Here is a 144,179-nt window from a genome sequence, read left to right as displayed (position 1 = left end):
TCACAGTCTTGAAAAATGCATTGAAGCAACGATGACCACTTCTGAAATTTTGCGTTGAGGGCATTGAATAATTTTGAAGGTGTTGTAACATTATTCTACATTTTTACATTTATATTAAAAGAATTATATATATATATATATATATATATATATATATATATATATATATATATATATATATATATATATATATATAAGAAAAGAAAGAAAAACATGAAAAGGATAAAAAAATGAAATTTTAAAAAATAAAAATATTGAGAAAAATAAAAAAGGGAAATGAAATCCTTAGAGAAAATAATTTTAGCGATACAAATTTAAAAGTCACTATCAGATTCAGAAATATTAAATTTGTTGCTAATTTAAAACTTAGGATAATCAATTTTGATGTTTTTATCACATTTTATAAAGTTAGGATATGACAAAATAATCTTTTTTCGCATGCAAATAAAGTCCGCGCTGGAGGTAACAACTTCGATTCTCTCTGCCGAGATCAATGGTAGATGAACTTTTTCGTCCACCCTCCCCCCGCACTCCTGATGGTTAACATGATTGGGCGTGGGGGGGTGAAAAGCGGTCTCCGCCCAAATTGCCGAAGCATACATGGTGGGCGTTGAAAGATTTCGAGGGGTCACCTCCCAATACCAAAAACCATCGACCCCCCCCCCCCCCCCAAAAAAAAAAAAACCACTTCTACTCTCACCAAAGATTGTATCCTTCGCCATCCCGCTCCCGCCAACGATTATATCCTCCGCAACATATTTTGCACTGCAAAACCAGTACCTCCTACCACATGAATTTTTCCACCCACCCTACCACATCATCATCCTTCCATGTCACCTATCCATTAGCGTTCGAAATCTCCCATAAGATCTTATGAACGTTACAACATTTATTCCCGCCATATACCCGTTTTGTTAATCAAGCCCCCACTCCAAAGACATTTGATTGACTATTATGCACTTGATTCACTTAATTATATAAATCCCTGTAATGTCAATCATTCAGTTCCTTTGCTAGCTATCTGATTCTACAGAAAGAACTCTCTATCGCCAAGTGTTCAAAAACAATTCTCCCAAGGTATAGTCGATAGCTTTCGCGAGTAACCCTATGCTTAAAAGTTTCCTTTATTTGAAGCTTTCTTTTGTCAGAGTTTTCCATCCAAATATTCTTAGCATTTTCATTATGTACATGATTCTCTGTCATATAAAGTGTCGAAATTTAAGGGAATAGGAAATGCCACAGAGAAAAATCCCCTTATTCCCCTAGGTCAGGATTTCGACAAAGACCCTTTAGTAGACACCCAACACAAAATCACAAAAACCATTTCGGAATTTAACCTATATGAGCTACACAACTCGGCCAAGGAAAAGTATATGGACAAGAGCGATGAATTAAACATATGGGAATCCTTTCTCCCATAGTTCGTCTTCCCCCATACTCATTTTTTCCCAGAATTCTCTGTTTGGGGTCACTTTAGGTATTTACCTAGTCAAAGGGTCCTCATTTCCCAATGTGATGAAGTTATCTTCTTTGTTTCTCCTGAAAGCATCTGTGAGGCCCTACAAATTAAATATGAACCTTCCCATCACCATTTTTCTATTGAAATCTTAATGGAATTATGTAACAAACTCACTTTCCCACAGAGAGCCTAGATATTCAAAAAAATTCTTCCTGAGAATGTTGAGCTACCTAGGACTAGTCTCCCATATCCAGCTTATATCTTTCCTGAGATGTCTAAGCAAGTAATTTCCATAGTAACTCAATTGCTTGAATACTATACTGATCAGTGGGTAGATGAAATAGTATTAGGATTTCTATCCACTTTTGCAGTTGGTAAACAACCCTCTCAACTTTTCAGCTATAGTCAATTTTTAACCAATGAAATCCATGAACAATTGGTTAATTACAAAGAAGAAGGTGTTTTAAAATACCAATCAGTCCTAGTTTATCTTATGTTATATTATCAAGAAGATAAATTCAAATTCCCTTTACAAAAAACGGATAGTGAAGGTAACCCTTGGTCAGTCATTAACTGGACTTCTTTGGTTAAAATAACCTAGAGGAGTATTCCTATACTAATTTTATTGACAAATTCTTGTGTACCTCACTATGTTTGTTAAGCAGTGATGTAATCCCAAGGATATCTCCTAAGATTAAGAATTTTTTTCACTTATCAGAGAAGGCCAAAGTGGGAGACTAGTATTTATACCATAACTACACCGAAGTCATAGTTTATGGGTCAGAATTGCCTCCATATAGATTGCCAATTTTTGTACCTATCAAGATTTCTCCATTGGAGTATAACAGGCAGATGTTAAACATGGATGAATTGAACTTCGTTTCCTAGAAGAGGAAGGCACAATTTAAACTCAAATCACACATAGGACAATACATTATCAATACTAGAGCTTCTGCAAAATAAATAGATGTAATTTTGATCCAAGTGAAGTTCAAGCTCAGCTTCTCTTGGTCATATGATCCTTGGGGTATTATTTATAAACTTAGGCACCCCTTATGCACACACACTGAGGCCTGAGATTGATCAATATGCCACTCAGGAGGAATGGATAGGAGGTACTTTACAGGAAGCCTAAGAATGATTGACCACTTAGTCATCCATGCAGACACCTATTTCTAAAGAGAAGGAGAAGAAAAAGGAAAGAGAAGAAGGACCCTAAGGCTACTAAAAAATCAGATTCGCCAATTAATCCTCTGTTTAGATCTCAAATAATAACTATTCAGGATGAAACTATAGATGAAAGAAACACAAAGCAGCCAACTACAATAATCTTATCAATTACACCTATTACTCCTTCTACTTAAGTAGAAGAAATAGTACAATCAATGATTGTTGAAGAAAATGTCCAATCTCTAGTATACACTAGTTCATAGGGTTCCACTTAGCAGAGTATCTTTTCCAAATATAGAGAAATAAAGTTGAAGAATGAAGCTCTGAAGGCTTCTACATACTCTGAGTTTTGGAAACAAACAATCAAGACCCAGCATAGACTACTTTCTGCATTTGATGCAGAGAAGGGATAGTTCCAGATGGCCTTCATGGTACCACTAGTGCTAGCTCCCAGGAGTGCTAAAGGCTACAAAGACTCCATCTTTTCCATTGAAACTAAGAAAATACATGAAATAGATCAGATTGATCTACATAAGAATACAAGGGAGATCATCTTTTCATCACTCACCAGTTCAGCCATGACTATTTCTAAGTTACAGTCATCTTAAAATAATATGAAAACTCAATTAAATATTGAAAAAATGTACTCATTTGCAAAGGATAATAGAATCAAATCTCTAGAGAATTTGGTCATAAAGCTAGGACATGATCATAAAGATGTTAAAGAATCAAAAGAGCTAATAAAAAATAAGGAAGCAGATATCCAAGCATTGAGGAAGAAATTGAAGTTTCCCTCCATAGAGCATCCTCAAGCTAAAGAGGTTGTAATTATAGAGTTGGAAAAGAGAGAAACTCTTTACTATAGTAGTGGAGCATAATGTATAGGTACAGAAGATGGAACATGCTATGGAAACACTATTGAAAGAAACAATACAGTGGGAAGCAGCATGAGTATCTACATCGAGCGCAGGTACAGAGGAAGAAACTTCAATGAGGACTACAGTTTCAGAGTCCACAAAAGAGCTTACTAGAGCTCTGGATGAATTGTCAGTTGTTCAGACAGAAAATGATAAATTGTCAATAAAATTGGCTAAGATGGAGGAAAGTAAACACAAAATTAACAATGCATATATGTCAGAATTACAGGAAAAATTATAGATTCATGCAACAGGTGTAGCAATATGAAGATAAATCCTTTGTAATCCAAATTTTAGTTGAGGCTAAAAACAATATTTGGCATAATATAAATGCCAATATAACAGATATATGGCCTTCCATAAAAATTATTTTTGAATAGGAGTAACTTGTACATAGAGTCAAGGTAGTCATAGAAAACACAAAGGTGGATTTGGAGCACAGGCCAGAGGAAGAACAAAATATCATCACGCTACTGAATTCCAAAACCAAGGAGGAACTTGAAGACCTCAATATTCCAAACGGAACAACAACAGTCATGGAGATCAAGAGGGTCTTGAAAAAGAAGAATTTGATGATACAGTTACAAAACAAATGCATGTATCTTGAATTGCAGATCAAAAAATTCAACAGGAAATTCATTGTGTTGCAGGAAAATGGCTTGCCTACTTTGAGAAATTCTAATGGAAAATTAATCCCATTAGAAAACTGTCAAGAACAATTGTGTAACATTGGTGTCGATGCCTCCAAATTTGAAAAAGCCAAAGGTGTTATCAGTGGTGAAGATTTCATAGAGGGAATACAATTTGATTTAAATATCTAGCATGAAGTCCACCACCTTTTTGTAAATAAATGTACTTTTGACATTTACACTGAGGTGAATGAAAGATTCAGGAATATGATTGGATTTTCTATCCCAAGTGAAGAAAGATGGGACCGGATACTAGACTTGGTTGAATGAAGTGTAAATGCAATTCAGGATTTTTACTATGAAAGGAACAACATTTCCATCAAAGCAGCAACAGTCAACCCCAAATTCCTACATAGCCTCAACAACACAACATTTTTCAGCAGATTTTCCTATTTTTCCTCTACATTTAAAAATACCCGTGTTTTTTAAAAAAATATATTATTTTGTAAATGTATTTTATTTTGGAATCTGATCTAAAATGTAATATTTTCTATAAGTAATGTTGTGCAACCAACTCACAAAATAAAATAATGAGCTAGATCAATGACTTCAAAAGTAGCCTCTTCGAGGGGGCAACCTCCTTTACATTACACAAATGAACAATTTTTGGATGATACAAATGAAAAGACATCCTTTCTATATATAAGAGTCTAAGGGGTCACAATATAATCAGAGTCGACATAACAATAATAATGTAAGGGCACAACAGTAACAATAGTGGGCTTCTATGGGGCACAATAATAACAATATGGGGACAACATGGGAACAACAATAATAATAATAAGGGGCTACAATGACAATAATAATAAGGGAATACACTAGTATTATAGGGGCCTAACATGCCTCTCTCCTTCAAACAAGTATTGTCCTCAACACTTGAGTAGTTATGGATGCTTTTGTATAAAATTCTCATCCTCCCATGTGGGATCTTCAGCGGTTAAGTTCTTCCACATGATGAGAAACTCTGAAATTGATCTATTTCGTAATTGTCGAGTTCTTGTTTCAGTGACTGCTTCAAGATCCAATATAATTTTTCCTTCCTCGTCAAGTTCTGGAAATATTGTTTGAACTGGGAGCTTGTCACCTATAACCTTCTTTAAGCATGAAACATGGAAAACTGGGTGCACTCGGGAAGATGCAAGAAGTTCCAATTTGTATTCCATATTACCAATCCTTTCCAACATCTTGTATGCACCATAATGATTTGGTGATAATTCATTATCCTTCTTAGCTTTCTTAAGGGACATTTGTTTGTATGGTTGTAGTCGTAAAAATACTCAGTCACCTACATCAAAACTTATTTCATTGCGATGTTGATCTGCCTATTATTTCATTCTATTCTGCGCTAAAGTCAGGTTATCCTTTAAGAGTTGGAGAAATTTTTGTTGACACTCGATGTGATCTTCCACTGCTTGAACCTTAGAATTTTCTCATAAGTATGATGTGATGGACGGTGGATGATATCCATAAAGTTCCATAAATGGGGTGATTTTTGCTGCAGTATGAAACGAAGTGTTATACCACCATTCAACGAGAGGCAACCATTTGACCCATTGTGTCTGTTTATCAGATACAAAGCAACGAATATATCATTCCAAACATTTTTTCACTACCTCAGTTTGCCCATCAGATTGAGGATGATAATATGATCTATGAGCTAACTGAGTACCCAAACAAGAAAATAATTTTGTCCAAAAATTTCTAGTGAAAATAGGATCTCTGCTACTTATAATAATCTTTGGGTTTCCATGTAGCTTTTGAATTGTTTCCATAAATGCAGTAGCAACTGTATTGGGTTTAAATGGAGGAGATAATGCACAAAAGTGTGCATACTTGGTAAGTCTATCAACTACCACCATGATGACACGCTTTCCTTCGGACTTGGGTAAACCTGTGATAAAATCCATTGAAACCTCCTCCCAACATTTACTTGGAAGGGATAAAGGTTGTAATATACCTGGGGTCTTAATTGTCTCAACTTTATTTTGTTGGCAAACCAAACATTCCGCCACAAACTTTTGAATATCATATTTAAGGCCATCCCAAAAAAATGGCTTCTTAACCCTGTGGTAAGTTTTTAAAAATCCTGAATGCCCTCCTAAGAGATAGGTGTGCAATTCGAGAAGAATATTTTGTTTGATTTGGGAATTCTTACAGAGGTATAAGTGATCTGTATACCATAATGAATCATTTTTATAGCTCAATGTATCATATGTACTGGGATCTTGTTGCAACTTTTGAATGATTTCCCACACTTCTTCGTCATTATTCCATTCATCCCTTGCTTCGTTTATCCAATCTGGTTGGATAATAGAAATTGCACAAAGAAATGCTTCCACATCCTCATCCTTTCTTGAGAGTGCATCTGCAACAAAATTTTGTTTCCCTTTTTTGTAGATGATTTCAAAGTCATAACCCAACATCTTTGTGACCCATTTTTTCTTCTCTTTTGAAGATAATCCTTATTCTAAAAAGTATCTAAGACTATCATGATCCATTTTTACCTTGAAGTGTCTTCCCATTAGGTAAGGTCATCATTTCTTAAGTGCATGTAGTATTTCCAACGTTTCCTTCTCATAAATAAAGTGTAAATACTTTCCTTTGATTGGACAACTTTCAAAAGCAATGGGTCTTTATTCTTGCATTAAAATAACACCAATTCCATTTCCTGAGGCATCACATTCCATAATAAATATTTTTGTGAAGTCTAGTGTAGCTAAGACCAGTGCTTGGCACATTGCCTCTTTAAGATGTTCAAAGACTTTCGTTGCTTTTGGAGTCCAAGAAATGCATCTTTCTTCAGTAACGTTGTGAGAGGTCATGTTATTCTCCCATAATTCTTATCAAACTTGCGATAATACACTATCAACCTGATAAATCCTCGCAGATTCTTTATGGATGTGGAGATTTTTGATTCCTTAATTGCTTTAATTTTGCTAGGGTCTACCTTAACACCTTCATGAGATACAATATGACCCAAATATTCCACCTCTTGTACTCCAAAGAAACATATGGAGGTTTTTACATATAATTATTTCTCCGCCAATAGTTTGAGCACTCTTTCAACTTGTTGAACATGATCCTTCCAAGACTTGTTGTAGATTAGTATATCATCAAAAATTAGTAACACAAATTTTCCATGGAAGGGTTTGAAAATGGAATTCATCAAACCTTGAAATGTAGAAGGTGCATTGGTAAGGCCAAAAGGAATGACCAAAAATTCATAATGACCCTCATGAGTTATAAATGTTGTTTTCATAATGTCTTTAGTTTCATTCTGACTTGATGATATCTTGAATGAAGGTCCAACTTGGTGAAGTAAATTGCTCCATGCAATTCATCCAATAATTCATCAATGACAAGAATAACACATATTTCATTAAATTTGGAAGTATTCTATTACAAGTCCTCCAACAACATTCATTTTTTTTGTAAATTTCCATATTAAATTGATTCAACATTAAAATAATTTGCAAGTAATTTCTAACCAATTAGAGATCATGAATAGGTCAAACATGGGGTTGTTATGTATAATAGTATCAATACACAATAGGAGTGCGAAATCAAACTCTTAGAAGAAATTGATTTAAGTTTAATCATATTCGTATGTCAAACATCCAATCAAGATATTATAGTTATGGATAACATGCTAGATTTATCGATGTTTAAATTTTATGTCTCGCAACTCTAACCCCCTTTCCCCCAACCTACAAGGGATTTGTTGATTGAATGATGGTGATGTGAGGATCTTCCTGTAAATGACAAGGATAGGTGTCCCTTGCATTGCATTGAAACTAGTCTATTAAAACCTTAGTAAAATGTTCTTGTGCTCAATTTCCTACGGCCCCTTTGTGCATTTATGAAGCACTAATGAGGGGGTCATCATTCATCTTCATAGAATGCAGGCATATACTATAAAGGTTATACATTGTTGATCTACGTATTTCAAGAAGGTTAGGCACCATTGGTCTATCTCCACTCAAATCCAAGTACATCAAATGAGAGTTCTTAAATTGGTATTCAGGTCATTCCATTATGATGGACAGTGTCACAAAATGAAGTAAACAAGAAACTTTAGTGGTGAATTCTTGTAAGAAGTGGAGGCAGGGGTTTTCAAATATTAGCACAATTGATGGTCGTGTGGATATTGATCTCTCCTTGTAAACATTGTCAAAACCAATAATAGTCTCGATGTAAATTTAGTGTCAACCAATAGTATGGAAAACCATGATTGACCATTACTTTCACTAAGAAGAGAAAATGATAAGCATTTTTAATGGGGAAGAAATAAATGTGAAACGTAACTCATGTATTTTAGTTGAAATTTATATAAGTCCCCGTGTTCTTTAATTATTAAATACTTAATGTAAATACTTCTAAATTATCATTAAGATATTGATTTTGAAGATTAAATGTGTATTAAAAGGCATTCATCTATGACATTGGATTTTTCATGTAGCATGAATAAACCACTTAAAGCTAATTATCAATTAATCTTAAATAGTTTTATATAAGATATATATTTACTTACATTAATAGATTTATTTCAAAAATAAATTACATTTTTAAACTTGTATGAATACATATAACTAAATAAAATTCAATAAATAACTTCCGAGTCTTGTTGGATTCTATGAGATTATTTTAAGTACAAATAGTTTATTTAAGATTTGAAATTTACAAAATGTTAATATTGATGGTGAAAGCATGTCATATGGTGTAAAAAGTTTAAAGGCATCCATTTATGGCCCATCTCTTGAATGAGCTTAAATAGTCTACTTAATGCTCATTGTGAATTCATTAATCCATGTTTTATTAGAAAATTCATTTTCTTTACATGGTTTTTTATTCTAGAAATAACAATTTCACATTTGTACATTCATATTAAACCACATGATAGTTAAATAGAAATTTATTAATGCTTTCTTGACTTATTGACTTATATGACATGATTACATATAAGAATAACTGATTTAATAATGCATAGTTAGTCAAACTTTCAATTCAAAATAGAATAAACCAGTTCGAACTCATAAATAATTGGTTTTAAATTATTAATTTTCTAAAAATATATATTTTTTACTTACATTGAGATCTTTATTTCAAAAATAAATTCCATTTATACATACATACATTCTAAATATAATTTAATACATACTTGTCTTGTTGGTTTCTATGAGATTGTTTCAATTACAAATAATTTATTTAAGAATTGAAATTTACCAAATGTTAATAAAGGTGGGAAAATCAAATGCCATATGTTGCATAAAGTTTAAATACATTTATTTATGACCTGTACTTGAAATAACTTTAACAATCTACTTAACATTCATTACCAATTAATTATTCCATGTGCTGTTAGGAAAAACATTTCATATTACATGGAGTTTTATTTTAAAAAAGAAGTGTCACATTTACGCACTTAGATTAAACCTCATGATATGAAAATAAAAGTCAATAAATGGCTTTATATAGACCACTTAAAACTCATTATCAATTAATTATAATTTGTTTTGTGAATATATATATATATATATATATATATATATATACTTACATTAAGAGTTACATTTAAAAATTGCATCACATTTATGAACTTCTATCAATGCATATAGCCAAATAGAATTCTTCAAGTCATATTGGGTTCTATGAAATTATTTAAACCATAAAGAAACTATTTATGAATTGAAAATGACAAAATGCTAATATGGAATGAAAAATCAATGTCTTATGGTGCAAAAAGTTTAAATACAACCATTTTTTACCCATCTGTTTAATGAGTCTAGATGGTCCACTTAACACATTGTTAATTAATTATTCCATGTTTTATTAAGAAGAGAATTTTGTTTTTCATAGAGTTTTGTATCAAAACAATACAATATGAGATTAATACAATCTTAATAGATTACGTGATAGACAAATAAAAGTCAATAAATGGATTCCTTATTAAATTAAATGAGATGAGATGATTGCATATACAAATAGTTGATTCAAGAATATATGAAGAAAAAAAATATGGGTTAAAAATTGAATGCCCTGCAATTTAACGAGTAGTATTCACTTATGAGTCATAACCCGTTAGCCTAAATAGTCCACTTAATACTTATTATCAAGAAATTAAAAGACTTATTTTTCGAAAAAATGCATCATAGTATATGGCTATTATAATCACATTTATACACTCATATTAATGGACATAACTAAGTAAAAGTCAATAATATAATTATAGCTCAAGTGATATAATTTCAGTTTATTTAGAAGACAAATTTACAAAAAAAATGACTTTAAATAATGAAATTAGATGCCTTACGGTTCAAAATTTTCAATGGCATAATTAATCCATGATAGTATCTAATCAAACCTTGATAAGCCACTTATCAATCGTTATCCTCATATATATGTTTTTTTAAGAAATGCAAAATTATTTACAATATATTTTTATCTAAAGAATTACATATCACATTTATGCACTCATATTAGTGCATTTTATATGTAAACAATGAATAACTAACTTTGTGCCTTATTGATTTTCAATATGATATGATTGCACTTACAACCATTAATTGATTTAAGCATATAAATTTATGAAAACTATCAATTGAGAAATCACATATCTTATGATTCAAAAAGATCAAATCATTTACCTATGGCACATTTCTCATTAACCTTAATAGTGAATAATGCACATAACATTTATCAAGTAAATTGTTATAATTTCTTTAGTAAGAATAGCACCTTTGTTTGCAAGTAGTTCTATTTGAAAACTTATATTTCACATTTATATATGATTATTGATACATATAATTAAACATAAGTCATTAAAAAAATCATTATAAGATGGTTCATATAAGATAATTTGAATGGCAAACAATTCATTTAAGAACACGCGCGCGCACACACACACATCTTAGAAAAAAATCGATACAACAGTCATTGCAAAAACATTTATAAATAATAAGAAATAAACATATTAATATAATTGGCAATTTCCATCTATTTCAAAAAATATAAAATCATACAAATTGATTCAATAAAAACTATGTCCAAAATGTATTGAAAATTTGGAATGTACTTTTCAACAAATTTATAAAAGAAATTATCTCCATGAACTACAATGAAGTACATGTTCTATTGAACATTCGAATGTACTCATGTTTTTGTTTGATACGATGAAGTGTCTTAAGAAAGGGGAATAAAACTTGCATAAGCCATGTATCTTGCTCTTTTCCTGTATACGATTTCATCAAGATGTGGTTTGATCGATATCCCATGAATTGAGAAGTATACTTTTCTGTATCTATTAGCAATACATTTGATTCTTCATAATTATCTCCATATTGGCACCACACATCAATCAAATTTTTCTCATAAAATTGTCTTGTTCTCCCTACTTCCAATTTTGTTTGCAAATGACAATGAGATCTGTCCCATGCAAATTTAAAGTCCTCTATATCAATATTTGATTTTTCAATTACTTTTCGGATGTACTTGTCAGTGACATTTAATGTCCATATTGCGACATCATAATTTCTTAAGCAATATTTTAATACTTTTGAATGAAAAGGGCTTAAAAAATAGGACCTATCACCAAACTGCCAGTCTGGTTCTCTTTGAATATGAAAATCTTTTTCATCTTTGGTGTATGATTGGAAGAATACTCCTTCCATTTCGAATATCAACAACATCTTTTGACTTGTAGTAATTCCCATCTGCATTTGCACTGCAACCACATGTATGATATTAACATATCTCCACTTCAACACTTCATTGCTTAAGGACATAAAAACCTATCATTTTAAAAATGATGTTAATATTTATTATGAACAGTTTCCATTTGTATGAAAAGGTAATTTTACAATGAGTTCAAAGTATCGCAAAATACAAATACAATTGCCCCATTAAAATGAACAAACCAATAATATGTTTACTTTATACATAAACCTAATACCTTTATTTAATTTTTATGGAACAAAAGTATTATAAGAAAGCATTGACCCACCATTTAGATCATTAATTTTAAGACTTATAATGATTTATATAATTGCAATTGAAAAATATAATTATAATGGTCTAGCGCAACTAAACAAACTAATTTTTTATTAATTTTCACATACAATATAACACAATTTTTAAATTTCAAACCTAATTAATTATATGTTAATTTATAGAGTTTCTACCTTAGTTTTTTTTTGTGCTTCTTTTAGTGCAAATTGTATGTTTATTGTTGGTGTTACATACAACTCAATATAATTTTTCAACTTATATGGAATAAATAGGGTTATAAGAATGCAATGGGTCATCCTTCAAATTACTAATTTCTAAGAGGTATAAAAATAACTTAAACCACATTTAAAGCAAATAATTGTAATGATCTAATTAAAACAAATAGAACAGTTACCTATTAATTTTACATACAATGTAATCCATTGTAAAACAAAAAATATAGAATGGGAAATTTTGATATGAAAACATTAAATGACCATTCATCTCACCAAAAATAAATAAAATAAAAATATTTGATTTTTAGAAATGACAAACAAAATCAACAATTCTTTTATTAGTGTTGTGAAATAAAAGTAATCAATCATGATGTCATACATATAACATCATGATATAGACATATGTAATCTTAAGGTACTTCTAAATATAATTGGACATCCTTCAAAATAGCTCGCACATCCGTAGCCTTGTTGAGTTTATGCAATATTCTCCATAGCTCATGGATCAACCAATTATCCCCTTGATTTGCTCCAATGAATGGAGGGGCAAGAATCACATTTTCTTTTGGATTCTCTTTCACTCTCTCAATTAAACAATCAACTATAATAGTATTGGTTGCATCATATTGGGTATGCATTTCCCACACTTTTTTCAATGATTTAGTGTGTATAACTTTCGTTGAATTGTCAATGACCTTATGTCCCTTTTGTGGCTTACAGTCTGAAGCAGTCCACTTAAACAGAAATTTATCTTGTAATGTTTTTGAAACCAACTTTTTTAGAAATCTTGTTGTGCTTTGTTTCAAAGCTGTCGTCCAAATTGCAATGTCAAGAGATTCATTTTTGAAACACATTTCAAAAAATGATTTTGCATGTGGATGAATCCAAAATAGTTTTTTCTCTATTGTGTAATCAGCATCAGCTCCCATTTTCTCAATATGCCCTTTGTATGTTGCTTCATCATCAATGCTATGATAAAAAATGTCCTTTAGTTCAAAAATAACTAGTTTCTTTTCAGTTATTTTGGCTGCAACACAATGGAAAATAATATAGTCAAACCATTTTATTCATGTTACAAAAATTACTAAAAAAATTGTTGAAACAATACACTTACCTTGAGTGGTTTTTTCAATATTTATAGATAAAACAATAAGTTCTTTTATCATCTGGACAGGACCTGGAGTAAACATATTAAACCTTCAATCAAATACTGATTGTACTTCTATTTAAACCTTCAATCAAATACCAATACCAAGAAAAACATTAGTAATGCAACCTTTAAAAAGGAACACACACACACACACACCTTAAACATTATTTTGATTGTTAATTTTACCCTTTTTATTTGTTCCTATAATAAAAATATACAACATTATGGTAGCTACAAGTATTTGAGTTTGAAGAATAATAAGATAAACAAGAAGACAAGTTATAAGTATCTGATATGACACTATCTTCATATTTGTAACGTTGGACCTCATCATCATCTTGGTTAGCTTTATTTGTTTCCAAATTAAACATATAAAATATTTTGAATTGTGAAAATGAATAGAATCATTAAATAACAAGGAAAACAAGTGGACAAATTATAAGTACCTGATGTTATATTTGGTTCTTGGTTGTAGTTTTGTGGGACAATACCTTGGTCATTATATTCATTCTCTTTATTTCCAACTATAATCAACATATGAAATGGATATGAATCACAAAAAAAAAAAAAAAAAAAAAAAATTAGAATAATAATAATAAAAAAAAAAGATAGAGATACAATGATTAATACCCATTTCTATCTCCATCGTTCCATGGTCATTGTCTTGATTAATTTCATTCATCTCATAATTCCCTATAATAGTCATCCAAAAATATTATGAATATGGAAATTAAATAAATTGAAAAATTATCAAGAGAAAAAACTAAACAAATTATGTACCTGTGCTGATAACTTCTTCCTCTCCTCCTTCTCCTCCTATTTCCATCTCCATACTTTTCTCAACAATATAAGCACTATGTTGATTAATTTGTTTCTTCCCACTTTCATCATTCTCTGTTTTAGAATCTCCATCATTAGTCATTTTAGTAAACACTTTGATAATTAAGAAATATGAAAAAAATAGTATCCAATGTATTATAAGAAAATAAAGAAATGAATTGTAGTACCTGAATTTTCCAAGAAGTTAATGGGTACTGGATTTGATAGTTGAAAAGATTTGTAATTATTTAACATGATTTTCCTTTTTGACTCTGTTTGCACAACACATGAAATTCTTCTTCCATATGTACAACAGGCCTTGATAAAAATTTCCCCGCATAAAGAGAAATAACCACTTTTGCATCACTACATTGTTGGTGCTTTTCCACTAAATCCATCCAAAAATCATAATCTCTCTCATTTTCATCAAATGTGTCTTCAAATGTGTGAGAATATTTTATAGCCTCCAAAATTTTTAATTCTGAAGTATAGAAATGTATAGTAAGAACTATATCATAACTATAATTGTTTTGGCAATTATATTCATAAATGCCACTAGTAATTTTATAATTGAACTTGGAGTTCTTTATCGAAATTTCCAAAGACTGGCGTATATCATTACAAAACCAAAGTTCTACTAAGAGAACTGTAGTAAAGTCATTCAACTCATTTTTTTCGATAAGAAATCGAAAAAATTCAATGTAATACCCCTTGTTGAATTGTTATTTTTTCAAAGCTAGTGTGTCCAAAACAACAAGGTCAGTGTGTAAAACTGGTTGCAACTGACATGGAAAAGAGTGCAAAAGTGTTGACAAAAGATCAGGGCCTCCAAAATGACAACCAAATTCAAAATTGTTATCAACCTGTTGAACACCTGTTGAACACTTGTTGATCCATTTATCATTCTGTCAAGGACTCCACATGCTTGCTGAGAAAGGGACTCTATCTTTGTATTGCGTGTTCCTTTGACATAAGTAGACCCCTCCACCGTGTTGCAAAAATTGGTGAATATGATATCATTAATTTCATAATGCTCAAGAATGTTGAATGTGGTAAGAGTCATCTCATTCAAGTTCTGATCATGACTTTGACAATATGTAACCATTGCATCCAATATTGTTCTGTTGGTTTTCAATTTAGAACAATAATCTTTTATTTTTATGGCATTTGTTGGATGATTAATTGGAATAGAAAACCAAATGGTTCCATCCAATAGCTTATCTGCTACTAAAGCAATTTCTTCCATGGTTAATCCCTGAAGGGGCCGAAAAGTAGCTGCTGTCAAACTGTGTAGACTATTTTTCTTGTAGTTCTCAAAATCAGGTTGGCTTGGAGAACACTTTAATGTGCCTAGCTGGTAACAGTTAAAAACAGTGTCCCATTTATCCCAAATAGGTTCATCAAGATATAAGAGAATTTTTTTATCAGAAAAATTTGTAATTGGACAATCGAAGAATGAGCACAATATTTCATCATCAACCTGATAAAATAATAAATATAAACTAATAAGAATCCAATGTAAAAATGAAACTAAATAAGGTGTTATAATCTAATGTGAAATCATCATAAATATCAGAAAATATGACTTATATTATCGGCTTTAGTAATTTATCTACAATAAAATTAGATACAATAATAAAATTTAAATGTAAAAATAATTAAAATTACATACCTTGTCTTCAGCCGTCTTAGAGCATCCAATCCTCCTTTTCTTTAATTTGTCATTGGAAATTAAGAAATGCCTTGCCGAGCGCACACAATCAATAAATGGAGTTTTATAAAATACCTTATTTGCAGAATTTAATTGACAACAAATGCGGATCACCTCAGTGGGTTCAACTGATGGATGCAAGAATCGAGCATTACATTTTTTATATTTTTTTTTCGCTTCTGTTGATACATTATATTTAGGATTTGTTAAAATTTCTTTTGCTGCTTGAATGGTATGTTGACCATCAACGATCCAAAAATTGATATTCTTAGAATTTAGATCTGTCTCATTTATAATTTTGATAGAGTTGACCAAAGGATCAGGCTCATTGATGTCAAATGGAATCAGAAGAGCATCAGGTAATGAGATTTGAAATTTTTCTACGAATGATTTCACTAATACTTGAACATTTAAATCATCTCGTGATCTTAATTTGAACACCTTAGGAGCTTCTTTACATCTTTCAACAGGCACTTTTCTATTAAAGGAGTTTGAAAATAGATAGCAATGCTTGAAAGCTTCATGAATCTCATCACATTGATTTGCAAGGTTAGTTGTCTCAAATTCAACTTTCCTAGTTTTTTGAAATTCTGTAGTGGGCTTGAAATCACTTTCTTTTATATTCTCCTCCAAATCAGATAAATATACTCTTCTCAAAGCAAGTAATTGAGAATCAATTTTATCATCTGGTATTTTATCAAAAAATTTACCCTTTTGTTGTAAATGAAGAAGTACAAATGATGTTTTTTTACTTCTTACATAACGATATCTCAGAACAGTGGTGATTCGTTTTAAAAGATCTGCACAACTATTTAGTCCAGATTTAGAGAAGCTCTCAAAGCTATCCAACTTGAACATTGAATTTTTTATCGTATTTGTTGAATCACTACTTGAAGCTTCAATCAAATCTGGTCTAAAATTTGTATACTCCACTTGACATGAAATTAATTTTACCTCATTTTCTTTAATCATTTCCACTTGAAAGTCAATGTCATTTTCATTGCAAGCATAGCAATTAATTATTATTCCTAATATCTCTGGTTCGTTTCCGTCTATTGATCCAAATAGGTACATATCAGGAAACATATTCATGGGAGTTTCTATTTGGATGTACCAATCTTGCACGAACTCATATTTATTATTTGTATTGTATTTTTTAATCATTCCAAAAGTAGAAGTTGAAGGTGTTATTGATATTGCCTTTTGAGTTGAATAACTTTTCTTTTTCTTAAGTGATTGTTGTAACATTTCATTTGCTTTTGGGCCAACCAATTCTGCAAATAATAGCAAAAAAAATATTTGCATTAATCAAAATGAAACTATAATTTCAAATATTGTCACATAATGTTCTTATAAATACTGAAAAACCACCTAATCTAACCATTTCCAAGATAGTGTACATAAAATATAAAACCATCATACCAGTTGAAGGAGGCAATGTTTGTACATCACTTTTTTTTTTGTCTTTTCTTCACTACTTTACTTTGAATTTCAGGCACACCAGATTCCGCAGTTTCTAGAAAAAAAAATTATGGAATACATGAAATACTAAATATTATTAAAAAACCTTATAATATATGATTTCCATTTACATGCACAATAATAAACGAGTACATATGCTATGCAAGTTTACTATATGACACCAAAAGTTATCACCTAGGTAAAACTGATAAGAAAAGAAACCAAATAATCCAACCATTTCAAAAAGAGTACAAAAAATATAAAACCACCATACCAGTTGAAGGGGGCATCATTTGTAGATCACTTGTTTTTATTTTTGTCTTCGCTACTTTACTTCGAATTTCAAGCCCACCAGTTTCCACGGTTTCTAGAAAGAAAAATTTAATGGAAGACATGAAATAACAAATAGTATTAAACAACCTTATAATACACGATTTTCATTTACACGCACAATAATAAATGAGTACATATGTTATGCAAGTTTAGTATATGACACCAAAAGTTATCACATATTTAAAATTTCATGGAAAAAAATACCCATGTTAGTATGGGTTGTCCCCATTAAAACCCCAATCCTAAGGCTATTTCCATGGGTTTTATTAATCAACAACCAGTTATTAACACAATGTCTAACAATTTTAACAAAGTATAAATTAAAATTGTCATACCAATTAAAGAATTTGGTGTCGTGTTTCTTGAACTTCCTTTTTCCTTGGATGCTTCCTTTGAATTCTCACTAGCTTCATAGTCCATGGTATCTGAAAATAAAGTAAAAAAATTGTTATCACAATTTCGAATTATTGAAGAAAATATGAATTTATAAATACTACAACTATTCGCATAATTATATGTGTAACAAAATGAACAAGAACAATAACAATTGTATAAATCACAATAATAGCTAATCAAGGTTAGAAAAAGGGCAACTCGAAATAATTTTTTATATTATTTTAATCGTGAATATAGGAAAGCAAATATCTACTAGGTTTCCTTCCAGCACAAGCATAAGAACATTTCCAAAAGACATTACATTGTGAATAAACAAAAAAAATTGTATAGACCAAAATAACAACATATATACACAAAATTTATCTCTTATAGTCATGTATATTCTTAGTTTGCTTTAGATAAAATAATAGAAAAACACAATGAAAGAACATTAACTATGGCAATCATTATATTTTCTTCTAGATCTTATGTCTAGCACAAAGAAAAACACATACCAACTTTGCAAGGTGAAATAAATATAGAATGTGATATAATTACTTCTAACATGAACAAAAGCATATTGCATTTGCATCCTAGATTTATTTCTATTACAAACGCATGGATATTGTAAAAAAAAACATTGTAAGGTGAAAGAAATCTAGCACGTGCCAGAATTATTTTTAGCACGAACACATTCATATTTCCAAGAAAAACATTGCAAAACAAAATAAATATAGCACAAGCTAGATTTCCTTCTACCACAAACCACAAACATATTGTCATTAAATTATTGCAAGGCAAAGGAAATGAAACCCATGCTAGACTATATTCTATCGCATACAAGAAGATTGCCAACAACAACATTGTATTGTAAAGCAAAAACATAAACACAATGTCAATAAAGTCATTGGAATAATAATATTTCTTGGGACATTTGACCTTGCCTTTTAGAGGCTATGAAGTTTTAGTCCATGCCTACATAGACTATTGTTACAATATAAAAAATTTTAAACCTTGAAACGATTAGAAGGCCCTTCATATGGAATATGTGGTCTAAGAATGGGATAGTGTACAAAGATTTCCTCCTATAAAAAATACAAGAACGTTGCGAATAACAACATTACAAGGTGAAAGAAATATAATTCATACTATAATTCCTTCTAATGCGAAATTAATCACATAACAACATTGTAGGGTGAGAAAAATTTACTCAGAATTACATTTACTTATAACAAACATATAAATATCTCCAATGACAACACTACACGACAAAAAAAATCTAGCACAAGCTAGATTTTCTTTTAGCCTAAACAAAAACATGTTAGCATTAACAACATTGCAATGTAAAATAAAATCTAACATGTGTTAGATTTCATTTTAGTGCAAACTCGAGCACATAGAAACATTGTAGAGTGAGAAGTCTATCAAGTGCTAGATTTATGTCTACCACAAATACAACCACGTTGCCAACAACAACGTGGTAGAGTATAAGAATTCTAGATTGTGTTAAATTTTCTTCCAACACAAACACAAGCACATTTTAATTTGAAAGAAATTTAACACATGTTATATTTTAAACGCAAACACAAGAACATAACAACATTGTAAGACTAAACAAGTTTATTGTGTGCTAGATTAACAACATTGCAATTTAAAATAAAATCTAACATGTGTTAGATTTTCTTTTAGAGCAAACTTGAGCACATAGAAACATTGTAGAGTGAGAAATCTAGCAAGTGCTAGATTTATGTCTACCACAAATAAAAGCACATTGCTGACAACAACATTGTAGAGTATAAGAAATCTAGCTTGTGTTAAATGTTCTTCAAACACAAACACAAGGATATTTAAATTTGAAAGAAATCTAACACATGCTATATTTCCTTCTAGCACAAACACAAGAACATAACAACATTGTAGGACTAAATAAGTCTATAATGTGTGCTAGATTAACAACATTGCAATGTAAAATAAAATCTAACATGTGTTAGATTTCCTTTTAGCACAAATTGGAGCACATAGAAACATTGTAGAGTGAGAAATCTAGCAAGTGCTAGATTTTTGTCTAGCACAAATACAAGCATGTTGCCAACAACAACATTGTAGAGTATAAGAAATCTAGCTTGTGTTAAATTTTCTTCCAACACAAACACAAGCACATTTAAATTTGAAAGAATTCTAACACATGCTATATTTCCTTCTAGCACAAACACAAGAACATAACAACATATTAGGACTAAATAAGTCTAATGTGTGCTAGATTAACAACATTGCAATGTAAAAGAAAATCCAACATGTGTTAGATTTCCTTTTAGCACAAACTCAAGCACATAGAAACATTGTAGAGTGAGAAATATAGCAAGTGCTAAATTTATGTCTACCACAAATAAAAGCATGTTGCCAACAAAAACCTTGTAGAGTATAAGAAATCTCGCTTGTGTTGAATTTTCTTCCAACACAAACACAAGCAAATTTAAATTTGAAAGAAATATAAAACATGTTATATTTCCTTCTAGCACAAACGCAAGAACATAACAACATTTTAGGACTAAATAAGTCTAACGTGTGCTAGATTAACAACATTGCAATGTATAAGAAAATCTAACATGTGTTAGATTTCCTTTTAACACAAACTCAAGCACATAGAAATATTCTAGAGTGAGAAATCTAGCAACTGCTAGATTTATGTCTAACACAAATGCAAGCACGTTGCCAACAACAACATTGTAGAGCGAGAAATCTAACATGTGCTACATTTATGTCTACCACAAATACAAGCACGTTGCCGACAACAACGTTGTAGAGTATAAGACTTCTAGATTGTGTTAAATTTTCTTCCAACACAAACCCAAGCACAATTTAATTTGAAAGAAATCTAACACATGTTATATTTCCTTCAAGCACAAACACAAGAACATAACAACATTGTAGGACTAAATAAGTCTAATGTGTGCTATATTAACAACGTTGCAATGTAAAAGAAAATCTAACATGTGTTAGATTTCCTTTTAGCGCAAATTCGAGCAGATAGAAACATTGTAGAGTGAGAAATCTAGCAAGTGCTAGATTTATGTATACCACAAATCTATCCTACCATCGAAAGCGGAAACAAAATCTATCCTACCATCTCAAGCTTTGGATAGAAAGCTTGGTAAAAGAGATGGATTTGGTCTGGGATAAGTCTCTCTATAAGGAAAAGAGGTCCTCTACATGGAGCTGGCAGAAGGGAGTTACCTAAAAATCTATCACGAGTTATCTAGAAACTCCATACGAAAACATCACATGTGTTTTCTTATCAAAGGATGGGCTTCCTCTCATAAACCAATAATTCATTGCTTCCCTGTATCCCTTGCAAAGGCTCTATCTTTTGACCCCGTTGTATAAAAGGCTCTTTCACCCACTGTTGATAATATCGGCGATATTCAAAAATATTGCGATATTTTTGGCAAAACGATATATCGCCGAGAAAATATCGCGATATTTCCAAAATATATATCGGCTATGTTTAAAATTTTGAAAAAAAATTATTTTTTATGCTTGCCGATATTTTGTTGATATTTTCGCCGATATTGCCAATAAGATGTTTTCTGGACCCTCGCCGATATTTTGCCAATACCAATATTTTCAACACTGCTTTCACCTACCCTGTTGATCATATGCTCCAAGTACAAACTCAAAATAATATATGGAAGACACATTATCCTCATGCATGGGAGACATAACATATACGTTTTCTTGGAGAGTTTCTTTCCATGTCATTCTTACATTCTTCCTCATGCTGAAAGAACATATCTCATTCTTACATTCTTCCTCATGCTAAAAGAACGCATGCCTCCATAGTTGGAATTCAATAAAACCAACCTAAGAAGCCAATGATCTTGAAATATGTGTGATTTTGTGCCAAGATAGAGGTGTCGTGGCATAAGTGGAAGGAAGGAATTTTTCTAAATTTGAAGACAGAGTTTAGTAAAAAAAAAAAATCTCATTATGCACTAGTTTAAATCAATGTTCACTGCAAATAAGATAAGGTGTCCTTCAAATCACATTATAAACTAGTCTGAATCATCACTGCATTGAGCCACGGTATACGAATTGTAAGGATACCCAAAGAGTAGCAGTAGCTAAAAAATTTTATGCCAACACTATGGAACTAGAGGGAATGTATTCAATGGAGATCAAGACCTTGCGTTGTGTTTTTCTGAGTGGAAGAAGTCCCTAGAAATTAAAATTTTCCTGGAGATAGGGACAAGCAACTAATAACAAACGGAAGCACTAACAATGTATCAAGGAGTCAGGTTCCTGAAGGACATTGTGCAAAAGGATGTAGTTATTGTTGAGGACTCCAACATAATCACAAGATCACTGAAGCAGTTCCCTCCTCCTAAGCCCTGGCATGCATCTATCATAAAATGGTCCTGCTACTCAATGCATTTAAATAAGTCCACTATTTTCAGGTTAGAAAAAGATTCAACTCCCAAGTCAATCAGATGGCTAAGCAAGCAATTTCAGTTGAGGACTCCAACACAATCACAAGATCACTGAAGCAGGAAAGAGCTCCTTCCTCTTAAGCCCTGGCATGCATCTATCATAAAATGGTCCTGCTACTCAATGTATTTAAATAAGTCCACTATTTTCAGGTTAGAAAAAGATTCAACTCCCAAGTCAATCAAATGGCTAAGCAAGCAGTTTCAAAAGACAAAGGAACTCTCTGAGTATGTATCAAGGGGGAGGAAAATCCCTCTACACCTCAATAACATCATCAATAAAAAGTCCCAAGGAGAGGAAGCATGAAAGGTGGCACTCTCTACCCAAATTGTGATACATGGAAACAAAAGGAGTTTGGCTCACCAGATAAGAAGGCACAGGGACAGTTTGCTAACAGAGAGTTTGATAACCGGGACAGTTTGCTAACAGGGACAGTTTGATCATATGTTCCAAGTACAAACTCAAAATACTAATGGAAGACAGGTGATCCTCATGCATTGGAGACATAACATATACGTTTTCTTGGAGAGGCCTGAGACTGAAGCATAGCTTGACATTCTTTTTTATTACAGATTTCCTTGACAACACGTTAGCATTCTTTTTACTTGCAGATTTCCACAGGCTTGGGGTCCTCTGGAAATTCTTCTGGAGTACTAGCTTCTGGGTTATGATCTTCCAGTGATTTTTTTTCTTTTTTTAATTATTTGTGTTTATTATTATTATCTTCTCACTAAACGTCTTGGTAGGCTAAAATTTCACCTCATCCCACTCTAAAGTAGAATGATTTAAAGAAAATGATTTGTTGATATTCCTACCTGGGAACAAAACTGGCAGTTAAGTTCTCATATTTGGTTGCTCCTAGGATTAATCATTACATCATAGGTGTGCATAGGTTATACATTAGAAGATATATACAGTCATGTATATCCCTTATCACTGGGAAGTGCAAATGTCATAATTCAACGGAGCACATGCTGTACTACCGTTAAGGTGCATTACAAAACACGAAGTACAAGTTTGATACATCTTTGAAGTCAAGTCCACTAGGAACTAGGAACTATGTCTGATCAATGAGATTTTTGTAGGTCTAACAAATCCACAGTTGTGAATAATTATTCCCTACAAATACATGCCCAGGTGGACAAAGTTGCAATGGATCTTGAGCATTTTGTTAGCTACTTGAGCACTGAAGAGGTGCCTTTTGCATAATGAGTAGGGTCCTGGCTGATGATCATCAACTTTGCTACTTGTGCCATCCCAATGCTCAAGACAAGGCTTTGAGTAGTGACAAAGTACAAGTCAGTGAGTGTGAGAAATAAGGGAGAGGTGCTAAGTTTGGCTATGCCACTGCCACAACTACATCTAGTAGAGCATACTTTGGATGAAAAGGTACCCTGCATCCTCTTGGGGTTATCTAATATGTGGTGACCTCAGGATGATGGTAATGAAGGATGGAACTTCCAGTGATATTTATGTTTCCCAATGTTTTGGGATGGCCTTCAAAGCTAATCAATGATGACCCTCCCTGTTCTACTACGGTGCAGGTGTTCAGGTGCCATATCATTTATTGTTCATTGTTTTGTTGATGTGACTCACCCTTCAAGGTTTTAATTATGTTGATGGATGTACTGGACTTTGGGCCAAGGGTCTATTTTGTTCATAACTTCATATTTCAGTTGGATCTAGGCATTTAGTGCATAGGGGATTTTAATGTTGCTCCTATGTTGACATTATGGTGGTGGTCCATCTATTCAAGCCACACATTCACACAATGGGTAGTGGATGATGGATCTAGTGGGCAGGTATGGGTTTGTTGGAGGGTTACATGTTTGAGGCGGCATTTAACTGGAGGGAGGAAGATGGATAAAATCAAAATCTGTGACCAAGTTCCTGGTGCAGACAGGGAACCTTGGAGGGGCTGTTAAACCAATCTTTGTACGAGGAAGAAGGGAGGCAGCCCTGTGCCCCCAACATGGCTTTAGAGGGGATCAGAATATATGCAGAAAAGACAGAAGTCAAAGGCCAAGGAGAAAGCAGATGAACCGAGTAGACTGCATCAGATCTTTATAGGGGGTGCTCAGCACAAGCTACTGCACCTGTTCAAGTGAACCCAATCATATTAACTGCAAAAAAGGATTTGAATAAAAGAGAGAAGCATCTTTATGTTGTCTGCCTCCAGAAGCAACAAAAGAAAATATTAGAGTGTGATAGGAGAGGGTATTTTCATTTGAGTGCAATGCTTAATAAAACTTAGACGACCATTTTTTTCCTGAAATGCAATAAAGAGAAGCATTAAAACTTACTACACTGGAATTTTGCACAAGAGACAAATAAGCTCGAACAGGATAATAGGATAGTGATTAAAACATAGTTAACAGACTTATAAACATTTATCAAATACCATCACACAATTGGCATGGTTAATATCAGCAAAAGGCACGACTATTAGTGCAGCAACGATGAAGCATTTGGCACACGAAGAATACAGCAATGCAGCAGCTAGATATAGTATTTGAAAATGAAAAATAGAAGATACTAGAATGCCATAGTTGACATTGTAACATAGTGCTTGGCACAGTTAAGAAAGAAAATAAACATAGTTAGAAAAGGCTACTGATTGCAGCAAAGTAGGCACTTAGACATAGCGAATTCAGATGTCCCATTTGTGGTTTGATATTCCTTTTTTTGCTCTGCATAATGAATTTCCGGGAGGAAACCCACTGGGTACTTCCCCTCTAAATGAAAATGCAAATCAAACCAATCAAACAGTCTAAATGCAAATGCACATGCATGTATTTGTTTTCGGCTTTCTTAGTATGTGAATGATAAAAAGAAAGCTAATGTGCAAATCTGAATTACTTTTCAAGCGACAGTTACTAACAAGTTTCTTTTCAAAATAAAAAATGAAGACAATCACAACACTTTACGATTCGGAAATGAATACTTGCTTTCGACACTAGAAAAACTACAAATTCAGACCAAATACAATAGTAACAGGGTAATTGACTATCAAGAGCAACCAAACTCTCTCCTATGACTAAAAACGACACTTGCGACACTTTCAAATCAAGAAACGACAATACAATTACGTTACTTTTTGCAAAGGAGAACTGAAAATGACTCAACAAATACACAAAAACATTTACAGTTCTTTTGCACAATGGAGGCGGAATATCAGCAAGGAAAGGGGTTTCAAACAGAGATATACTGATTACAAACAACAAAACTCATGAATAGAACTGAAAAGAATGAACACAGAAACCAAAACTGAGGAACAATGCCTAGTCTGATCAGCACACCTGTAACACAGTGAACTTGAAATGCAGCGCACCTACTACACTCGGGAAGTGCGCTGAATTTCAGATTCACAGAACAGAGCCTGCACTGGGCCAGAGACGAGACTTTGCTTGGGTTCCGGGTCACAGTTTGCAGTTCAGTTCAGGGGTTTTGGCCGAGCAAATGGTAATCAGTAAACCAACAATCAGGGGTAGATCTAAGGAGGTTACTGGAGCTACCACAGGGGCAATTAGAGAGTTTGTAAATCAGTTGTTTAATTCATAAACAAATCTCGGAGATTGACTGAAGCGACATTTATCTACTTTGCATTTGCATAGCAAATGCAGTTCGAAAGCTACCTGGCTCGACTTCAGGCTCCGTCTGTAAGTTTATAAAATAAACAACAAGGAAGATAAACAAACAACCTAGTCGCTCCCCAGCGGAGTCGCCATTTTGTTACAGGGAAAAGTGTCTACACAGAACTGCTTATCCCACTAAGGTGTGGTAGCTACCTTAGAAACAAACAAAGTAAAGCTACTTTTGTTTTTCCTTTATGAAATATAGATGAGAGAAGAACAAAGGAGACCAACCTCTGTCTTGCGCTTATCTCCTAATTCGATTCCTCTCTCTCCTGATAGTCCTTCGCTACTTGCTTCCTAGAGAAGGATACTAAGAGCAAGGCTTAATGTGCAAAGGTGGTGGTACACAAAACAAAGAAAGGAAAAATAAGATCGAGGGGATAAACAGAAATGTCTCCTCTCGTTTATATATTTTGCTGATTTGAAAAAAAGCTTACTCATTTTCATTCTTCTTCCTCGTCTGTTTGTTGTCCCATTTTCCATTGTTGTTGACTTCTTTCTCTTTGAAACCAGCCCATTTCTTTAGCTCTTTATGTCCTCATCCATTCTCTTTCAAAATGTTTCGATTAAAGGTTTGCTCCATGAATTTCACATAAACTCGTCATCGATATCTATTGATCTTCACCATTTGAGTCTCAGCAGGACCATTTTTGTCTCTGATACCTATTGCCATGGTTCTTTCATACCTTCAAAGGAGAAGAAGCTTCAACATGCACAACCATGAGAAAAGCACTGGGAAAAGATGAAGAAGACAATGGAGATGTAGGACAACAAAAATCTCTCTATTTCTAATTGATTAATTGCAAATAAATGATAGTCTCAAAGTGTGGTAATTGAGAGGACAACTGCCTCCAGAGTAAGTTCATTTTTTCCCTTTTTGAATGTAACATGGCATATTAAGGTTTAGGAATCCCCTGATAGGAAAGTATCTTTGAATTTAACACAACATATTAAGGTTTATGAATTCCCTGATTGGAAAGTACTACTAACGAACACTTAAAAATGGAATTACCATACGCTGCGATATCCATGATGGTTGGATCACCAAGAAACTAGTACTGTTATGCAGCATGGATGGACTGTTAAATTTGAAGACAGAGTATGGTTGGATCACCAAGAAACTAGTACTGTTATGCAGCATGGATGGACTGTTAAATTTGAAGACAGAGTATAGTAAGAAACATGAAATCTCATTATGCACTAGTTTAAATCAATGTTCACTGCAAATGAGATAAGGTGTCCTTCAAATCACATTATACACTTGTCTGAATCATCACTACATTGAGCCATTGCTAACAGACAGTTTGATAACAGAGACAGTTTGCTAACAGGGACAGTTTGATCATATGTTCCAAGTACAAACTCAAAATACTAATGGAAGACAGGTGATCCTCATGCATTGGAGACATAACATATACGTTTTCATAGACGTTATCTGTTCACAACTAAAAATTCATTCCCTATGGGCCTTTCCACTATACGTGATTAATTAGCTTTACAAAAAACCCCTTTTCCAATCTATCTACTACCTGAGGTTATATAACCTTATCTTCTTCAAAAAAATCCTTACTTTATAACATAAGGGACATGATAGGAAGACTTCAAAAAGAAGTCTGTAGAATCTTTCATCACACTGTCAAGAACTTGTAAATATTTATGGCAACAGGGGACAAAGTCAAAGTCCCCTTTGATAACTCATTCGCTGAAGTATTGAGTTCATGAAGAATGTCCCTGAAAGAATATTTGTCAAAGTCTGTTGAAGTGTTGAGTTCGTGAAGAATGTTCATGAAAGAATTTCATTTAAAAGATATAATTGAGTTATAAAAGTCCACCAACAAATGACATAGATTTATATTTATTAATTGATGCTTTCCTATTGGCCTAATCAATACAAGGTTGGAATCACTCATGATCTGCAACTTCTTAACACCTCTAAGCATAACAACCTCAATAAGTTTTCTTAGGGAAGTAAACTATGCTTGGTTAGTTGATCCTCTATCGAGAGAATATTGAATATGGAAATAGTGATCAGGAATGAGAAAAAGAACAACACATACCCCACAAATGCAAGGATGGTCTTAACTAACACCATAAATAAATAAACTCAAAATCCAAAGCTATCATTACTGATAGCTTAGGCTTCCTTGTGGGTATATCCTCCAACCTTTAATGCGCTAGATATAATAGAGCCAACAGTAATAGAAAGAAGAATGTCCTTGTCTTGAAAAATGCTAGAGTTCTTTGTTTACCAAATACCATATATGAATAACACTACAAGAGCTTCAAAGCATTTAAGAAACTTATTAAAGAACCAAACTTATGCACATTCCATCAAAATAACATAGGACCAAGGAACCTTTGGCTTGAGCTCAATGAAAAATTTAAATAGGATTTGAACAATATAACGACAAGAGATAAACAAATGATGAACATTTTCCTCATTGTTTTTGCACAACAGACATTGATGAGGCCCAACCTAACCTATTTTAATTCCACTTGCCCAAGTGAGAAGTTAATTTGATAAAGCTAACTACAATGTAATTATAATTTCCAAAGGAAAATGCAGTTATCATAATAAATCCCACCACCACTCACTTCTCTTGAAAATTGAGATTCCATAATTACCTTATACCTTGTTTAATAGTGAAATCACTTCTACTAACTTTTTGACACCAAATTGGAACATCTTTTATATCATCTTTAAGATTTCCTTGATCTTAGGCTTGACATTCTGGGTTATGATCTTCCAGTGATTTTTTTTTAATTATTTGTGTTTATTATTATTATCTTCTCACTGAAAGTCTTGGTAGGCTAAAATTTCACCTCTTCCCACTTTGAAGTAAAATGATTTAAAGAAAATGATTTGTCGATATTCCTAAATGATAGTCTCAAAGTGTGGTAATTGAAAGGACAACTGCCTTCAGAGTAAGTTCATTTTTTCCCTTTTTGAATGTAACATGGCATATTAAGGTTTAGGAATCCCCTGATTTGAAAGTATCTTTGAATTTAACACAACATATTAAGGTTTAGGAATTCCCTGATTGGAAAGTACTACTAACGAACACTTAAAAATGGAATTACCATAAGCTGCGATATCCATGATGGTTGGATCACCAAGAAACTAGTACTGTTATGCAGCATGGATGGACTGTTAAATTTGAAGACAGAGTATGGTTGGATCACCAAGAAACTGGTACTGTTATGCAGCATGGATGGACTGTTAATTTGAAGACAGAGTATAGTAAGAAACATGAAATCTCATTACGCACTAGTTTAAATCAATGTTCACTGCAAATGAGATAAGGTGTCCTTCAAATCACATTATACACTTGTCTGAATCATCACTGCATTGAGCCACGGTATACGAATTGTAGGGATACCCAAAGAGCAGGCAGTAGCTAAAATTATTTATGCCAACACTATGGAACTAGAGGGAATGGATTCAATGGAGATCAAGACCTTACGTTGTGTTTTTCTAAGTGGAAGAGGTCCATAGAAATTAAAATTTTCCTGCAGATAGGGACAAGCAACTAATAACAAGCGGAAGCACTAACAAATGCATCAAGGAGTCAGGTTTCTGAAGGACACCTCGAACTGATGATCTATATCAGTGTATGTCAAACAAAAAATAAATTCAGACCACTTATAAAATTCACATCTTATGATAAATAAATGTCTTATCAACCAAAACAGAGCTTATAAATGCAGAGCTTATAAAACAGAGCTTATAAAACAGAGCATTTATCAACCAAAATTAAGACATCACGTCTGTAAAATGCCAGTCATTGTACAATTGTTCTCTGCTTAAAAAAGTACCATACGAGTATTCCAAACAAAAATTGTGGGGATTTTTGTTCTATATCAATAACATCGTCTAGTCCAATTGGCGAAAATACTAGTTGGTTTTGTCCTAAGCTATGTGGCCTCAACTAAACAAGTTATCAAGAGCAAAATGTTGGACTTATGGTTGAATCAACCTTCACAACAAAGACACAGTGAATTATTTCATTCGACTTATGTCTCGATTTGTAGATGGAAATGCAGTTTGTGTGGAGAACTAGTGTAGTAAGGGTATCTCAGATGCTAGGGATAGGTCACTAAAAGAACCACCAATTTGTATCTTTTCTGGACGTAATCTGGGTATCTCTCATCTCAAGCGTTCTTGTGGTAATATGCTATTGAAAATAAGAAGACTTGTGGTAATATGCCATTGAAAATACACCAATTTGTATCTGTTCTGGACGTAATCTGGGTATCCCTCATCTCAAGCGTTCTTGTGGTAATATGCCATTGAAAATAATAAGACGTCCTAACATTTCTACCCAGAAAGTGCATGGTGAAGATGTTTCAGAAGCGATAAAGGTTTTTCTGCTTATCAATGTACTTCAAAGAACTTCAAGGCAAGACAAAATGATGTCAAGTAGCTGGAACAATCTTAAAGAGGACGAGGATATGGAAACAACAAAATGTAAATTTATTTTATTCCTATCAGAATGATATGTCAAGTAGCTTGTATTTTTCAATCTTGTAGAGGACAACTGCCTCCAGAGTAAGTTCATTTTTTCCCTTTTTGAACGTAACATGGCATATTAAGGTTTAGGAATCCCCTGATAGGAAAGTATCTTTGAATTTAACACAACATATTAAGGTTTAGGAATTCCCTGATTGGAAAGTACTACTAACAAACACTTAAAAATAGAATTACCATACGCTGCGATATCCATGATGGTTGGATCACCAAGAAACTAGTACTGTTATGCAGCATGGATGGACTGTTAAATTTGAGGACAGAGTATGGTTGGATCACCAAGAAACTAGTACTGTTATGCAGCATGGATGGACTGTTAAATTTAAATGGATGGACGTGATTAATTAGCTTTACAAAAAACCCCTTTTCCAATCTATCTACTACCTGAGGTTATATAAGATCTACATCAAGATCTTGGAAATAAGATGGCCTAATTCATAGGTTGATGTAGATCATTGAAGTGACTATCCTAAGCAAAGAACATGTTAATCAAAATTTAACATGGTATCAGAGCTCAGGTGAGGACAAGCCCAAGTAAGAGAAAAAACAATCACTTAGAAGTTTGTTGATAAGAATTCATGATCACCTTCTTCTGGAAATCTGAAGGTGGAAGTTGCAGTTCTCTGAAGCAAGAACCCTTACTCAATACTTTGAAAAATTCGAGATCCTTCAACTCTGTTGTCTTCAAATCCTGAACTTACTATTTGTATCATCAAGTCTAAAGCAGAATCATAAGTAAATTGAAGGGTATTCATTAGCTATTGTCATACTGGATTATTTCAAGGACCAAGGGATATATTTTCAGCCTTAGTTATGAACCTAATTTCAAGCATGGATCCATTTCAGATCTCTGAATCATCCTTGGACCAGGACAAAGCCATTACAGCTGTGAGCAAATTCTGAAGCAAGTCATGTAAATCAATATTAGAGTTATTCACTTGGCTTGATATTATTCTGGAAATTTGCCTCAATAGAAAACTTTAGATTTCTTAATAGCTTACATTTATATGCCTGCGGTCCTATTGATATCACTTAGGTGAGACAATGGCTGAAACATTGAGGCTCAAAATTATGGTATCGATTAGCCCTTAATTACGACAGAATTCCGAAGTAGTCCTTATTGTAAATGAGTCAGAAACATGATCACCTTCTTCTGGAAATCTGAAGGTGGAAGTTGCAGTTCTCTGAAGCAAGAACCCTTACTCAATACTTTGAACAATTCGAGATCCTTCAACTCTGCTGTCTTCAAATCCTGAACTTACTATTTGTATCATCAAGTCTAAAGCAGAATCCTAAGTAAATTGAAGGGCATTCATTAGCTATTGTCATACTGGATTATTTCAAGGACCAAGGGATATATTTTCAGCCTTAGTTATGAACCTAATTTCAAGCATGGATCCATTTCAGATCTCTGAATCATCCTTGGACCAGGACAAAGCCATTACAGCTGTGAGCAAATTCTGAAGCAAGTCATGAAAATCAATATTGGATTTATTCACTTGGCTTGATATTATTCTGGAAATTTGCCTCAATAGAAAACTTTAGATTTCTTAATAGCTTACATTTATATGCCTGCAGTCCTATTGATGTCACTTAGGTGAGACAATGGCTGAAACATTGAGGCTCATTATTATGGTATCGATTAGCCCTTAATTACGACAGACTTCCGAAGTAGTCCTTATTGTAAATGAGTCAGAAACATGATCACCTTCTTCTGGAAATCTGAAGGTGGAAGTTGCAGTTCTCTGAAGCAAAAACCCTTACTCAATACTTTGAACAATTCGAGATCCTTGAACTCTGCTGTCTTCAAATCCTGAACTTACTATTTGTATCATCAAGTCTAAAGCAGAATCCTAAGTAAATTGAAGGGCATTCAGTAGCTATTGTCATACTGGATTATTTCAAGGACCAAGGGATATATTTTCAGCCTTAGTTATGAACCTAATTTCAAGCATGGATCCATTTCAGATCTCTGAATCATCCTTGGACCAGGACAAAGCCATTACAGCTGTGAGCAAATTCTGAAGCAAGTCATGAAAATCAATATTAGAGTTATTCACTTGGCTTGATATTATTCTGGAAATTTGCCTCAATAGAAAACTTTAGATTTCTTAATAGCTTACATTTATATGCCTGCGGTCCTATTGATGTCACTTAGGTGAGACAATGGCTGAAACATTGAGGCTCAGAATTATGGTATCGATTAGCCCTTAATTACGACAGACTTCCGAAGCAGTCCTTATTGTAAATAAGTCAGAATCTATGGACTCCTTGTCACAGCAGGGCTTGAATCCTTGATTAAGGAATACACACTATTTGATCTACAAATCTTGATCCATAATTGCCATCTGAATTTCTGAAGCAACGATGAAGCATTTGGCACACGAAGAATACAACTCTTTTTTTGCCTTTGTGTAAGAAAGGTTGGATTTTTATTTTGTATGAGCACAATGATGACTCGGAACTCTGTCTTGTGTGTCAGTGTCTGATCTATGGAAAAAGATAAATATAGATTTTAATCACTCTTGAATAGACTGTAAATTTTTTTGGCATTGCATGATGTTGAAAATAGTTAGGTGGATTAGTGTAGAGCTTAAGAAGATATTGAGTTTAATGGCACAACTGACACCATGAAAGAATCTTTGGAACAAGTGGTGGAGTAGATTTTGCCTGAGCAAAGGGTTGCAACAATGTATATGAATTTGGAAAAGACCCCCATGTAATGGTGGGTAAGCACATCAAATCAAGTTTCACTCATGGCATGATATGATAGAGGTACTTAATGATAAAGGCCTACCAGAAATTGGGGCTCCACTAGGTAATGACATTTTGGAATCCAGTTCTGTCAACCAGCCCCTATAATTCGGTGGTACTTCCAATCCAATGGGATACATGTATTATTGCAAAGTCATTAGGAGATATAGGAGGTTCCTATTTAACTATGGGTTCATAATTCTATGCAAACCTTAGAGCCATTTCCAAAGAAGTGATATCTTGAGGTAAAAATGCAGTGGCAGACAACTAGCTAGGTTGAATTATGAAAAAGGTTCTACAACACTTTATATAACTCTACAAGGAGGAGGCACAGATTGCAAGTTTGATAGAGTTCATTTGGTGTTTCCAATAAATGGACCACCCACAAAGTCTAATAATAGGATCCCCAAAGGAGTACCCCTTAAAGGAACTTTGCCATCTATGGTATAAAGAAACTGATTCCCTTTTGAAACTATTGATAATGTGGTAGGTGGTATTTCTCTGGAAATGAAAAGTATTGATCTCCTTGTTGTTTTGCGAGTTGTTGATAGTGTATGGGAAGATGGTGAAAATAGCGGGGAATAAGATAGATCTGCATTCTATTTAAAGGATCATTTTTCAGCAAGGAATGTGTTGTAGTGTAATTAAATCTGCATGTTGTTCCGAAGATTTCTCAATCAAATAGATCTGCAATCTTTTTAAAGTTTATTTCCTTCCAAACTCAGTGAATATCTAGTGTTGGGTTGTGAAAGTGTGCTTGATATCTAACTTGGACGGATCCTAGCTGGTGTAGAGTATCCAGTGTTGGGTTGTGAAAGTGTGCTTGATATCTAACTTGGAAAGATCCTAGCTGGTGTAGAGTCCCCCTGAGGGTCCACTCAAGCTCACTACTATGTTATTGCTAATTCACTAATTTTTTTTGAAGCAGCACTAGCAGTTCTAGTTCCAGTAGTATATCTAGTAGTATACCTAAGAGCATATATATGCATACGTAGCAGCAGAACAAACAGAGTAAGTATATGAACCTTGAACCAAGCTAGCATCATGATCAGCCTCTGTTAAGGAAATATCTCCACGTGTTGTGGGGGTCTCACCACACCAAACGCATCTTAGAGACCCTTGTCATGACCAGGTTAGCCCTATAACTTCACTGCCTTCTAACGTGTTTGGAGGTTGTTGTTACCACTAGATATTGGTTTCATTCATTGTTCACAGGTAGCAAACTTTCACTGCCATATTTTGTTGAGAAATATCAGGAGCCCTGAAGGAGGAGGGTAGGGTCAAGCCTTGCTTCCATGTACTCGATCATCCTTTTCATATGGTTGATCTTTTGGGGTAGAAACATGGTTTCTACCTGCCTAGAACTGCATATGGGTTGTATCAATGGTGGAAATATTCAAAAAATCTTCATTTCCTCTGTTTATCACTTTGTCATGTAGGAAAACAGAGTACAGGAATATGGGTTAGTCTGACTCGTAACTGTAAAGTTGCTGAGTCTCAATTGTGATTATGTGATCTTGGAAGGTTTTGAGAGTATATAAACTCTTCTCAATGTATGTCCTTTCCTTGCAAGACTTGGAGAGGGGGATATAGAGTCTTCTTATTGGAATGCAGAGGTTGTTTGACTTTGTATAGTTGCTTATTATCTAATCATATGAAGAAAAAATAGAGTTACAAGAATACAAGTTTAAATGCCAGGCCTTCTTCTACTTATGTTTTCGAGAACACATATCACCTGATCGTTCTAAACAACAAAACACAATAGCCAAACTCATTCCTATACCTCTTTAATTTTTCTCCTTTCCAAATAGGCTGAATGATCCTAAATTCAGTGGCAAAGTACCAACCTTCTCTTCATGCAATCTCAAAACAACTCTGAGGGCCAACCTACCTTCATTGGATGAACGGAAAGGTATTAGCACATCTATTTAGGGTGCATCTTTATGTGCATTTGTGGCTTCTTCAGCACAAGCGTACACCATAGAGATGATTCGGTTTTGTGCTTGTGCTAAGGTGAGAAATGGCATTTTATGAACAATTCTGCTCAGTGTTCCTTGAACAGAGTTTATATTGTTATAATCCTTGTGCAATTCAGTACTAGTTTGGAGAATTGATGGCTATTTCATATTTGTACAGGTCATGCTCAGAGGCTATTTTGCTTTGAAAAGAGTTGAATATCCATCTACATATTTATTGTATCGATTTCCATTTGGAATCAATAAACCATTAAAACGTTTTTTCACCGCCTTTGGAAGTAATAAATACCCTATTGATATTCATTTTTATCTCTAGTATATCAGCATTATTTATGGAGGAACAGAAAAAGGGACTGATGTAGTATGGTCGGATGTGTGCCAGCATTTTCTTAATTATAATTTATCATTTATATTCCCAGAATGACAGTCTGCAACTTGGTAAAACCCTGAAGTTGGACCAATGAACTAATTAGGCTGGTGAATTGGGGTCTCTGAATTATTTTTGTTGTCTTCGGAAGCAATTAGCAATCTATTTATTTCGATATTTATCTCTATTATATGAACATCGTATATAGAAAGACAGAAAAATAGGAACCGTCTAATATGTTTGTGGCAGTTTTCAGTTATAATTTAGTTTTCAGCATGGCACTACTGCTGTGTGCAATTCAGTACTAGTTTGGAGAATTGATGGCTTGGACTTTCCTTGATTGGATATGCTATGCCAATAGCAATTTGGCATGTTCTGTGATGATTAAGGCTAGATGTAAGAATTATTAATTAACATTATTTCATGCAAAAGAAAATCTTCCAACAATCGTATTTAGGGAGGGCTAACCAAATTCATTTGAGTAGTGAATTTCCTTTAAAGCAGTCAAGGTAGTGATTGTACCGTGATTCAAATAGTTGAAAGACATTTATTTATCATAAGATGGGAATGGAAATGCCTCAGAAATCACTGAAATAATACTAGTATTCATGCTATCATAAAGGTGAATCCAATTTACCTCATTGGCCGAGAAAATAATTGTTCTTCTGACAACTAAGTTGAGCCATCTTCACCCAAGCTTGTAAGGGCACAGTCTATGGATTCCTATCATACCTAATTCTAGGTGCCCATGCAATAGTTGCATGAATAGTTAAAGAATTCCTCTTCCTCTTTGATCTGCTCCCTATTGACAGTCCATGAAACAACGATGCTGATCATTTAATTTCTGCAAGGTGGAAGAAACAAAATACCAAACCCAGGTAGTGGAATTACTTCCTTGCCATTCTCATTTTTTTCTTGGAGGCCTTTGAAAGATGACATGGTTCCTTTATTGAGACTACCGAATGCAGAAGAGGTAGACTCTTCTTGACATCATTAACAACATGTGCTATCTATTTTCTAGACTGTAAGTTATCATAGACATTCTCCTGTCTCCCCTCTACCTCCTGGCCAAAAGGTTTTCTTGCTTCTCATAAAGACAAACACATATAACTAGATAGACAGATAGTTCGAACATAAATTGCCTTAATGTATTTTGTAAAGTTTAAAGCGAGTTTTCCCATATCTATCTTCTCCATGAACATGTGGACAATCATTCATGCACTAGATTTTTAAAAGGAAATGTAGACAACAAACCTCTAACAAATCCACATGAAGTCAATGCTGAGGGACAATTTTGGGGCATGGAAAAGGTGCACTCACAGGGATTAAATCACAGTGAAGAGAGGCTCCTTCGCTGTCCCAAAAGAAGGTTCTTCATCACAGCAAGGAGGCTTCCATACGCTGTCAAAGGAAGCTCCAAAAGAGCCCTAGTTGCAGTTTTCTATTCACAGCTAAGACGCAATCAAAGGGAGCCTAAATGAACCCCTAATCCACAATAAGAAAGAGAATCAATACACAGTCCTAAAGGATGTGTTTTAGGTGTTGTTCAAGTAAAGAGACCTAGCACGTCTTAGTATTTCAGTGGCAACATGATGATGACAGCATTGTGATTGAAACTATTCCTAAGGACTGTTTATAAGGTTGGTAACCTACAGTCATATTATATTAATGAAATCTGTCCTAGACCAAAGTTCAAATCAGTACACTCAGATTGAGTCAAGTCCTTGTACGACTTATACTACTGCATTTACAGTATTTGTTGACTGAAGATCAGAGGCCAGAATTGCTGCTAGGCTAGACCACAGGACATAGCTAGCAGCAAAGGTATTGACTTGAAAGCGTGACAATGGTGGAGCTGCACCTCTAGGTCATGGATTGGTAACTGACAAAAAAAATAAATTCAGACCGCTTTAGTCCAATCCTAAAAAAAACTTATTGTAGGCAAACAAATTTGCAACTAACCAACCAATGTGAAATGAATTTTCAATGAAATTATCAAATGTACTACACAAATTGATGATATATATATACGAAAAACAGAGCATTTATCAACCAAATTAAGACATCACGTCTGTAAAATGCCAGTCATTGCACAAATTTTCTCTGTTTAAAAAAGTGAGTACAATGAGGAGTACCTGTATTTTTCATGAACTCTAGCTTCCAAAAGAGGAAAATCTGAACTGCACTTGTAAATTTCAACAGTTGTTCTTCTGAAAATTAGACAAAATCGTGCATGGAAGTAAGTTTAACAGTGCAGTTGTGGCGGGATCAATCCTGAGATCAGAACTGCTCTATTTATACTAAGTGATGATCTAATCAGATCAGATGATGGGGAGGGGTCAACGGTTAGTTTATTATGAGCAACTTTATTCTTACTAACATTTACTCACAAAATCGTGCATGTATTTGCTGACAAAATAGTGCAGTAGATGCAGGTTGGTATTTGGAATGGAATTGTAAGTAAAATTTCCATTTTTTATTTTTTATTTTTTAATATCAAATAAGGAATTTAGAAATTACTAAAAGAAAAAAATTAGAGATTTTTCCTTATTTCAAATAAGGAACTAGTTCAAATAAAGAATTTAGTGGTTATTAAAAAAGCTAAAAGTAGAGTTTTTTCTTTATTTCAAATAAGGAATTTAAGAATTTATTAATTACTCCCTATCTCTATTTTTCTAACAATATATACTTGTCTTATATAAAACCTCAAGTAATAGGCTTGGTAACACCCCTGAAATAATATTTTCTCTCATTTATTAAATATTTCGTATTTCCACTTTTTAACTTGAGTCACAAAGAAATAATAAATCTAGTTAATATGCTAATATTGAGGACAAGTTTGACGTGGCATCTAGGTTAGTTGGGGCTTTTTGCACATTTAGGTGATGGGGAGCACTATTTGCCATCATTATAAACCAAAGTAATATAGATGTTGTATGGGTGTTAATGTGAGGATAATTTTGCCCTTGGACAAGGATGGGTATGTTTGGGGCCTTGGACATCATCTAAGGAGAAACACCATTATTATCCCAGGGCATACGAGTGGTTTTGGTTGGTTAAGTAATAGTACAGACTGTGCACATGGTACAAAACCACCTCCCAGTGCCCCTAAGGTGAACGGTTGGCCTAGTGGTGCTCATCGCCAACATCAAGGTTTCTTGTTGGTGGCTAGTGTCCTACTTACTAATGTCTACTACCCAATATTGTGACATTTTGATAGATCGATGTACCAACAACTAATACATTGCATTAGTGTTGGTTGACCTTGAGGTGTCCTTGATACAGTTAGCCCGAAATTTGACCTACACTTGATGGACTATAGTCCCCAACCATGGAGTGAGAGAACTTGAACCCCCTATCTAGATGAGCTAATGGATAATGTAGGATGATATGCTAATATCGAGGACATTGAGCTTGACATGGCATGTAGGTTAGTTGGGGCTTTTTTCACATTTAGGTGATGGGGAGCACTATTTGCCATCATTATAAACCAAAGTAATATAGATGTTGTATGGGTGTTAATGTGAGGATAATTTTGCCCCTGGACAAGGATGGGTATGTTTGGGGCCTTGGACATCATCTAAGGAGAAACACCATTATTATCCCAGGGCATACGAGTGGTTTTGGTTGGTTAAGTAATAGTACAGACTGTGCACATGGTACAAAACCACCTCCCAGTGCCCCTAAGGTGAACGGTTGGCCTAGTGGTGCTCATCGCCAACATCAAGGTTTCTTGTTGGTGGCTAGTGTCCTACTTACTAATGTCTACTACCCAATATTGTGACATTTTCATAGATCGATGTACCAACAACTAATACATTGCATTAGTGTTGGTTGACCTTGAGGTGTCCTTGATACAGTTAGCCCGAAATTTGACCTAGACTTGATGGAATATAGTCCACAACCATGCAGTGAGAGTCCTTGAATCCCCTATCTAGATGAGCTAATGGATAATGTAGGATGATATGATAATATCGAGGACATTGAGCTTGACATGGCATGTAGGTTAGTTGGGGCTTTTTGCACATTTAGGTGATGGGGAGCACTATTTGCCATCATTATAAACCAAAGGAATATAGATGTTGTATGGGTATTAATGTGAGGATAATTTTGCCCCTCGACAAGGATGGCTTTGTTTGGGGCCTTGGACATCATCTAAGGAGAAACACCATTATCATCCCAGGGCGTACGAGTGGTTTTGGTTAGTTTAGTAATAATACAGACTGTGCACATGGTACAAAACCACCTCCCAGTGCCTCTAAGGTGAACAGTTGGCCTAGTGGTGCTCATCGCCAACATCAAGGTTTCTTGTTGGTGGCTAGTGTCCTACTTACTAATGCCTACTACCAAATATTGTGACATTTTGATAGGTCGATGTACCAACAACTAATACATTGCATTAGTGTAGGTTGACCTTGTTAAGGTGTCCTTCATACAGTTAGCCTGAAATTTGACCTCTCGATGGACTATAGTCCCCAACCATGGAGTGAGAGTCCTTGAACCCTCTATCTCCATGAGCTAAATTATGGAGAATGTAGGATGATATGCTAATATCGAGGACATGTTTGACATTTTGATAGGTCGATGTACCAACAACTAATACATTGCATTAGTGTTGGTTGACCTTGAGGTGTCCTTGATACAGTTAGCTTGAACTTTGACCTAGACTTGATGGACTATAGTCCCCAACCATGGAGTGAGAGTCCTTGAACCCCCTATCTAGATGAGCTAATGGATAATGTAGGATGATATGCTAATATCGAGGACAAGCTTGACATGGCATGTAATAATATCTGATTATCATCCTAGGGCCTACGATTGGTTTTGGTTGGTTTAGTAATAATATAGAATATGCACATGGTACAAAACCACCTCCGAGTGCCTCTAAGGTGAATGGTTGGCCTAGTGGTGCTCATCGCCAACATCAAGTTTTCTTGTTGGTGGCTAGTGTCCTACTTACTAATGTCTACTACCCAATATTGTGACATTTTGATAGGTCGATGTACCAACAACTAATACATTGCATTAGTGTAGATTGACCTTGTTAAGGTGTCCTTCATACAGTTAGCCTGAAATTTGACCTCTCGATGGACTATAGTCCCCAACCATGGAGTGAGAGTCCCTGAACCCTTTATCTTCATGAGCTAAATTATGGATAATGTAGGATGATATGCTAATATCGAGGACATGTTTGACATTTTGATAGGTCGATGTACCAACAACTAATACATTGCATTAGTGTTGGTTGACCTTGAGGTGTCCTTGATACAGTTAGCTCAAACTTTGACCTAGACTTGATGGACTATAGTCCCCAACCATGGAGTGAGAGTCCTTGAACCCCCTATCTAGATGAGCTAATGGATAATGTAGGATGATATGCTAATATCGAGGACAAGCTTGACATGGCATGTAGGTTAGTTGGGGCTTTTTGCACATTTAGGTGATGGGGAGCACTATTTGCCATCATTATAAACCAAAGTAATATAGATGTTGTATGGGTGTTAATGTGAGAATAATTTTGCCCCTAGACAAGGATGGCTTTGTTTGGGGCCTTGGACATCATCTAAGGAGAAACACCATTATCATCCCAGGGCATACGAGTGGTTTTGGTTGGTTAAGTAATAGTACAGACTGTGCACATGGTACAAAACCACCTCCAGTGCCCCTAAGGTGAACGGTTGGCCTAGTGGTGCTCATCGCCAACATCAAGGTTTCTTGTTGGTGGCTAGTGTCCTACTTACTAATGTCTACTACCCAATATTGTGACATTTTGATAGGTCGATGTACCAACAACTAATACATTGCATTAGTGTTGGTTGACCTTGAGGTGTCCTTGATACAGTTAGCTCGAACTTTGACCTAGACTTGATGGACTATAGTCCCCAACAATGGAGTGAGAGTCCTTGAACCCCCTATCTAGATGAGCTAATGGATAATGTAGGATGATATGCTAATATCGAGGACAAGCTTGACATGGCATGTAGGTTAGTTGGGGATTTTTGCACATTTAGGTGATGGGGAGCACTATTTGCCATCATTATAAACCAAAGTAATATAGATGTTGTATGGGTGTTAATGTGAGAATAATTTTTCCCCTAGACAAGGATGGCTTTGTTTGGGGCCTTGGACATCATCTAAGGAGAAACACCATTATCATCCCAGGGCATACGAGTGGTTTTGGTTGGTTAAGTAATAGTACAGACTGTGCACATGGTACAAAACCACCTCCCAGTGCCCCTAAGGTGAATGGTTGGCCTAGTGGTGCTCATCGCCAACATCAAGGTTTCTTGTTGGTGGCTAGTGTCCTACTTACTAATGTCTACTACCCAATATTGTGACATTTTGATAGGTCGATGTATCAACAACTAATACATTGCATTAGTGTTGGTTGACCTTGAGGTGTCCTTGATACAGTTAGCTCGAACTTTGACCTAGACTTGATGGACTATAGTCCCCAACTATGGAGTGAGAGTCCTTGAACCCCCTATCTAGATGAGCTAATGGATAATGTAGGATGATATGCTAATATCGAGGACAAGCTTGACATGGAATGTAGGTTAGTTGGGGCTTTTTTCACATTTAGGTGATGGGGAGCACTATTTGCCATCATTATAAACCAAAGGAATATAGATGTTGTATGGGTGTTAATGTGAGGATAATTTTGCCCCTAGACAAGGATGGCTTTGTTTGGGGCCTTGGACATCATCTAAGGAGAAACACCATTATCATCCCAGGGCATACGAGTGGTTTTGGTTGGTTAAGTAATAATAAAGACTGTGCACATGGTACAAAACCACCTCCCAGTGCCCCTAAGGTGAACGATTGGCCTAGTGGTGCTCATCGCCAACATCAAGGTTTCTTGTTGGTGGCTAGTGTCCTACCTACTAATGTCTACTACCCAATATTGTGAAATTTTGATAGGTCGATGTGCCAACAACTAATACATTGCATTAGTGTTGGTTGACCTTGAGGTGTCCTTGATACAGTTAGCTCGAACTTTGACCTAGACTTGATGGACTATAGTCCCCAACCATGGAGTGAGAGTCCTTGAACCCCCTATCTAGATGAGCTAATGGATAATGTAGGATGATATGCTAATATTGAGGACAAGTTTGACATGGCATCTAGGTTAGTTGGGGCTTTTTGCACATTTAGGTGATGGGGAGCACTATTTGCCATCATTATAAACCAAAGTAATATAGATGTTGTATGGGTGTTAATGTGAGGATAATTTTACCCCTGGACAAGGATGGGTATGTTTGGGGCCTTGGACATCATCTAAGGAGAAACACCATTATTATCCCAGGGCATACGAGTGGTTTTGGTTGGTTTAGTAATAATATAGACTATGCACATGGTACAAAACCACCTCCGAGTGCCTCTAAGGTGAATGGTTGGCCTAGTGGTGCTCATCGCCAACATCAAGTTTTCTTGTTGGTGGCTAGTGTCCTACTTACTAATGTCTACTACCCAATATTGTGACATTTTGATAGGTCGATGTACCAACAACTAATACATTGCATTAGTGTAGGTTGACCTTGTTAAGGTGTCCTTCATACAGTTAGCCTGAAATTTGACCTCTCGATGTTGTATGGGTATTAATGTGAGGATAATTTTGCCCCTGGACAAGGATGGCTTTGTTTGGGGCCTTGGACATCATCTAAGGAGAAACACCATTATCATCCCAGGGCGTACGAGTGGTTTTGGTTGGTTTAGTAATAATACAGACTGTGCACATGGTACAAAACCACCTCCCAGTGCCTCTAAGATGAATGGTTGGCCTAGTGGTGCTCATCGGCAACATCAAGGTTTCTTGTTGGTGGCTAGTGTCCTACTTACTAATGTCTACTACCCAATATTGCGACATTTTGATAGGTCGATGTACCAACAACTAATACATTGCATTAGTGTTGGTTGACCTTGACGTGTCCATGATACAATTAGCCCGAAATTTTACCTAGACTTGATGGACTATAGTCCCCAACCATGGAGTGAGAGTCCTTGATCCCTCTATGTTGATGAGCTAATGGATAATGTAGGATGATATGCTAATATCGAGGACAAGTTTGACATGGCATGTAGGTTAGTTGGGGCTTTTTGCACAATTAGGTGATGGGGAGCACTATTTGCCATCATTATAAACCATAGGTATATAGATGTTGTATGGGTGTTAATGTGAGGATAATTTTGCCCCACAAGGATGGCTTTGTTTGGGGCCTTGGACATCATCTAAGGAGAAACACCATTATCATCCCAAGGTGTACGAGTGGTTTTGGTTGGTTCAGTAATAATACAGACTATGCACATGGTACAAAACCACCTCCGAGTGCCTCTAAGGTGAATGGTTGGCCTAGTGGTGCTCATTGCCAACATCAAGGTTTCTTGTTGGTGGCTAGTGTCCTACTTACTAATGTCTACTACCCAATATTATGACATTTTGATAGGTCGATGTACCAACAACTAATACATTGCATTAGTGTTGGTTGACCTTGAGGTGTCCTTGATACAATTAGCCCAAAATTTGACCTAGACTTGATGGACTATAGTCCCCAACTATGGAGTGAGAGTCCTTGATCCCTCTATCTCGATGAGCTAATGAATAATGTAGGATGATATGCTAATATCGAGGACAAGTTTGACATGGCATGCAGGTTAGTTGGGGCTTTTTGCACAATTAGGTGATGGGGAGCACTATTTGCCATCATTATAAACCATAGGTATATAGATGTTGTATGGGTGTTAATATGAGGATAATTTTGCCCCACAAGGATGGCTTTGTTTGGGGCCTTGGACATCATCTAAGGAGAAACACCATTATCATTCCAAGGCGTATGAGTGGTTTTGGTTGGTTTAGTAACCCAACACGACTTCCTAAGAATAGTAAATCCTCCTTACTACTGCTGCGTGGTGATCCAGGAAACAAGATCTGGGTTTTTATTGCTTATCGGAGGGAAAGCATTCCTCCACTCAAGGAGTTTTCCTCCTATCCACTTGTACAAACAATAGGCTTGATTAAGATAATAGGATTAGAAGAAAATCATAGGAAAACATGTGAATAATACGAGAGGTTCAGATTCCAAGATTTTTTTGTAACTTTGTCATCTTCAAAGTTACAAACAACATGTTTGTTAATTGAAGTGATATTTGATTTCAGCGCTTAGTTTAGCTTTCTTCTAAGGTTTTTAAGTTTCCTTGTGTTAACTTGGCCCATTGACCTAGGTGGTCAATATCCCTCTTGTATCATTTATGTTCACATATTTGTTTATGAGCAATTTTTTCTTACAGCTTATCTTAACATTTGTTGATGATAGTTGTAGCACTCTTACATTAGTTAGATAGAATTTTTACTTTGAATTTAGTTCATTTCCATTACTATTTTTAATTTTTTTGGTTCATTATGTGTTATTCATTGTTACTTACACTCTATTCTATTTTGCAACTACAAAAAACACTACAACCTCAACCTTGCATTTTGGTAGATTAACCCTACCACAAATTGTTTTAATGCATTGGATATGTTCACTTTCCAATTTTCCAACTTCTCATTAGCATCATTGCCATCCAATACCACATTTAGCATATTCACCTTCACATTAGACTGTTTCTTGTAGAAAAATAAGGACACCTGTAGTAGTTTGCAACCCGACTTCCAAGCTTGCCCAAATTCACATGAAACATAAGATAATCCGTGATTCAACGATTTGGGAAACTTTTGAACAGACAGATAATCAGTGATCCGTGTGCTTTGATAATCTGTGATCCGTGTGCTTTGAGGAGCGGATGCACACATTATATCCAATATGGTCGGGGGTATCTTGTAGCATTAACAGGTGAGGCGCATCTGTCAACAACCCTTTTGGACGGCCAAGACAGTTTTATAAGCTCTGCATTTAATTCCATTTTTTTTCTGTGAGGCCGATCTTCCATAGTTTTTTCCTAAAATAGGTATGTGTTTAGGCTTTCTGTTTGTTTTATTAAAAAATATCTCTTTGAATAAATTATTATCATATCCTGTTGCCTGTTCAGATTGTTGGGGCTACCTTTAGATTATATCTTTTTGATTTTGCAGACTTTAAACACATATCCAACCCATTTCCTTGTAAGCTCTACTAAGCATAGGATGATAAAACGTTGCATTTTCTTGGATCGGATTCTAGCTTAGTTATTTCCTCTGCTTTTGGGCATATGTAACGTTAAGTGCATGTTAATGGAATTTGATTACTTGTTTCTTTGTGTTAAGTACATTGATAAGCAGAAAAACCTTTATCGCTTCCGAAACATCTTCACCATGCAATTTCTGGGTAGAAATGTTAGGACGTCTTATTATTTTCAATGGCATATTACCACAAGAACGCTTGAGATGAGGGATACCCAGATTACGTCCAGAACAGATACAAATTGGTGTATTTTCAATGGCATATTACCACAAGTCTTCTTATTTTCAATAGAATATTACCACAAGAACGCTTGAGATGAGAGATACCCAGATTACGTCCAGAAAAGATACAAATTGGTGGTTCTTTCAGTGATCTATCCCTAGCCAGTTTCTCAACAATAACTTTCACCTTTTTCTCAGGAAGACTAATTTGAGAGGCTTCCATCTTTATACGAAACCACCATCTTTCTTTTTCATGAATAGAAGATTTTGATATCATTGGGCATGGACTATCTGTTGTAACAAGTCCCAACATAAGTCGTCAAAATGGTCATATATTTTGTTCAATAGCACAATGACTGACCTGCAAAACATAAACCCCATTTGTTAATAACATCTGGAGCATTAAAAAACACATTTTCCTTCACAATGAAGCAACATAGAAACCCTCAGAATTGAAAATATCCATTCTTACAAGTAGTGGAAAGACTGAATTGTAAGTCCCATCATAAGTCATCAAAATGGGCATAGATTCTGTTCAATAGGATAATGCCTGACCTGCAAAACATAAAACCCGTTTGTTAATAACATCTGGAGCATTAAAAAACACATTTTCCTTCACAATGAAGCAACATATAAACCCTCAAAATTGAAAATATCCATGCTTACAAGTAGTGGAAATACTGAACTGTAAGTCCCATCATAAGTCGTCAAAATGGCCATAGATTTTGTTCAATAGCACAATGCCTGACCTGCAAAACATAAACCCCGTTTGTTAATAACATCTGGAGCTCCTTCTATTAGGGGATCTCCCTTCTACTAATTATTTCCAAAGCTCATATTTCATCTCAAATTCTGGGCTGTTTATATATTGTGTCATCCTTTCTTGTCTTCCTCATTGCAATCTTTTATTATCAGGTGGAAATGTGCTTCTGAATTGGGTCTACATGGTCTTCTAGCATATGAATGGGACAATTTTATTAAGAATCTTATTCTCAATGGTCTAATCTTATCATAGGGGGATGGTTCAATTGCTTGTGCTTGGAACACCTCATTTGGGAAAATAACTTCTTGCCATGCCTATAATTCTATATCAGCATGTTCTTCCCTTCCCATGGTAAATTGGTGGTATAATAAGTTCCGGGACTGACTTATTGCTCCAAAAATGAAATTTCATATGGTTGGATTTAGAGAATTAGATATACACATGGTACCCTCTATTGTGCAAAGGATTATCTAGGCCAAATATATGTATCCTCTATTCAAAGGACTTTGAATATGTCAATCACTTATTTTTTCTGTGTGATTTTTCCATGGAACTTTGGACTGCAACCCTCACGTTATTTAATATTTTGGACCTTGTTCCAATGTATCATATTGACCATTTCCTTTTCTTATGTGAGAAAAACATGGGTAATTATAAATCCTTTCCTATCTTCATCGCTTGGGGTGTCTAGAAGGTTCAGAACAAACATATCTTTGAAAGCAGAGATCTCTGACATCCTGCCTCATATTATGGGTTTCTTCTCTGTATGTCAAGCCTTTGAATCCTCCTCGTAGTCACTCCTTATGCTTCCCTCATAGTCCTCTATCTATAAATGTAGGTTTCTTTGATGATGCATATCATTTAGGTGTATGTGGAGGGGGTGCCATCAGTTTCCTCCCTAGAAATGGGTCTTATCATATTTGGTTGAATATTGGTTCAGAGTCTAATACCAAGGCAGAGGTTTCTGTAGTTTGGGCCCTTTTATATATTGAAACATCATTGAACATTATCTCCTGTCATATTTATGGAGATTCCAAGTGTGTGATGGACTGGATAATGGAGAAGGGGAATTTTAAGGTTCTTTCCCTCAAGCACCAGATGTAACATATTTAAATTCCTAAGGGTCTCTTTCATAATCTATTATTCTAGCATATTTTGAGGGAATGTAACCAACATGCGGACTATATGTCCAAAAAATATCTACGGGTGGAGGAAGGCCACTTTTTATTTGAAGAACCAGGAGGCTTACAATTATTGAGAAGGGGATATGTTCATATCCCCAGTGATCTTCATTTGGCTGAATTCTTTTGATATGTCAAGAAATTCTATGCTTTTTGTCATCTTATGAATAAAATATTTTTGTTTGAACTGGTTATTCTTCTTTGTAACTAGGATTTTAATGTTCCATACTATCCGGGTTTTTATCTTTTTTAGTAATTTTATCCATGTTCTACAAAGTTTATAGATGTTCTTTTCATGTCCATTTTTGGTCCATGTTAGTTAATTTTGTGATGGATGTTGTTGTTGGCATTGGTGATGTCCATACCTTCGAGGTTTTTTGGGTCATATATATGTAAATGTACTACTCTTTCTTAATGAAAAGGATGATTTATCTTCTCTAGAAAATATTACCCTATAAAAGGGTTGGTGTTTAGGAGTTACGAGACTCAGCAATTTTTCAGTTACGAGTCAGACTAACCCATATTCCTGTACTCTGTTTTCCTACATGACAAAGTGATAAACAGAGGAAATGAAGATTTTTTGAATATTTCCACCATTGATACAACCCATATGCAGTTCTAGGCAGGTAGAAACCATGTTTCTACCCCAAAAGATCAACCATATGAAAAGGATGATCGAGTACATGGAGGCAAGGCTTGACCCTACCCTCCTCCTTCAGGGCTCCTGATATTTCTCAACAAAATATGGCAGTGAAAGTTTGCTACCTGTGAACAATGAATGAAACCAATATCTAGTGGTAACAACAACCTCCAAACACGTTAGAAGGCAGTGAAGTTACAGGGCTAACCTGGTCATGACAAGGGTCTCTAAGATGCGTTTGGTGTGGTGAGACCCCCACAACACGTGGAGATATTTCCTTAACAGAGGTTGATCATGATGTTAGCTTGGTTCAAGGTTCATATACTTACTCTGTTTGTTCTGCTGCTACGTATGCATATATATGCTCTTAGGTATACTACTAGATATACTACTGGAACTAGAACTGCTAGTGCTGCTTCAAAAAAATTTAGTGAATTAGCAATAACATAGTAGTGAGCTTGAGTGGACCCTCAGGGGGACTCTACACCAGCTAGGATCTGTCCAAGTTAGATATCAAGCACACTTTCACAACCCAACACTGATACTCTACACCAGCTAGGATCCGTCCAAGTTAGATATCAAGCACACTTTCACAACCCAACACTGGATATTCACTGAGTTTGGAAGGAAATAAACTTTAAAAAGATTGCAGATCTATTTGATTGAGAAATCTTCGGAACAACATGCAGATTTAATTACACTACAACACATTCCTTGCTGAAAAATGATCCTTTAAATAGAATGCAGATCTATCTTATTCCCCACTATTTTCACCATCTTCCCATACACTATCAACAACCCGCAAAACAGCAAGGAGATCAATACTTTTCATTTCCAGAGAAATACCACCTACCACATTATCAATAGTTTCAAAAGGGAATCAGTTTCTTTATACCACAGATGGCAAAGTTCCTTTAAGGGGTACTCCTTTGGGGATCCTATTATTAGACTTTGTGGGTGGTCCATTTATTGGAAACACCAAATGAACTCTATCAAACTTGCAATCTGTGCCTCCTCCTTGTAGAGTTATATAATGTGTTGTAGAACCTTTCCCATAATTCAACCTAGCTAGTTGTCTGCCACTGCATTTTTACCTCAAGATATCACTTCTTTGGAAATGGCTCTAAGGTTTGCATAAAATTATGAACCCATAGTTAAATAGGAACCTCCTATATCTCCTAATGACTTCGTAGTAATACATGTATCCCATTGGATTGGAAGTACCACTGAATTGTAGGGGCTGGTTGACAGAACTGGATTCCAAAATGTCATTACCTAGTGGAGCCCCAATTTCTGGTAGGCCTTTATCATTAAGTACCTCTATCATATCATGCCATGAGTGAAACTTGATTTGATGTGCTTACCCACCATTACATGGGGTTCCTTTCCAAATTCATATACATTGTTGCAACCCTTTGCTCAGGCACAATCTACTCCACCACTAGTTCCAAAGATTCTTTCATGGTGTCAGTTGTGCCATTAAACTCAATATCTTCTTAAGCTCTGCACTAATCCACCTAACTATTTTCAACATCATGCAATGCCAAAAAAAATTACAGTCTATTCAAGAGTGATTAAAATCTATATTTATCTTTTTCCATAGATCAGACACTGACACACAAGACAGAGTTTCGAGTCATCATTGTGCTCATACAAAATAAAAATTCAACCTTTCTTACACAAAGGCACAAAAAGAGTTGACAATCGTAGGCATAGTAGAAAACATATTCACATTTAGGATCAATTTTGACAAATGAGGTCCATTTGCAGAGTTTTGCGTACCACCACCTTTACACATTAAGCTTTGCTCTTAGTATCCTTCTCTACATACACGAAAAAGTTGTCTCCCATAGATTTTTCTCTCATGGCTATTTACTCTCACATTTTTGACTTGATCTAACGTAATTCTCCATCTGCTGTACCCACTCCCTATGAGAGAACTGTCTTACAAAAATATATCAAATTTAGCCAATTATCAAACCATAGGTCAATTGGGTGTAGCTCCAGTTGTTGAGAGGAAAGTAGTTATCCTCCTACATCTGGGTTCATATTCCACTTTGTGACATGCTTGCTCTCTTCATGAGCTAATTGCTGACAGTTGAGCTGGCCTTGAGCCCTAAGGAATCCAGTTTACCCTGGCTACCATTCTCAGAATGAGGGAAAGTACCCAGTGGGTTTCCTCCGGAAATTCATTATGCAGAGAAAAAAAAGGAATATCAAACCACAAATGGGACATCTGAATTCGCTATGTCCAAGTGCTTACTTTGCTGTAATGAATAGCCTTTTCTAACTATGTTTATTTTCTTTCCTAACTGTGCCAAGCACTATGTTACAATGTTAACTATGGCATTCTAGTATCTCCTATTTTTCATTTTCAAATACTATATCTAGCTGCTGCATTGCTGTATTCTTCGTGTGCCAAATGCTTCATCGTTGCTTCAGAAATTCAGATGGCAGTTATGGATCAAGATTTGTAGATCAAATAGTGTGTATTCCTTAATCAAGGATTCAAGCCCTGCTGTGACAAGGAGTCCACAGATTCTGACTCATTTACAATAAGGATTGCTTCGGAAGTCTGTCGTAATTAAGGGCTAATCCATACCATAATTCTGAGCCTCAATGTTTCAGCCATTGTCTCACCTAAGTGACATCAATAGGACCGCAGGCATATAAATGTAAGCTATTAAGAAATCTAAAGTTTTCTATTGAGGAAAATTTCCAGAATAATATCAAGCCAAGTGAATAACTCTAATATTGATTTACATGACTTGCTTCAGAATTTGCTCACAGCTGTAATGGCTTTGTCCTGGTCCAAGGATGATTCAGAGATCTGAAATGGATCCATGCTTGAAATTAGGTTCATAACTAAGGCTGAAAATATATCCCTTGGTCCTTGAAATAATCCAGTATGACATTAGCTAATGAATGCCCTTCAATTTACTTAGGATTCTGCTTTAGACTTGATGATACAAATAGTAAGTTCAGGATTTGAAGACAGCAGAGTTGAAGGATCTCAAATTGTTCAAAGTATTGAGTAAGGGTTCTTGCTTCAGAGAACTGCAACTTCCACCTTCAGATTTCCAGAAGAAGGTGATCATGAATTCTTATCAACAAACTTCTAAGTGATTGTTTTTTCTCTTACTTGGGCTTGTCCTCACCTAAGCTCTGATACCATGTTAAATTTTGATTAACATGTTCTTTGCTTAGGACAGTCACTTCAATGATCTACATCAACCTATGAATTAGGCCATCTTATTTCCAAGATCTTGATGTAGATCTTATATAACCTTAGGTAGTAGATAGATTGGAAAAGGGGTTTTTTGTAAAGCTAATTAATCACATCCATCCATTTAAATTTAACAGTCCATCCATGCTGCATAACAGTACTAGTTTCTTGGTGATCCAACCATACTCTGTCTTCAAATTTAACAGTCCATCCATGCTGCATAACAGTACTAGTTTCTTGGTGATCCAACCATCATGGATATCGCAGCGTATGGTAATTCTATTTTTAAGTGTTCGTTAGTAGTACTTTCCAATCAGGGAATTCCTAAACCTTAATATGTTGTGTTAAATTCAAAGATACTTTCCTATCAGGGGATTCCTAAACCTTAATATGCCATGTTACATTCAAAAAGGGAAAAAATGAACTTCCTCTGGAGGCAGTTGTCCTCTCAATTACCACACTTTGAGACTATCATTTATTTGCAATTAATCAATTAGAAATAGAGATATTTTTGCTGTCCTACATCTCCATTGTCTTCTTCATTTTTTCCTAGTGCTTTTCTCATGGTTGTGCATGTTGAAGTTGCTTCTCCTTTGAAGGTATGAAAGAACCATGGAAATAGGTATCAGAGACAAAAATGGTCGTGCTAATACTCAAATGGTGAAGATCAATAGATATCGATGATGAGTTTATGTGAAATTCATGGAGCAAACCTTTAATCAAAAATTTTTGGAAGAGAATGGATGAGGACATAAAGAGATGGGCTGGTTTCAAAGAGAAAGAAGTCAACAGCAACGGAAAATGGGACAACAAACAGACAAGGAAGAAGAATGAAAATGAGTAAGCTTTTTTTCAAATCAGCAAAATATATAAACGAGAGGAGACATTTCTGTTTATCCCCTCGATCTTTTTTTTCCTTTCTTTGTTTTGTGTACCACCACCTTTACACATTAAGCTTTGCTCTTAGTATCCTTCTCTACATACACGAAAAAGTTGTCTCCCATAGATTTTTCTCTCATGGCTATTTACTCTCACATTTCTGACTTGATCTAACGTAATTCTCCATCTGCTGTACCCACTCCCCATGAGAGAACTGTCTTACAAAAATATATCAAATTTAGCCAATTATCAAACCATAGGTCAATTGGGTGTAGCTCTAGTTGTTGAGAGGAAAGTAGTTATCCTCCTACATCTGGGTTCATATTCCACTTTGTGACATGCTTGCTCTCTTCATGAGCTAATTGCTGATAGTTGAGCTGGCCTTGAGCCCTGAAGAATCCAGTTTACCCTGGCTACCATTCTCAGAATGAGGGAAAGTACCCAGTGGGTTTCCTCCGGAAATTCATTATGCAGAGAAAAAAAAGGAATATCAAACCACAAATGGGACATCTGAATTCGCTATGTCCAAGTGCTTACTTTGCTGTAATGAATAGCCTTTTCTAACTATGTTTATTTTCTTTCCTAACTGTGCCAAGCACTATGTTACAATGTTAACTATGGCATTCTAGTATCTCCTATTTTTCATTTTCAAATACTATATCTAGCTGCTGCATTGCTGTATTCTTCGTGTGCCAAATGCTTCATCGTTGCTGCACTAATAGCCGTGTCTTTTGCTGATATTAACCATTCCATTTGTGTGATGGTATTTGATAAATGTTTATAAATGTTGATCAGAAAATACCAATTAATCATAGTTAAATGGTTAATTACATGTGTGGTCTCAATTGCACGTTTTCTTTACCCAAATAAAGGGGGTTTGAAGAGTTTATTGTTGCCAACGATCTTCAAAACAATTGAGCTTACTGTTTCTAGGGATAATTATTTGGATAGAATGCTTATTATTTTTTCCTGAAACTTTATATATTTTTACTGTTTAAATTTTTGTTTTAAGAGCCACAGCATATCTACTGCCTATGACTTTTGAATTCCAAAGTTGGTTAATAAGGTATCCACAATCTAAATTCACTTGTATTTACTTGTATGAGGAATTACAAATACAATGCACTTATTAAATTGGAGATGAAAACTGAATTACTAAATAGTTTGAGTTAACAACATTTCAATACTGAGACAATCTTCTATTACAAGTGAAAAGAGTGCTGAAATATGGGCATTTGTTTGGAATTCACTCTATGTGCCACTGTACCCAGTTAGTTTTATTGTTCTGTTTATCTGGTTTTACTTATAACACTTAAAAAGAGGATGAGAATGGAAACAGTAAAGGAGTAGAGAAACATCTTCCTCTGCGATAACAACAGCTATGGTGGAATGGTAAACGCTCCTCGCATATTCACACCTTGGAAACCTTATCTCGAAATGAAGCTAGTCCTCACTTGCATTAGAGCAAATCCATTTGAACCTTGTTGGGCCTTGAAAGAGAGATAAAATTTCTCCAAACACCTCGTAAACAAATATTCTTGTAAATTTTTTATATTTTTTAATGCAAAACAGCTGAAAGGTAAGATAGGCCCCATATAGTTGACTCAGTAATAAAATTTAATTATTTTTAAATTAGATTTTTTTCATACAAAACATGTCTACTTGAACAGAACATACTGAAAAGGAAGATAACCCGATAACCCCATATAGTTGACTTAGTAATTAAAATTTTAAGTTTATATGTTATCAAATTCCTCATCAAATTTCTTTCCACATCATCCAGTGGTAAAAAATATATCAAATAATTCAATATATTTTAATACACAATATATATTTTTTAATTTTTTTACATAAAATTTTATGTTTATCATATCAAATATTTTATATTTATAAGAAAGATTAATTTTATAAGAGTTTAATATCTTTTAATATGTAGCATATATTTTTAATAGACAATATATTAAAGGGAAAAATAATAAGATAACTTTTTTGTAAGTTAGTAAAGTTTCAATATATTACTAAATAAACATACAATACAAAAATAGTAGTTGGTTTACCAAACCAGTTGTAGAAGAAGATTCTCTTTGTCACACATTTAACCTGGCATGCCATTAGATTTTTCTGTCTTTACTTTCCCTTATATAGTTCAAAAAAGTTCCCCTTCCCACTACTACTATATGTAGGTCTGCCTATCTGAATAGCTATATAGCTCTGATCTTCAGACCTAAACTCGACAAAATAACTACAATACTACCTATATAAACATAACACAAAACTAAACAAAAGATTGGTCGATGCCATGATCAACTAACACAATATTATTTGCTTGGAGTTGTTATTGTCGTTGGCCCCATTGTTGGGTCCTCCACAAGGGTTGTCGATGGAGCCTCTAGGGTTGCCAGTGGACAACCACCTGCAGCGCAAGCCTCTCGAACTGGATACTTCCTCAAGCGGGCCAAATCTCCTATCTCTACACCCATCGATATATCCACATTATCGATATAATTTAGATAGATTGAGAACATTTTGTTAAGATCCCCAATTCTGCCAACATGCAATTTCTCTATGTTAACCAAACCCTTGGGAGCCTCTTCAATTCCTTTTAGGTGTTGGTCTATAGATTTTAACTCGATTTCTGTCTCGAGTTGCCTCTTTTTCCTCTACTCTGCTGCCTCTGCTTGCAGCTTTTCCACTAGAGTCTTGACATGCCAAGCGGTCTCCAAGGTCTTTTGGTACACAGTCATCTATGTTTTGGATTTCCCTATGTTGATGATCCAATCTCCTTCCTCCTCTATTCTACCATCAAAGATAGCCCTACAATGTCTTCGAACCTCACTCTCCCAGATTTCCACTATATCCTTCCCTTTTGTGTGACTGTTTAGCAACAACCTCCGCTGCTTCCTCCATGCATGTCTGTTTGCAAAACTCAAAGCCATGAGCATCCGCTCGGGAACTGCCTCTTGGCCTACTAGCATCACTCTAGCTCTTACTCATTGCACTCCCTAATAACTGAATTTCCCTCATAGAAATTACTATCACCAACTCACAATTACACCACCTTTCAGTGTTTTGCCTTATGTCGATGAAGCCTGCTCCCTAGCTATGATTTAAAGATGACACCCCAGATGAGACTTGCCTCGCCAATATTTGAGTACTTTCCCTCTCCATTTTTAGTAACTCTGACCTGCTATCGATGTTGTTGTTCATTCGTGTGTACTTGTGGACGTCCTTCCTCTCATTTTCCCTTGCGAGCAGTTTGTTCAAAATCATAATCACCCTGACCTTGCTCTTGTATGTTTCCCCTCTTGATTTCGTACCTTCCCACTCCTCTTGCCACATCTCCTATTAATGAGACGATCACACTAACAATCTATTATGGGGGAAATCCTCTCCTTCCCATGATTAACCATCACTCTATCCTTGTATTGCAGACACATACCCCTTCTCGTTTCCTAAGTATGTCCATAATGAAGGATTATTTGTTCGTATGAACTGGTAAATCACTGTCCTAATTCGGGCCCACCCCTTCTCTATCAACCTACCTTAATGGCGTGGAGTGATCTCTCTCTGCCAACCTTTGGCTTTCCTCCTTTAGCTAGCCCTCTGAAAACTTGCACATCACGTCGGTGAGAAAATGGACATTATCTACCCCTTTATTTTCCACCCTATCCACCAACACATTCGAAAACCACTGAACTAAGGTGAATTCCATGGTTTTCAACACCTCTAGATGTTTTTGAATGCATTAGATTAATGGGGGCAAGTGCCAGTGCCATGTTACTTTACTTATTTGTGTGCCACATTGTAACTTACGTGTCACTTGAATGATAAGAGGTGCGGTTCCTACTAGGTCTGGTTCCATGGGAGTTTGCATGGGCTTACAGTCATTCATATGGGATTTCTCAATAAGTGTCTTGGCATGTTTTCTTTTATATACAAATATCCGGTGATGTGTCTGTCACACCTCCAAATCAAGACACTAATGCAATAGACCAAGATCGGTCATGTCAAAGGACCTTTTCAAATCTTGCCAAAATTATCTTCTCATAACTACCTGTGATTACTAAGTCATCGACATACACAACGATGATCACAATATCCCCCCTTGATCTTTGCAGTAGAGGTTAGGATCATAAGGGCTTCTCTTTCAGCCGTGCTGTGCAAAATGCTCATCAATTTGTAGAGAAAGTTCCCACAATATATTCCGTTTAAGCAAAATATAATGCTTAATATTTTGCAAAATAGATACAAATGGATTACTGCGATGTAGTAATATCTCCGAAAGAGTATCTAAAAGCATATTTTCCAGATATTTACACCATGTAGAGGTAAAAAACCAAGGCATATATGTTTAAATCCCTCCCATCAAAGTACCTTGAGGTCCCTCTAATGGCACAAGCCTAGAAGAACTCCAATTAGGAAAAAATTATATCAAACCTTGAGGATAGGGTGAAACAATGGAATGTCAAAGCCCTAAACCTAGGTGGTCATCTGATTCTAACAAACACAGTGCTACAAGCTATTCCAAGGTATATGTTATCTATCCTCCCTTCTCCCAAAGGAGTACTACAAAAGATCTGGGACATCCAAAGGAACTTCTTGTGGTGAGGGGTAGAGGTGAAACGAAAATGGGCGCTAGTGGCCTTAAATAGAGTGCAAACCAAAAGATGCAGGTGGGCTAGGTCTTCAAGATCCAGAGGTAACCAACAAAGAAAATGGAGCAAAATTATGGTGGAGATGGTTAAAAGGGGGGTCATCACCTTGGGAAAGGCTTTGGAAATCAAAATATGCACCTAATTTCCATACAAAAAATTTAGTTTGGTTATCAAGTTCCACTCAGGGGTTGGCAATTTGGAATTTAGCATGGAATAAAAGAGGTATCATGCAAAAACACTATTTTGGGATGATGCGTGGTAGAAACAAGCTAAGTTATGCAGGGAGGAATGACATCCCTTCAAACTAAGCACAGAAATATAAGAGTATAGAGAATTCCACCAATTCTAAGATCAAGGACTAGAAAATAACAAATGGAGGCGATGGAATTTTAATATCTTTCGACCGCCAACCCAGAATGACTTAGCTATTCAGTATCTAACAGAGGAACTAAGAAAATTAAGAATTATGTTCAATAATGACCAAGACCAACTCAAATGGAGGAGAAAAGAAGATGTGGAGTTCAATCTCAAGGAATTCAAAGCTAATCTTAGTGAGGGATATACTGGTACAAATGATCCATCGTGGAGAAAACTGGATGGTGCCACATTGGCCATAAATTTAAATTTTCATGTCATTGATTTTACACCGGAAGGTCTTAACTCAGGACAAACTTATAAAGAGAGGATTTATAGGTTCCTCTTCGTGTTTCCTCTCCGAAAAAACAAAAGAGAGGCTTAATCATTTACTCAACACCTGTAACTATATGGAGGCACTATGGGACTAATTAGCCTCAATATTTAGATAAAGAAACCAAAATCGAGAGAGCATACAAGAAACAATAAAGAAATGGCGGGTACATTATACAAAAAATGAGGTGGTGAACCTTACCTGAAATTTCATTCGAGGTTTCATCCTTCGGGAAATTTGGAAGGAGCACAATAGATGAATATTCTCTTATAATAAGCTTCCCGTTGACAACCTAGTGGAAGGAAAAATGTGTTAGCTAAAGGAAACATTAATTAGTACGGGAAATCAACCATTAGAGGAACAACCACCCCCCCAAGGAAACACAAATTTTGAAGTGATGAGGCTTCATGTTTTTCACCCTGTTTTCCCCAAATAAATATATTCTAGCAGGAAGAATTATTCATTACTTTCCCCTCTTACAAGCAAACACTCGGCAAAAAAAGGATTTCACACCTCGGAGTTTTTTTGTAGGATAAAGGGAAAGGTGAGTGGGTATCCTGCAGTAGCTGCATTGGTCTTATTAACATTACGCCACTTTTCATATGGGTCTTCACAACAAATAATCACCATCACACTTTGTTGATTTGTTTTAAAAATAAACATAACACGCAATAGATTTCTTTTGGGATGTAATGTTGTTGTTGGTAGTATCATTGTATTTGTGCCACATGTAAAGCTAATATGCGTTAAATTTCTTTCACCTTGCAATATTTTTATTGGAAATGTGCTTGTGTTTGGGCTAGAAACTATGCTAGATTTCTTTTGCTTTGCAATAGTGTTGTTGTCAATTTGGTTGTTTATGACAAAAGGAAATATAGCAAGTGTTAGATTTCCATCACTTTGGCAATGTTATTGGAAATGTTGTGCTTGTGTTTGGGCTAGAAGTTGTGTTAGATTTCTTTTTCTATGCAATGTTGTTGTTTTCAATTTGGTTGTTTATTATAGAAGGAAATATAACACGTGTTAGATCTCTTTCACCTTGGTAATGTGATTTTGTTTGTGTTAGAAGGAAATATAGCATGCACTAGATTTCTTCTGACATAAAATGTTGTTATTGGTAGTATGCTTGTATTTATGCTACATGTAAAGCTAGCATGCGATAAATTTATTTTACCTTGCGACATTGTTGTTGGAAATGTGATTGTGTTTGTGATAGAAGTTGTTGGATTTTGTTGGCTTTTGTTTGCCCTACAATGTTATTGTTGCCAATGTGCTTTTGTTTGTGCTAGAAGTAAATCAATCATATGCTAGATATCTTCTACACTGCAATGTTATTTTTGGCAATGTGATTGTGTTTGTGCTACAATAAACTCTAGAATGTGTAAGATTTCTTTTACTTTGAAATGTTTTTGTGAGTAATATGCTTCTATTTACGTTAGAAGAAAATTTAGCATGTGGTCGATTTCCTTCGCCTTAGAATATTGTTATTGGCAATGTGTTTGTGTTTGTGCTAGAAGGAAATCTAGCATGTGCTAGATTTATTTGACCATGTAATGTTGCTTCTAGCAATATGCTTATGTTTGTAGTAGAAGGAATGATATTGATTGTTAGCTTTCATTTGAGGAAACAATGTTTCATTACATACAACATGACAACCATAATATTTTTATTTTTGCATTTATATTACTTTTTCGGAAGTTGTGTGTTTTTGGGGAAATATAAAATCACACTTTACACGGTTCATTCTTTTAATTACAAGTTACGATGTAATTGTTGTTACAGAATTGATGCAAGCTACAATGGAAAATATAATTTTGGCAAAAGGGGACTATGTTGATCTCCTTATTAATGATCAAGTCATTAGGCTAGCAAGGGTTGAATCTGCAGAGTCTGGAACTTATTATGTTGGAAAAAGGGTTAATGTTGGTTATGTTGCAATTTTGATAATTGATCTCATTCAACCACATTTGATTGATGATGATGTTAATGAAGGGGACATACATCCATGGAAGATTGTGGATTTGAGACACCACATAGGTAAATCAAAATATTGAAGCATGTGTTATATATTTTTGATACTATAATAAATGTTCTTTTTTTGAGTAAATACTAACATTATTTACATTTGTTTATAGGTACAAATGTTTCTTCTACATTCTCTATTGGAGACAAGGTAAATCTTCTACAACATGGAGTGAAGGTGGGCGAGGGCTCCATATTCAATACAGAGCTTTGGCATAAAGTGCATGGAAAGATGGTAAAGAAAGGATACATAGTGGTTAAAATTGAAAAGGTGTTAAAACATAATGCTCCTCTACCACATCCAACAGGGTTTGAACATACACTTGGGGGTGCATTAGAATCTTATGAAATTTGGCCAGAATCAGATTTGGAGCCTCACTGTCATGATCATGCCATAAATATTCCCCAAGATAGGGTTAAATTCATATGGGCAAAGGTTTCTCTTACACATGAATGCATGGGAACAAGAATGTGCATTGCCAAAGGAATGCTAGTTCATGTCCGCGAGGATGACATTGTTGAGGGTGAAACACTAGGTGAAATGGATTTTGGTGTTTTTCTAGAAGAGATAGATGGAAATTGTGAGATATGCAAAATTGGAGATAAGCCTATACATTGTTTGGTTAGATGGCCAATAGATAAGTTGGTGGACAAAAAAGGTGTGATATTAAGGGTCAAGGAAAAGTTCAAGGAACCACCCAAAGAAATGGTGATATGGGATGTTATAGAGGACGCAAATCCCTTAAACAAATGGGATGGGTACCTTTGTAATGAAAAAGATAGAAACTCAATTGATATGAATGTAACAAGGCCATATAAAAGGATTAAACGAGTTATGGCTACAAAAAAACTGTAAAATGTCAAACAAAAATAGATGAAGAGAAAGAAATTCGACTTTTGGCAGCTGATGTATGTTGTAGAAAAGATTGTCTTCAACATGTCGATAGGAAGGCCATTGCAGGTGCTAGAAGGGGTATGAGACAAATAAATACAAATGGTATTAGAGAATTTGTCTTGAATTCACTCATGTCAAACACAGTGATGTCAAGTGGCCATGGCCATGGCCATGGCCTACCACCTATTGCTAGAAATGTAAAGGACATGAGATTTAATGGGAATATTATTTGTAAGAAAGCATGGTATAAGATACATAAAATTCCTCAAAGCACATTCTATAACTACCAGCATTATTTCCAACATGGACAGATCAAAGCTATTCATGGTAACACCAACACATGCAAAGCACGAGCTCACACAGTGGCAGCTATAGAAATATTGCACAAAATTGTAATGGATAATTCAGATTTTTCACCAAATCAAACACATCAAGTTGAAGAAGATGGAACATCTACTCCTTTAAGACTGCTTCCTTTGACTTACACACAAAATTCTTTGTTAAAAGAGATCAATGAGGCTCTTCAAAAGCTAAATTACCCATCAATATCACAACCAACAATGAGCAAGATCTGGAATACTAAGTTTCGAGATGTGGCATTTTCAAAGAACACCAACTTCAGTAAATGCAGTGAATGTATTGTGTTGAAAGCACAAATGAAGTCAGCAACTACAAAAGAGTTGGAAGAAAAGGCACGAGGTAGGTTGACGAAACATAACAAGATTGTTATGTGTGGAAGATATTGCTACTATGCCCATAAAATTATGTCAGAGCGGTTTCCAAAGGAGTATTTGAGCATTATCCATGATAAAATGGACAAAACAAAGACATCAATCCCAAGGCTATGTGTCAAATCAAAATCTGTTGTAGGAACAAATTTGGGTTTGTCATTGACAGGTATGCTTACACATGGGCATAAGGCGGGAGGTTTTGGTCATTTCTCCTTACCATTTTTCAATATGGGATCACAATTTACTATTACATCCCTTGCAAAGTGCTTAAGGGACCTTGAAGACCCACAAATGGATATGTATGGTGATCTACTTTATGAAAGTGGAATTTCAAGAAACCCACTTACAAATGCATTACTTGACACCTCTATTTACCCAAAATGTCAAGGGTACAAGGATGATTTTATATCTCATGGAAGTTCAAAAAGTCAAAATGTTGATTTTAAACCTCTTCCTCCACATTTGTTGTTATAGTTGGACAATGCAGCAAGTGATAATAAGAATCGCTATCTTTTCATGTTTCTATCACTTTTAACTGCACTTGGTGTCTTCATCACTATTGAGGTTGGGTTCTTGCCTGTGGGGCACACCCATGAAGACATAGATGGAACCTATGGAAGAATGTCTTCCAACCTAAGAAGTAAAGATATTTATTCTTTACCTGAAATGATGGATACATATTGCATAATTTAAGAAAATAGAGTGTTTCCATCTACACTTATTGACAAGGTCTATGACTTCAAAAGTTTCCTTAATGGATACATTAAGGAGGGAAAAAATTCACTAGTTGGACATCTTAATGTTCAATACTTCCAATTTCTTATACTCAATGATGTTCCAGTACTAAGGTATAAAGAATCAATTAGAGACTCTGAGTGGTCAGAACCAGTTGAGTTATGGAATATAGATGATGAAGTTCGACCTATAATTCCCATAGGGAAGCCATCTTTCTTAGCTTCCAAACAGAATGATGTCTATTTAAAAGAACTAAATGAAGGGATAACATCATACATAAAAATGTGGAAAGACACTATTCGGAATGAGGATTCACCAATTGTTACAGAGGAATGGAAAAATAAAGTGGTGTATTGGGAAAAAGTTCTTGATACATTAGATGGAATCTATAATGATCATAGAATAATAGATGGAAATGATTCATCTTCTGAGGATTTCTGGCCCAAGACAAGGCACATTGTTGATGTTGATCGTAATGCACTCCAAGTAATCTCAAGTATTATGGATGGAGATTTTGATAATGCGATAGATGAACCAATATATGTTGGACCCAAATGCAACAAGCCAAAGCCAACATTCAATCTGATGATTGATGTTGAGAAAGGAAAGATGTTGCTAGTTAGATCAGGAAATGAGGATGCAGGTGAGATGATTTGGATGGCAAAATCCATCTCAAATATCTTTAGGGATAATGAAAGTGAGAATCTTCATGTAAAGGTTGACTGGTGGAAGCCTATGTCAGGGAAATACAATGGAAAATTTTTAGAGCAATATTGGGTACCAAATCCTGATGACAAAGAACTTGGCTCTATTCCAATTAATACCATAGTGTGGGCATGGATGCCAAAGAAAGAACATTGCAAGAAGACCAAGATAAATAAATATGGTGTAGAAGCCATTCTTGATCTACTTGAGCGAATATCTTAAGAGTAGGTTTATATGATACATAAATGTAATTTTTTTTTGGAGGATCTTTTAATATACATTCAGACACACTTTCCCATATTTGTTGTATAAATATTCTCTTCATATTTTTTTTGAAGGAGTTTTATATTATTTAATATTTCAATGTAATCATGTGTTATACAAATTACATGATAATGCCATAAAATATTTAAGTTTTCAAAGCTTTATTTGACCAGCATGACTTCTCACCATATCAAATATGCGTAATAAAATTCAATAATGCACCTAAAAACATCTTCTAAACTTGTTATATTAAAACAACAGTGGGGTACCTAATTAGTATTCTATTTAATATAAACCATTTAAACACTTAATGAATAAATGCTAGACGCTTGATATAATGTTTGAGGTGAGTTTTCCTTAATTTTCCTTATTATAATTGATTTAATCAAATTCCATATTTTGTTGCACGTTAATTTATAAAAAAAATATTTTGATCATTGAACAACACAACTAGAATTATAAAATAATTCTACTTATAGATTTTGAAGTGGTGCCAACATTATACTAGTATAATTAATTTGTACTCAACTTAGGAAAAGCAGTTAGTGTCAATTTAAAATGGTCAATAATAGTAAGAAAAACAATATTAATATATTGTTAAATAACTTTATAGGTAAGATTTTTTTTACACAATCTAGTATTCATGGTCATATTTAATACATAAATATAAATGTTAATGGTAATAGAAATAATGTAAGGAATTTAAGTTTTAGATGAATGTTAATATGTTCTTTTCAATATAGTATCCTTAAATATTACAGGGATAAAAACTAAACATGTGTAATAAATATCTTAATCATTTTTCTCTCTTTCTTGTTGTATTTGAAAATAATCAAATTGTACTACTTTGTTACTATTCTAATTCATGATTGATTTTGATCATTAAAATGATTAGTAATTGAGACGAGAGGCTCATTTTACAGCCCAATATGGGGGGATGTGTAAGTTTGTCTATCCGTCTGTGCCCATTTAAAATAAAAATTATGTTCTAAATAGAAAAATATAAAAAAAGAATATTTTGTAAAGTAATTAGAAGTAAAAAAAAATGTGTGAAACAGAGGTTTAAATCTTATAATTTTCAAAAGTAACTATTTGAAGATTTATGTTAACTAATTTATGTCAATATCAACTTCATATATATCTATATATATAAAAAAAAAAAATTCATATGGTTAAAATTATTATTTGTTCGTATATATACTCTATTTAGCATTCAAAAATATAGTTTCAACAATTAAAAATAACGCATTGTATCTTTCACTCTAAATGTGTTTGCACTTGAAATTTGATCCCTAAATCTGCACTTAAAATGGATCTATGATGGTATATACTCTATTTAGCATTCAAAAATATAGTTTCAACAATTAAAAATAACACATTGTATCTTTCACTCTAAATGTGTTTGCACTTGAAATTTGATCCCTAAATCTGCACTTAAAATGGATCTATGATGGTATATATTGGACACGTTACTATGATCATTTGTCATTGAATAACTTTATACTTAATATATAGCTTGCATATTAATATATTATTCATTAAGTAAGCCTCAACCAACTTCGTTTCTTACATAAAAGTACAAATAATAAATATAAATAAATTATATTCAACATTTAATTTGATCCTAAAAAAATATTTTCTCCTTAACTCTAAAATGGTGCAAACTTCTTACAATAGTATGTAATGATGATGGTGATAATAATGATTATCATCCACTAAGACCAAATATGGTATATAAGAAGGTAAAAAGATATTACTAAAAGTTATTTTGAATTTTAAATTGTGCCAACATTGTTTTAGTAATAATCGTAAATCAACATATACATGATATTTACTATATCGGATTATCGGTTAATAATAGTTACACACACATCATTATTTTCATAAAATAACCTTAACAAACTTATCTTTTTAATATAAACCATAAAAATATTAAAATAGGTAATGTAAGGAATCCAAGATTAATATGTGAAATATTTTCTTTTTCAAGTTTATATAAATTTGTTTTATAAAGTTTATCATGATAATTTTTACACAAAAAATGGTGAATATCTATATAAAAATTAGTGAACTAAGTGACTTTCTAATTCCTCATTTCGAAAAAATATAATCTAGTTAAAGTTCTAAATAATGGTATATATTGGACACATTACCAAAAATTTCATTTGTCATTAAATAACTTTATACTTAATATATATCTTGCATATTAATCTATTATTCATAAAGCGAGCCTCAATCAACTTCTTTATTAACATAAGCGTACAACTAATAAATAAAAATAAATTATGCTACTACTCACATTCAACATTTAATTTGATCATAAATTTATTTTTCTCCTCAACTCTAAAATGGTGCAAACTTTCTACAATAGTATGTAATTATGATGGTGATAATGATGATTATCATCCACTAAGACCAACTATGGTAAATAAGGAGATAAAAAGATATTATTAAAAGTTATTTCGAATTTTATTGTTATGCTGAAAAAGCATTAAAAGAAGTGTTTCAATATCATCATAATTTTGTTTAGTTAAACAATCAAAAAGGTTGGTACCATCACAAATATTTTGAAATTTAATTCTAATACGAGTATAAATTCGATGATCTTTGAGGGTTTTTTAATCTTCAACCATAATATAACTAGTGTTGCAAAGGTGATAGACTTTTAAATTGTGCCAACACTACCTTAGTAATAATCATGACTTAACACATACATGATATTTACTATATCAGATTATAATTAAATGGATTAATAATAGTAACATATGCATCATTATTTTCATAAAATAACCTTAACAAACTTATTTTTTACTATAAACCATAAAAAATATTAAAATAGATAATGTAAGGAATCCAAGATTAAAATGTGAAATATTTTTTTAGCAAGTTTATATAAATTTGTTTTATAAAGTTTATCATGATAATTTTTACACAAAAATGGTGAATATCTACATTAAAATTAGTGAATTAAGTGACTTTCTAATTCATCATTTTGAAAAAACTTAATTTAGTTAAAGTTCTAAATTCTAGATCCACTGAATACTTTCATATTTAATGAAATATGTGTTGAATGGGAAATTTATCTTTAATAGTGAGCTTCTTGATCTCCCTATAATTCAGACACATGCACCATGATCCATCCTTCTTTTGCACCAATACTACTGGAGCAGAGAAAGAACTTTGACTAGGTTGAATTATACTAGCCTCTAACATTGTTGTAACCATACGTTCAATTTCATTCTTTTGGACACAGGGATATCTGTAAGCCCTGATGTTTGGATGAACACTTCCTAGAATCATATGAATAGCATGATCATGATCATGAACAGGTGGTAGGCCTTTGGGAGTCTCAAATACCTTGGAATGATTGTCCAAGACTTTTTTGAGATCTGGAGAAATAGATGATTTTGATGTGGGAACCTCTAGCGAACATAATTGTGCAATTATGCCACGTTTTTCTTTATTTAGAAGCTTTTTCATGCAGTTAGATCTGATTATATTTCCATGTTTCCCTGTGATACCCCTTAATTCAACATCCTTTCCTTCTGAAAAAAAAAATTCAAGAAAAGTTCTTGAAAATTAAAAGCTATCATACCTAAAGATTTTAGCCATTGGACTCCTAGTACAACATCATCACCACCCATTGGAATGGAAAGCATTGGACTATTCAACACATATTCTCCCATGGATATCTTGATGTTATGGCACTTTCCAGAGAAAATTATCGTTCCTCCATTTGCAACCATCACTTGACACTTTGGTGCTAGATATAGGAAGCAATTTAATTCCTTCGCTATCTTATAATGAATAAAATTATGGGTACTGCCCAAATCAATCAACACTATTACCTGTTTCTTCTTGATATGTCATTTTATCTTGATAGTTTGAGTTGTGGTAATTCTGGCCAATGCATTACAAGATATGGTCAGATTCATTTCTTCTTTCTCTAGGCTTTGTTCCTGGTGTGTATTCTCTTCTTTCGATGTTTCTTTTTCCTTTTCTTCTTCCTCTTCACAATCTAAGTAAAATAATTTCTTCTCGACACACTTATGACCTTTAGTGTATTTGCTATCACAACTGTAACAAATCCCTTTTTCTCTTTTTTCTTCCAATTGTTGTGGTGTCAGCCTTGTAGGTTGTGGAAGGCTAGGGGCAACAACCATTCCATATTTATAGTTGTGATTGGTATGCTTCCTTATTGCCATAATTTTGCTTTCAATTTTTCTTGCCAACCTAAGTGTCTTCTCCAATGAATCAGGTTCCCAAAGGCAAACCTCATGTTGGATGTTATCCTTTAAAGTCCATATGAACAAATCAATTCTATGCTTCTCTAGAATATCTTTTACCCTTATATTCAATTTTTGGAAGTCCTCAATGTGCTCCACCATTGAACTCTTTTGTTTGAGATTTATCAATTGGCTAAAAAAAGTGTTTCTTTTTGTATCCTCATAATGTGCTACCATTTCTTCCATAAAACTTTTCCAAGTGACAATTTGTTTATGAGAGCAAAACCATCGATACCATACAAAGTGATTGGGTTCCAAATATAAAGTCGCAATTCGTAACTTTTGTGTGTTTTTCACATTATGGAGATAAAAATATTGCTCCATCTATAATATCCATGTTACGGGATCCTTGCCATAAAACTTCCTCATATTGATATTTGGAACATGGTGGGTCTTCAATCCAACATTAGAGTCTATGAAATCATGACTAACATTTCTTTTGTTCTCATCATGAGTTTCCTCTACTACCTTTTCGCCATTAGGAAGCATTCTTGTAGCAACTTTACCAAACCTCGTTTCAAACCTTCCATGTCTTTCTTCAAATATTCAATGTTTACTTCTAAACAATCCATCTTATCTTCCATGACATCAGTCTTAGCTTCCACGCATTTCTTTAAACCATCCATCTTAGCTTATGTTACTTTTTGTGAGAGTGAATTTTGTTGCAATTGGTTTCGTAATTTTGATATATCATGTTGCATTTCTTCCTCTTTTTCATTAGTCATGCTAAAGCTTTCAGGTTGCTTACTAGGTGTTTCCATTTTATTTCTTTGGGGCATCAATTAATGATGAATATGCTTCACTATGCCTTTTGAATCACTTCAAACAAATTTTTCAAACTAAACTTATGCAATTTTTTTAAAAATACTACACACTTTTTTTTCTCTTTGTAGGCGCTCAATATTGAATCTGTTGTATATCTGTATTTTCAGATCTCCAAGGTCTGAAATTTCATCCCGTGATAACCCTCTGCGTCCTCTTTCCAACCCCACAATTCCAATCCAGATTGGATTCTCCAAGAAAGAGTTATCTCAAATCTCCCACGATGACCTGATTATAGACTAGTCCAGTAGAGTGAACTTGTACGAAGTGTTTGCTCAAATGGGTTTTAATTTCCACTTCTGAAGCTTCGTAGAAAACAAGCTATAGAGAAAATTCCATGATGACCTTTTTGAAGCAGTGAAACCCTAGAATCCAAACCTCTCATACCATTGTAATGCAAACAACACATAAAATAGAAGAATGAGATAGATCAACGACTTCAAATTAGGCTCTTTGAGGGGACAACCTCCTTTACAATACACAAACGAATAATTCTTGGATGATACAAATGCCAAGACCTCCTTTCTATATATAGGAGTCTAAGGGGTCACAATATAATAAGAGTCGACATAAAAATAATAATGTAAGGGCACATCAATAACAATAAGGGGCTACAATGACAATAATAATAAGGGAATACACTAGTATTATAGGGACCTAACAAGTAGTTAGAAATAAGAGTTAGAAATGGTTGAACCATTGTGATAGACTTTTGAGTAGACTTGTATCCTTCAAGGTTATTTCTGAAATAATAAAGGATTTTGGATTCATTTCAAAACAGATTTTGTTCCTGTATATGTTTCTTTGTTATTATTTTCACTCTGTTTTATCTGCATATGTTTTGAAGTTTATGGGAGCTATGGGTCATTACCAACATGCTAAAGAGGATGCACTAAATATAGGGATTGGGTGTAGCAACTCAGTAATATTCTCTTTATGTACATTTTTAACTTCATAATGCACCTTTAAATTGCAACATCTATATTTTATATTTTAATTATGTTGAGGTTATTAGACAAATGGCACTGAGATTTTTTCACTTTTTATAGGTGCATTTGTTCCCATCTATTTGGGAATATGGACATCATTTTCACACGGAGGATGTCGATGATGGATGAATGACACAAGACTATGGAGTGGAAGTTGAGTTTGACCAATCTAGTCGTGCTAGCCACCGTGATCAAAACCCATTATATGGGATGTTAGGTTACGTCAAAAAGATATAAGATAACAGTAAAGTGGACTTCTCTTTGTTCCAATGTGTTACTTTTATGTGCAAGTAGTGGGACACCTTTGATCGTAATAATGTAAAGGAAGATCGCGATAGTGGACTAATATCTATCAACTCTAAAAAGATATGGCATGAAGCTAGGGAGATTTATGTTTTCCTCAAACACTACAGCCAGCTATTTTTTTACCCAAATGTGTTGGATAAAGATTGGTGGTTCATATTAAGACACGACCCTAGATAAAAACACATTTTTGAGAACAACAGTGTTATTATGCTAAGTAAGATAATCAGGGTGATGACAATGGAGAGTGATGTGTACTTGTGTTATTTCATCATTTATACTATTTTTGTATGTTTTGTTTTTCCTTTATTTCACTAATATTATATTTTTTTATGTGTCTTGTTGGCATTTTATATAATTGGTAAGATTCACAAATGTTTTTACACGTTTTTTTTGCAATGGAAATTTTTTACACTTAAAACTAAGTATTTCCAATTGTGTAATTTATAGTTTAAAAATTAAAATTTTAACAATTTTTTTAATGTGTTTAAATCTAATTTACATTAGACTTCTTCTATAGGCTTTGGATAGACATCAGGATGGATAAGAAGATTGTAATTCTAAGCATGAGTTATCAATTTATAACTATATTTTATTAAGATATCAATCTAAATATACTCATATTATCTCCTTTCTCAAATGACATTGTGAGTATCAATCTAATTAACATTGTGAGTATCAATCTAATTAAATAACTCACAAAGTGATAGAAAATGGATGAAAAGTGATAAAATAACACATAAAGTGATAGAAAATAACTCACAAAGTAATAAAGCAACTCACAAAGTGATAGAAAATAATTTGCATGTTTTAGCTTCAGGTTTATTTTAAAATCAATATAAATCATGTAGTGATAAATCTATGAGGACTTTAACAATAAAAAAAATTGTGTATTAATATGTAGGATTAAATTCTTGACATGAGAGGTAAAGCTATGTTTACTATATTTAAATTCTAGTTCTTACAACATTATGTAAACTAAAAGGAGGTCTTATGCATGTATAACTATTGATTACATCTTTTTATGGAGCATAAGATAAACAAATCAGTTTACATAGATGCATGAGAGGTTTTAATTTTTTCTTCATGGATAAAGGAAGAGTTTTGACTTTCCTTTTCAATGGTAATTACAAATAAAAGTTGAATTAATAAATATTTTATGGCTAAGAATTAAATGATAAATAATGTGATGGTGATTAAAAGGCATTTGTTTGACTTTCTAATAAACTTGGTGATGCATTTTTCTTTCCTTTTTCACAAGTGGGAAAACCTATCATAACTCAGTTGTTAAACCGGTAGTGAGGATAGCCATCGCTAGCTGCTAACCGTGAATGCAGGCTCACTCATCACTGTTATTCAAGGAAAACCATGCCACCTAGAATAATTTGTTGGTGGTATGTAACGGGGAGGCTTTCACTCTTGCCAAATGCCTCTGGGTCTTGGGTTGTTAACCTGTTTCCTTACATCTGAGGAAGATCTCTTAGCCAAGCAAAAGTAGTTTTAGGGCATACTCCAGGCCCTTGCATTTTTCTTTCTTATTTAGATTATGTAAAATAAATATCTATTTTTATGTATTTATAAGTAAATTATTTAAAGTAGACATGTCTTTATCATTGTGAACATGATGTAATATTAGTTAGGAGAAATGTGAAAACATGAATTTTAGTGACTATCTCATGATAAATATGTGGAAAAAATAATATTTCTTGAGTTGTTCATTAAGAAATAATCAAATATATTATTTGTCAAAAAATTAAATTTAATATAGTATCATTTTTGTATTATTTAACTCATATTTATTATTAAAAAAAGATAATTTTGAACTAGTACAATAGCAAATAAGAACCAAAATGTTATATCTTTATTATTAGAAAAACATTAACTTTCCTCTTTAAGGGAGAGCTTCCAATAAAGAAAATTCCAAACTACAAGTAACTTCACAAGCCTTATTTAACATTTCTTGATCCTCATCTTTAGATAGAGAAATTTTTAATTTAAGTTGGTAAGAGTTGCTATAAATATTAAATTTAAATTGCTTGAAAAAATCATAACTTTTATTAAAATATAATTTTTTAAGTTATATTAAATATAAATTAATTATAAAAAATTATGACTTAAGTTTTTTTAATTTAACAATAGATTGAATTTTATAAAACAATATAGATCCATTTTAACAATGGATCTACCAAGAGCCGAGAGGGATCGAAACTCATTATAGGAAAATCTCTTTCTAGAATGTAACACTTGAAAAAAGATGTACATGTCAAAAGATTTAATCTCTTTTAGTGATTGATAAATCTGTGATTAAGATGGATCTATAATACCGGTTTTCTATCTCTATATATAGATCTACCATAGTGTAAATTTTCATTGGTTAAATTGTATTTCTGAATAAGTTATTATTATAAATATTTTATATCAAAAATAGAATGAGTTACACATTTTCGTCTTATTAAGAACTAACTAAATTATTTTATCTTTAATTATTTTTTCCTTGTGAGTGTTGTAATATTTTACTGTTTAGGTTAGATTGAATATGAATCAACTATCTAGGCAATAGAAAAATATTTATCATAATTTTACAATCATAGTTTCAACCATACTAAACTTTGTAATTTATAAAAATATCTTTACATTTTTTTTAAGTTATTTTGCATGCAATTTCATATATATAATTTTGATATAATTTCACCAATACATAATCTATAATAAATAGTATTTCATAAAAATAAACATCATGATGATAACAATCTAACAAACATAGACATCATCTAAGATATACATTCAAATTCACTACCATCATCTAATTAGATACACCTTTAGCACATTTAAATGTCATTAGCTAGCATACAAATAAAATACCTAACATCACATTTGATCATCATGATCACATCTAAAAAAACACAAGCATTGTAATCTAACATCATCACCACGCACATCCTCAAATTAATATACATCTCATGTCAAATAGTTTCTATCACATACACATTTATTTGCAAGCACATTAAATGAGCATATCTAACATGATCTAACAATATACACATCAACACCAACATATAAATTAAGCACATAAACATGTACAAAAAAAATGCACCACACACACACACACACAAATAAGTCAAATAATTGTTATCAAATATTAGATACGACAAACACAGTAGTGGCAGCCTGGTTTGTAGCAGAAGATGATGGATGGTCCAGTATTGCCTCAATTTTTGAACTATGAGGTGGAGCATAAGGCAATTGTTCTACTCTCTCAGGAGAAACATGAGGAACCTCCTCTAACTCTGGGATGTTATCATCGGGTGAATGATGAGGAGGTGTACTACTAGAAGGATCACTGACACCCTGACCATGATCTGATGGGGCAGTACTACCGGAAGGATCACCAACACCCTAACCATGATCCGATGGGGTAAGCATGATCACCACACTCATCATCATGATCCGATGGGGTATCACTACTTGAAGACTCATGTGACGTATATGGTGTTGCATGCAATATCTTCATGCTAATTCCCATCATTTCCCTGCTCAAAAAATAGGTGTTCTCAACACCTTAGCCACTCGGGCATTGCGAGTTTCTGATGAAAATCACCTCGAAGATGAAAAAACCCACATCCTTAAGGTTTTTAATAAGAATGGTTATAAGGTGATAGTCCACATCTTTCTCACTTGTACCCTGATGTAACCTGTGCATAAGCTTCGTGTACATGTCATCCTGTTGACCTTCCTGTAAGATTTGATCCTGTAAGTTTGTCCCATAAGAACTCATAGTTGTTATATGATTCACCTGTACTCTCCTACTAAGAGTGTCTGCAACCATGTTCTCATTTCCCGTAATGTACCAAATATCAAAGTCAAACTCGCTAATCATGGCCACCCATCTAGCTTTCCTGGCATTCAAATTTGGCTAGTCAAATAAGTACCTCAAACCACTATGATCACTCATCAATACAAACCTCATGCCAAGAAGATAGTGTCTCCACATCTTCAATGCATGGAGGATCGTTGCCAACTCAAGATCATATGTTGAATAATTATTCTCATGCTCATTCAGTTTCGTGACTCATAGCACACTACCTGTCCTCCCTACATAAGGACTCCACCAAGTATTTTCTTGGAAGCATCTATACACACCACAAACTCTTTGTCTGGATCTGCACTCTTTAACATTGGAGCATTCATCAACAACTGCTTTAACTACTCAAAACTTATCACACACTCCTCTATCAATTCAAATTTATTACCTTGCCTCTGCAGTGATGTAATAGGGTATGCAATCTGAGAGAAGTTCCTGATGAACCTCCTATAATAGCTTGATAGCCCCATAAATGATCTTACCTCTTCCACGTTTCTAGGAGCTGCCCAATCCATGATAGCCCTTATCTTCTCTGGATTCACTATTATACCTTCCTTTGAGACCACATGCCCCAAGTAATGTACCTTTGTCTAAAAGAAACTGCATTTGCTAAGATTAGCATACAATTGATGTTCTCTCAGCATTCTCAATACTACTGGTAAGTGTTGAGCATGTTCTTCCTCATTCTTAGAATATATAAAGATTTCATCAATGAATACAATTAAAAACTTGTCCAAATAAGGACGCAACACACTATTCATCAAGCACATAAAGGTAGCTGGAACATAAGTCAAACCAAATGGAACTACAACAAACTCATAATGCCCATATCTAGTCCAAAAAATTGTCTTGTAAATGTCCTCTTCCTTAATGTGTACCTGATGATATCCAGATCTCAAATAAATCTTTGAGAACATTGGTTCTCGCTTCAACTAATAAATCAAGTCATCAATCCTCGACAACAGATACATGTTCTTCATGGTAATCTTATTCAACTACCTGCAATCAATGCATAACCTGAGAGTACCATATTTCTTCTTCACAAACAATATTGGTGCACCCCAAGGTGATACACTTGGCATAACGTAACCCTTTTCAAGCATTTCCTTCAACTACAAATTTACCTCTACTAACTTTGGAGTGCTCATCCTATACAGTGCCTTTGATGCTAATGCTACCCTTGGTACCAACTCAATGGAGAAGTCCACTTCCCTGTGAGGCAGAAGCTCTGAAATATCTGCGGGAAATACATCCTGAAATTGATGTAGAACTGGGTACCTGCTCAATATCTCTGCATCCTCATCCTTCTTACCCTTATCATTGGAAATGTGGATTACAAATAACACACACCCTTTTCTGCAATTGTACTTTGCCTTCATAGTTGTCACCATCCTAATTGTTGTTTCCTTATTCTTACCCTACAAAATCCTTTGTTCTCTATTGTCATCCAAACACTCTATCTTTTTCATAACAATCCACCTTAGTCTTGTGAATATAGCGCCAATCCATACCTAGGATCATACTATATGATCCCAACAAGAGTATATTCAAATGTGTTGATGTAGGTATACCATTCTACTCAAAATCACAACCTCTTACCCAATGATGAACTCTCTTCCGTGTACCCATATCCAATTGCACTAACCAAGAATTTGCATGCATTTCTTTTCTCAAACCACACTTATCTGCCAAGTCAGTATTAACATAACTGCAATTAGATATAGGTTCAATCAAAATAGAAAACAACTTGATCACAAAGCTTACCATCCATCTCAATGATAGATGTCTGGTGATCTGCCCACCTATTATCCAACATTGCATAGATAAGAGGAATTCTCTGCCCAACATCCCCAACAGTTTGTGCCTCCTATGCAATGTAGATCTGAGGCCTACCACCTTGATTCTGCGAACAATCCCTCTTAAGATGCTCCTTACCACATGTACAACATTGCAACAGTCTTGTACCATCACCTCTATTATGTTGTTACAACCCATGTCCCTACCTAATGACATTGAACTTCTTGTTAGGTGCAACATTTTCTTTCTCTTATGCATTCTAATGCCTTGTTCTTTTTGGCTGCCATTTACCTTTACCTTTATCTTTCCCTTTCCAATCTTGCTGAGATTCTTTCTTGCACTTTGACTTCTCATAACAGTGCTTCAACTTCCTAATGACCTCCTCAAGTGACCAAGGCTCATCATACTCAATACGATCTCTAAATGCTAATGGAAATTCACTGAAAAATATCTAAACTTTAGGCTTTTCATCCTTAAGATATAGTACATACCTCAATAGCTCCAGGAACTTAGTCGTATACTCCTCATTTTTCATCAATCCCATTTTAAGCTCATATAATTCTTTAGCTTTACTATCATAGTACCTCTCTGTCAAGTACTTCTTTCTTAAAAGGATTTTGAATTCACACCAAATCAAGTCTTATGTCCTGATGCCTCTAACCTGCTTCACATCTTCCCACCAGATGTATTCTTTCCCTTTGAGGCTAAAGATAATTTTTTTAGCCTTCATATTCTCCGTGTACTCATGCAGTTCAAAGAACTTAATCATTCCAAGTAATCAAGCCTCTACATCCTTCGGCTTCTTCAAATCTCCATAAAAATTATGTGGCTTTTCTTTCTTGAACTCATCTGGAAAATATCCCCTGTCACTCTTCCTATAAGGATGATAATGATGACGATCATAATGCCTGTCAAAACCATAACTAGAATAGTACATGTGTCCATCACCTCTCCTATCCAGAGTATTCAAGAGTCTTCTATCTCTAGTCGTGTCATCTCTTTCTCACATGTGCCCACCATGAGACTTACTGCCATATGCCCCATTAGTCTTGTACTCCTTCCCATGGATGATCCTGAAATGGTCCTTATCTCTGCAATTATGACAAACTTTCAAGGATTACTACAGTAACTGTTTCTTGTCTTTCCTATGCCTGAAAGATCCTGTCATTATCTGCCTTGCTACTTCTTAATTTTGCCTTCAAGCTTCTTAATGTGTCTATTAGTTCAAAGAATTCCCACTACCATGCTACTCACCTGATCCATAGGGAGAGTCTCATGAAATGTAGTCTACCATCCTACTAGTCATATTTTTTCTCTTTCCTGCAAGTATACCATGTCATCTAAGACAAAAACATAACATAATCAACATACCTCAGTATGTTTCAGGGAAGGATATCTCATCTGCAAGATTAACCAGATTAGCACAATACATGTATAATCATAATCATATTAGCATATAATCATCATTTCAACCAAATCTAGTCATCAATGCATGACCATACCAACCACATACCATGACCTCATGCATGACAATTACAGCCATATAAATCTATGCATAACAACGTGTAAGCACTGACATGCATAAACATTGCATAATCGACATACACTCATGACGACCACCTACAACAACAACACCATCAACTTTAACATGGTGACACTACTGCAACCATGACCACCGCCATGCGTGTACAACAAGCACATAGACCAAAAGCATAAGGAACACATATGTAATCAACATGAATGCATGGCCAACACACCGCCCATCCAGTCCAAGGGGTGAACCATGCTTTGGTACCACTCTATAACACCTCCCTCCCACATTTACCCAAGCTACCCAGTCCACTGGGTAAACATGTGATGAGAGGATACTATGATGTGATTAAACCTCTTAGGTCACCTTAAGGAAGTGGAACTGACGAAACACAACCAATCTAACCTTCCACACATATTAGATAACCTCCATGAACCGACCAGCCCTTCTAGGTGACCAAACGCTAAGGCAACTTAAATTTTCACCGATATAAAACCCTAGGCATTCCCTTGACAAGACATCCATGAAACTATAGGCCTCTAGTCGCTCCCACAGCAAGTCAAGCCAATGACTGTGGACTTTTTCTGTTAGTTTTGTACTAGCAACCCCAGAATCTATGCCACTTTTTAAGGGCTGGGACTCGGGCCACTTCCCAGAACTTAATGAAAAATTTAGGAATGATAAATAACATGGAAACAAATGTACTAATGCAAGAATTTATAAAATTACTTGATCTGACTCATACTAGCCATGATAGGAATTTCGTCAAACATGTCACAAAAATGTAATCTAGAGGTGATAAAATCAAATATGAGCATAAGAGGTGTCATACTTATATGAGATTCATTAAGAATCATTGATGCATTATCAAATTAGTTGCATTATCATCTATTAGGTCATATATTCATTATTCATTCATTTACAAATCAAAACATGATGAGATCCATACATTATCATTGTCATAAAATATGCTCATAACCAGTATATAACCAACAAAAATAACATGGATACAGCAGCCATAAATTCTACACATGAACCAATAAATTTACACATGAAATACCATGGAAAATAAATCCTTATTAATGAATGCATAATCCAAGAAGGTTTGGGACTTCCACATACCACCCGACCATAGATTGGTTGAACCAAATATTTCTTTCACCCAATCATCCCCATGCCATATTCCAAACATGAATGTGGGACTCATAACCAAAATCAACGAGGGCTTCCTGAGGCTAAACCACCTCACCCTCATCAATAGAACCAGGCTTTACTGCAATCCTCACCCGATCACTAGGCCCTAAACAGGCATGGATTCCACCGAATTTCTCCACCCACACCGTAAAGAATTTTCCTATCTCCTAGTCTCTAGTCTTTACTGTACATCTCGCCATACACTGGTCGAGGATCCCTAGGCCTAATCAAGACTCCACCCTCTAGGCTTTACAGTATATCCCATCATTCACCTACCAAGGATTCCTAGGCTTGATCGAGGTAAAATGCCTCTAAGATTTACTGTATATCCCTCCATTCATCGGTCGAGGATTCCTCATCCCACTGAGGCACATAATATCCATGTTTACCGCAATCCATAGTGTGGTTCATGGATTACTAGGCCTTGTGCTCTTTCTTTCAAACACCACCTCACTTAGTTTCAAAACCATCTGGTAAACCAACACAACCAAATACAAGAGAACCCATCACTCCATCGCTATCCAAAAATGAAAAGGCAAGGCTAAAGAACATTGTCACACGAGGAAAAACCCATGCCAATGACAGCAAGAGAACTAAGAACACACATGCATAAACATGCATGCCAAAACCAGCAAGGAAATCATACATGCAACTCGATACCTGCAAATAATCTTGTTGTATCCACTTGATCCTGCTCTTCCTTACTTGATCCTTGCTTCCCATTACCTTCTTTTCTTTTCTTGATCCACTGCTGAATTTCTCCAAGAAAACTCTAAGTAACAAAATGGAGAGAGAGCTCCAAAACTGAACTAATAAAAGGTTAATCTGACAAAAGGCACCAACTGATCCTAAGAATCCTTTTTATTAATGAGGCCTCTATTTTCCTCATTTTTCATTATTTTTCCTTCATTTTCCTCCTCACATGCAACCTGTGTCCTTTCATCTTTATTTTCTTCTAATTTCCATTATTTTCATAAATAAAATGCCAATTAATGCCTCATGCCTTTCCAAAGCCTTTACCTTTGTCTTTGCCAACTTCCTTATCCATAATAAACCAAATGAACACCAACACTAGGATGTTTTTGCCCAACATTTAGCTTGGAATACTTGTTTCGTAACCACTGTTATTATTTTTCCTTTATTAACTTTATTACATAGAATTTTGACTAGGGTTGTTACATTTTAATTTCTTTCCCTATGTGTTTTCACAATTTTCCCTTCGACTCACTCCTTGCTCCTTTCACTGCAAGTATACTTTTTCGGTGGGAAGATACCTAGAGGAATGGTTTTGGTGTTCATTCTACACACCCATGTTCTTACAGGAAGTCTTTATTTTAGGTTTCCATATATGGGACAACCCTCCAAGGGTTCTAGTCATCTTTATCTCATTTTAGTTCCTTCAGGGGCATAGCTAGGGTTTTTTGTTTGTGTAACACCCTCCTCCCACATTTACCAAAGCTAAATTGTCCACTGGGTTTAACACGTGAAGATAGACTATTATGATGTGAATCAACCTCCTAAGTGACCTTAAGTAAGTGGAACCGATGGAACACAACTAAACTAAACTTCCACACAAGCTACAAAACCTCCAAGAGACAACCAACCTTACCATGTGCTTAACCCCTGAAGAAACTTGTCTCTCACTGACCTAACACCCCAGTCGCAACCATGATAAGCAAATAGCGTGACTAGAACCCTCCATTCACTCCCAAAACTGCCATCCTAATGACTGTGGACTTTTCCAGGTAGTCTTGTGCCAGCGACCTTGAATTATGTGCCACTTTCTAAGGGCCAATGCCCAAAACTCCATGAGACATTCAAAAATGATAATTAACAATGAAACAAAGGTACTAAAGAAAACATTTGATCAAGGACTTAATTGGACCCCTACTAGCCATTATAGGCATTTCATTAAACATGTCACAAAGATGTAATCTACAGGTCATAACAACATATCTGAGCATAAGGGTCTCAAACTTATCTAATATTTGTAAGCAAACATTGATGCCTTATCACATTAGCTACTTTATCATCTATTAGTTCATATATTCATTGTACATTGATTTATCAATTGAAACATGATGAGAGACATGCATCATAATTGTCATAAAAAATACTCATAACCAGCATATAACCAACATAATTAACAAGGATACAATAGTCATAAATGCCACATATAAATAGAACATTTACACATCAAATACCAAGAAGAAACTTTTATTAATGAATGAATAGGCCAACGAGGTTTGGGACTTCCAAATTCCACCTGAACATAGATTGGATAAACCAAATCTATCTTCATACAATCACCCCCGTGCCATTTTCCAAGAATGAATGTGGGACTCGTAACCCAAAATAAAACAGGGATTCCCGAGGCTACACCACCTCACCCTCATTAATAAAATCAGGCTTTACCACAATCCACACCAGATCACTAGGCCCTAAACAAGCATGGATGCCATCAGATTTCTCCACCTACACCATGAGGAATTTTCCTGTCTCATAGTCTCTAGTATTTACTGTAAATCCCACCATACAATGGTCGAGGATCCCTAGGCCTAATCAAGACTCCACCCTCTAGGCTTTACCACAATCCCCATCGAGTCACTAGGCTTTACCGAGGGCACACACCTCTAAGATTTACCGTATCTCCCACCATTCATCGGTCGAGGATTCTTAGGCCCACCGAGGCACACTATATCTGGCTTTACCGCAACCCACAATTTGGTTGAGGGGTTACTATGCCAGTGGATTTACCTCAATCCACAGTTTTGTTCAGGGATCACTAGGCCATGTGTTCTTATTCAAAGGCCACCTTATTTAGTTTCAAACCCATCCGACAATCCTTCTATGTTGGAAATAATACTGAGAGGGGGGGAGTGAATCAGTATTAGAAAATCAATAATTTTTTCATTTCCATAATCAGATTCATATACACTACTTCAGTTAAGGGAACTCGGGTGTACAGGCAACTGTGTTTAATGCAACTAGCGTATATCCAGCGACCTTATGATTCATTTAATTCATCATATTTTGAGATTTAATCAGTGCATCAAAACATCATTAACCATATAAACAGTAACCAAGTGCAGTAAAAATAGAACAAATCATCACACATAAGAGACACACATGAACACCATGATATAAGGTGGAAACCCAATGCGAGACAAAAACCACCTGCTACTTTTGCTTTAAGATAAGAGAAAACCTGTTTACAATCTTGTACTGGCGCAGACTCATACTAGTATGTAGGCACCCACTTGCAGAAGGCTACAACCTTCTCTCGTTCTCCAGCTTCTACTGGAAGGGAGCTACAACCCCCTAGCTCTTGTACTAGCTGATATATTTACTAGTGCATAGGCGCTGGCCTACAGAAGGCTACGACCTTCTCTTTTATTCCAGGGACCACGTTTCATAAATTTTCAGACTAGATCCATCAATAAAAATTCAATCACCATTGAAATACAACCATCAACTATATCTGCATCATCAATCTTTGAATCACCCACAACTGAATCACTGAAACCCTGTCATCAAAAACACAGTCACCAGAACATGGAGCAGAACCCATAACTTTGTAACAACCACTAGAACCAACAACAACCTTAAATATCAAATCTCATAATGCATATGCTACTTGGCTATGTCGAACCAGCGTGTATATGCCCTTTCACCAAAGGGAACCAGCATACAGATTTGAAAATAATTACTTATACCTTCGTTGCAATTTTCTACTTCAAATATACCCAGATCATCAGATATAAAGGATAAGACATGCGTCAGTATTCAGATCTGAACTATTCATGATCATACCATATAATGATAATGCATTTTAGTCTTCATGATCCCAGTCCATCAACCTTCATTTACTACATAGGTGCATCCTTAGCAAATCATCACATACCCATAACTTGCATAACAGATCTCACACTTCATTAGATATCCATCACATGCACACTTGCACTTTGGCCTAATGATCTTCTTCTCCTTATATAAGTTTAGGCTTCTCTCAATACCATGGTCCAAAACCACGTAGGACCGATACCTTGGACCCAATACCTGTGGTCAATACCTTGGACCAAATACCATGGACCAATAACAAAATACCATGGACCAAATACGACAGACCAAGACTTAGTTTTCCAACATGTACGCGCCTTTCCTTATGTGAAAGTGCATGTGTACGATATACGCGCCTTTGTATATAGTGAACCTGCCTGTATATGTAGCTTGGTCAATGGCGAACCTGTGTATACCTTTCTTTCTTCATTCTTTGTTGTTTACCTGCTATACTGTGATCTTTCATCTGAGAGAGTTGCCATCAAGGACAACCCCTGTATCATAATGCCAAAATTCTCAACCAAAACATGAGAACACCATCACACCATGGCTATCCACAAATAGCAAGGGAATGTTGAAGAACACTATCACACCTAGAAATACCCATGCCAATGACAGTAAGATAACCAATAACACACATGCGTAACCATGCATGCCAAAACTAGCAAGGAAATCGTACATGCAACTCGATACCTACAAAGAATCTCGTTGTAGTTGCTTGATCATTCTCTTCCTTGCTTAATCTTTGCTTCCTCTTTGTATTTCTTGATCCAACGTTGAAGTGCTCTAAGAAAACTCTAAGTGTCCAAGAGTTTGCGAGAGAGGGAATAAAGAGAGAGCTCTAAAATTGAACTAACAAAAGGTACCAATTCATCGTCATAAGCCTTTTTATTAATGAGGCCTCTATTTTCTTCAATTTTCCATTATTTTCGTCCTCACATGCAACCTGTGACCTTTCACCTTCCTTTTCTCCTAATTTCCATTATTTTTATAAATAAATTGCCAAAAATGTCATTTTGTCTTTCCAAAGTCTTTGCCTTTACCTTTGCCAATTTCCTTAGCCATAATAAACCAAATGAGCACCCACACTAGGATTTTTTGCCCAACATTCAACTTGGAATAAGTGTCTCATGACCATGGTTATTATTTTTGCCTTTATTAACTTTTATTACATGAAATTTTCACCAGGGTTGTTACAAAACCCTCCCCCTTAGGGGAACATCGTCCTCGGTGTTCAATGACACCTACAAAAAACAAAATTTTTGAAAGAAAAAAATATTTCCCATGGAGATTTATAACTTATCTCGTTGTAGTATTTACAATGATCAACCTACTGAGAAGCAAACCAACATGCCAACATAACAAAATGAAAACTATAATAACATGACACCCATATCGATTAATGGAGTTTTATAACACAACTCATTGTAGTATTTACATCCATATACATATATACACATACCAAAAATCATACCAAAGAATATACCAAAGCATTCGCTTAACCAACGAATAGAGAAGGGTACATAGCCTGCATCTGATCCGTCATCTCCCATGTAGCTTCATCGGGCCCAAAGTGCTTCCACTGCACTTTGACCTGCTTGATTGCTAATTTTTGTACCATGATCATATTTCTCTGCAAAATACATTGCGGTTCCGGCTAGAATTCTCCCTTTGGCTCCACCTGCAATACATACTAGTCAATCACATGATCAGCATCTTTAACATACTTCTTAACCAATGACACATGGAAAATATCATGGACTTTCACTGTCAGAGAAAGTGCAAGTCGATAGGATACTGCTCCAATCCTTTCAAGAATCTCGAAAGGTCCATAAAATCGAGGTGCCATCTTGGCACATGATCCAATCTACAAGGAGCTCTTTTTGGGTTTGATGCACAAGTACACCTGTTTTCCAACCTGAAACTCCTTAAACAACATGTTCTAATCTACATAACTTTTCTATATGTCATGTGTTTCCTTTAAATTCTTCTTAATTACCATAATTTCTTGTTCCATCTTTGCCAACGTATTCGATCCTATCAACACCTTGTTCAACAAATCACTCCAATTGATGGGAGTATTATAGCTCTGCCCATACAATCTATTGAACGGACTCATCCTCAACAACTCTTGGTAACCATTGTTTTAAGTGAACTCAATTAGTGGAAGATACTCTTCCCACCCCCACTATTGATGCATCACATACATCCTCAACATATCCTCCAATATCTTGTTGACCCTCTATGTCTGGCCATTTTTGTGTGGATGATAAGTTGTGTTGAAAGCCAGCTCTGTTCACAAACCTGCAAATGGATATTTCTAGAGTCTAGAAGTAAACTTAGCATACATATCTGACACTATCTTCCTCAAAACACTGCATTTGCTAAACTTGGCATACAAATGATTCTCTCTTAGCAATCTCAACACTTTTGTTAGATGCTAGACATGTTCTTCTTCATTCTTAGAATATATCAAGATGTCGTCAATGAATACAATAACAAGCTTGTCTGGATAAGGATGTAACACACTATTCATCAAGAACTTAAAGGTAGTTGGAGAATTAGTCAAACCGAATGGAACTACAACAAACTCATAATTCCCATACCTAGTCCGGAAAGTTGTCTTGTATATGTCCTCTTCCTTTATGTGTACCTGATGATATCCAAATCTCAAATCAATCTTCTAGAACAATGTTGCTCCCTTCAACTGATCAAACAAGTCATCAATCCTCGACTACGAATATCTGTTCATGATGGTCACTTTGTTCAATTGCCTATAATCAATGCACAAACCTAAGAGTACCATCCTTCTTCTTCACAAATAATATTGTTGCACCCCAAGGCGACTCACTTGGCCTAATGTATCCTTTGTCAAGAATTTCCTTCAACTGCAACTTCAACTCTACTAAATCTGGAGTGCTCATCACATATGGTTCCTTCGATGCTGGTGTTTCCCTTGGTACCAAATCAATATAAAATTCCACTTCTTTGTGAGGAAACAACTCAGAAATATCTACAGAAAATACATTCTAAAACTTCTGTAGAACCGGGTACCTGCTCAATATCTCTGCATCCTCCTCCTCCTTACCTTTATCATTAGAAATGTGCACTACCAATAACACACCCTATTTTTCAACTGCACTTTTCCTGCATAGTTATCACCATCCTAACTGATGTTCCCTCCTTACCCTGCAAAAATATTTGTTCCCCATTTTCATCCAAACACTCAATAGATTTATCATAACAATCCACCTTAGTCATGTGAAGATACAACTATTCCATACCCAAAATCATACTATGCTATCCTAAAGGAAGTACATTTAAATGTGCTAATGTAGGCATACCATTTAACTCAAAATCACAAGCTCTTACCCAATGATAAACTCTCTTCTTTGTACCTATAGCCAACTGCACTGACCAAGATTATGCATGCACTTATTTATTCAAACCACACTTATCCACCAAGTGAGGGTTAACATAACTATAATTAGATTTAGGGTCAATCAAAATAGAAACAACTTGATCACAAAGCTTATCGTCCATCTCAATGATAGATTCATGATGATCCACCTGCATGTTATCCAGTGCTACATATATACAAGGAATGCTCTGCCCAACAGTCTACACCTTGTATGCATTGTAGATCTTAGGCCTACCACCTTTATTATGTGGACAATCCATCTGAAGATGTTCCTTAGCACATGTCAAACACTCCAACCGTCATGTACCATCACCTTTATTAGGTTACCCTCTAGGTTGTGACCCATGTCCCTATCTAGCTACGTTGAACTTATTTTATGGTGCAACATTTTCTTTCTCTTCTGCATTCTGAGCCCTTACTTTTTTCGGCTCTCATTTACATTTACCTTTGTCTTTCCCTTTCCATCCTTGCTGAGATTCATTCTTGTGCTTTGACTTCTCATAACAGTGCTTCAATTTCCCAATGACTTCCTCAAGTGACCAAGGCTCATCATACTCAATCCGATCTCTAAATGCTAATGGAAATCCACTCACAAACCTCTGAACTTTAGCCTTTTAACCCTTAAGATATGGTACATACCTCAATAGCGCTGGGAACTTAGTCATATACCACTCATATGTCATCGATCCCATCTTAAGCTCATAAAACCCCTTGGCTTTATTGTTGTAGTACCTCTCTGAAAAGTACTTTTTTCTTAAAAGTCTCTTGAATCCATGCCAACTCAAGTCTTCTATCATGATGTCTTTGACCCGCTTCACATCTTCCCACTAGATGTCTTGTTTCACTTTGAGTCTGAAGATAGTTATTTTGGTTTTCACATTCTCTGTGTACTCATGAAACTCAAAGAATTTCTTCATCCCATGTAACCAAGCCTCTCCATCCTCAGACTTCTTCAAATCCCCATCAAAAGTAGGTGGCTTTTCCTTCTTGAACTCATCCAGAAAATATCCCCTATCACTCCTCCTGTAAGGATGATAATGATGATGATAATAGTTCCTATCATAACCAGAACTAGACTAGTACCTATATCCATCACCCCTCCTATCTAGTGTATCCAAAATCCTAACATCTCTAACTGTGTCATCCATATCTGACCTGTGACCACCATGCGATTGAATTCCATATGCCCCATTAGTCTTTTCCTCCTACCCATGGTTGATCCGAAGTAATCCCTGTCTCTACAATTCTGACAAACTCTAAAGGATTACCGCATTGACTTCTATTTGTTTCTCTTGTGCCTGCATGATTCTATTAGTTTATGTTTTGCAACTTCTTATTTCCACCTTCAAACTTCTCAATGTATGTACTAAGCCAGAGGAATTCCCACCACAATGTTGTTCATCTGACCAATAAGGACAATCTTGTGAACTGTAGTCTACCATATTTCTATTCATCTTTAATCTCTTTCCTGCAAGTATCCAATGTCAGCTAAAGCTAAAACATAAACATAACCAACATACCTCATTATAGTTCACGAAAGGATATAATCATAATCATAATAAAATATAAACATTATTTCAACCATTAACTAGTCATCCATGCATGACCATACCAACCACACATCGTGACCTCATGCATGACAACTACAACCATATCAATGTACGCATAACAAAATGTGAGCATCAACATGCATAAACAATATATAACAAATCATACACTCATGGCAACTCATGAAACAACAACACCATCAACTTTCACATGGTGACGCCACTACAACCATGACCAACACCATGCATATGAAACAAGCACATAGACCACAAGTATAAGTAACACCTATGTAATCGACATGAATGCATAACCAACATACATCGCCCATCCAATCCAAGAGGTGAACCATACTCTGATACCACCTTGTAACACCCTTCTCCCACATTTACCCAAGATAATCGATACACTGGGGTAAACATGTGATGAGAGGCTACTATGATGTGATTCAGCCTCCTAGGTGACCTTAAGGAAGTGGAACTGATGAAACACAACCAAATTGACCATCCACACAAGCTACAGAACCTCCAAGAGCTAACCAACCTTACCAGGTGCTTAACCCCTGAAGAAAGATGTCCATCACTGACCTAACACCCTAGTCACTCCCATGACAAGGAAACAATGCGACTAGAACCCTCTAATTGCTCCCAAAACAAGGCCATCCCAATGACTATGGATATTTTCAGGTAGTCCTGTGCCAGCAACCCTAGATTCTATGCCACTTTTTCAGGGTCATGATTCAAACCACTGCCCAAAACTCCATGAGACTTTCAGAAATGATAATTAACACTAGAAAAAAGGTACTAATGAAAGCATTCGATCAATGACTTAACTTGACGCGTACTAGCCATGACAGGAATTTCATCAAAGATGTAATCTACAAGTCATAACAACATATCTGAGCATAAGGGTCTCATACTTATCTGAGATTCGTGAGGAAGCATTGATGCCTTATCACATTAGTTACATTATCATCTATTAGGTCATATATTCATTGTACATGCATTTATCAATCAAAACATGATGATAGTGATACATCATAACTTTCATAAAAGTTACTCATAACCAGCATATAACCAATAGAATTAATGAGGATACAACAACCATAAATGCCACATATGAACCAATACATTTACACATAAAATACCAAGGAGAAGAAAATTTTATTAATGAATGAATAGGCCAACCAAGTTCACAACTTCTACGTTCCACCCAACCATAGATTGGTTGAACTAAATCTCTCTTCAACCAATCAACCCCGTGTCATATTCCAATCATGAATATGGGACTCATAACCAAAAATAAACCAAGGCTTCCCGAGGCTACACCACCTCACACTCATCAATAGAACCAGGATTTACCGCAATCCAAACTGGATCACTAGGCGCTAAATAAGCATGGATGCCTCCAGATTTCTCCACCTACATTGAGGAATTTTCATGTCTCCTTGTCTCTAGGATTTACCATGCATCCCGCCATACAACGATCGAGGATCTGTAAGCCTAATCAAGACACCACCCTCTAGGCTTTACCGCAATCCCCACCTTATCACTAGGACTTACCGAGGGCACAGACCTCTAGGATTTACTGTATATCCCGCCATTCACCGATCGAGGATTCCTAGGCCCACCGAGGCACACAATATCTCGCTTTACCGCAACCCATAGTCCAATGGAGGGGTTACTAGGCTAGTGGCTCTACCGCAATCCACAGTCTAGTTCTGGGATCACTAGGCCATATTTTCTAATACAGAGACCACCTCACTTAGTTTTGAACCCATCCGACAATCCATCACAACCAAAACATGAGAACCCCATCACACGATGGCTATCTGGAAATGGTAAGGAAAGGCTGAAGAACATTGTCACATCTGGCAAAACCCATGCTAATGACAACAAGAGAACCAAGAACACACATGCATAACCATGCATTCCAAAACTAGCAAGGAAATTGTACACACAACTCGATACCTGCAAAGAATCTCGTTGTAACCGATTGATCTTGCTCTTCCTTGCTTGATTTTTTATTCCTCTTTTCCTTCTTTGCCTCTTTTGATCCAATGTTGAAGTGCTCCAAGAAAAATCCAAGTGTCCAAGAGTGTGAGAGAGAGAGAATAGAGAGAGAGCTCTGAAACTGAACTGAAAAAAGGTACCAACTGATCCTCATATGCCTTTTTATTAATGAGGCCTCTATTTTCTTCAATTTTCCATTATTTTCCTTCATTTTCCTCCTCACATGCAACCTGGAACCTTTCACCTTCCCTTTCTCCTAATTTCCATTATTTTCATAAATAAATTTCCAAAAATGTTATTTTACCTTTCTGTTGGCTTAGTGGATCCTGACCCAGGTTCAGAGTTAGTTTTGCCAATCAAATCCCTACACTACTGGCCTTTCGGCATCAATCCGCAGAACGTGGACTAAAGTCTCACCTGAAGCAGTGTGGGGGGATGCTGGAACCAAGTTTCTGCACCTAGATACTAGTGTACTGTCATTTTATCCCCTAAACCTACCTTCATGCAGATCGATAAGCCTTTTAGGCTTATTCATATAACTTCTTGTAACCAACCTGTAGACCTTCGCGAAGGTCTATGACTGTCTTTCGTGGACCCTAAACAGGTAAATCAACCACTTACGTGCTTCTGTGATTACTCCTAATTCTGTATTTACCCAGATCAGCTTAAGTGTCTGATAACTTTAACATGCATTAAGATATTCTTCGCTTAAACAGATATTATTACTTGCGTTCATATAACAATATAAATCATGTAAAATAGCGCATCAATACAGTATTAATTCATAAACCCATCATTTATCACAACATAAAACACATTCATTCATAATAGAAGTAAATAGACAAAACACAGGATTTTCCGGAATAACTTCTTTATTAATTCTTCAGTTCTGCTTACAGACTCAAAACTTCCCTATGCACTCAGCTGCAGGGGTCTGTGCACTCAGTGGCAGACTCTACTCTAGGCCTATGTGCACACAGTTGTAGAGACTCTCTTCTACTCTAAGACTTCTTTTCTTTTCCTTATACTCACCCATTATGTTCATCTTCATCATTATCTACTTGCCTTAGACTCTCTAAGACTCTCCTTTTTATACAATCCCATGGTCTGCGAACCATGGGTGGATCTACAAAAACTGACACAACTTGCAAAAAATAAGGGTAAAACCCTTTATGACACTTTACTATATGTGCACTCTGCGACCACAACTTGTGGAGACTTTACACTTTACACAACAAAAACTTGGGCTTTCTGCCCCAAAACTTGGGCTTTTGCCCCAAAATTGAATGTAGGGGACTTTGCCTCAATAGGCCCCCAACACAAATATCGGGACTCACCCTCGAGCCACTCTGTTGGTACGGAGATATTACTGTGGAGACCTACGAACTCTACTTACGCTACTGCTACCTCAACCGTACTCTGTGTGGCTGCCTATTTGATCTGCTCCACCAGTTGCTTTGTTGTCGGTCCTGCACTGTCTCCTTGATCTTCTGCTACGTTTTCTATAGGCTTTCCACCTTTTCTTTGGTGATCGGCTTTTCTTTCCTTTGGGCCTATGTAGTTGCATGTTTCCTCGGTGACTCGTGAACAATGTAAACTTTGAAACGGGAACTATAAACTCAAAATGGGAACTCTGGCCAAAAAACGCCAAAAAAACATCAAAAACAGTGTTAAAAATGAAAAGTGTGTATACTGGAATGATGGTTTTTTTTTTAGGGACAATTTTGAACATGTTTTAAAAATGGTAGTGAAAACAAAGTTTTCGTGCAAAATACAACTTGAAAATAAAAAAGTGATTATTTCGGAAGGATGATTTTTTTTTAGGGTCAATCTTCAAAATTAAAAAAAATGCTAGTAAAATGATCCAACAACCTAAAAATGACTCATAACTTCTCATTTAACACCATATGGAAATCAAAAATTTTATTTCAAGATACAATGCATACATCAGTTAGATAAACTGTCTTAAACAATTATTCAAAATCACTCATATTTTCTTGCACACCATCAGAATTCACATCTTCAGATGAGTGACTAGATGCTGATGAAGATGTTCCATATTCTTCTCTTTCGTCAACTAGTGCCCCATCTGAGTCCACATGCATGTCCATCATTTCAGGTTTGAAAATTCTTCTAGATCTACGACTGCTTTCAGCAGACCCCCATCTCAACATTGTTCCTTCTGGTAACAACCTTTTCAAAATCTCTATCGTCTTGAAGCGAAGAGTTCATCTCTTTGTTAAATTGAAGTCATAAACAAGTATGTCAACATCCTCCAATTTCAATATGTCTGTGCGACGATGCTTTATATTCGTACCCTTTCTTTTTCTCTTTCCGCCATTTTTTTTGTCAACTACCATCTCTGGCTTATACACACCATTGAATGGGTGTGTATTTGTGGCATACCAATGTACTTCAACACTTGTAACATCCTCATTTTCTATAAAGACCTTTATAACTTTAGCAACCCAGAATGGATAGCCATTGGGATCTCCATCTACTAGCACCGCGATCATGCAACCCTCCTTAATATCGTATACTGAACCCCTGTAAAGGTCTTCCATGGCTTCACGTTGTGCATGAGATATTCTGGAACCAATATACATCTCTCTTTCCTCTGCCTGTGAAGAATTAATAATACCTTGAGATTGTTGCTGTTCAACAATGTTTATTTCCTCATGTGCATTCGACACATTTTGTGACCAAATAAATGGATTTTTCAAAGGTATATCTTCATTTATTGTTGTTGAAATGATATCACTTTGATTGTTGAAAAATGACTCCCACCAAACTGAATCAGCAACGTCAAAGTACTCATATGTATATCTAATACATTTTTTAATTTCTTCTAAGCAATCATAATAATTTATATCTCTATTTTGTTTGCGTGCATTATGAACTTCACCAACTGATTGTAATAACAATATTTTTGATGCAAATATTGGATGATGTAGAATGAACTTCAAAAATTGCAAACTCGATGATGGTGCCCATTCTGCAGTAGTTGAATACTTCTTGCCCCATATTAGTGTTTTCCCATCAATTTTTTTGATACGAAATTGATGTTGGAAGCTAATGTCATTAAGTTGTTCAATGCATTTCTCCTCACCATATGATCCCATAATAAACCTTCACACGTCAACAGTTTCTTCCAACACATCAAAAGTAGGCTCTGGCATGTATGATTTCTTAATACATTCAATTAATGATGGCAAGCTCCCAACTTCCTTCCTCCTCAATGTGACTAAAAAACAACTGAACATCTGATCAATATGGTCATGAGTGTGCCCAACAAGAAGGAACCAACCTTTACCTTCTGGAAAATTCTCAATTCAACAAGCATGTTTAGATAACCAAAAACAACTTGATTTTTGTTTTCACGGCAAGTGTTGTCCAATTGTAGATACCAAACTTCAGGAAGATTACCAGACCAATGAGAAAACACATCATGAATTATGATTATGGTCAAATTTGCATCATTATGAATATTTGGAGCTGTGAAGTACACCTTTGGCTACATTTTCCCATTGAAGACCATACAACCGACCAAGTGATACTGAATAAAATTTTCCTCTTGTAAATTTTTGGGTGAGCGAACAAAATGTGGTAAAAGTGTCTTCTTCTGGTCCATACCATCAATTATCAAACCCAAATATTTATTCGAATTATTATAACACTTCTTTCGATGCTTGTACAACTTTTTCCTTTCATTTGTTTGTTGTTCGCGATGCTCCTGAAGTTCTATGACAATTGAATCTACACAACATAAAAAAAAGCCATTAAGAAATATGTTTTCATACTTGATGAATATACAATTTTAAAAGTTAAAGTTATGAATGCCTACCTCTTTCTGACCCTTCACATTTGTCCCATTTTTATTTAAGAGAAGCACATGTACTGCAAATCCCCATCCTTGTATTCTTAGGAATACGGAAATTGTTGAATTCTTTCTTCCATACCTTCACAAAATATTGATATGTAATAAACCGGCCATGTCCCTCAGCACCTTTTGCATATTCTTTGTATAAGTTGTAGATTTCGCGTCTTGAAAAATTATTTGTAATATGTATTGTCTCTCTATTTGGCATACACTCTCCATGCTTTGAAAATAAATCTTTCATCCATGACATTGCAGTATTTGATGATGGCCCAAAATGTCTTTTATGACGTACTTCAGAATAAAATGTGGGATCCTTTTCCAAATTTTCTTGAATTCTCGAGAGACGAAAATTCCCAAACGAATGAAACATTTTGAAAGCTTTTCTACAGATAAATAAAGTCCTAATATGATAATCATAACCTGACAATTTAGATTGCATGCACCCAACTAAATATGAATTTTTCATGCTTTTATTCATTGACAAATATCTCTTCCTGCTCTCTAATGCAAATTTGAAATCCATATGTTTCAAGAAATCTTTTTGGCAACATCCACTTGAAATGAGTGCGCTGATAGAACTTCTTCTCGTCAAATATTCTGCTCTACCCCTTGTATAACTAGAACATCTTGCATTGATACGAAAAGCTCTACTCCTACTCCTCGATACAATATTTCTTGGCAACATCTCCATCATTGGATCATCATTTGTATAAGGATTTTCAGATTCATCATTAAGAGGAATGTTATCCACACTATGATCAACTGTGCTTTTCAAATACTTACTTGGAGGATATTCTTCATCTTCTGTTAGGTCCCTATAATACTAGTGATTACCCCATTACTATTGTAGTTGTATCCCTTATTAATATTGTTGTGCCCTTATTGTCCCCATATTTTTATTACTGCCCCATAGAATCCCTCTATTGCTATTTTTGTGGCTTTATATTATTATTGTTAGGTCGGCTGGGTTATATTGTGACTCCTTAGACTCCTATATATAGAAAGGAGGTTTTGTCATTTGAATCATCCAAGAATTGTTCATTTGTGTAATGTAAAGGAGGTTGCCCCCTCGAAGAGGCTGAATTCTAAGGCGTTGATCTCTCTTTTCTATCTTTTTGTGAGCTAGTTTCATAACATTTGCTATCAGAGCTTTGGATTCTAGGGTTTCACTGCTCCAAAAAGCTCATCGTGGAATTTTCGCTATAAAAATTTTTCTGCGACGTTTCAGAAGTGAAAACAAAACCCATTTGAGATGAAATCGCACTGAAGCTCGGGTCCGAATTTTAGATCTTTTTGCGCTATATTTTCGGAGATATGATCTGAGGAAGTTGGTATTTTTGCAAACTCCTGAATTACATTCCAAACAGGTGACCTGGGGAAAATCATCATAACTTTCTCTCTGAGCATCGGATTCAAATTTTGTAAGAAGTTACAGAAAGAGGACAGACTTTAGTTTCTAATATATATTTTTCAGAGCCAAAGGTTGACACAGCGACACGTGGCATTTCATACAAGTTCGCTCTTCTTGAAAGGTCTATAATCAGGTCATCTTGGGACATTTCGCATAAATCTTCCTTGGAGAATCCCTCTGTGTCCTCTTTCCAATGCCAGTTCTAAAATTGTGACCTGTAGTAGCCCTTTATGTCCTCTTTCAGAACTGGATCATCCAAAATTGCAGAGATACATCAGATTCAATATCAAGCTTCTACAAAGTGAAAAAAGGTGTGTAGTTTTTTAAATTTTTGCATAAGCTTGGTTTGAAAAATTAGTTTGAAGGAATTCAAAGGGCATAGTAAAGCATTATTATCGCTAATTGATGCCTCGAGGAAAGAAAATTCAAACACTAGTAAGCAACTTGAAAGCTCTAGCATGACTCATGAAGAAGAGGAAGAAATGCAACATGATATATCAAAATTACGAGACCAAGTGCAACAAGTGTCACTTGCACAAAAAACAACAGAATCTAAGATGGATAGTTTAAGGAAAGATGTAGAAGCTAAGATGGATGGTTTAAAGAAAGGTGTAGAAGCTAAGATGGATTGTTTAAAGAAAGGCGTAGAAGCTAAGATCGATGGCATGGAAGCTAAGATGAATGGCATGGACACTCAAATTGATGGCATGGAAGCTAAGATGAATGGCATGGACGCTCAAATTGATGGCATGGATGATAAGATGGAAGAATTGAAGATAAATATGAATAAGTTCCTACAAGAAATGGTCACTAATGGTGAAAGGGTAGTAAAGGAAACTCGTGATGAGAACAAAAGAAATGTTAATCATGATTCCATAGACTCTAATGTTGGATCGAAGACCCACCATATTCTAAAAATCGATATGAGGAAGTTCGATGGCAAGGATCCCGCAACATGGATATTACAAATGGAGCAATTTTTTGATCTCAACAATGTGCAAAACACACAAAAGGTACGTATTGCAACTTTATATTTGGAACCAAATCAATTTGTATGGTATCAATGGCTTTGCTCTCGTAAACAAATTATCACTTAGGCAATTTTTACGGAAGAATTGACAGCACATTATGAGGATACAAAAAGCAACACGTTTTTTAGCCAATTGATAAGTCTCAAACAAAAGGGTTCAATAATGGAGCACAATGAGGAGTTCCAAAAATTGAACATAAGGGTAAAAAGTATTCCAGAGGAGCATAGGATTGATGTGTTCATAGGGACTTTAAAGGATAATATCCAACATGATGTTCGCTTTTGGAAACGTGATTCATTAGAGAAGGCATTCAGGTTAGCAAAAAAAATGGAAAGCAAAATTATGGAAACCAGGAAGCATACCAATCACAACTATAAATATGGAAGTGTTGTTACCCTTAGCCTTCCACAACCTATAAGGTTGACACCACAACAATTGGAAGAAAAAAGAGCAAAAGGGCTTTGTTACAGTTGTGATAGCAAATACACTAAAGGTCAAAAGTGTGATGAGAATAAATTATTCTACATAGATTGTGAAGAGGAAGAAGAAAAGGAGCAAGAAAGGTCAAAAGAAGAGGATATACTCCAGGAACAATGCTTAGATAAAGAAGAAATGAATCCGACCATATCTTGTAATGCATTGGCTGGAATTACCATTCCTCAAACCATCAAGATAGAAGGACAAATCAAGAAGAAAAAGGTAATAGTGTTGCTTGATTCAGGAAGCACCCATAATTTTATTCATTGTAAGGTAGCAAAAGAATTGAATTGCTTCCTATATCCAGCACCAGAGTGTCAAGTGATGGTTGAAAATGGAGGAACGATAAATTTCTCTGGAAAATGCCATAATATCAAGCTATCCATAGGAGAATATGTATTGACTAGCCCAATGCTTTCCATTCCAATGGGAGGTGCTGATGTTGTACTGGGAGTCCAATGGCTATAATCCTTGGGTACAATAGCTTTTAATTTTCAAGAACTTTTCATGAAATTTTCGGCGGAAGGAAAGGAAGTTGAATTAAGGGGTATTGCAGGGAAACCAAGAAAGATAATCAACTCTAACGGTATGACAAAGCTTCTAAAAAAGGAACAAAGAGGTGTAATTGCACAATTATGTTCGCTAAATGTTTCCACATCGGAATCATCTATTTCTCCAGATCTCCAAAAATTCTTGGACAATCATTCCAAGGTATTTGAGACTCCTAAAGGTTTCCCACCTATTCGTGATCATGATCATGCTATTCATCTAATTCCAGGAAGTTTTCCTCCAAACATTAGGCCGTACAGATATCCCTATGCCCAAAAGAGTGAAATTGAACGTATGATTGCAGAAATGCTAGAGGCTGGTATAATTCAACCTAGTCAAAGTTCTTTCTCTGCTCCAATAGTATTGGTGCATAAGAAGGATGGATCATGGCGCATGTGTCCAGATTATAGGGAGCTCAACAAGCTCACTATTAAAGATAAGTTTCCCATTCCTGTCATTGATGAATTACTGGATGAATTGCATGGATCAATTTACTTCACCAAGTTGAATCTTCATTCAAGATATCACCAAATCAGAATGAAGACTGAAGACATTCCAAAAACAGAATTTAGAACTCATGAGGGTGATTATGAATTTTTGGTCATCCCTTTTGGCCTCACCAATGCACCTTTTACATTTCAAGGTTTGATGAATTCCATTTTCAAACCCTTCCTTAGAAAATTTTTGTTAGTATTTTTTGATGATATACTAATCTACAGCAAGTCTTGGAAGGATCATGTTGAACATGTTGACAGGGTGCTACAACTATTGGAGGAGAAACAATTATATGCAAAAAGATTAAATGTTTCTTTGGAGTACAAGAGGTGGAATATCTGGGTCATATTGTATCTCATGAAGGAGTTAAGGTAGACCCTAGCAAAATTAAAGCCATTAAGGAATGGAAAATCCCCACATCCATAAAGCATCTACGAGGATTTCTCGGGTTGACAGGGTATTATCGCAAGTTTGTTAAGAATTATGGGAGAATAGCAACACCTCTAACAACATTATTGAAGAAAGATGCATTTTCATGGACTCCAGAAGCAACAAAGGCCTTCGAACATCTTAAAGAGGCAATGTGCCAAGCACTGGTCTTAGCTACACCAGACTTCACAAAAACCTTTATTGTGGAATGTGATGCTTCAAGAAATGGAATTGGTGCCGTTTTAATGCAAGATGAAAGACCCATTGCTTTTGAAAGTCGTCCAATCAAGGGAAAGCTTTTACACAAAGCTATTTATGAGAAGGAAATGTTGGCGATACTACATGCACTTAAGAAATGGCGACCCTACCTAATGGGAAGACACTTCAAGGTAAAAACGGATCATGATAGCCTTAAATATTTTTGAGAACAAAGATTATCCTCTGAAGAGCAACAAAAGTGGGTCACAAAGATGTTGGGTTATGACTTTGAAATTATCTACAAAAAAGGGAAGCAAAATGTGGTGGCAGATGCACTCTCAAGAAAGGATGAGGATGTGGAAGCATTGTTGTGCGCCACTTCTATTATCCAACCAGATTGGATAAACGAAGCAAGGGAGGAATGGAAGAATGATGAAGAAGTGTGGGCACTTATTCCAAAGTTACAACAAGATTCCAGTACATTGGATACATTTAGTTGCAAAAATGATTCGTTATGGTACACAGATCGCTTATACCTCTGTAAGAATTCGCAACTCAAACAAAAGATTCTTATGGAATTGCACACTTCTCCCTTAGGAGGGCACTCAGGATTTTTAAAAACTTACCACAGGGTTAAGAAGGAATTTTTTTGGGATGGCCTTAAATCGGATATTCAAAAGTTTGTGGCGGAATGTTTGGTTTTCCAACAAAATAAAGTTGAAACAATTAAGACCCCGGGTCTATAACAACCTTTATCCATTCCAAGCCAACGTTGGGAGGAGGTTTCAATGGATTTTCTCACAGGTTTACCCAAGTCTGAGAGAAAGAGTGTCATCATGGTGGTAGTTGACAGACTTACCAAGTATGCACACTTTTGTGCATTATCACATCCATTTAAAGCCAATACAATTTCTAATGCATTTATGGAAACAGTTCAAAAGCTACATGGAAACCCAAAGATTATTATAAGTGATAGAGATCCCATTTTCACTGGAAATTTTTGGACAGAATTATTTTCTTGTCTTGGTACTCAGTTAGCTCATAGCTCATCTTATCATCCTCAATCTGATGGGCAAACTGAGATAGTAAACAAATGTTTGGAAGGATATCTTCGTTGTTTTGTATCTAATAAACAGGCACAATGGGTCAAATGGTTGCCTCTGGCTGAATGGTGGTATAACACTTCCTTCCATACAACAACAAAAATGACCCCATTTATGGCACTTTATGGATATCAGCGACCATCCATCACATCATATTTAAGAGAAAATTCTAAGGTTCAAGCAGTGGAACATCACATCGAACATCAACAATAAGTCCTCCAACTCTTAAAGGATAACCTCGTGTTGGCACAGAATGGAATGAAACAACAGGCAGATCAACATCGCAGCAAAAGAAGTTTTGATGTAGGTGATTGAGTATTCCTACGGATACAACCATATAAACAAATGTCCCTTAAGCAAGCTAAGAAGGATAATAAATTATCACCAAAGTATTATGGTCCGTACAAGGTGTTGCAAAAGATTGGTACTATGGCATACAAATTGGAGCTTCCTGCAGCATCTCAAATGCACCCAGTTTTCCATGTTTCATGTTTAAAGAAGGTTATAGGCAACAAGCTCCCAGTTCAAACAATATTGCCAGAACTTGATGAGGAAGGAAAAATGATATTGGAACCGGAAGCAGTCACAGAAACAAGAACTTGACAACTACGAAATCGATCAATTTCGGAGTATCTCATCAAGTGGAAGAACTTATCCGCTGAAGATTCCACATGGGAGGATGAGAATTTTATACAGAAGCATCCAAAACTACTCAAGCGTTGAGGACAACACTTTTTTGAAGGAGAGGGGCATGTTAGGTCCCTATAATACTAGTGATTACCCCATTACTATTGTAGTTGTATCCCTTATTAATATTGTTGTGCTCTTATTGTCCCCATATTTTTATTACTGTGCCCCATAGAATCCCTCTATTGCTATTTTTGTGGCTTTATATTATTATTTTTAGGTCGGCTGGGTTATATTGTGACTCCTTAGACTCCTATATATCGAAAGGAGGTTTTGCCATTTGAATCATCCAAGAATTGTTCATTTGTGTAATGTAAAGGAGGTTGCCCGCTCGAAGAGGCTGAATTCTAAGGCGTTGATCTCTCTTTTCTATCTTTTTGTGAGCTAGTTTCATAACATCTTCCCCTTCTTCAGTGCTATTGTCATAGTCCTTAGAATTCGGACTCAATGGAAAATTTGACTTGATTTTTATTGGATATACTTCCTCATGTGCATTTTCAGTGCTACTCTCACAGTCCATAGAATTAGGACTAAATGCATCACCCTGTCCTTCATCACTGCTACCTTTATACTCATTAGAATTAGGACTAAGTGCATCATCCTGTTCTTCATCACTGCTACTCTTATAGTCCTTAGAATTAGGACTAAGAGAACATTGCAACACTCCATTCTTTTGAAATTCATCATCACGCTCTTCATCATTGTTCCTCTCATAGTCCTTAGAATTAGAACTAAGTGGACACCGTGACACTCCATTCTTTTGAAATTCATCATCCCGCTCTTCATCACTACTGCTGTCATAGTCCTTAGAATTAGGACTAACTAGACACTGTGGCACTCCATACTTTTGAAATTCATCATCCCGCTCTTCATCAAAGCTGCTCTCATAGTCCTTAGAATTAGGACTAACTGGACACCGTGACACTCCATACTTTTGAAATTCATCATCATGCACTTCATCACTGCTACTCTCATAGTCCTTAGAATTAGGACTAGTGGAGACTTTGACACTCCATTCTTTTCAAATTCGTTATCATGCTCTTCATCATTGTTGCTCTCATATTCCTTAGAATTAGGACTAAGTGGACATCGTGACAATCCATTCTTTTGAAATTCGTCATCATGCTCTTCAACACTTTTGCTCTCATAGTCCTTAGAATTAGGACTAAGTGGACACCGTGACACTCCATTCTTTTGCACTTCACCATCATGCTCTTCATCACTGCTACTTTCATAGTCTTTAGAATTAGGACTAAGTGGACACAGTGAGACTCCATTCTTTTGAAATTTTTCATCAAGCTCATCATCACCACTGCTTTCATAGTCCTTTGAATTCGGACTAAGTGGAATCTGTGACTCTTTATTTATTTGAAATTCTCCATCCCCTCTTTCATTAGTGTTGCTCTCATAGTCTTTAGGATCAGGACTAAGTGGAAGAATTGACTTTCTATTCATAGTGGAAGAATTCCCGCTATATTCATCCATATGAATAGAGTTGTTAAGCGATGAAGATGTTGATGTTGTATCAATCGAAACTTCACTATCAGGACAATCCATCCTTTCAAATAGAAGATGTTGAATGATACAAATGGAGAGTCTCCTAAAGATATTATATAGCTTAGAGAATGAAATTTTCCCTCCAAAAATTTCCCCCCAAAAAAATTTCGCGAAAATATTTCCCTCCAAAAATTTTCCTCCCAAAAAATTTCGCGAAAATATTTCACTCCTAAAAGTTTGTGAGATTTATTTCTCTTCATTATTTTATTCTACAATTTAATGAAAAATGTAAACTGATTTTTTTAAAGTTAAAATTGTAACCTACAACTTCTACGTAATTATTTTAATAGTCAAAGTATATAATATTTACTAAACAATTGAATGTTTTTTTAATTTTTATAATACATTTTGAAACAAATTAATCCCACATTCACTCCACTGTAAAACAATTCCATAATATTCTCTTTATCATATTTTCCTTCATCGCCATAAAAAAATTAACATGTTAAAATTTATTAAAACTGATTACTCCCGCATTCGCCGTAAGGTAAAACATCTCCGTAATTTCACCTATATATTTCATTATCACTATTACTCACATTACATCAAGGTTTTCTGAGGTTTGTTGAAAGACTTGGAGTGAATTTGTGGAGTAGATACATTGGTATCAACAACATATTCAACAAGAATTCTCGCAATTGAAAGGTCAGTTAAATTTTTCCTCAAAAAGTCTCATATTAAATTAGTTTAACGAAGTATATTTTTTTTCTTTTTTTAACTTAATATTTTTTGTCAGCCAAATTAACCAATATTTCCATCGTGAGCATGGTGGGCCCGGGGCACCCCCATCCTGTAATCGGCCGGCCACCCACTCCCTCCGCACACCCTTCCGGCTGCCTCCCCAAACTCAACCGCCCCTTCCCCTCTACCCTCCTTTCCCCCCACAGTCGCCCCTAACCTCACGCCTACCCCCCTCCCCACCTTTTTCCCCTCCACGGGCCACCCCCCTACCCTCCACGGCCTCTCCTCCCCCCTCACCCCTCAACCCCCATCCCACTCCACCCCCCTAACTCTCCCCCCACCGCTCACCTCCCGCCCCTCAACCCATATCCCACCCCACCTCCCTACCTCCCTAACCCCCACGGCCCCCTCACCCGTACTCGCCACCCCTCCCCCTACCTAGCCCCCTCACCACGAATTGCCACCCCTCCCCCTACCCAGCCCCCACATCCCACCCCGCACCCAGCACCCTCGTCCCCCCACATCCTACCCCTCTAGTCGGCTCCCCCTCGTAACCCCCTATCCCCCCCTCCTCCCTTCCCCCTCCCCCCTCGTACCCCCCGCCCTACCCCTCTACCCGGCCCCGCTGCCACCCCATCCCCCATCGTCCCCCCCTCCCTACGCCTTCCCCCTACCTCCCCCTCTGCACCCGCCCCATCGGCCCCCCTTCTCGGTTGGGGGGGAGGGCGAGGGGGGTAGGGGGAATGGGTGGAAGGGGGGTAAGGGTGGGTTGGGGTGACTGTCCGATTGCAGGGTAGGGTGGATCGGTTGGGGGGAAAGAGGGTAGGTTGTAGGGGGTTGGGGGCTAGAAGGGAAGGGGCTGGAGTGGCGTGGGTTTGGGGGGCAGGGGGTACGGGGTGGGGATGGCGTGGGGGGGAAGTGGTTGGGGGTGGGGTGGCGAGGGGGTAGGGAGGAGGGGTGGAAGGAGGGTAAGGGTGTGGTTGGATGGTTGTCCGATTGCGGGGTGGGGTGGCATGGCGTGGCGTGGGTCGGTTGGGGGGGAAGAGGGGTAGGGGGGCGTGGGGGGTAGGAGGTAGAGAAATCACCCGCCACTCCGCGAATGGACGGGGTGGTGTCAGTGGGTTTCTGCCATTTCTTAGTGTTAATATTTTTTTAATTTCAATTATCTGATTATACAAATTAAAAATTTATGATATATTTTCGTTGTGGATTTAAGTTAATATGTTTTCGTTATTTATTGATTTATGTGTTTCTATTTTTCAAGAAAAGCATCAAAGAAGATTTCTGTGAATATGTCTGGACCAAAGACTCTTAAAGGTGCATCTTGAAAAAACATTGGTGAATGAACTCCACCTGAGCTCATGGCTACAAATCTTTCAAGTGCCTCAAATGATAAGAAGATAATTTCATACTGGAAGAATTCAAAAGAGTTAAAATTCCCATCAAGAATCTGGTATGTGAAAGAAAGAGAAATCCAAAATGTGAACATATATCTATATATTTATATACCGAATGAAAATGTAATTTTTGAGCTGATGGGAAGAGTCATAGATATGTGTTCAGTACCGGACGCTGAAGTTGTTTACATACTTACAAAAGCTCCCAAGTCACATGAAAGGATTAAATATCGAATAACATATTCATTGTATGACATGAGAGAGGTATCTACTAAGTTGTGTAAACAAATCGTAAATGAGATGAAACAAAACATCGTAAGTATTGTTATTTATATTTGTATTTTTCTTTCTTGAAAGTGTCTCGCTATATTTTTTTAATTTTGTTTTTATTGACATATGATATTTTGTTTGGCAGAATTTTGTTGAAATTTGTTCAATTAGGTTGGGTGGCATTCATTTCATATAGCATGATATCATGAAAGTTGTTAGCAGTTTTTACTCAGTGTCAGAAGAAGATATGGAAAACAAGCAAAATGTAGTAGTTGATGATGCTACAAAACTACATCCAAAGGATCAGAAAAAAATGCCTCTAGTGGATAAATCTAGCAAGGGTAGACAAGTTACTTTTGAGGACGATGAAGTTGAAACTGACAGTGAAGCAAATGTTGCCGTTACTGAAGATGACATTGGAAATGAGAAGAGCCGTAAAAGACCAAAAGTAACAATGCCCAAGAATAAATCTGTTGAGAATGTTATGACGAAGAAAAGTAAAGTTGAAGATTTTGAAGTAGTCATTACCAGCAGTCAAGAACCTAGTAAAACTTCAAAAGGAAGCAAAGAAATTGTTACACCAGGAGCTGATTTAGAGGATGGCATTATCAAAACAAAACAAAATGCCATTCGAAAAAATTTGACAAAGAAAAACTTAATTGATGGTGGTCGTACATTTCAGCTTAATATCAAACAAACCTATAAGGCAAGTGAAGGACAATGTCAATATCAAGTCAGAAAGCCACACCGTCTGCATGTTCACAACTTGAAGACATTGATGAGGTACAATCCATATGCTCATGTAGTTAATTATGTGCTTCTTGTTGATCCAGTTCAAGTTCTCAACAAAGAAGCATTTGATAAGTCAAAATGTTTTGAATACAATTATTATGTGCTTGGGGGGAACCATTCTGTAAAAACTCAAAGACAATTGATGGAGGAATATCCCAATAACCCACGTTTTGAAACAATGAAATGTATCATTTATGCTGGTTTATCGGATACAGAAGCAAAGTTAATGGCATGGGATCATAATTCAAAGAATGAATATAGGATGTCTATGACTTTCATCCAAAAGGTTAGATTTATTCATAGTGAATTTCAAGAAAAATGTGGTGGGGATAGGATAAATGTTACTGCAGATTTCCAAAGGGAATGTTGTATGGAAATAGGCTATCAAATTGAAGAGAAACCCAATTCAAAAGGTGGAAAACGCAACCTTCCTAGTGATATATTCAGAGGTGTTGATAACATTTTCCAATTGGAATTTAGAACTGGAAATGTTTGGAAGTTGATTGAAGAGATTTTTAGCATGTGGGAAAACATGGGCATTAAAAACCAGAAGGTCAAAAAGTCTAAGCCATTGATATGTGGCGGCAGTAAATCAGGTCCTGAATTGAAGCAGCTTCTAGAAGATATGACTATCACACCTTGGAGAGCAATGCAAGGAGTGAAAGGTGAAAAAATTGTCAAAACAATATTATCTCGTGTGAAGTCAGGGGAATTATCATTGGAGGAAATGTCTGAGGAATTTCAAAAGTAAGTTTGTTGAATTATTTTTATTTATTTCTAGATTATAATTTTCTTTTAAATAAAACATGTTGTTCTTGGTAGTATTTGTTATACATATCATTATATTGACTTTTTGTTACTTTATCTATGCAATCACAAAGTTTAGATGAAAATTCAAGAACAAATGGTTAGATTGTTGAATGAAGATAATTGGGATGATGTTGTACGCAACTATCCAGATTCAAGTTCTACATCAAAATTAAAAGCTTTTTATCTTGCATTTAAAAAGGTATCTTGATTTACACATTCATTTTTATTCATCTGTGTACTATTTTTAATTTATAACTTACACATATATTTGTTTAGTTTACAAAAGATGAAGAAGGATGATAATGGAGCGCCAACTAACTTCAAAACCTTTATTGAAAAAATAGACCGAAAGACTGAGGAAGCAACGTGTTAAGAATGTTGAACTTGATCCAACTCTTACTCATTTCATTTGGAATGGGCTAGACACTATTCAATATGAAGTAATACAAGGCGACTGTGAAGACATTGCTAAACTCATACCTAAAAGGGAGTAAGCCCTAGTTATTGTAGATATTCCCCATGGTTTCAATATTCCAAACATTGACTATGATAGTGACCCTTATACTTATCAAGCTCTTAGTAAAGTTGTTGCGGGATTTGTAGAAGTCATGTCATCACCATTATGGAGATTTGTGACATTTCATTTAGACAAACAATTGGCAATGATATTTTCAAGCTTCAAAGGGAAAACAAATTCAAAGATGCAGTTTACATGGTAAGACGTTTAAAATGTATATTTGATTAATGTTGAAAAACTCATTTATGTACAAGTTGATTGAACTTTTACTATTTCATGTTACAGACAAAAGTCAAATCTTCTTAACCGTGACGATCAAGTATTTATAAATGATTGTGAGTTCATTCATATTGATAGTTGGGCAAAAGATGATAGCTATATGTCTATGAATTTTAATTGAATGGACAGAAAGAGTCATAGCCAAATACTGACTTATGATACTGTTGTGAGAAAACTAACATATGAAGACAAAGAAGCAAAAGGAGAGATAGTTAACGTTTATCAAAAACCACAGTTATTGATTAACTATCTTATAGACATATGTTCAAATGAAGAAGATTGAGTTCTGGATTTATTTTCTAGCTTAGGTAAGTTTTATTATATAGAATTGAATTTCGATATGTTATTTTTTTAATTAATATGTCATTGTATTAATTTACTTCATTATTTCTTTTGTGCTTAATAATTAGGTACAACACTAGCATGCTGCCTTCAAAAAGGAAGAAATTGCATTGCAATTGAAAAATATCCATTACAGTGCAATTTCATTCAGCAAAGAATTAATGCTCTTCAATTTCTTCCACATGCAATGCAAGAAATTGGGTTGAAGAAATGGGACTTTAGTGAATCACGTGTGGCAAAAAAGGAAAAGGAACCTCAACCACCATTACATGGGATGTTTGGAAAGACATACATTGGGAGATTCGTAAACATCAAAGATCCATTAGAAGACGAAAATGAGCAACAGGGAGCAGAAAATATTGTGGAATAAGATAATGATGAAACTCTAGAGAACGAAGAGTTTGGATTACCTGACATTGTTGATTAAATTTAAGTTATGCTTGAAAATCAAACTCATTTTTTGTAACTATTAAGTAGTTATACTTGCAATGTTTTGACTTTGACATTTTATGAGAAGAATATACACTCAATTAAGGTTGTTATGAGTTCAATATTTGTAATATGTGATTTTAGCATTAATTTTTAAGTTAATCATTATTTTTTGAAAAAAAAAGAGAGAGAAGGTAATTATTACTATTTTTTTGACATGAAATTCATAAAAAAACTATTATTTAACTATTTTTAATTAAAATTTTCGTATAAACATTGTGATTTTCACATGTCAATTGTAGCAAAATATTATCAAAACGTGTAGTTTTTTAATTATATTTATGTTAAAAATGGCTATTTTTATGTCTATTGTTAAAAAATATTGTTTTCTAGACACAATTATTTTTTGTGAATTGAAAAATTAATTAACGATGTATAAATATGTAGAATATTGAAAATTCAAAATATCGACTTTCTTCTTTAAATATGCGAAACAATAAAAACCTCACTACAAAAAAAAAAAAAATTAAATAAAAACAAGAAAATATGAAGAAAAAGACTACTTCAAAAATTATTAAATTTACAAAATAATTATTTACATTTCATACAGTAAAAAAAAAAAAAGGTCCTGGTGTAGAATTACCACGTTTTTAAATCAACATAAAAAACACTACCATTATAAAACGCAATGTACATAAAAAAATTTATAGTGCCAAAAACTAAGCTCTAAAAAACACGTGTGTTCTACATCACCCCTTTTCAAAATCGGGTCACTTTTTTGCTATCTCTACAAAATGGGTAACAGTATGGGTTCCCGTTTCAAAGTTTACATTGTTCATGTTGAAAATAACAACAAGAAATGATAAAAATAGAATCCAGAATATTCCAATTTTAATTTGTTCTTGAATTAAAATTGTGAATTAAATTCGAATTTAGTCTCACCACCTGCTTGGAAATAATTAATTAATTCATTATGGATTAATTAGTTGGAGAAATTCAAGTTAAAAGTCTTTATGAAGTCATGCAAGAGTTATCCCTTAAATTAAGTATCCCTGAATTAAGGAGATAAGATTGAGTTATATTTCAGTTGTAATTAGTTAACTCAGTTTACTGAGTTAAGTTAAGTTAAATTATTTTCAAACTATTTGAGGAACTAATTGTGGGTTATCAGTCAGTTGATGCATGCATGCACTCAACTAGTGTACTCCAGATAAATGAAGATTCCCTCATCAGTAACTCATGCATGTCTATTCTGAGAAAGACCCAATTGAACTAAATGTTAAGGACAATGTACTATCAGTTGCATGTTTTCTCCTATAAAGGAAACCAGTGCATGCAGTTAAGGTAAGGTTCCTTGAGGATTGTGCAGTTCTGACATGGTGTGAGATCAGTGTGAGACTTGGTTGAGAGTCTTCCACTTGGTAATGGGAGGATCACGTAGGAGAAATTGCGCAAGGAAATAGGAGTTTGGAGGGCAGAGAGGAAGGCTTGTGAGAAGATTTGATTACCTATGAGCATCTAAGAGGATTGTACTGAGAGCTGGCTAGCTGTGAGAGCTAAGGCTTTGTATCATTCTGATGTATTTCCACCTTGTATGATAATACAGATAGTGGGATTTTTAGCTGAGGCTTTCCCCTGAGTATCTTCTGTGTTTCATGTGCATTGATTCTTCTTCTTCTAGTTATATGTGTTCATCTTGATCTTGCTCAATCTTTAAGCTTCCGCAAAGTAAATTGATAGTAGAAGTAGATTATAGTATTTTGCTTTGGTATATTGCATTATCGGGTTAATCTACAGTCAGATTTTCTATATGGTCTCAGAGCAAGATTTGTAGAGAATTTGCAGAATTTCTACATGGTATCAGAGCTCGCTGATCTTTGTAGAAATTTCCTCATGGTATTGGAGAAAAGTTTATCGGAGCTCTAAACATTATAAGGAGAAGAGAATTCGAAGTTTGAAGTTCGGGGTTGCAGGTGCAAATCGAATTCATATCATACTTCAAGTTTGGCCAATGGTGTTCTATGGCTTAAGACTCGAGTATGCCTTGGAAGGTAGCTCGAATTACATAGCATGGAAAGATCGCATGGAGGTTGTATTAGAAGACAATGGCTTGAAGGATTTCATTGGTCAAGAAATCCTAAAGCCAGGTTCAACTAATGCACAAGAGTTGGCTGAGTGGAAGAAGTGTGTGGCGAGGGTGAGACGGATCATCCTTGAGGAAGTTTGAGACCATATTGTCTCGAGTCTCCATGGGAAGGATACTCCATATTTAATGTGGAAGACATTGAAGGACATCTACCAGAACAGTAGCGACCAGAGGAAATTGGCGCTCAAGGATAAGCTTCGAAGAATCAATATGGAGAACGACGATACTATTTCCACATATCTGAACAAGCTCACCACTTGCAGAGATGAGCTTGGAAGTGTGGGAATAATTACTGTCGATGATGATATGGTGAGCCTCTCTCTCATTGGCCTTCCAAAGAGCTGGAATAACTACCAAGACTCTGTGAATGGAAGGGAGAAACTCTCGCATTGGGAACGACTGTGGTTGAATGTCATGCAGGAGCAGATTAGGAGGAGCACTCAAGATGGTTCTTCATTCAAGGATGATGATGAAGAAAATCTGGCCTTAACAAGTAAGGAAAGGAAAGGGAAGGGGAAGGCATCCCATTCTGAATCAAATTCTTCTCATGGAGGGAAGAAGGGTGACAAGTCTAAAGTGAGATTCTTTAATTTTCACGAGATGGGTCATTATGTGACTAATTTCCCATCGAAGAAGTCCAAGAACGGATCCTCGAAAGGATCGGAAGGTGAGGCATTAGCCTCTCAATTCAAAATGGACTTTACTCCCATCGCATGTATTGTGTCATCTATGATGTGTTGTGTCTGGTATCTTGACAGTGGAGCCTCATTCCACATGACCGGCGATAAAATTTTATTTAGTGCCTTGGAGGAGAAAGACCTAAAGATGTGCATAGAGATGGGTGACGATGAAAGGTTTAGTGTTTTAGGAGTGGGCACGGTTACTTTTTAGAGGGAGCAGGGAGCTCCTATCACCTTGACATATGTGAAGTATGTGCCTGGACTGAAGAAGAACTTGGTATCGGTCGTGATGTTGGAGGAAAAAGGTTACGGTGTTGTCTTTAGTAAGGGAAAGGTTTTCCTTAGACACATCAACATCAGACAGGTGAAACAGATCGGTTCACGAGTTAGGAACCTGTATGCTCTTGAGGTTCAAGATGCATGCAAAGCCTTGAGGAGCAAGGCAAATGTTAGAGACTCGGTGGTTGAGAGGGAGAGTAAATTACCTCTCAACATGCAGTCCCAGAAGAAGTCTCAGACAAATTTTGGAGGAGTCACAATTGGAGAAGTGGACAGAGGGATTCATACCTCCAGGTGTGAGGTGGGGCGATGTGGAGTGATAGTTTCATGAACGCTGAAATTGGGCAGGGTCCATTGAGAGGTTTTATCTCATGGATCGTACCTTGTTACGGGAGCCCAAAGTACATAGTAGCAGGAGGAACCAGTGGGATTGATGCAGTTAGAGATCAAATTGATAGAGGTTAGAGCAGTCAGATACTAAAGAGCACAAAGAAGGATTGACAACAATGCAGAAAGGCAGAGTCAGCCAAAGTGCAAAGTTTTCAGTTGACAGAGGCAATAGCAGTCAGAGACTTTGATGACAGATGCATCATACTGATTCAGGTTGGATGTTTTTTTTGTTTCTAAAGTTGTTGGAGCAATAACACTTGAGAGAAGTGTTGCATGCAGAACATTCCAAAGGTTCAGGATCGGGATCGAGTTGAATTCCTTTCTTGTTGAGAGGGAGTGTTGAAAATAGCAACATGAAATGATAAAAATAGAATCCAAAATATTCCAATTTTAATTTGTCCTTGAATTAAAATTGTGAATTAAATTCGAATTTACTCTCACTAGCTACTTGGAAATAATTAATTAAGTCATTATGGATTAATTAGTTGGAGAAATTACCCGAATGCAGGTGAAATTCAAGAACATTAATGGCGAGCCGACGGAATGACGGTGCTCGGCCCAGCCAGATGGTGGCCAACGCACCATCCCAAGTTCAGTTATGGCCTCCACAGACTCACTTAAGGTGAGAGCAGGTCCGCCTGCAGGAAGCCTTTAATGGCCGCTCAGGCCAAGATACAAAATCTATGCAATTTAACATGGCACACATCAATCCCTCTGTCTACCCTCCCTCCTCCAGCGTTTGCCCGCTCCAAGCCGGAAAACCCTGCAGTAGAACTATTACAGGAAGACGATGTTGGCTTCTTTGTTGTATTGACTTTGGAAATGGGTATCATTACTCCCATTCCAGGTACTGCCCTTTGAACCCTGTCTAGGAGCCCTCTGTGCATTCTTTTCTTTCCTTCCAGGTCCCCAATTCTCCTGAACTTCTCTCTCACCACATTGCTATGGTTCATCACCGCATGAGGAGCCGCAGAGGAGGTAACCGAGGTGGTAGCGCTCGCTCTCATACAGCGCAAAGCTCTAAACCGCCACCACCACCTGCCTCTCCGCCTCCTCCTCAGGCCAATTCTCCCCCTCCCAGCTCACCTTGCAGACACTATCCTCACACTAGCAGTGGCAGAGGTTGTGCGCAGGCTTCAATGGTTGAGCATAGAGATTTTCGGCTTCACACTGAGACCTTCCCTCGGCATCCTAATCCGGCCTCCCACTCGACTCAATTCAGGTTCCAGAGAAACTTGAACTGGCCCATCATCACGGCTAATTTCGCCGTTGTTTTCTCAGAAGAAGAAGATCAGCACAATGCTCTAGTGTGAAACTCTGCAGAGCAACCTCAGGACATTGGCAGAATGGATGTTAGTTGTGGCTCTGAGCAGCTCTCGATGGAAGAAGGCAGGGAAGCTAGGTGTGGCGGTCAGCATGCAGAAGGTGATAATGCTGGCGACACTCGGCATCCAGGTGGCAGCTCTCATGGAGCCACAATTTCGATGGCAATTGCTGGCAGCTCGAGCGGCACCCTTCAGGCGAGGGAACCTCCAGGGGGCAGGGCGGAAAGCGACGTGGCGAAGGAAGGTGAGATCTGGTATGGGAATGCGTGCCCCATTATCGAGGAGGCTCCTGACCAGGACGTCCCAATGTGATGCCTCATGGACACCCGCGCGCCAGCTCAGGGTTCTGATGCTGACTGGTCCAGTCTTTTGTTGTTGTGTTTTTTCGTTTACATGGTAGGCAATTCTGTCTTGTTTTACAACTGCTTCAAATGGTAATGTCTCAAGTCTTCACTCCGGTTTTGTCGATGTTTTCTCGGTCTTCTCCATGGTTTTTTGTAATGTTAAACTGGTTTCCCCAAATATGGGGCAGTTATGATACTCAGAAGGAACTACATTGTTCTCGGTTGAGGCAGCAAACTCATTGTAATTTTATTTTTGTTTCCTTTTAATAGAATTAGCTTTACAAAAAAAAAAAAATTAGTTGGAGAAATTCAAGTTAGAAGTCTTTCTGAAGTCATGCAAGAGTTATCCCTTAAATTAAGGATATTATCCCTTAATTAAGGAGATAAGATTGAGTTATATTTGAGATGTAATTATTTAACTCAATTTACTGAGTTAAGTCCAATTAATTTAGTTCCAAATTGTTTGAGGAACTAATTGTGAGTTATCGTTCAGTTGATGCATGCATGCACTCAACTAGTTTACTCCAGATAACTGAAGATTCTCTCATCAATAGCTCATGCATGTCTATTCTGAGAAAGACCCAGTTGAACTAAATGTCAAGGACAGTGTACTATCAGTTGCACATTTTCTCCTATAAAGGAAACCAATGCATGCAGTCAAGGTAAGGTTCCTTGAGGATTGCGCAGTTCTGATAGGGTGTGAGATCAGTGTTACACTTGGTTGAGAGTCTTCCACTTGGTAATAGGAGGATCACCCAGGAAAAACTGCGCAAGGAAATAGGAGCTTGGAGGGCAGAGAGGAAGGCTTGTGAGAAGATTTGATTGCCTGTGAGCATCCAGAAGGATTGTACTGAGAGCTGGCTAGCTGTGAGAGCTAAGGCTTTGTATAGTTTTGATGTATTTCCACCTTGTATGATAATACATATAGTGGGGTTTTTAGCTAAGGCTTTCCCCTGAGTATCTTCTGTGTTTCATGTGCATTGATTCTTCTTCTTCTGGTTATATGTGTTTAGCTCGATCTTGCTCAATCTTTAAGATTCCACAAAGAAAATTGATAGTATAAATAGATTATAGTATTTTTCTTTGGTATATTGCATTATCGGGTTAATCTATAGTCAAATTTTCTATATGGTCTCAGAGTGATATTTGTAGAGAATTTGCAGAATTTCTATATGGTATCAGAGCTAGCTAATCTTTGTAGAAATTTCTACAACTCGCACACTGGAATCAGCGTATTTTGTTTATCCTTATTTGGCTTGGACACCTCCTTTACCGGTGTAGGCCTCGGCCTAGGTGATCTCGGCACCGTAGGCACTGCAGCGAGAACCTCCATACTCATAACCTCAGGAGCAGCTCCCTGAGAGGCGACAGTCCCTCCAGCGCTTGTACTTTCTACGGGACCTAGTCCTAACATGATATCGAGAATAAGCTTCTTGTCTGACTCGGGATACTGATCAAACACGGGGCATGCGAGCAAATCCTCAAAGAACTCACGTTTCATGCACAACAGATAGCACAAGACAAAAATTCTCATAATGCAAAGTATTTCTTGTTGGACGACCACATGTAATTTATAGGTGAATTCGAATTCAAATTCAACCGTTCCCCCCAAAATCCATCCATAAATGCTAGATTGGCGTAGATTTCCAAATATTTCATTCTTAAATTCATCCATAAATGTCGCCCCCCTCTCCTCTTAACCATTTTCTTACTATCAAGTCATGAACAGTGATAGTAATGGTCACTTTCTAGCTACGTTGCGCGGCCTCTCCTCTTATGGCGTAGCTCTCTTCGTGCTTCTGCTGATGCTATGACACACTCTTGTTTCATCTTCAACCCGAGCAGTGTAGTTTATAGTCCTGTGCCTCCTTGCAGCTGCCTAGACCGCTAAGACTGTGCTGCCGTCATGTAGTCATCGAGCTAGATCCCCATTGTATGTCTTCAATCGGCTTCCATTTACCTCTCCAGAAATGGATCGCCATTCAATTTCACACGCTAAATTGCTCCACCATTGGTAATCTCTTTGATAACATATGGCCCCAGCCAATGCATCTAGAATTTTCTTGGAAACTTATCAAACTTGTTGTCATATAATAAAACTAAATCGTTTACAATGAAGGTGTGCAGTTTGATGTGCCGATCGTGCCATGCCTTTTCACACTCCTTCTAAACCTACTAATGGAACCTAGCCAAAAATCTATCTTCCTCGAGCTCTATCAACTACGCAAGCCTCTCTTCTAAGGCTCCACGGTCCACCATTCCTGTTAACATCACTATGTGTAGACTAGGCACAATGTACTCCCTAGGCATCACAACCTCTACGCCATAAACTAGCCCATAGAACTACTGGTATGCGCACGTCCTAATCATTCCTCTGCGCACTGCAAATCTTTGTCAGCACATTCTCCAATACCTTATTAAATGCTTCAACCATCCCATTGGCCTGAGGATGATATGGCGTATTCTTCTTATGATAAACTTGGAATTCTTCTATCAGTTCATTGATTGTTTCATTAAGGAAATGCATACCGCGATCACTCATCAAAATCTTCGGCCAACCGAACCTGGTCAACATATATTCAAATAGGAACTTTGTTGTTGTTGCCCATGTATAATAGTGCTTTGTTTGTTTACTTATTTTTGCTTCCACCCCCTTCTATAGCATAGAGACAATAAAGGACTAATTGCAAAGGGAAAACTAAACACTACTGCAAAGGGAGGAGTGAGCACGAACGAAGTAATAATTTTTAAGGTACCCTACAATGCTTCTCAATATATTCTTGCTTGTGTTATAGTTGATAGTATTTATGATATCATTTGTTTTTGTAAATATAAATTTTGGAGTAAAAATAAAAATAAAAAAAACTATCTAAATTTCTAGCTAAATGATTATAGAAATAGCAATGGGAATTAGTTTAATAGGTGAATCTCTCTAAAATCAATCATAATGAAACATAAACTCAAAAAGAGACTTTCGAGAAACAAACATTGAATAATATAGGCATGTTCCATGTTAGCATTCTTATATAATATTAAGATTCAAAAAATAAACCCAATGATTTTGTTGATTTTAGTGCAATATGTGGGCATTCTCAAATAAAATATTTTCACATAATTACGACGGGTTAATGAAAATTACATCTAAGAGAGTGGAGTTTTATTATTCTTGCCCCATATTACCTTGTTTCACTCTTAGTTTTACTACTCTTGGGGTTAATTTTTCTACATATACTAAATAATTTATATTTCTCCAAGGCAACCATCCAAAGAAGGGATGAAAATTCAAACAAACATGTATATTTCCTTGCTGGAAATATCAAATTTCTCTAAGAAGGATTTCCATGCAAAAGTATAATATTCTTTGTATCCACATATACATTAAGACCATCACCATCTACAACATCTCCCACTTTTACCTATATAAATTCACAATAAGTGTACAAGGAAATAGTAGGGAAAGGAAATACTAGGGAAGGGAATAGTAGCATTACTAAATCGACATGACTGTATTAATATCTCACTTGAAGAGTGTACTCAAACTTTAGCACATTATTTGACCATTTTTGTGCAACCAGAGTCGAGTGATTTTTCTTGCTCTGCATCTGCGGACCATAGTGTCTGATCTGCTTGCAACACGAAAGGTTCACTCAGGTCTTAGAGTTTGGTTTTAAAGCCTACGCATCAGTGTGCTCAGCACTGGTGAGAACCTAAAGTGGCTGAACCTTTAGAAAAGAGTCTGAGAGTCTATCTGTGATTTCTGAGGCAGAGTCTGTCTATCGCCAGGTAGCCTCCGGTAATACTTGTTCCTTGCGAACGGTATGAAGTCCGGTAAAAGCGACGACAGTCGACCTCTGTAAGGAGATCTTCCATATGTAATATCTGCATCCATATAATAAAATTCCAATTCATATTTCCGCAAACTTGCTGAGTTAATTATATATGAGAGAAGGTCCTGTAGAAATGGTATCAGAGCCAGTATTGATTGAGTGGATTTTGTTGTGAGATATTGTTTCAGTGGATCGCGAATTCTCTTGAGTCCTGAATAGCGTTTGAGCCCGTTGTTGCCAGAGTTGGCGTTGGAGTGTGTTGAAGACGTTGGACGAGAATTCGTACTTCGGTATGTGAGGAAGCCGCAATTTCTCCTTCAGAAGAAAGCCGCAATTATGCTTTCATCATTTACTACAAATCTTTGAACGGGTATTTATCTATCTTAGATCTACAATGGATGCATCTAGAAATTCATCTGCTGAATCTTCTGGGTCTATGGGAATGTTTGGTTCAAAACATTTTAAATCTATAAAGACTGAAGACGGATTAAGGTCCGGTTTAGAAGGTTTATATCGATCTGAATCTACTTCTGGTAATTCTGCCATTATTGAACAAGAAGAAACAGATCCCTCTGTTAACTGGAAACTTCCACCAGTTTCTCCTCATGATGTATATAGAAACCTATCTTCCTTTAATTTCCGTGCCCTTAGTCAAATAAAAATCAAAGAAAAATCCATCAAAGTTGACTTAACATTAAATGCTATGTTGACCATCTCTCTCCTAGAGGCCAAACATATCAAAGCAGCTCTCAAAGCTGGTTACCAATATGCCCATCTGGGGATGGTGAGGATAGGACTAAATGCATTGCATAGAAAAGGCCAAAAAGCTTATGTATTCTCAGCCCTATTTGATAATCGATGGACTACATTTACACAAGCCATGATAGGTGGCATTGAGACAAGCCTTGCTGAAGGCCCTGTACAGTATGATGTTTTTCCTGATTTTTCTGTGGCACTTAATGACCCAAATGTCTTGCAATGCCTAACCTTAGGTATCCAGACTGCCGGATATCAAAATTTCAAAATCAAATCAAAAAATTTGGCCATCTTTTATATTACTTGTGTCCGATTCTATAATACAACAATCCCTGCTGTATTACATACCCCTGATAAAGATGAAGGCCGAGTCACTCTCATTCAGTATGACTCATCTTGTAACCCTGTAGCACCAGTATATGTTTCCCGTAATGATTTGTGTCCTCCTGACGACTGGGTAACCAATTGGGGTAAGCCCATAAAGAAACCTGTTGCTGCAGCTCAATCAATCATCACAGAGATAGATGGTAAGGTTACCACACGATTTCCCAGAGTTAACACAGTTCAGCATGGTGGACCCTCTGCTTCTGTCTCTGCAATTCCTACTACAATCAGCCAGTTACATCCTGCCCAGACCTCTGCACCTCCGCAGTTTGTAATTGACCAAGCAGAGTATGATTCCATCAGAAGATTGTTTTCATAGCCAGGCCCATCTCAGCCTTTCAGTTCAGTCTGTGACCATCCACACTGCTCCAAAACTTTTTGCCAATTCTCTTCAGAACCACCAACTCCACATGGTGAGTCATCAGACCGACATAGGATAAACATGATCATATTTACTCCTCCGTCTGACTCTTCTGAAGAAAGATACAAAAAAGTTGTATTTTTTAACCCACAAGAAGAACTACTTGTACATACAGTTTCTGGTTCTTCTACTTATGGTTTGGGTTATGTTGATTCTTCACCTATTCCTGAATACAGAAGAAATCCTATTAATATGATTCCAAAGCATGTAGAAATTCCTTCTGATTCAGAGATAGTTGCCTTTTTACAAATTTTTAAAGGTATCAGTCCATATGATCCAGACGATCAATGGAAAAAGAAAATGTTCAATTGGGATATGTTTACACATGAAAAAGAACATTTGTACTTCGAAGAAGTAATGCTTCTTCCAAGAGTTGATCGTCCTGCCTTCAACAGACAGAATGTTGAGAAATGGAAAGAATGGATGAAGGCAGAAAATCAGTGGATATCATTCTATGAAAGGTATTACCCTTCTGCAAATATAATTGAACAATCCTTGATGAAACAATTCGGAAACCAGGCCAAGCAAAAAAGAATCAAGGATCTAGAAAGGTTTGTAGAAGAAAAATTGAAAGAAAACCCTGTAGTAATTCCTCCTCCTTTGAAAGCCCATGTATTCCAACCAAAAATTCAGAGCATGATGAATAAGCCAAATGTTCCTAGATCTCTGATTGCTGTTCAAATTGAAGGAGAGAAATTACTGAGAAAGATTTGTTCCTAGTTCCAAGTAAACATGATACGGACTGGAACTCCAAATAAACACAAGTGGGAACTCCTTGATGGAAACCTTTTGGAAACAGACACAGAGTTTCCCCCCTGGAAAAATTTTGTGATAAGAAGCCAAGAAGGAAAATTGTATAAGTTACTTCCATCCCATGCTGATGATCCTTCATTAGCAGCACGAGATTCAGTTGCTGCTACCAACTGGACTAATTTAGCTCTGTCTAGTCTTGAGAAATTCGTCAGTACCAAATTTGAGAGTATTGAAACTGCTAATTCTGAGATGAAGAGTATGCTTGAAAGTATTTTAAGGAAGCAAGATTATAATACAGTCTGTTTGAATAGCAGTGTAACTACTCTAGCAGAAAATGATAAAGCTCTTGCTAAGAGCCTTGACAGATTGTCTCTGCAAACAGGCCAGATAGAAAAGAAGACCCATGAAGCTGCCTCTGCTCATTGAAAGGAAATAGTAAAGATAAATACTTCGCTAGACATTGTCAAAAAACAAGTTTGGGAAGTATCTCAAGGAATAGAGTCCCTAAGAAAGAAGCCTAGGGTTGAAGCTTATAAGTCTGCAACTTTGTTTTCAGAACCTAAGACTTCTGTGCCATATTCTATTACTCCTTCTGTGGAAAGCCTCATCAGAACCCCCAGTTCTATAACCTTTCCACCGCCAACTTCATCTTATCCATATTCTTTATTTGCTAATCCCAGTTTCTTTAGCCCACATCCTACCTTAAAACAATCCAAGGAAACTGAAGAATCAGATAAATCTAATTCTACCACCTTTATATTTGGAGACTCATCTAATAAAGATGAAGAAGAACGTTTTGATACAAGTCTGCATAAAATTGATGCAGAACCACAAATTGAAGACCTAGAAATCTGTATCAATAACTTCTCCATGACAGACCAAGAACAGTTTGATGATGATAAAGATCAGGTCAATGCTACATCTTCCAGATCAAGATGGGAGACAACATGGAACCCTTCTCCTGATCGCAGAGACCTTATGAAATCTGAATATCATAAGGATTGGTCTGCAAATTCTACCTATTCATGGAATATAGACAATTGCACTGAAGCTTAAATCATGTCTGTATTACATTCCATGCTTGTCTGTTATAGGACTTATCTTGCAGATGACATAGGTCCTACTAATGCTAGAAGAAGAATAATTGGAGGATTTGAGGGTACATTAGACTCCTGGCTAAAAGCTGAGACATTGAAAGAGCCAAGCCTCCTTGCTGACTGGGAGCAAGCTGTTGTCCTAAATAAGGATGGCACCACTCATATAGACCCTGTCACTCAAATGCCTGTCAGTAATATGATTGGGAAACTCCTCTATGCCATTACTGTCAATTTCATTGGTTTCCCTCAGATAACTAATGATATTACAACGATTACTCTACTGGCCATGAAACTGCATAATATGCAGCACTTTGATGAGTATTTTAATGAATTCCTTCACAGATTGCACACATTGACTCCAGATCTCATTCTTGAGCCAAAATGGAAGGAATTTTTTTTCGCATCTCTTCCCCAATGGGTTTCTTCTGCTATTGTCAACAAATTACCAGGGAAGGTTGGTGATTATAAATTTGGCATAATCCGGCAAGCTGTAAAAGCTATCATTGTTGAATTATGCTCACAAATGAAGATTGCTAGAGCAGCGACTAATCCTAAAAAGCCTCATGGATATCAGCAGCTCTGTAAGCAATGGCACCTTGGTAAAGCTGGCAATTTGAGGGGCATAAGAGAAGAAAGAAAAAACATTTAAGAAAGAATTCCCAGATTTCCCAAGAAAAACCAAAAGGAAAACATCACAAAGCAAAACCTTACGAGCACACTAATGCACAGGCTTCCAAACCAAACTCTAAGACCTAAGTGAACCTTTCGTGTTGCAAGCAGATCAGACACTATGGTCCGCAGATGCAGAGCAGGAAAAATCACTCGACTCAAGGCTCCAGACTTAAGACTCTCATTTCTACAGGACCTTCTCTCAGATATAATTAACACAGCAAGTTTGCAGAAATATGAACTGGAATTTTATTATATGGATGCAGATATTACATACGGAAGATCTCCTTACAGAGGTCAACTGTTGTCGCTTTTACAGGACTTCATACCGTTCGCAAGGAATAAGTATTACCAGAGGCTACCTGGCGATAGACAGACTCTGCCTCATAATTCACAGATAGACTCTCAGACTCTTTTCTAAAGGTTCAGCCACTTTAGGTTCTCACCAGTGCCGAGCACACTGATGCGCAGGCTTCCAAACCAAACTCTAAGACCTGAGTGAACCTTTCGTGTTGCAAGCAGATCAGATAGTATGGTCCGCAGATGCAGAGCAGGAAAAATCACTCGACTCAAGACTCCAGACTTAAGACTCTCTCCAGACACGAATGAATCTTACTTCGCAGCTTGCTCTTATTTATAAGCTAGAAGGGAACAAGCATCCGTGAATGGACTATGTACAGACTGATGACTCAAAAGTAGATAACTCAGACAAGTTTGGACTTGTTTGCCGAAAGCAAGATTCGGGCATAGGACAGTATCGTCCTATGTTATCTCGTCCCTACTCTTTTACAGAGAGTCGTAGGCATGTGGGGACCGAATATTTTGTACACGCATTATTTACACAGAGGATGTTCTTTAAAAGAGAACCCTCGAAAGGCTGAAATGACTAAAACTCGAGATATGCAAATCTCGGTTTGTACAAAGTGGAGATTCCAAGACAAGGGGATCCACGAAAGCTTGTCCAGCACCATAGTCGGCTGGAAAGACGTCAACCAAAGGTGTAATAATCAATTTGTGGGTAAGTATAGTACTGGTAATTCCATCTTTCGATCAAGTAATTAGAATAATATTTTACCCATACCTCTTTTTTTGTTTCCCAAATTGAATTATCATGTGGATCTGGCAAATCCAATTCATTAAGATTAAGAAATGGGTTTAATTCCGGATCGGCTTGTTGGTGGAATTCTTCATCATTTGTGCTTGGAATTATCTTCCTGCACTTGTAATGATTCATTACGAACCATCTGATATGACCGCATCTTCTGACACCATTCAGAAAATCTGTGTTGCTAACATCCATCAATTCTCTCAGTGTCTTATACAATACATCAGTCAACATACATAAAGAATATGGTTTTATGATGAGAGGTGATAAGCCATATTTTTCCCACCAATCTAGGAACCATTCAGGAACAGGATCATCTTCTTCCATTTCTGCCACTGGAATATCTTCAAATATGAAAGAAAACTGCAAAGAGTAAAACATGTTAGTGGAATAATTCTGGATGTTCATGGCTGTGTAGAATGCCTCTTGTTGTCGATCAGGATCATAATTTTCTCTGTGAAGATGGTTGTCAAATCTCCTGAGTGTTATGTGACAACTGGTGATCCTATTGTCAACTTCATTATCTCTTTCAATTACATAGGCAATACTACCAATATGTCTTAGATAGTCCAAGGCTTCAAGAGCTTCATTATTGGCTTCATCTTGATGAGGATCTGTCCATAAGAAATCAATTCCTGTTCTATACCTGACTTCTTTGATTGGTCTCCAAACATCATCATCATGATCTAGGAGACTCTTCTCCAGATCATATGAGATCCAGCCAGAGGAAGTTTCAATTTCCACTGTGTCTTCATGTCTTCTGATAAAATTGCATTGCAGATTCATAATTGAGTGTTCGCACAAAAATTCTCTGCTCAACATGTCTGAAAAACTGTTCTTATCTCCTTTGACAAATTCAATGTCAAAGTTATACTGACTGAGCTGCATAATCCATCTCACCATAGCAGCATCTTCAAAATCACACTTATGAATAGCAAATTTAAGGCTTGACAATCTGTTTTGATGGTGAATTTGTATAGATGACAAAATCTCTGAATTTTTCTACACCCAAACAGACTGCTCTAAGCTCTTTCTTCAGACTAGACCAATTCAATTGATTCTTGGCCCATAGTCCTGAAGCATATTGACAGATCTCAACTTCTTTCTTACTGCTGGGGTTCTTCTGACATAATACTGCTCCCCATCCTTCATAGCTAGCATCTGTCATAATGATTTTCTCCCATTCTTCTCTGATAGGGGAGAGAGGCTGAACATTTCTGACTTTCTCTTTTATTGCTCTGACTGCCTGTGTGAAGTCATCATTCCATGGAATTGGATCCTTCTGAAGCCTTTTATTCAATAGCTTTCTTTCTTGTGCACAATGCTTCAGAAACTTAGAGATATAATTCAAACTTCCAAAAAATCTTTGCAACTGTGTTTTATCTTTAATTTCATCAGGGAAGTGATCAACAAAATTCAAACTCCTTTGGATTACAGTATAGGATCCATACTGTATATTGTAACCCAAAAAATCTATCATTGGCCGAAATAACTTCATCTTAGATTCTGATAATACTATACGCATCTCTTTGACCCTGCGAAGAAAGATTTTCAAGTGTTTAATGTGATCAGCAATATTACCAGAATGAATCAGTAAATCATCAATAGACGTTTTCAGGAATTCCTCCATTCCTTCAAAAGTTTCATCCATTATTCGCTGGAAGGCTGAAGGAGCGTTGATTAGGCCGAATGGCATGATATTCCATTCATAATGCCCTTCAGGTACAGAGAATATTGTCTTCCATTTGTCTTACTCTTTGATTCCTACTTGCCAAAAACAAGACTTAAGATCAAATTTGGAGAATATTTTTGACTTTGATATTTGGGGAAGTATGGAGGATGGTTTGGGCAGAGGATATGCATCATAATCCAAAATACTATTTAGAGGCTTGTAATTCACAACTAGCCTAGGCTTACCTCTGGCAATTTCAGCATGTTTGTTTACATAAAATGCAAAACATGCTATGGGGCTTTTACTTTTTGTGATAAGCCCTTTCTTTAAGAGTTCCTTGATTTCTTTTCTGCAAACCTTCATCTGTTCTTCATTCATTGCTATTTCTTTTGATCTTCTCAATTTTCCGCTGAAATCTTTTTTGAGAGGAAGTTCAACTTCTTGTTTCTTAATATGCCAGAAGGCATTTGGATCATCTGAACAACACTCTTTGAACTTAGCAGTGAGTTCTGCTATCTCAGTGGCATATTTTGCATTATCCAAATTTTCTTCTGTCTTTAGCACTTCTCTTTTAACTTCCATTTTTGCTAGAAGATTTTCCATTCTTTCTAGCCTTTTAATTCTAATGGGAGAATTAGAATTAATAAATGGGAAAAAGACTTCCTTATTTTCTAAACTGATAAAGTATCCATACCTCTGGGTCCTGGTGTCAAACTTTGCTCCATGCATGCTGAAGTTTTGGAAAAATGGGGTCCCAAGGTACATCGCACAATCCAATCCTGGGACAACAGGACAAACCAGATAAACTCCAATCTTTTCTGTAAGCAGAACGTCTATTTCTGCTTCATACTTTGTGGGGATATCACCACTTGCTGTGATTACTCTGGGACATGTGGTTGGCCTTCTGTGGTGCATGCTAACCACAGTGTCACTTACTATATTCAACCTGGAACCAGTGTCCATCAGAACTTTCCAATACTCATACTGGTTCCCAATCTTAACTTTCATTTTGACACAATACATGACATCTATGCTCATGCTATTGCATCCAAAATCTGTTTTGGCTTTTTCCTCTTCTTCTTCTTCTTCTCCTGGGCTGTTCTGCTGTTGAACTTGTCCTAGATGATAAGTCCAATTCTCTATTTTTCCTGAGACAGGGCCTTGTGGTGAAGAGGCAGGAGATGCTTGTGCATTCATCATCCTTAGACTTAGCTCATTGTGTTTTTCAATACACAATCTCATATTTTCTTTGATCGTTTTTCTTAATTCCTTAATTGCCTGATGAACTGCAGGCAAAGTCTGCGGCAGCTCTTCTCCAAAGTCTTCATTTCTGAACTGTTTAGTCAAAGCCTCTACTGAGAAAAGAGTAGCAGGAGGCACATATCCTTTGTTTGGAGAGTTCTTAGGGCTATAAGGTGCTTTCTTCAAATGTTCTGTTAACAGAGATCTGTACATTTCTTTCAACTGTGGATCAGTAGCAGCCATCATTTGTGCAAAAATATTCTTGTTGATTTCATCATAATCAGTCTTCATCATTCTGACTGCATTACATGTACAAACATCAGGATCATCACAGTCACAATATTTACATTCTGTACAATGTGGGTCATTACAAAATTCTTCATCAGATGATTCTTCTGAATCAACAAAATTAAAGTCATTTCCAGAATCAGAATCAGTGGATACAAGTTCATCACAGCTGCTTGGAAGCTCAAAGGAATTAATTTTTCCTTTCTTATTCTTATACTGGACTTTCCTCTTAGATGAATCCTTATTTTTATTTGGACAATTTGGAGCTGTGTGGCCTTTCTTGTTACAGTTGTAACAGATTATTTCTTTATCCTTGGAAAACATTTTTGTGTGCTTGTAAGGTTTTTCTTTGTGATGTTTTCCTTTGGTTTTTCTTGGGAAATCTGGGAATTCTTTCTGAAATGTTTTTTATTTCTTCTCTTATGCCCCTCAGAATTGCCAGCTTTACCAAGGTGCCATTGTTTACAGAGCTGCTGATATCCATGAGGCTTTTTAGGATTAGTAGCTGCTCTAGCAATCTTCATTTGTGAGCATAATTCAACAATGATAGCTTTTACAGCTTGCCGGATTATGCCAAATTTATAATCACCAACCTTCCCTGGTAATTTGTTGGAAATAGCAGAAGAAACCCATTGGGGAAGAGATGCAACAAAAATTTCCTTCCATTTTGGCTCAAGAATGAGATCTGGAGTCAATGTGTGCAATCTGTGAAGGAATTCATTAAAATGCTCATCAAAGTGCTGCATATTATGCAGTTTCATGGCCAATAGAGTAATCGTTGTAATATCATTAGTTATCTGAGGGAAACCAATGAAATTGACAGTAATGGCATAGAGGAGTTTCCCAATCATATTACTGACAGGCATCTGAGTGACAGGGTCTATATGAGTGGTTCCATCCTCATTTAGGACAACAACTTGCTCCCAGTCAGCAAGGAGGCTTGGCTCTTTTAATGTCTCAGCTTTTAGCCAGGAGTCTAATGTACCCTCAAATCCTCCAATTATTCTTCTTGTAGCATTAGTAGGACCTATGTCATCTGCAAGATAAGTCCTATAACAGACAAGCATGGAATGTAATACAGACATGATTTCAGCTTCAGTGCAATTGTCTATATTCCATGAATAGGTAGAATTTGTAGACCAGTCCTTATGATATTCAGATTTCATAAGGTCTCTGCGATCAGGAGCAGGGTTCCATGTTGTCTCCCATCTTGATCTGGAAGATGTAGCATTGACCTGATCTTTATCATCATCAAACTGTTCTTGGTCTGTCATGGAGAAGTTATTGATACAGATTTCTAGGTCTTCAATTTCTGGTTCTGCATCAATTTTATGCAGACTTGTATCAAAACGTTCTTCTTCATCTTTATTAGATGAGTCTCCAAATATAAAGGTGGTAGAATCAGATTTATCTGATTCTTCAGTTTCCTTGGATTGTTTTAAGGTAGGATGTGGGCTAAAGAAACTGGGATTAGCAAATAAAGAATATGGATGAGATGAAGTTGGCGGTGGAAAGGTTATAGAACTGGGGGTTCTGATGAGGCTTTCCACAAAAGGAGTAATAGAATATGGCACAGAAGTCTTAGGTTCTGAAAACAAAGTTGCAGACTTATAAGCTTCAACCCTAGGCTTCTTTCTTAGGGACTCTATTCCTTGAGATACTTCCCAAACTTGTTTTTTGACAATGTCTAGCGAGGTACTTATCTTTACTATTTCTTTTCCATGAGCAGAGGCAGCTTCATGGGTCTTCTTTTCTATCTGGCCTATTTGTAGAGACAATCTATCAAGGCTCTTAGCAAGAGCTTTATCATTTTCTGCTAGAGTAGTTACACTGCTATTCAAACAGACTGTATTATAATCTTGCTTCCTTAAAATACTTTCAAGCATACTCTTCATCTCAGAATTAGCAGTTTCAATACTCTCAAATTTAGTACTGACGAATTTCTCAAGACTAGACAGAGCTAAATTAGTCTAGTTGGTAGCAGCAACTGAATCTCGTGCTGCTAATGAAGGATCATCAGCATGGGATGGAAGTAACTTATACAATTTTCCATCTTGGCTTCTTATCACAAAATTTTTCCAGGGGGGAAACTCTGTGTCTGTTTCCAAGAGGTTTCCATCAAGGAGTTCCCACTTGTGTTTATTTGGAGTTCCAGTCCGTATCACGTTTACTTGGAACTGGGAACAAATCTTTCTCAGTAATTTCTCTCCTTCAATTTGAACAGCAATCAGAGATCTAGGAACATTTTGCTTGTTCATCATGCTCTGAATTTTTGGCTCGAATACATGGTCTTTCAAAGGAGGAGGAATTACTACAGGGTTTTCTTTCAATTTTTCTTCTACAAACCTTTCTGGATCCTTGATTCTTTTTTGCTTGGCCTGGTTTCTTAATTGTTTCATCAAGGATTGTTCAATTATATTTGCAGAAGGGTAATACCATTCATAGAATGATATCCACTGATTTTCTGCCTTCATCCATTCTTTCCATTTCTCAACATTCTGTCTGTTGAAGGCAAGACGATCATCTCTTGGAAGAAGCATTACTTCTTCGAAGTACAAATGTTCTTTTTCATGTGTAAACATATCCCAATTGAACATTTTCTTTTTCCATTGATCGTCTGGATCATATGGACTGATACCTTTAAAAATTTGTAAAAAGGCAACTATGTCTGAATCAGAAGGAATTTCTACATGCTTTGGAATCCTATTAATAGGATTTCTTCTGTATTCAGGAATAGGTGAAGAATCAACATAACCCAAACCATAAGTAGAAGAACCAGAAACTGTATGTACAAGTAGTTCTTCTTGTGGGTTAAAAAATACAACTTTTTTGTATCTTTCTTCAGAAGAGTCAGACAGAGGAGTAAATCTGATCATGTTTATCCTATGACGGTCTGATGACTCACCATGTGCAGTTGGTGGTTTTGAAGAGAATTGGCAAAATGTTTTGGAGCAGTGTGGATGGTCACAGTCTGAACTGAAAGGCTGAGATGGGCCTGGCTGTGAAAACAATCTTCTGATGGAATCATACACTGCTTGGTCAATTACAAACTGCGGAGGTGCAGAGGTCTCGGCAGGATGTAACTGGCTGATTGTAGAAATGGTATCAGAGCCAGTATTGATTGAGTGGATTTTGTTGTGAGATATTGTTTGAGTGGATCGCGAATTCGCTTGAGTCCTGAATAGCGTTTGAGCCCGTTGTTGCCAGAGTTGGCGTTGGAGGGTGTTGAAGACGTTGGACGAGAATTCGTACTTCGGTACGCGAGGAAGCCGCAATTTCTCCTTCAGAAGAAAGCCGCAATTCTGCTTTCATCATTTACTTCAAATCTTTGAACGGGTATTTATCTATCTTAGATCTACAATGGATGCATCTAGAAATTCATCTGCTGAATCTTCTGGGTCTATGGGAATGTTTGGTTCAAAACATTTTAAATCTATAAAGACTGAAGATGAATTAAGGTCCGGTTTAGAAGGTTTATATCGATCTGAATCTACTTCTGGTAATTCTGCCATTATTGAACAAGAAGAAACAGATCCCTCTGTTAACTGAAAACTTCCACCAGTTTCTCTTCATGATGTATATAGAAACCTATCTTCCTTTAATTTCCGTGCCCTTAGTCAAATAAAAATCAAAGAAAAATCCATCAAAGCTGACTTAACATTAAATGCTATGTTGACCATCTCTCTCCTAGAGGCCAAACATATCAAAGCAGCTCTCAAACCTGGTTACCAGTACGCCCATCTAGGGATGGTGAGGATAGGACTAAATGCATTGCATAGAAAAGGCCAAAAAGCTTATGTATTCTCAGCCCTATTTGATAATCGATGGACTACATTTACACAAGCCATGATAGGTGGCATTGAGACAAGCCTTGTTGAAGGCCCTGTACAGTATGATGTTTTTCCTGATTTTTCTGTAGCACCAGTATATGTTTCCCGTAATGATTTGTGTCCTCTTGACGACTGGGTAACCAATTGGGGTAAGCCCATGAAGAAACCTGTTGCTACAACTCAATCAATCATCACAGAGATAGGACTAAATGCATTGCATAGAAAAGGCCAAAAAGCTTATGTATTCTCAGCCCTATTTGATAATCGATGGACTACATTTACACAAGCCATGATAGGTGGCATTCAGACAAGCCTTGCTGAAGGCCTTGTAGAGTATGATGTTTTTCCTGATTTTTCTGTGGCACTTGATGACCCAAATGTCCTGCAATGCCTAACCTTAGGTATCCAGACTGCCGGATATGAAAATTTCAAAATCAAATCAAAAAATGTGGCCATCTTTTATATTACTTGTGTTCGATTCTATAATACAACAATCCCTGTTGTATTACATACCCCTAATAAAGATGAAGGCCAAGTCACTCTCATTTAGTATGACTCATCTTGTAACCCTGTAGCACCAGTATATGTTTCCCGTAATGATTTGTGTCCTCCTGACGACTGGGTAACCAATTGGGGTAAGATCATAATGAAACCTGTTGCTGCAGCTCAATCAATCATCACAGAGATAGATGGTAAGGTTACCACACGATTTCCCAGAGATAACACAGTTCAGCATGGTGGACCCTCTGCTTCTGTCTCTGCAATTCCTACTACAATCAGCCAGTTACATCCTGCCTAGACCTTTGCACCTCCGCAGTTTGTAATTGAACAAGAAGTGTATGATTCCATCAGAAGATTGTTTTCACAGCCAGGCCCATCTCAGCCTTTCAGTTCAGTCTGTGACCATCCACACTGCTCCAAAACTTTTTGCCAGTTCTCTTCAGAACCACCAACTCCACATGGTGAGTCATCAGACCGTCATAGGATAAACATGATCAGATTTACTCCTTCGTCTGACTCTTCTGAAGAAAGATACAAAAAAGTTGTATTTTTTAACCCACAAGAAGAACTACTTGTACATACAGTTTCTGGTTCTTCTACTTATGGTTTGGGTTATGTTGATTCTTCACCTATTCCTGAATACAGAAGAAATCCTATTAATAGGATTCCAAAGCATGTAGAAATTCCTTCTGATTCAGAGATAGTTTCCTTTTTACAAATTTTTAAAGGTATCAGTCCATATGATCCAGACGATCAATGGAAAAAGAAAATGTTCAATTGGGATATGTTTACACATGAAAAAGAACATTTGTACTTCGAAGAAGTAATGCTTCTTCCAAGAGATGATCGTCCTGCCTTCAACAAACAGAATGTTGAGAAATGGAAAGAATGGATGAAGGCAGAAAATCAGTGGATATCATTCTATGAATGGTATTACCCTTCTGCAAATATAATTGAACAATCTTTGATGAAACAATTAAGAAACCAGGCCAAGTAAAAAAGAATCAAGGATCTAGAAAGGTTTGTAGAAGAAAAATTGAAAGAAAACCCTGTAGTAATTCCTCCTCCTTTGAAAGCCCATGTATTCCAGCCAAAAATTCAGAGCATGATGAATAAGCCAAATGTTCCTAGATCTCTGATTGTTGTTCAAATTGAAGGAGAGAAATTACTGAGAAAGATTTGTTCCCAGTTCCAAGTAAACATGATACGGACTGGAACTCCAAATAAACACAAGTGGGAACTCCTTGATGGAAACCTATTGGAAACAAACACAGAGTTTCCCCCCTAGAAAAATTTTGTGATAAGAAGCCAAGATGGAAAATTGTATAAGTTACTTCCATCCCATGCTGATGATCCTTCATTAGCAGCACGAGATTCAGTTGCTGCTACCAACTGGACTAATTTAGCTCTGTCTAGTCTTAAGAAATTCGTCAATACTAAATTTGAGAGTATTGAAACTACTAATTCTGAGATGAAGAGTATGCTTGAAAGTATTTTAAGGAAGTAAGATTATAATACAGTCTGTTTGAATAACAGTGTAACTACTCTAGCAGAAAATGATAAAGCTCTTGCTAAGAGCCTTGACAGATTGTCTCTACAAACAAGCCAGATAGAAAAGAAGACCCATGAAGCTGCCTCTGCTCATGGAAATGAAATAGTAAAGATAAATACTTCACTAGACATTGTCAAAAAACAAGTTTGGGAAGTATCTCAAGGAATAGAGTCCCTAAGAAAGAAGCCTAGGGTTGAAGCTTATAAGTCTGCAACTTTGTTTTCAGAACCTAAGACTTTTGTGCCATATTCTATTACTCCTTCTGTGGAAAGCCTCATCAGAACCCCCAGTTCTATAACCTTTCCACCGCTAACTTCATCTCATCCATATTCTTTATTTGCTAATCCCAGTTTCTTTAGCCCACATCCTACCTTAAAACAATCCAAGGAAACTGAAGAATCAGATAAATCTGATTCTACCACCTTTATATTGGAGACTCATCTAATAAAGATGAAGAAGAACGTTTTGATACAAGTCTGCATAAAATTGATGCAGAACCACAAATTGAAGACCTAGAAATCTGTATCAATAACTTCTCCATGACAGACCAAGAACAGTTTGATGATGATAAAGATCAGGTCAATGCTACATCTTCCAAATCAAGATGGGAGACAACATGGAACCCTGCTCCTGATCGCAGAGACCTTATGAAATCTGAATATCATAAGGATTGGTCTGCAAATTCTACCTATTCATGGAATATAGACAATTGCACTGAAGCTGAAATCATGTCTGTATTACATTCCATGCTTGTCTGTTATAGGACTTATCTTGCAGATGACATAGGTCCTACTAATGCTACAAGAAGAATAATTGGAGGAATTGAGGGTACATTAGACTCCTGGCTAAAAGCTGAGACATTGAGAGAGCCAAGCCTCCTTGCTGACTGGGAGCATGCTCTTGTCCTAAATGAGGATGGCACCACTCATATAGACCCTGTCACTCAGATGCCTGTCAGTAATATGATTGGGAAACTCCTCTATGCCATTACTATCAATTTCATTGGTTTCCCTCAGATAACTAATGATATTACAACGATTACTCTACTGGCCATGAAACTGCATAATATGCAGCACTTTGATGAGTATTTTAATGAATTCCTTCACAGATTGCACACATTGACTCCAGATCTCATTCTTGAGCCAAAATGGAAGGAAATTTTTGTTGCGTCTCTTCCCCAATGGGTTTCTTCTGCTATTGTCAACAAATTACCAGGGAAGGTTGGTGATTATAAATTTGGCATAATCCGGCAAGCTGTAAAAGCCATCATTGTTGAATTATGCTCACAAATGAAGATTGCTAGAGCAGCTACTAATCCTAAAAAGCCTCATGGATATCAGTAGCTCTGTAAGCAATGGCACCTTGGTAAAGCTGGCAATTCTGAGGGGCATAAGAGAAGAAAGAAAAAACATTTTAGAAAGAATTCCCAAATTTCCCAAGAAAAACCAAAAGGAAAACATCACAAAGCAAAACCTTACAAGCACACAAAAATGTTTTCGAAGGATAAAGAAATAATCTGTTACAACAGTAACAAGAAAGGCCACACAGCTCCAAATTGTCCAAATAAAAAGAAGGATTCATCTAAGAAGAAAGTCCAGTATAAGAATAAGAAAGGAAAAACTAATTCCTTTGAGCTTCCAAGCAGCTGTGATGAACTTGTATCCACTGATTCTGATTCTGGAAATGAATTTAATTTTGTTGATTCAGAAGAATCATCTGATGAAGAATTTTGTAATGACCCACATTGTACAGAATGTAAATATTGTGACTGTGATGATCCTGATGTTTGTACATGTAATGCAGTCAGAATGATGAAGACTGATTATGATGAAATCAGCAAGAATATTTTTGCACAAATGATGGCTGCTACTGATCCACAGTTGAAAGAAATGTACAGATCTCTGTTAACAGAACATTTGAAGAAAGCACCTTCTAGCCCTAAGAACTCTCCAAACAAAGGATATGTGCCTCCTGCTACTCTTTTCTCAGTAGAGGCTTTGACTAAACAGTTCAGAAATGAAGACTTTGGAGAAGAGCTGCCGCAGACTTTGCCTGCAGTTCATCAGGCAATTAAGGAATTAAGAAAAAAGATCAAAGAAAATAGGAGATTGTGTATTGAAAAACACAATGAGCTAAGTCTAAGGGTGATGAATGCACAAGCATCTCCTACCTCTTCATCACAAGGCCCTGTCTCAGGAAAAACAGAGAATTGGACTTATCATCCAGGACAAGTTCAACAACAGAACAGCCCAGGAGAAGAAGAAGAAGAAGAGGAAAAAGCCAAAACAGATTTTGGATGCAATAGCATGAGCAGAGATGTCATGTATTGTGTCAAAATGAAAGTTAAGATTGGGAACCAGTATGAGTATTGGAAAGTTCTGATGGACACTGGTTCCAAGTTGAATATAGTAAGTGACACTGTGGTTAGCATGAACCACAGAAGGCCAACCACATGTCCCAGAGTAATAACAACAAGTGGTGATATCCCCACAAAGTATGAAGCAGAAATAGACGTTCTGCTTACAGAAAAGATTGGAGTTCATCTGGTTTGTCCTGTTGTCCCAGGATTGGATTGTGCGATGTACCTTGGGACCCCATTTTTCGAAAACTTCAGCATGCATGGAGCAAAGTTTGACACCAGGACCCAGAGGTATGGATACTTTATCAGTCTAGAAAATAAGGAAGTCTTTTTCCCATTTATTAATTCTAATTCTCCCATTAGAATTAAAAGGCTAGAAAGAATGGAAAATCTTCTAGCAAAAATGGAAGTTAAAAGAGAAGTGCTAAAGACAGAAGAAAATTTGGATAATGGAAAAAATTCCACTGAGATAACAGAACTCACTGCTAAGTTCAAAGAGTGTTGTTTAGATGATCCAAATGCCTTCCGGCATATTAAGAAACAAGAAGTTGAACTTCCTCTCAAAAAAGATTTCAGCAGAAAATTGAGAAGATCAAAAGCAATAACAATGAATGAAGAACAGATGAAGCTTTGCAGAAAAGAAATCAAGGAACTCTTAAAGAAAGGGCTTATCAGGAAAAGTAAAAGCCCCATAGCATGTTTTTCATTTTATGTAAACAAACATGCTGAAATTGCCAGAGGAATCAAAGAGAAAGACAAATGGAAGATAACTTTCTCTGTACTTGAAGGGCATTATGAATGGAATATCATGCCATTCGGCCTAATCAACGCTCCTTCAGCCTTCCAGCGAATAATGGATGAAACTTTTGAAGGAATGGAGGAATTCCTGAAAAAGTATATTGATGATTTACTGATTCATTCTGGTAATATTGCTGACCACATTAAACACTTGAAAATCTTTCTTCGCAGGGTCAAAGAGATGGGTATAGTATTATCAGAATCTAAGATGAAGTTATTTCGTCCAATGATAGATTTTTTGGGTTACAATATACAGTATGGATCCTATACTGTAATCCAAAGGAGTTTGAATTTTGTTGATCACTTCCCTAATGAAATTAATGATAAAACACAGTTGCAAAGATTTTTGGGAAGTTTGAATTATATCTCTAAGTTTCTGAAGCATTATGCACAAGAAAGAAAGCTATTGAATAAAAGGCTTCAGAAGGATCCAATTCCATGGAATGATGACTGCACACAGGCAGTCAGGCAGTTAGAGCAGTAAAAGAGAAAGTCAGAAATGTTCAGCCTCTCTCCCCTATCAGAGAATAATGGGAGAAAATCATTATGACAGAAGCTAGCTATGAAGGATGGGGAGCAGTATTATGTCAGAAGAACCCCAGCAGTAAGAAAGAAGTTGAGATCTATCAATATGCTTTTGGACTATGGGCCAAGAATCAATTCAATTGGTCTAGTCTGAGGAAAGAGCTTAGAGCAGTCTGTTTGGGTATAGAAAAATTCAGAGATTTTGTCATCTATACCAAATTCACCATCAAAACAGATTGTCAAGCCTTAAAATTTGCTATTCATAAGTTTGATTTTGAAGATGCTGCTATGGTGAGATGGATTATGCAGCTCACTCAGTATAACTTTGACATTGAATTTGTCAAAGGAGATAAGAACAGTTTTGCAGACATGTTGAGCAGAGAATTTTTGTGCGAACACTCAATTATGAATCTGCAATGCAATTTTATCAGAAGACATGAAGACACAGTGGAAATTGAAGCTTCCTCTGGCTGGATCTCATATGATCTGGATAAGAGTCTCCTAGATCATGATGATGATGTTTGGAGACCAATCAAAGAAGTCAGGTATAGAACAGAAATTGATTTCTTATGGATAGATCCTCATCAAGATGAAGCCAATAATGAAGCTCTTGAAGCCTTGGACTATCTAAGACATATTGGTAGTATTGCCTATGTAATTGAAAGAGATAATGAAGTTGACAATAGGATCACCAGTTGTCACATAACACTCAGGAGATTTGACAACCATCTTCACAGAGAAAATTATGATCCTGATCGACAGCAAGAGGCATTCTACACAACCATGAACATCCAGAATTATTCCACTAACATGTTTTACTCTTTGCAGTTTTCTTTCATATTCGAAGATATTCCAGTGGCAGAAATGGAAGAAGATGATCCTGTTCCTGAATGGTTCCTAGATTGGTGGGAAAAATATGGCTTATCACCTCTCATCATAAAACCATATTCTTTATGTATGTTGACAATCTCAAATTTCAGTCCTCGGAGTACAATGACTGTGACTGATGTATTGTATAAGACACTGAGAGAATTGATGGATGTCAGCAGCACAGATTTTCTTAATGTTTTCAGAAGATGCGGTCATATCAGATGGTTCGTAATGAATCATTACAAGTGCAGGAAGATAATTCCAAGCACAAATTATGAAGAATTCCACCAACAAGCCGATCCGGAATTAAACCCATTTCTTAATCTTAATGAATTAGATTTGCCAGATCCACATGATAATTCAATTTGGGAAATAGAAAAAGAGGTATGGGTACAATATTATTCTAATTACTTGATCGAAAGATGGAATTACCAGTACTATACTTACCCACAAATTGATTATTACACCTTTGGTTGACGTCTTTCCAGCCGACTATGGTGCTGGACGAGCTTTCGTGGATTCCCTCGTCTTGGAATCTCCACTTTGTACAAACCGATATTTGCATATCTCGAGTTTTAGTAATTTCAGTCTTTCGAGGGTTCTCTTTTAAAGAACATCCTTTGTGTAAATAATGCGCGTACAAAAGATTCGGTCCCCACATGCCTACGGCTCTCTGTAAAAGAGTAGGGACGAGATAACATAGGACGATATTGTCCTATGCCCGAATCTTGCTTTCGGCAGACAAGTCCAAACTTGTCTGAGTTATCTACTTTTGAGTCATCAGTCTGTACATAGTCCATTCACGGATGCTTGTTCCCTTCCAGCTTATAAATAAGAGCAAGCTGCGAAGTAAGATTCATTCGTGTCTAGAAAGAGTCTTAAGTCTGGAGTCTTGAGTCGAGTGATTTTTCCTGCTCTGCATCTGCTGACCATAGTGTCTGATCAGCTTGCAACACGAAAGGTTCACTCAGGTCTTAGAGTTTGGTTTGGAAGCCTGTGCATCAGTGTGCTCGGCACTGGTGAGAACCTAAAGTGGCTGAACCTTTAGAAAAGAGTCTGAGAGTCTATCGGTGATTTCTGAGGCAGAGTCTGTCTATCGCTAGGTAGCCTCCGGTAATACTTGTTCCTTGCGAACGGTATGAAGTCTGGCAAAAGCAACGATAGTCGACCTTTGTAAGGAGATCTTCCGTATGTAATATCTGCATCCATATAATAAAATTCCAGTTTATATTTCCGCAAACTTGCTGTGTTAATTATATCTGAGAGAAGGTCCTGTATAAATGGTATCAGAGCCAGTATTGATTGAGTGGATTTTGTTGTGAGATATTGTTTGAGTGGATCGCGAATTCGCTTGAGTCCTGAATAGCGTTTGAGCCCGTTGTTGTCGGAGTTGGCGTTGGAGGGTGTTGAAGATGTTGGACGAGAATTCGTACTTCGATACGCGAGGAAGCCGCAATTTCTCCTTCAGAAGAAAGTCGCAATTTTGCTTTCATCATTTACTGCAAATCTTTGAACAAGTATTTATCTATCTTAGAGCTACAATGGATGCATCTAGAAATTCATCTGCTAAATCTTCTGGGTCTATGGGAATGTTTGGTTCAAAACATTTTAAATCTATAAAGACTGAAGACGAATTAAGGTCCGGTTTAGAAGGTTTATATCTATCTGAATCTACTTCTGGTAATTCTGCCATTATTGAACAAGAAGAAACAGATCCCTCTGTTAACTGGAAACTTCCACCAGTTTCTCCTCATGATGTATATAGAAACCTATCTTCCTTTAATTTCTGTGCCCTTAGTCAAATAAAAATCAAAGAAAAATCCATCAAAGCTGACTTAACATTAAATGCTATGTTGACCATCTCTCTCCTAGAGGCCAAACATATCAAAGCAGCTCTCAAAGCTGGTTACTAGTACGCCCATCTGGGGATGGTGAGGATAGGACTAAATGCATTGCATAGAAAAGGCCAAAAAGCTTATGTATTCTCAGCCCTATTTGATATCGATGGACTACATTTACACAAGCCATGATAGGTGGCATTGAGACAAGCCTTGTTGAAGGCCCTTCTGCAAATATAATTGAACAATCCTTGATGAAACAATTCAGAAACCAAGCCAAGCAAAAAAGAATCAAGGATCCAGAAAGATTTGTAGAAGAAAAGTTGAAAGAAAACCCTGTAGTAATTCCCCCTCCTTTGAAAGCCCATGTATTCCAACCAAAAATTCAGAGCATGATGAATAAGCCAAATGTTCCTAGATCTCTGATTGTTGTTCAAACTGAAGGAGAGAAATTACTGAGAAAGATTTGTTCCCAGTTCCAAGCAAACATGATACGGACTGGAACTCCAAATAAACACAAGTGGGAACTCCTTGATGGAAACCTCTTGGAAACACACACAGAGTTCCCCCCCTGGAAAAATTTTGTGATAAGAAGCCAAGATGGAAAATTGTATAAGTTACTTCCATCCCATGCTGATGATCCTTCATTAGCAGCACGAAATTGAGTTACTGCTACCAACTGGACTAATTTGGCTCTGATACCATTTCTACAAGACCTTCTCTCAGATATAATTAACACAGCAAGTTTGCAGAAATATGAACTGGAATTTTATTATATGGATGCAGATATTACATACGGAAGATCTCTTTACAGAGGTCGACTGTCGTCGCTTTTACCGGACTTCATACCATTCGCAAGGAACAAGTATTTTCGGAGGCTACCTGACGATAGACAGACTCTGCCTCAGAAATCACAGATAGACTCTCAGACTCTTTTCTAAAGGTTCAGCCACTTTAGGTTCTCACCAGTGCCGAGAACACTGATGCGCAGGCTTCCAAACCAAACTCTAAGACCTGAGTGAACCTTTCATGTTGCAAGCAGATCAGACACTATGGTCCACAGATGCAGAGCAGGAAAAATCACTCGACTCAAGACTCCAGACTTAAGACTCTCTCCAGACACGAATGAATCTTACTTCGCAGCTTGCTCTTATTTATAAGCTGGAAGGGAACAAGCATCCGTGAATGGACTATGTACAGACTGATGACTCTAAAGTAGATAACTAAGACAAGTTTGGACTTGTCTGCCGAAAGCAAGATTCGGGCATAGGACAGTATGTTATCTCGTCCCTACTCTTTTATAGAGAGTCGTAGGCATGTGGGGACCGAATCTTTTGTACACGCATTATTTACACATAGGATGTTCTTTAAAAGAGAACCCTCGAAAGACTGAAATGACTAAAACTCGAGATATGCAAATCTCGGTTTGTACAAAGTGGAGATTCCAAGACGAGGGAATCCACGAAAGCTCGTCTAGCACCATAGTCGGCTGGAAAGACGTCAACCAAAGGTGTAATAATCAATTTGTGGGTAAGTATAGTACTGGTAATTCCATCTTTCGATCAAGTAATTAGAATAATATTGTACCCATACCTCTTTTTCTGTTTCCCAAATTGAATTATCATGTGGATCTGGCAAATCTAATTCATTAAGATTAAGAAATGGGTTTAATTCCGGATCGGCTTGTTGGTGGAATTCTTCATAATTTGTGCTTGGAATTATCTTCCTGCACTTGTAATGATTCATTACGAACCATCTGATATGACCGCATCTTCTGACACCATTCAGAAAATTTGTGCTGCTGACATCCATCAATTCTCTCAGTGTCTTATACAATACATCAGTCACAGTCATTGTACTCTGGGGACTGAAATTTGAGATTGTCAACATACATAAAGAATATGGTTTTATGATGAGAGGTGATAAGCCATATTTTTCCCACCAATCTAGGAACCATTCAGGAACAGGATCATCTTCTTCCATTTCTGCCACTGGAATATCTTCGAATATGAAAGAAAACTGCAAAGAGTAAAACATGTTAGTGGAATCATTCTGGATGTTCATGGTTGTGTAGAATGCCTCTTGCTGTCGATCAGGATCATAATTTTCTCTGTGAAGATGGTTGTCAAATCTCCTGAGTGTTATGTGACAACTAATGATCCTATTGTCAACTTCATTATCTCTTTCAATTACATAGGCAATACTGCCATTATGTCTTAGATAGTCCAAGGCTTCAAGAGCTTCATTATTGGCTTCATCTTGATGAGGATCTGTCCATAAGAAATCAATTCCTGTTCTATACCTGACTTCTTTGATTGGTCTCCAAACATCATCATCATGATCTAGGAGACTCTTATCCAGATCATATGAGATCCAGCCAGAGGAAGTTTCAATTTCCACTGTGTCTTCATGTCTTCTGATAAAATTGCATTGCAGATTCATAATTGAGTGTTCGCACAAAAATTCTCTGCTCAACATGTCTGCAAAACTGTTCTTATCTCCTTTGACAAATTCAATGTCAAAGTTATACTGACTGAGCTGCATAATCCATCTCACCATAGCAGCATCTTCAAAATCACACTTATGAATAGCAAATTTTAAGGCTTGACAATCTGTTTTGATGGTGAATTTGGTATAGATGACAAAATCTCTGAATTTTTCTATACCCAAACAGACTGCTCTAAGCTCTTTCTTCAGACTAGACCAATTCAATTGATTCTTGGCCCATAGTCCAGAAGCATATTGACAGATCTCAACTTCTTTCTTACTACTGGGATTCTTCTAACATAATACTGCTCCCCATCCTTCATAGCTAGCATCTGTCATAATGATTTTCTCCCATTCTTCTCTGATAGGGGAGAGAGGCTGAACATTTCTGGCTTTCTCTTTTATTGCTCTGACTGCCTGTGTGCAGTCATCATTCCATGGAATTGGATCCTTCTGAAGCCTTTTATTCAATAGCTTTCTTTCTTGTGCACAATGCTTCAGAAACTTAGAGATATAATTCAAACTTCTCAAAAATCTTTGCAACTGTGTTTTATCTTTAATTTCATCAGGGAAGTGATCAACAAAATTCAAACTCCTTTGGATTACAGTATAGGATCCATACTGTATATTGTAACCCAAAAAATCTATCATTGGCCAAAATAACTTCATCTTAGATTCTGATAATACTATACCCATCTCTTTGACCCTGCGAAGAAAAATTTTCAAGTGTTTAATGTGGTCAGCAATATTAACAGAATAAGTCAGTAAATCATCAATATACTTTTTCTGGAATTCCTCCATTCCTTCAAAATTTTCTTCCATTATTCGCTGGAAGGCTGAAGGAGCGTTGATTAGGATGAATGGCATGATATTCCATTCATAATGCCCTTCAGGTACAGAGAATGTTGTCTTCCATTTGTCTTCCTCTTTGATTCCTACTTGCCAAAAACCATACTTAAGATCAAATTTGGAGAATATTTTTGACTTTGATATTTAGGCAAGTATGGAGGATGGTTTGGGCAGAGGATATGCATCATAATCCAAAATACTATTTAGAGGCTTGTAATTCACAACTAGCCTAGGCTTACCTCTGGCAATTTCAGCATGTTTGTTTACATAAAATGCAAAACATGCTATGGGGCTTTTACTTTTCCTGATAAGCCCTTTCTTTAAGAGTTCCTTGATTTCTTTTCTGCAAACCTTCATCTGTTCTTCATTCATTGCTATTGCTTTTAATCTTCTCAATTTTCCGCTAAAATCTTTTTTGAGAGGAAGTTCAACTTCTTGTTTCTTAATATGCCAGAAGGCATTTGGATCATCTGAACAACACTCTTTGAACTTAGCAGTGAGTTCTGCTATCTCAGTGGCATATTTTCCATTATTCAAATTTTCTTCTGTCTTTAGCACTTCTTTTTTAACTTCCATTTTTGCTAGAAGATTTTCCATTCTTTCTAGCCTTTTAATTCTAATGGGAGAATTAGAATTAATAAATGGGAAATAGACTTCCTTATTTTCTAAACTGATAAAGTATCCATACCTCTGGGTCCTAGTGTCAAACTTTGCTCCATGCATGCTGAAGTTTGGAAAAATGGGGTCCCAAGGTACATCGCACAATCCAATCCTGAGACAACAGGACAAACCAGATGAACTCCAATCTTTTCTGTAAGCAGAACGTCTATTTCTGCTTCATACTTTGTGGGGATATCACCACTTGCTGTGATTACTCTGGGACATGTGGTTGGCCTTCTGTGGTGCATGCTAACCACAGTGTCACTTACTATATTCAACCTTGAACCAGTGTCCATCAGAACTTTCCAATACTCATACTGGTTCCCAATCTTAACTTTCATTTTGACACAATACATGACATCTCTGCTCATGCTATTGCATCCAAAATCTGTTCTGGCTTTTTCCTCTTCTTCTTCTTCTTCTCCTGGGCTGTTCTGCTGTTGAACTTGTCCTGGATGATAAGTCCAATTCTCTGTTTTTCTTGAGACAGGGCCTTGTGATGAAGAGGCAGGAGATGCTTGTGCATTCATCATCCTTAGACTTAGCTCATTGTGTTTTTCAATACACAATCTCTTATTTTCTTTGATCGTTTTTCTTAATTCCTTAATTGCCTGATGAACTGCAAGCAAATTCTGCGGCAGATCTTCTCCAACGTCTTCATTTCTGAACTGTTTAGTCAAAGCCTCTACTGAGAAAAGAGTAGCAGGAGGCACATATCCTTTGTTTGGAGAGTTCTTAAGTCTGGAGTCTTGAGTCGAGTGATTTTTCCTGCTCTGCATCTGCGGACCATGGTGTTTGATCTGCTTGCAACACGAAAGGTTCACTCAGGTCTTAGAGTTTGGTTTGGAAGCCTGCGCAGGACCTTCTCTCAGATATAATTAACACAGCAAGTTTGCGGAAATATGAACTGGAATTTTATTATATGGATGCAGAAATTACATACGGAAGATCTCCTTACAGAGGTCGACTGTCGTCGCTTTTACCAGACTTCATACCGTTCACAAGGAACAAGTATTACCGGAGGCTACCTGGCGATAGACAGACTCTGCCTCAAAAATCACAGATAGACTCTCAGACTCTTTTCTAAAGGTTCAGCCACTTTAGGTTCTCACCAGTGCCGAGCACACTGATGCGCAGGCTTCCAAACCAAACTCTAAGACCTGAGTGAACCTTTCGTGTTGCAAGCAGATCAGACACTATGGTCCGCAGATGCAGAGCAGGAAAAATCACTCGACTCAAGACTCCATACTTAAGACTCTCTCCAGACACGAATGAATCTTACTTCGCAGCTTGCTCTTATTTATAAGCTGGAAGGGAACAAGCATCCGTGAATGGACTATGTACAGACTAATGACTCAAAAGTAGATAACTCAGACAAGTTTGGACTTGTCTGCCGAAAGCAAGATTCGGGCATAGGACAGTATCGTCCTATGTTATCTCGTCCCTACTCTTTCCTAGCACCGCAATTGCATTAGGGGAATTTTGAGGTCTAAAATGGGCCTCCTAAGAAAAATGTTCAATCAAAATAAAATTGATAAGGACTAATAGGATTCAAGATGATGATATCAACCATGGGGGATGATTCACCATTTTTGGAGTAAAAATGTAAAAGATTAAAAAATATTAAAAGAATAAAACTACTTTTCCAACTCGTATTTTCAACATTTATCCTTAAGGTTTTCCTCAAATTTCTAGCAGGAGTACTTGTTGGATGAAAAATTTAATTCCTCATCAAAGGAGTACCCATGTTGCATACTTTTGATGGACCTTACTACACGAAAAATGAGAAATACATTAAAAAAAATGATTGCAATCATGTTTTTCATGTTTTTCTCATTTTTTGTTTAGTAGGGTGCATTGAAAGTATGCAACATGTGTACGCCTTGGATGAGGAATCAAATTTTGCATCCAACGAGTTTTGTCACATGAAATTTGAGTAAAACCATAGGGAGATAAGTTGAAAATATGATTTGAAAAAATTGTTTTATCTTTTTTCCCTCTAAAATTTGATGATGTAATCCAATCTTATTTTATTATTTTGACTATTATTTTATAATTTCCTTAGGAGGCCCATTTTAGACCTCAAAATTCCGAAAATGGCTATGGAATCCCATAAAATTAGATTAGGCCCCACAAAATATTAGGATTTGTTCTTAATTTATGTCGAAGAAAGAGAACATGAAGAAAATGAGGACTAGAGGGCTTGAAACTGTAGGATATATACCTTTACATAAAACTTATGATGTATTTGAAATGTTTCTGTAATAAGTATTGTTGCTTCTTCAACATTAATAGGTGGTGGTTTGGCTTCTTTCCATGTTGCTAAGATTTTCTCATACCTCCAAAAATAAATATCGAATAGTATAAGTCAAAATCCCATGAAGCAACTTCTATTTTGGCAAACTTTAAGGTGCAAAAACCTCAAAGTACATGATTCAAACTTGACGTGGTGGATGTACTATTTTCGTTAGATACCATGAGAGTGCAATATCATTTACAATGGATTTGATGTTGGGAGCATGATAGGAAAATAATATAATCGTTGTTGACCTTTCATAAAAGAAATCAATGTTTTTAATGGAGTTATTTATTTATGGCTTGGCACGAGTGGGTATAAGCTTCCTACATTTAGTAGATAGAAGAGCCTAGCAGATATAGGCACTAGTTGATAATAGTTCATGGACTTATAATATATATCGAGTGCTTTAAACTACTTTTTCATTATATCACATGGCTGACTGTCCTTCGGTAACGTATAACATGGCATGAAAACCTCATTCAAGGGCACGGGGTATTGAGAAAACAGGTAACATAGAATCAAATCATTCTGGTCATGTATCAGTAATGGCCCTAACCTGACTAACCTGACTGACTCACCTTCCTAGGCAAATGTTGTTATTGAGAACAGGTAACACACTTAGAATCAAAACCACCTGCTTTCTGGCTTTCAAGAGAGAATGACAGGTCCATCCCGAAATGATCTTGTCGAGCCTGGCTCACCGAAATGAGCTATTCGAGTCACCCTCGCTCCCCTTTGTTTCAAGATAGAGATAACAACACGCTTCACTCCCGATCAATCCTTTTTTCCCTAAAAGGGTGCCACTCATTATATATGTCATTTCATACCTCAAATGACCATAGCGAAATGAATGAAATATCTGATCGAAGTGGATCATTTTAGTGAAATGACTGAGTTTATTAGCGAAATTTCGACGAGATATTCTATATGAAACACGGTTTTCCAGATGAATCACTTGGCTTGGTGGGTACCAAACCCTCACCATATGAATAGTGAGTGACCCCTAAGTAATATGGGGCCCTTCAATGAGTGGGAAAAGGGAGGGAAAGAGGGAGATGCCTACTCTTATATATGTGATTTCGACCAGTGATTCCAGTCATTCATGAGAGATTTCCTTGCTCAGGCCTTGCCTTGTAGGGTGGCCTCACTTTGAAGGGGGCGAAGGCCGACCAAATGATAGACCAAATGAGAAGGGGAGAAAGCTCAGGCCCCCTCATTCTGTAGGGTGGCTAAGAACCTAACCTTTGACAAGGTCCAGTGAGTTCATTGGTGCAAGGCCGAAAGAAAAGCATTGGTTGTTCTTGGAGAACTGGAAGGCCTCTCAAAAACCAATTCAAGTTCAAGGAGAATTTGTGCACTCGCTGGGGACAGTATTATATGAGATGCTACAAAAAAGTGGGGCAGAAACAAGTCCAATCCAGTCAATCTCCGAGTTGGGACGGGGAAGGAGACCCTGGCTGGAAGCTCTCTGTCCAAGTCATAGTAAT

Source organism: Pinus tabuliformis, chromosome X, assembly GCF_031772625.1.
Source record: "Pinus tabuliformis cultivar Carrire ecotype Pingquan chromosome X, CPIR1, whole genome shotgun sequence".
In the NCBI taxonomy this organism is placed as follows: domain Eukaryota; kingdom Viridiplantae; phylum Streptophyta; class Pinopsida; order Pinales; family Pinaceae; genus Pinus; species Pinus tabuliformis.
The sequence above is the reverse complement of the archived record's forward strand: the minus strand, read 5'-3'. Positions refer to the sequence as shown.